This window comes from Cynocephalus volans, chromosome 1 (genome assembly GCF_027409185.1).
Source record: "Cynocephalus volans isolate mCynVol1 chromosome 1, mCynVol1.pri, whole genome shotgun sequence".
In the NCBI taxonomy this organism is placed as follows: Eukaryota; Metazoa; Chordata; class Mammalia; order Dermoptera; family Cynocephalidae; genus Cynocephalus; species Cynocephalus volans.
In genome coordinates, this window is record NC_084460.1 from 287100279 (window position 1) to 287244457 (window position 144179).

The 144179-nt window shown below is 42.2% G+C and overlaps 1 protein-coding gene across 2 annotated transcripts; it reads right to left on the bottom strand.

The window, feature by feature from the left end:
* Positions 1 to 1110: 1110 nt before the first annotated feature.
* SERPINE2 (serpin family E member 2) lies at positions 1111 to 61539 on the bottom strand. 2 transcript variants are annotated; one of them, XM_063103341.1, is made up of 11 exons: positions 61410 to 61539; positions 34088 to 34227; positions 25279 to 25354; positions 24007 to 24287; positions 21148 to 21375; positions 16078 to 16275; positions 8587 to 8785; positions 6851 to 6951; positions 4822 to 4908; positions 2864 to 2947; positions 1111 to 1874 (listed from the first exon to the last, which is right to left on the bottom strand). In XM_063103341.1, the coding sequence occupies exons 4-11, from the start codon at positions 24263 to 24265 to the stop codon at positions 1837 to 1839; spliced, it is 1194 nt and encodes a 397-aa protein (XP_062959411.1). In that variant the 5' UTR covers positions 24266 to 24287; positions 25279 to 25354; positions 34088 to 34227; positions 61410 to 61539; the 3' UTR covers positions 1111 to 1836. The 2 variants fall into 2 exon arrangements, with proteins under 2 accessions (XP_062959411.1, XP_062959420.1); XM_063103350.1 differs by lacking the exon at positions 34088 to 34227.
* Positions 61540 to 144179: the final 82640 nt, after the last annotated feature.

Genomic DNA, 144179 nt, shown 5'->3' on the forward strand with positions numbered 1-144179 from the left:
CTTGGACAGCTCCCCTAGTTCTCCAGCTTGCAGACAGCATATTGGACTTCTCAGCCTCCATAATCACGTGAGTCAATTTCCATAATAATAAATCCCCTCTCATCTATCTATCTGGAGAACCATGACTAATACAGCACTCGAATGAATGAGTGAATGAATCAAATATATTATTCTCATTTTACTGACAAAACTATTACTATTTTAAACTATTCAAAATCATATACTGAATGCAAGTAGAATACTGGAACACAGGCTTGTAAAGGCTTTAATAACTATTAGCATGTTTCCCACAGTGTAAGTGGCCTGAGGTAGCCCTTCAAAATAATTTTTTGGCATTTACTCCTTAATAAAGAAGCAGTTCTCCCTTTCTCCCTTCTCTCTTGGTTAGCTGAAGTATACATACTTATTTGCAAACAGCAAAGCTTGACTCACTTAAATAGGAATTGCAAATGGCAAATTGGTAGAGTGCCAAATGTGAGTGTTTAATGTATAATTAAACAGTGACAAGTACAGCTCATGAGCTTAAAAAAAAAAAGGAAAAAATGTTTTTAAGTTTTGATAAGAAATGTTTTAAACCATTCTGATTAAGATAAGACTATGAAATCTTTAGGAAAATTATTGAAAAAAAAGGCAAATGGTAACATTAGAATTGTGATGTTTGAGTTAAACTTGGACAGTTATCCCAAAAAACAACGAAAAAAAGTCATTTCAAAAAACAAACACTCCAGCCTATCACCAAAACGAAACTTTCACTGCTCCCTCAGATTTCCAAAGTATATTAGTACCCAGCAACTTCTTTCTGTACTTGCCACAAAATCTCTATCTTTGCTGAGACTACCATTGCTTGAGTGAACTGTGGTTAAGATTAGAACTAGGATAACCATAATAGTTACTCTCTTGGAGCGATCTATAAATTGAGAAGTGTTGAAGCAAGGAATAGTGTTTGCTTGTCAGATTTAGAGGAAAAAGACAGAAAAAGTCCAGGGCCTTTGAACTTCCTGCCGTTTGCTTAAGTGCAAAGGTTTATTAGAAGAGGCTGAAGTATTTTTAAAGGGCTCAGTTTCTTTTGTTATATTTTCAAATAACAAAGAAATGGCATTTTTCGTTTGTTTTTTACTACTTATAACACTTTATTTTCACTTTGTACAAAATACAAAAATGCAAATCCAAAGAGTACAGACCAGTAGTGACAGGCACACTGCACAACAGCAAACCTTGTCTAGCAAGACATTAGTTTTTTAAACTTTATTTTAGTGGATACATGCATTATATAAAACAACATCAACAACAACAATAAAAACACAAAGAGGCTACGGATTTCACTATTTCTATCCCCAAAAGAATGCTTTCTAACAAGACTTTGGGTGGGGATGGGGAAAAGATTTAAAAAGGCAAATAATATTTTTTTTCCATAAAAATGTAAAAGCTACCATAAAATGTCTTTTTTTTTTTTTTTTTCCTGTCACACTGATTAAATTTCTTCTGAAAAGCCACACATACAGACAAAACAAAACAAAAATTCTGAACTGGACAGACAGCAAATACTGAGGAGGGTTGTTAACCTAGGTAACCATTCAGTAGTTTAAAGAATCTTTTAGACGTTTTGAAGCCTTTCTATTCATTCCTCAGTGCAGTGTTCCAGCCATCCTGCCCCTTTTCCCTCTAAAACCACCCAGACCAGAAATGCTTGCATCATTGAGTCTGTTCCTAAGAACTAGTTTTGAAAAAGGAAGCAATGTACAAAAATATTTAACAGAACTATGAAAGATGTAAGAAAGGAGTCTTTTCTTCATTGCAAAGCAGTCTTTGCTTTGCATGGATTCTTTTGTATACTCTTCAGGGTTTGTTTATCTGCCCCATGAATAAGACAGCACCTACAGAATTAAAAGGAAACAATGCACAACTCCATAAAAGAATAACTCCTAAAATAATATGATAGGTATTATGGTTAAAGGAAGGGAAGGGGAGGAGCTTTGTCTGACCTATTCCTCAGTAGTGCTGTGCAACAGAACTTTTTGCAACGATAGATAGGGTCTATCTTCACTGTCCAATATGGTAGCCACTGGCCACATGTGGCTATTGTGTGCTTAAAATGAGGCTAGTGTGACTAAGAAATTGATTTTTAATTATATTCCATTTAAATTAATTTAAAGTTAAGGTTCAATAGCCACACGTAGCTAGAAGCTCTCACATTGGACTGTTCAGCTCTAGAGTACACTAAGTAGGACATTAAAGATGCAATAAGATAAAAGCTTTAGGAACTATCTTATATTACTGATTAAAAAATAGTACCAGTAAAATGTATTAATGCCTAGTCTGCATAACATGGAGCCAACTTTTCCACAAAGGCAATCTTAATAACTGTACTAACACATAGGAACTATCGTTATTCTCATCTTAAAGATGAAGCTAAAGGCCAGATCCAAATTTGAACCCATAACTTGTAGAGCTAAGATCTACTGAATTAACAATTCTCAGGTCTTAATAATACAGTGGGCTTATTTTGAAATTTTTGAAGACATGTAGCTTCTTACAAAATTTAACTACTGTATTTATGAAAATACATAAAAATTAGTAGATGTTAAAAATGCCCCCAAAGGGATGCTGAGCCTCTCTATATGTTTAAAAAACAAGAAAACAAAACAATAAAAAAGACCCAAAAAACCTAAAATCCTGTCAGTATTTACAAGATTCCATCACACTCTGTAAACACAGCCTTGATTTTCCTGTCTTTAATGTGGGTGGTTGTATCATTCAAAGTGTTTGCAATTGTTGACACAAGGGAAATGGATATAGCTATGACTGCAATATGCCTTTCTGAATTCTAATAACTAGTGAACAATTGAAGAGGAGAATCACTTACCTGTGGGATTATGTCGGATGAAAAATAGAAAAGGTCTGTCTACTATAAACCAGGGAGGCGATGACCTTGCAATTAGAATTGCAGCTATGGGAAGAAGAGGAAAATGTGTTGTAAACCCAGTGGGAGGCCAGCAAGTTCATTAGCTTGACGGATGGCCCTCACATGCTAGCATCTGAGGACACTTAATTCCTGTCCCATAGGCTGGCCATACTATAACAGGCTCAATAGTCACCATTTATTGAGCACCTAGCAGGGGCCAGGCCATTTATATATACCGTCTCGTTTACTCTACACAAACACCATCTTCTCTAATGATGTACTTACTCCTCATAGAGTTTCTGTGAAGATTAAATGCCCTAAAACATAGTACAGCTCTTAGAACAGTGTTTGTCATTAAATAAACACCCAATGTACATTAACTTGTTATTTTTAACTATTTTTTACTCATACCAACTGCCTTACTGATAAAGCCCCCTTGTCCTTTTTAGCCTGTCCAGATCCTTTCTGTACAGCAGGGCCCAGCTTGATTCTCAGCTTTTGTGTCTGTGCCTTCTCCTTTGGCCCATCATCCTGCCAATGTAGACCACCAATCTGGGATCTGCTACCTTATATTGCTACTCAATTCATCAGCTGTAGACATCTGTCTTAGAAAGCAAACTTCTTTAGGCTCGGGGGTTTTAGACATGCCTACTCTGCCATGCTTACCAATGGTGGCTTCCATTTAGTAAGCCTGTGACAAAGCCTCAAAGGAGGGCAGGTGTGTGGCATAAGTACCACATACCTGCTGCAATGGTTCAGTCCTCTTCCTCAAACCCTTGGGAAGCGTTAACAACCTTATCTTCATGTTATAAAGGAAACGTCTGCAGTTATGCTGGGGCAAACCATTCTACCCAGGGTTATTAAAAACAAATGAATAGTTAGCAGGTATTATAGATTGAATTGTGTGTCTGCCCCCCCAACCCCCTACCCCCCATTTATATGTTGAAGCCCCAACCCCTTAATGTGACTGTATTTGGAGATAGGGCCTTTAAGGGGTAAATTAAGGTTAAATGAGGTCATAAGGGTAGGGCCCCAATCCAATAGGAGTGGTGTCCTTATTAGAAGGGGAAGAGACACCAGTGATGTGTGCACACAGAGAAATGACCACGTGAGTATAAATGATACCTTTTAGTGACCAGAAATATTCAGCCCAGCTGCAAGTAAAGCTAAGATATTCACCTTATGAGCTCACAAAGTTTGGCCAGATTTATTCATCCAATCTCAAAACAACTTAAGATTGTTCTATTTTCTCCTTCATTATATAAGCCACTGAGGAGAAAGCAGACGTGGATGTTCTAATTATCAAGGAAGGATGCATAGCAATCCTGCTGCAATTCAACAGATGCTCACTACTTCCTCACGTTGTCCTGGATAGACCTGATTGGCTATTTTTCTTTAAGCACTTGCTGTTATTTTATGTTTCAATCTGAAGACTGGTCTTTTCTGCCAGTAAGAAGCCAGAATGTGCTTTATCCTCCTAAGAGCAGGGGTCAGCAAGCTACTGTCCACAGGTCAAGTCTACAGGGCCAAATCCTATTTATAAGTCAATTCTTGTTGGAACACGTCCACACCCGTTCACTTGTACTGCTTTCACGCTACAATGGCAGCATTGAGAAGTTGGGAGGGAGACAGTATCATCCCACAAAGCTGAAATACAGACTATCTGGCTCTCTGCAGAAGTTTGCTGACTCCTGTCCTAGAGAAATTCCTTTCACTGAAATGCTGTTCTTTAATGAAACAGACTCTGCGGTTCTTGGCTGTAGGTCCTTGATCTGTCTATACTTTCAGTGACTCCCAAGGGTGAACCCACAGTGCCCGGCTGGAACTAGGCTCATGACATATTTGCTAAATGAATGAATGGATGGGTGCACATTTGCTTCCCTGCTAGAGCGAGCCCTGCCACATGGCTTGGTGCTTACTTGTTGCTGCTGAGGCTTTGGTTCCATCTTCACTGACTTCAATTTTTGCTTTTTGCAAGATGTGAGAAACATGAAGGTTTTCTGACCCTGTTTCCAGAAAATACAACCAAGTCAGCATCTGTTTGATATGCAGGCCATCTGTTTGGTTGGGAAGTAACCTTAAAGCCATGGTAAATTACAATTCTTTTCTTTCCTTTTCTTTTTTTTTTTTTTTTTGAACAAGCCCATTACTGACAGACCAATTCTTAAAAAGTGCCAGGAGGAGTGACCCCTGACAGACCTGGTGGTGGAAGGCTGCACACAGCTGTCACTTGTGGTGAATTTTGGTCTCTGCTAGGTGAACTGTGACACTCAGTTCTGGGGATGGAGGCCCAGACCTCACATGTTTTAGTGCCTCTATCAATTCAACTCTGATCACTACAAGTTTTATTTAAAAATGGAAAGAGCGGAGCTTTAAAAAGGGAGCACGGTTTTCCAGAAGAAGCAAGACAACAATATTATTTTTCAGTTATTGAATATCAAACCCAGAAAGGATTTCAGGCAGCACTTACAGATGGGGAAACTGAGACCCAGGGTGTTAAGAAATCTGCCTCCAAATCATACAGCTAGTTGGTGGCAGAGTAAGTGCTGGCTTTCCATGGCAACAGCCTCTCATCCCATGGGCATATGAGTGAGAGAAGAGTGTCGACTTTAGACTCTTGTGGAGGGGAGAGGCAGAAATGCAGTTGTGCCTCAGGGACGCTCTGTGAACTCACGCTCCTTCTCAGCAAAGCCTGACTATCCGAGTAATACCTACTGGGAGTAGCTTTTAAGGAGAATGCATGCTGAAGTTAATGTCAGCCTGGATGGGACATAGGTCTGGATGCAAAGAGATAAAGTGCTCTTTGTGTCATCTGGTTTCGAACTGTCTGCATGAACTCCCACCTCTAATATGACCAAGCATGACTGAGCTGCATGTTTATAGGGCCTGCGTCACTTGCAGGTTAAAGAGAACTTCTCAGGAGAATTTGGGGCACCTATCCTCCCTGTGAACACCTCCCTCCCCATTTAGTATTTAGGCTATAGCTGATAACCCTGAAGGAAAAAGTGTAAGTTAAAACAGTGCTTTTCAGACTTTTGTGGCTGAGGGCATTGACAATGAAGATTCTAATTCAGTAGGTCTGGGTCAGACCCATCATACGTTTCATACAAGCTGCCAGGTGATGCTAATGCCATTGGGCTGGGGAGCAGAATTTGAGTCACAAGGGATGGAAGGATATGAGAACATCCATGGAGCTACAGTTTCACCAGGGGAGCCGTGTTTGTTCCCAGAACGGGTACTCAGGTGTTCACTAGCACACAGCTGAGGTTGATACTGAACTGATTTCTTACCACTCTAGGGGAAAAAGAGAAACTGCAGGACAAATAATGTTCACTCCATGACTTTTCTTTGGAAGGAGGTTGCTGTATTCTAAATTTAAAAGAGAAAGAACTGACCATTCAAACACAATTCTAGAAAAAAAGTGCATGTACTGGCAAATGAAGGGAAGTGACCAGGTATGTCTTAGTTGCTTTGGCAAAAAAGTTCTACTCAAACTCACTTGAATTTATATTATTTCAGATTAATGGGCATAAAACGCCAAAATACATATCTGAATATATCTGAATACAGTTGCTCAATGGAAGTAGGCAAATATTTGAGAGCTCAAAAATCTTGATTTTTTCGAACATAAAGTTTGCATTTGAAAACAAAGAGAGACTAATACCTAATTAAGAGCCAAATTTTTAGATAATAGAGGCAATTTATGAAATGTTTCTTTAACTGTGTAGTCCCCAGGGCTTCAGAAGAAATGCACATGTGAAATATAGTGATGAATGACACACGCTGAGTTAAATGACGAAGGTCAATAGCATCAATTCACAATATATCAAAATTAAATAGTTTTAGGATAACACATTCTTAATTCTGACTTTTTCCCTCTGAACAAATCTGAAGCTCTGTTTGTAACATTTTCTTCAAGTTTAAGAATAAGTTTTAAATTGAACATACTTGTTATTTTTGCAAAATTTGCCTTTAATGGATCAAACATTTCAGTGATGCCAAGAACTTTCAGTGCCTCCTTCAAATCTGTTTGTGCTACAGCTGTGAACCTATCATGAAAGAAGAAAATAGGGGGAAAGAATCACTAGGTTATAAATGATACAAAATTATATAATTAGTGCATGTTTACAAACTGATTCTTTTTAAAGTAAGATATGAGCACCAGTCTGAATTGTATCTTAAATTTAAATCCCAAAATTTGAATACCAGCTAAGTACAGAACTCATCTCTCAAACACTTAGTTGGCAAAATACGCAGTACTTACCAACAGCCAGTATGGGCGTTCTCACCTCTTCCAGTACTTAGCAAGATCTACCAAAGCACTTTCTTTTATACTGATGTGGAGCTTCATGGTGTTACCAAGTTCCTGGTACTGTGGAATATCTACAGTTTTTCCCCATATCGAACTAAAGAGCCATCATCTTGGCTGCTGTAAGAACCACCATCCTTACTGGGATTGAAGAGGGCCAAAAAAGAGGAGCTACACACTTCTGATAGTTTATGTTGGGATTTTGAAAGCATTTTACTGTTTAAACAGGAAAAAGATATTAGGAGTAGGTGACATGGTGTTATATTTGGGTATAACATGGGTTTCTTGGATATGTGTGGCCTACCTAGCCTTGGGACCAAGCATATGTAAATGCTGTTTATTACACCTGTCATCAGAGGATGTTTTACCAGATTTGATCTCATTCTGAAGAAAAGCAACAAGGGTAGGTGAGCAGGTTCTCATCACAGACGGGCTACAGTGGTGATTGACCTGTGTCACCCATGAGGCCTACAACGCCACCTTCTTATTCATTTATGTCAAGCATTCATTGTCTACTTGAAGGCTTATTTTACCAAAAACAATAATCTTCGGAGAATTACTAACATTTACTATGAATATACTACTCTGAATACTTAACTCCATGACTGAAGAATCAAAAGCTATGAGAATTTTCCACTACTACCGAGGCCTGGGTAGTTAAAAGCTCTGGATAATGGGAGAACAATAACATTCTAAAGTTCATAGCAAGAGGATAACACCCACTGCCTCCTTCACAGGTCTGGACAAAGCATTCTCTGACCAGTTAGAAACACAGGATTCATACAGAATTTGGGATTACTCTTCCCTTGGCCTCAAGTCATAAGAGCTCAAATTCCATCTATATTGTACTTTTAGGATGTAAAAGAAAAACTGCCTTAGATACCAATGTAAGAATTCCACCTGTGTGGTTTCAGACTATTTCCTTACCACCTAGCTTTTGGGCCTTGGTCTTCAGCAACTTCTAGCTAAAACTTAATAATTACACTGTAGCTCTTTATCAAAACACTTGAAGTTCTATTAAACTTCACTGTACTTTCAACCATACTATATGATACATGGGTGTTTTTCAGTCTTTTGAACAGAAGGAGATATGTAAAAAGCATTCACAGTGTCATGAAGAGCGTGTGCGCACGTAGTGGTTTAGAGACCAACCCTGCCTTCTCCCCTTTCTTTTTATTATCTTACCACGCAACAGGCACAGGGATTAAAAAAAGCTTTTAGAAGAGCATAGCCTGGTTTTCTCACCATGCAGTGTCTGCAAACTAAAACAGACCTCATCATGTGCCACAGTTTAGCCTCACGTTTCTGGTATGCAACACAATAGCTACCTATTGAACAATCCCATTATTTTCTTCCAGGGAAAGGGGCTACTTACTTGGGCAGGATCACCTGCACCCTCTTGGGCACCATGGTGCCCATCCAGCTGTCTATGGTCTTGGTGCTGATGTGCGGGATGATGGCCGACAGTGGGGTGGAGCTCTCGGTGGGCAGCGCAATCAGCATGCTGATGCTTTCCCCGTGGTAGGGCAGTTCGATGAAGTTGTACCACACATCACTGGGGGTGCTCGTAGCCCCTAAAGAAATCAGAGGCAGGTTCAGTGTATCCTGGATGATGCCTGGAAGGCATGAGTGCTGGCTGGTCACCTGGGTAGCTTCTCAGGGAAGAAAACAATTCAGTTGCAGAACTTCCTGTTTTTATAAATAGTTTGTTTAGAAGGACTATAAAGATAAGAATAATTATTTCTTCCCTCCCTGGTGAAGAATTCTCTTTTGTCAGTCGAGACAGAATGCATTTGGACGTCACTAAGATCACTTTAATTCTGTTGAGTAGACTCTAACTAGATCATACGGCACTTAGAATATAGTGCTTTGCAAGAACTTGACTATATGAATAAAAGAATGAATTTGAGCTGCCTTAGAATCTTTCTTTTTTTTTTTTTTAATTTACTTGCTTAAAAAATAAATTGTATTATGTATATTTAAGGTATACAATATGATATGGGATACATATAGATAGTAAAATGGTTACTACAGTGAAGAAAGTTAACATACCTATCATCTCACAGTTACCCATTTTGGGTTTGTTTTTGTGACAAGAGCAGCTAAAATCTATTCACTTAGCAGGAACCCCAAATACAGCACAGCTGTATCCCCTATACCCCTCACTATGGATGAGCCTGCAGGTGCATATGAGGAGTGGGGAGAGGACAAACAGCTTTCACTGCTTAGGACACACTCTGTGCCAGGCCCATACCAACCATGTCAACGGACTTAGAACCTACAGCACCCCATGAACTGCTATAACCAGCCCAATTTTACAACTGAGGAGGCTACAATCAGAGAAATTAAGTAACTTGCCAAAGGACACACTGCTAAGAAGTGGAGAGCCAGGAGAGCCTAATGCCAAAAATTACTGTCTTGCTTCACGACCCTGACTCTCTGGCCACTTGTCACCCATTCCAGTAATCACCATTAGGGTTTTCAGATATTTTATGGTATTTGTGCTTACTAATGAAAGCCCAAGAATGATTCAAAGCAAAATTTCTCAAAATGCTGTCTGCAGAACGCTCCACCTGCACAACACTCCACCTGCAGAACATTCCACCTGCAGAAAACTCTACCTGCAGAACACTCTACCTTGCAGCGAGTTTAAGAAGCCTTTGGACACTTAATTCACCTTGCAGATTCATAACATAACAGCACTGCAAAGGCTCTGAGACTCTCTGAAGCAAAGTATTTAACTTTCGTTATTCCCATATTTCCCAAACTAATTTGATTTTAGGACCCTTTTATTCCATGTAAAATATCCAAAACATGTAGCACCTGTGCAGCACAGCCAAGCACTGACTGATTAGAGTGGACGAATGTGCAGTCACTCAGAGGACCAGCTCGCAGCCCAGCTCACGAGTGCAGGGCCCATAGAGGCCATTAACACCCCATGGGGAAAGATTTCCACAGAGCATACCTTAGGATCCTATGAAACCTATGTAATGAGAAGAGTTATAGAAATTAAGCAGGTGAATAGAAAACCAGCATTTCTACATTTATGATGGATTTCTGAAATGTTTTATTAAACACTTCAAATTTTTGCAGAACTGTGTGACCTTGGTGAAGTTACTTAACCTCTCTGTGTCTCGTATGTAGAACAGAGATAGGATACTACAGTGTGTACCTCACAGGGTTGCTGTGCTGATTGAGAAAAAAGCACATATGGTGCTGATCAGGGCCTGGCCCATGTGTGCTGCTCAATGAATGGTGGCCCCTCCTCCTCCAAATGATCTAGAAGGGCAACATAGCTCAGAAAGAAAGAGCAGAGAAAGCGAGTTTCTTTTGTAATTTTCACTGGTCTTTTCTTTGGGGATGACCTTAGCTAATCACTGCATTTGAGACAGGGAATTTCAATAAGCCAGTTCTCCATGGAAGGGGTTGGTAGGGACAGACAGAGGGACAGAAAAAGAGTGGGAAACACAGCAGGGAAAAAGAGTGGATTTTCTTTGTCTTTGTTACATAACAGACACTTCTAGCCACAAAATATGTTAAAAATAGTGAAGCTATCAGAATGTATGACACTACAGGATGGCACTGATGTCTTCTTCAGGAAAAAGTATGTCGGCAACTGGTGGAGGGGCTCAGCCTCCCCTGGTCCCCTGTGCCATGTGTGTCTGCAGGGCTGGTAGGTAACCTGGGCACAGCCTGCCTCAGCTCGGGACACGTGTGGGACTCGCACACAGCCTGGCTTCTGTCCTGGGGCTACCTGAGAATCAAAGATAGGATTCTTCATCTTTCCTTTTAGCCTGCATGATAAAATGGTCTCAGGAGCAACTGAAAAATCAATGGGAAAGTGAGAAAAAATCACTTCCTAATGAGCTCTTTAATTCGTGAAGAAAACTTTAAGTCCCTACTCTGCCAGAGCTAATTTTTTGAAACTGAAACTTGGGAGGTAGCTAGTAAATGATTGCTCCAAGGCGTGAAATACAGTCCTGGAGGCATTAACTGTTTCTAGAAATGTTTACTGCTCTGATAAGAAGGATCGAGGTTATGAATAATGAGCAACTGAGCTGGGGTGTGCTGGGGGGCGGAGTAGATAGCATCCACTTTCACCAGTTAATCCATCCTTGACTGGATACATCATTGGCTGATCACTAATAATAATAACCATTAACCATTCTGCATCCAGCCACACACATCTGCTTGATGACTGATTTCGCCCTGGCTCCACATCTGCTTCTGGCCACAGGAGCTGATGACCAATGTCACCAGGATCCAGCTATAAATCACCCATGCTTATCTTTATTAGGGGGCTTCAGGAGCTGTGAGATAAAATAACACCTTTCCTCAATTTCGACCTAGCCACTTTCACAGCATCCTTCCCTAGAGTACAAGTGCTGAGGTTAAGGACCCGACAGCTGGAGTTATAGGACCTGGATTCAAATCCTGCGTCTGCAGCACACCTCCTCTGGGACTTGGGAAGTTCCTCAACTCCGAATCTTAGTTTCTTTATCTGTAAAATGCTATAATAATGGTGCCTACCTTATAGAGTTATGAAAATTCAATGAGATAATGCATACAAAGAGCTCAGCACAGTTTGGCACACAGCAAAAACTTGCATCTACTGATGTAAGACGCTTTCTAAAATACCTCACTGTTCGAATGTTATGTCACTGCTCACAGCTTAACCACAGAATCGATCCACCGACGGAAGGCACCCCTGCTGCACTGAAGCATGACAGCTCCTGAGCAGTATCCAGCAAGGGAGAAAGGGCATTTGCAGCCTTGTGTCAGAGCACGGAGCCTCTCGCTGTCCCTGAGTCTTCTCTTTAAAATGCCCTCCCCAGAGCTCTCTAGTCTTTAACATCTGAAAGGTGGACTGAGTGTTCTTTAGTGGGGATAATTTCCACAGTATATAAAAATGTGAAGCGGGTTCAATCACTCTCAAAAGAAGTGGAAAAGAAAAGGGGAAAGGGATTCTTTTCTCTTAGTGAATGGTGATCAACAAAACTTATAATGAGAAATAACAGGTGAAGAATCAAGCATTAAAACTGTGGAGAAGATTTAGAATTTTCTTTAAGTGGTGATTTTACGGTGATCTAGTTTTTCTGGAGAGCCCCCAAAAGTACTCTGACTCCCACTTTAAGTCCAACAGGGGAGGACATAACCAGGTTCAATGAAATGTTAAGGACTCTTCTCAGCTTGTTAAATCGAAGAGAATATCATATATTTAATATCATGAAAGCTTTATAGGTGAAAGTCCCTCTAATTACCTTACAGATAACTTTATAGATTTCCTGAGCTCCCAAGGAACTCTTCAGACTATGCTTTAGTAGAAATTGAAATATATATTTTGAAAAAACAACAACAAATAGATCCACTGAATGCAGCCGTCTACCTTCTAGGCAGGATGCAAAGGGAGTTTTAGGAGAGCTGATGGGAAGGAGGTGTGGCTTGAGCAACCAGAGGGCACTGGAGCCATTTGCTGCTGAGGAGCTATGGGGGAGAATGAGACAGGCAAGGGCAATCATAGATTTAGTCCATGGAACCAGAACTCAGTAGACAACCAAGTAGAGAACACAGGTAGTTACACACGACGGGGAAGTTCCAAGAAGAAAGCAAGCCGGAAGTAAAAATTTGGTTATTTTTTGTGGTCTTTTTCAAAATTGTCTCTAACATCTAAATTCATAACAATGAAAACAAAAACACTTATAACAACTTTGACTTTGCAATTCCTATTTGAGGAAATTGCCTTTAGAAGTACTGATGCAAGTATCAAAAGATTTATGTACAAGAATACTCACTGCAGTGTTGTTTATTATGGAAAAAATATTAATAGCCATCCATCGGATATTGTAAGTTTATACCATGGAATATTATGCAGCTGATAAAAGGATCAAGTGAATCTCATGAGTTGACATAAAAAGTTTTCCATGATATACTGTCTAATGAATAAGACAGATTACAGACTAGAAATTACAGTGTAATACTATGGTATGCAAAAATGTTTCATAGAAATATTTTATATATCCATAGAAAAGGTCTCAAATGATATACCTGGCATGTAATAGGGGTTTTTATCCTAGGAAATGGGATTATAGAAGAACTTTTTACTTCCTCCCTTATATACTAATGTATTTGAGGATTTTGCAATGAGCATGAAATACACTTCTAAAAATGATTTTTAAAATAATTCGAAGCTTTTTTTTTTGGCCTCTAGTTGGTAAAGGGATCCAACCCTGGACTTTGGTGTTATCAGCACCACGCTCTAACCAAGTGAGCTAACTGGCCAGCCCTTAAAGCTTTTTTTCTTTTAACAGAAAAGTTTATATCCTTGAGGTGCTTATACTTTATGGGGCACAAGTCAGAAAGGTTTTCTCCTCTTCTGTTTCCCACCCTTCTCCTTAATGCCATCAACTGAATCTTCTCAGAGATCCTGATGCCATCTTGGGGGAAAAAGCCAAGAAGACAGATGATGAATGACAATGTTTTGGCAAAGTGACCAAGCATAGTGTGGCTTGGCTGAGGCCCAGGAGACACTCTACAGGCGGCACCACAGGCTGTGCGAGTTGGGGCAGGGCAGTCTAGGAGCCCCAGCTGCTCCCACGGGCTGGATGTGAGGGACAGGCTGAGGAGCCGCATCTGCAGTCATGGAAACAAACAGCTACTTGGGGCCACCCCAGACTGCGGTGCTTTCTTCACAGCTCCAGAAAGAAGAACCTGCCCCATCTTATATCATGGTAAGCTGCATGGTTGGTCAAAGCAAGAAACTGAGAAAGAGCTCTTGGGCACACCCCCCGGCAGGCACTGAGGCCTTTGGTGGAGGGATGAGGTGGCCCTGGAGACTGTGCAGGAAGAGGGCTGGGAAGTCAGTGTCCAACCCTGCTGTCCTCAGTCAACCGTCCCAACCCTACAGGAAGCCAGAGGGCAAGGAAGCCTACTGCTGCAGCCTCCCGGGGCTCAGAACAGGGTGGGAGAGGGCAGAGGAGGGACGGCACGAATCAGGGGAGGTGGAGGGAAGACGTCCAGCATGCTGTGGTCTGTACAGTTTGAATCTCTTGACAGTAAGAATGTATTTGTGCATTATTCTCTGTAAAACACACATAAATTCTTAGACAAATCAGTTCTTAATTGGAAAGCTACCCTGAGATGCAACTCTCTCTGGGAACAGCCTATATACGAGTAGTCGAGAAAAGCATTTTATATTCCTGTAAAAACAAGCATCTTAATCTTCCATGGGAATGTCTTCCATAGAATCCTTGCATTTTAATCTTGAACTTTAAACTTGCTATTTTTTCAGCAAGAGAAACATACAGTAAACAAGGCCCGCTCACTTCTTATTTTTTTTTATAGAATGTAGAACATGTACAAAAAAATTGACCTAACATAGAAAAGCTTGTCCTTGCATATGAGCTGATGGCTATGCTAGCATTTCAATCAAGTCCTCTTGGGCAACACAGCCTGGAAGTGGGAAGGGTCAGGGCAAGACTAGAAAGTGGAAAAAGGAGACTTTACTGTTCTCAGTTGCTTAGGACAATACTATTCCATGGGCTTTTAAGTATATTATCTTTTAATTGACTTTTAATTTAAGTATATTATCTTTTATTGACTGAAAGACAAAATTTTTCCCAGAAGCTTGACTGATGACTGATAAGCAAGAAGGAAGATGACTTTGTTTACTGTGTCCCTCACACGAATCATTCCTTATTTTCAAGAATTAGGCAGCTGGCAAAATGTCCAGCAGTGTGTGGAGTTGATGTGTACTGAATATGCAAAGATCACATTCAGGACCCATGTGTCCAGGGGCAAACTGGAGACCTGAAGCTTAACTTATTAGCAGCGGGAAAAAAGGATTAATTTAAACTGGACCAAGAGTGCTTTAACGAAGCTAGATTTAAAAGATAATAACCAGACTTAGTATCCTGTGCTGTGGTAATGATAACAGAGGCTGGTCATTTTTCTTCTCTGGCTAAAACTGATACATACTCACTAAAAAAAAAATTCAAATTCAAATAAAGAAAAATAATTTATTTGCAATCCTACCACTATTAACATTTTTACTGAACGTCCTTCAAGACCTATCTCTATAGATGTATGAATATAAAGTATTTTATATAAGTGAGATTAACTGGCATGTGCTATTCTGTAACTTGTTTTCTGAAATCAATCATATGCAGACAGTGCCTGACTTAGAATTTTTGACTTTACTATGGGTTAATCAGGACATAACCCGATTGTAAGTTGAGGAACAGCTGCGTTGTAAAATCTCTCTACTTATATAAATCTAATGATCACATGCGTTTTTCTATATATCTGTACCTGGCTTCTATTTACTTGCTAGTGTGTGATTATCTTCGGGGTATAAATTCCCTGGAGTGGGAATGCTGGGGCAACGAGGCCTCTGAGGAGGTCCTTCAGATCACAGATCCCCGCCACCAACAGTGCTCAAAAGGCCTGCATCCCCCCACACCAGAGCCACAATGAGTTTTGACCAATCTTTTAAATTTTTTCTACCCTGATAAGTAAAAAAGAAATCTCATTTTTACTTTTATTTTTAATTTGGTAATGCAAGATTGTTAATGATAAGTTGATAATGCTTTCATATGTCTAATGCCCATTTATACTTCTCATTTTGTGAGCTGTCCTTTCATCTTTAAGCTTTCAACCAAAAATCCATAAGTGTTTTGTATTAATACATAACCTTTGCACATAATACAGACTTACCATTTTAAAAAATCCCACCCCCCAGAACTCTGCCTTGCTCTTTACTTTTTTAAAAAATAAAAAGTCAGATTTGCTCTTGAATTAAGATAAAGTACTCAAGGGCCTTTCTGCCAATGGCACATTCTAGAACAGGCCTCACGAAGCGTGAACTTACCGCACCGGAACACAGAAAGCTGGGCCAGCATTGGCACTTGAGAGGAATTCCCGTTAGCTGCCACGAATGTACGTTTCTTTGTGTTCTCAGGTTGAAATCGTGATTTCCACAAACCCTTAAAATACACTGCATTGACAAGGACCAGTCTGGTGAGAACAGCATCGATAAGACCTGGGGACAGCAGATCGTCAATCATACCTGTGAAGTCACAGAATAAACAAGGAAAAATCTTCAGGATTGGTGGCTGATTTGAGGGCAAATGGCAGCTACTGATCAGGTAGAATAAAAAATCAGAAGTTTTTATAAATTTTAAAAAGAAACTTTTTAAAACACCCTTTTGTACTTCCAATTTTTTTTTTTTCTCACTAAAAATCAAAAGCAAGTTAAAAAATCAGAGAACTGGAAAAGACTTTAGAGATCCCCGAGTTAGGGGTAACCAACCTTTTCACCGAGAACTTCTTTTATTACTAATTCCCTATAAGCCCCACGTTTTAGAGAATTTTACTCATCAGGATTAGGTATACTTAATAATTAATTTCCCTATATTTGCTAATAACTGACATGTGTGACTGCCAGTGAAAGTTTTTGGTCAGCACAAGATCAGCAGTTTTTGTTATGTTTTGTTTTTTAACCACTGTGTTGATTTAATCCCAGTCAAAAATAAATACTTCGGCCAGTACACTGTATCAGGGTAAATGTTTAATTTCTCTTAAGATTTTATAAATATTGAGGATTAGTTTGAAATTCCTGGATATCACATGACTTCATAACTAATTAAAGAATAACTGAAATTAAAAATTGGTGTCTGTATTTATGGGTCAGGCATCGAGCTAGGCGCTACTATTACAGAGATAAGAAGAGATGGGGTCTGTCCTAGAAGAATTCCTAATTTTGAAGGAAAACGCTCTTTGTGAGATGTCAGGGATGATCCACTGCATACGTGTCAGGAGTAAAGAAGCGAAGACAACCCTTCTCCATTTCAGGTGCTCTCGAAGATCCTTCTAAAGTGCTACCTATGGTTGAAGCTTCAGTTTTTCATTTAGATTCCTCTTGCTTGATCTTTGAAGATTCAGCTCTAGAAGTGTGTTTTTTTAAACAGGGATCACTAATACCCAAACCTATTAAAAAATTAATTCATTGCATTTTTAGCCCCAATACATATGTATTTATATGTATACACACACACACACACATACACAAATGCATAATATAAAGGAGAGTTATGATCTTCTACATGGTGAGAGTAAAACCAACGGCTCCTGGAAAAGCAAGAATGTGTAATTAAGCAGAAAGAGCTTTAAGTCCTTTTAAGTGAAGCTCAAGAGGAGTTTGTGTTTGTTGTACACAAATGTTTCACCAATAAGTCATGGTAAATAAGCACACTGGGTGGTTTCCCTGACCCACAGTGTGCTAATACCGGCTCATCACCCCTCATTACTTCCACAAGGGGGCACCAACGCCACCGTAAGTCAGGACCTGGAGGGAAATACATAAGCTATAAATGGCCATCACTCAAGTCAGTATAAGGCTGGCCTCTGCAAACAGACTGTCCTGTGGGAGAGAAGTTAGAACGTTACACTCTCCCCATAGCAAGCTCATTAGAACCAGTTCCCCAGTAGTGAATGTTGTTTCTTGCCTCTGCTGGGAGCATCGCCCAGTCCAATCCCTACTTGCCTTTAAGACATAGCTCAATGATCCCGTCTACCTGTAAACCTTCTCCACCCCTCCTTCTCATATCCAGGACACGTCTCTCCTCAGTTTCTGTAAAGCCCAGTGCTTAGCATTACCATGACACCCGTGGTATTTTATTCTAGCCAACTTTAATGTGTCTGTCTCCCCCAGCCAAACTGTGAACTGCATGAGAACAAGGTTCCCGTCATTTATTTTTTTTCTCATTCCTAGCACTATGTGCAGCATACAGTCAGTGCTCAATAAGTGCCTGAAGAAATCTCATCAGCCCTTTTTGGTGTAGATAAATAATGCCTCGGATTGCCAGTGGCAGGACTAATATGCAATAAGAGGGCGTGAAGAAATAAAAGGAGAATAGACAGAAAGGCAAGAAACAGGGAGTTTAGAGGCAAGGAGGCACGCAGGAACCTGCCACCAATAACTGCCACAAACATGCATCTATCATCCATCCGTCCGTCCATCCATCCATTCTTGGATACCTGCCTACCGTGTGCCAGGTACTCTCTTAAATAAGAAAACAAAAACTGAACTCCGCCCTCATAGAGCTATGGATTAGAGAGGAGTGGAGACCGACATAAATTACTTGGGAAAGTATGAAGCTGCGATTTTAACAAATACCTCAAAGTGGAAGGACTCAAGGCTATGAGGGCAAATAAGAGGGGATCTAGTCTGGTTAGCGACGTCTGGGATCGCTGAGTTCCTTGAGCAAGTATTACTTGAGCTGACAGCTATAAAAATAGCTCACACCTGTTGAACACTTACTAAGTGCCAGGCACTTTGCTACATGCTTTATATGCATTATTCATATCCTCATAACAGCCTTGTTATAACTATTCTAATCGGTATCACTATTATCTCTCTACTTTACATATGAAGATGCTGAGGCACAGGGAGGTTAAGTAACTTGCCTGAGGCTACACAGCTAGTATGCGGCAGAACTGAGATTCGAACTCAGAACTGTTCTTTTAACTATTATGCCACTCACGGGATGCTATAGAAATAAGTAGGTATTAACATAGGGAAGAGGGAGGAAAAGCATTCCAGGCAGCAGGAATGCACATGTGGGAGTCTTTGATAGGAGAGAGGATGGCGAGAAGGGGACTGGGACGAGGCCCGTGTGGCTGGGACACAAGTACGCTGAGGAGAAGCTGAGGCTGCAGGGCGGCCGGCAGGTCAGTCCCATCACCAGCACACTGCCAAGGGCCTCGGTGTTTGGCTCTCCCACTCTCTGTAGGGAAGGAACTATCATCTCCATGGGACAGACGTGGCAAGCTCTTGGACAGAGACCGTTTGAGCTCCAAGGTCCCTCTGAGCTCTGTCATGGAGTCAAGTACCTCTCAGAGGGGCGGTTCACTCCAAAGAGGCAGTTTGGAAATTTGTGGGAGTGTTTTTGGATTACTAGCAGTGGCCGGAGATGCTACATGCCCTGCAGTGTTCAAAACAGTCCCACACCATGCATGCAGAACTGTCCTGCTTCTTGTGACTTTCAAGTGCCCCACTGGATATCCCTATTGATGAGAAACCTGCTTGTAATTATATGAGACTAGGACCTCACTCTTTTTTGCACGTAAACACAAAGGCTTTTTGTTTTGTTTTGTTGCACCCTTTTAATGCACACTGGTACACTGAATTTGCCAGGAATGTGACTGCCATGCAAATCAAATGAGCCTGTACCTTGTTTTGTCTGGAAATTTATCAAGAGTTTTGCACTGTTTCAGAAAAAATTGAATAAGCAATGGTAACACAGCTTGTGCTTTTTGTGTCACCAGTGCAACATATCTGCCTTGGTCCACACTGAGGCTGTCAATTCACAGTTATTCCAATAATCTGACTACTTTATTACATATTTGGGTGCAGCTGTACCTGAGGGTTTAGCTATTGAACTACATATAAAATTTACTTCTGTTTTCCCTTGTATTACAGTTCGGCATTGCATTGATTTCTTTTAAATGTGTGTATGCGTACATAGGGTATATGATCTATGGCTTTCATTTCAGGATAGTAAAAGGAGTATTAAAAATAGTTCTTTACAAAGAAGGAGCTGTGTCTCACAGGGTGAAAAGCACTGCTTGCTGCTCTCCCTTCCCAGCACGTGCAGGAGCTTTGAAAACCAACAGGTGGTATAGGAACGTGACTTAATATTACCATTTCATAGGGAAAGAAGAAGGCTGAGTGGGCACCAGGACGTGCCACAGTCACACAGCCATCCAGTCACAATGTCAGGACCAGGAACCGGTCATGGTACATTTGCTTCTGGCCACTCTTCTCAGGCCTGCAGAAACCCTCACATCTGCTGGTCTCCTGATCTCTCACAGTTTCAGGAAGGGAGTCCGGGTGCACGGTCCAGGTCCAGTTGAGAAGGGACATCATGGATTTACCAAAACCACCCTGGGTCTCCTCTACCCTCTCTGAGCATTCTCCATCTACCTCTTCACTAGTTCCTCTTTTGGTGGAGGTAGATTGGGCATTGCCAGCCCCTCCCTCAGAGATTCTGATCCAGTAGTCTGGGGCCCAGGAATCTGCATTCTAAACATACACTCCAAGTAAGCGGGAGCATGGGGAACCATGCTTTGACAAACATGCCCTGAAAGGTTAGTTTTGCCCAAACATTGTCCTAGGGCTGCTTCTCCCTGTTGAGTCTCTTTTGCTTCCATTCTTGTGACTCCAACTCTCCTTTCTACAAAAAAAAAGGCTCCCAAACCTGCATCTCTAGCCTTAACATCCCTCTGCCCTCCTAGACCTACAGCTCCTTCTGAATGTTTCCACACAGGCCTCCAGTTTACAAATTAACAGGTTTACAACTGACATTAGACAGTTCCCCCACTGAATGGGAGAGGAGACCCACATAAAAGAGTCATCATTACACCATGTGGAAGGCGCGATACTGGAGGAGTTTGCAAAAGGTGTGACATGCCAGTCACAACCAATGAGGGGGCAAGAGGCTGAGAAAGTAGAGAGAGAGATCAATCCCAGAAGAGGAGAAAGACATTCCAGGCAAAAGGAACAGTAGGTGCGAAAGCAGGATGAGATGAGCCAGGAGACCTTCAAGACAGGCAAGAGCTGTGGGCATGGGCTCTGGAGACCAGACGAGAGGCGGCCAGGAAGGAGAGAGTCAGAGGGGCTGGATCCCGCTGCGCTGCCCGCACTCCAGGGAGAAAACCCCCAAGCTCCCAGGGAACAGTGGGAGCAGGGAAGGGGAAGGAAGGTAGACTGAGCCCTGGGGCCTGCTAAGAAAGAGAAGAAAGACCAGAGTCCGCTGGGGACCAGGCACTTCTCAACGGAGGGGCCACTGGACTTGCAGCCACCACTTAGAATCTTAGAGTCGAACTCACCCTTTCCTTCACAAGGTACAAAATCACACAAAATATTGTGGCCACTCACCCCTGGTTTCATTCTTAACCCAGTCATTGATGGAATCACTGGCAAAGACTGGATCCTCAAAGTCCGCCTTCTGGACTTCGCACTGAAACACATCCTTGTTCCTCATAACAAAAGGCACTTCCGTCTTCAAGCCATTCTTGACAAACATCGCATTAGCCACTGTCACGATGTCTTTATTCTTCTTGGAGACGATGGCTTTGTTGATCTTCTTTAACACTTTACCGACTCCTAAAGGAGAAATCAGGAAATACAGTGATATTTCCTAAGAATTAAGAAAAGTCTTTTTAAAGAAACCTTTTGTATTACATCAAATAAGAACAGCATAAACAGGTATGTAGGAATAGCATGAGACTGTCTTCTGCTTTCCCAGTAGCCTATTTCCTAAGAGGGGGGAGGTTAAAATCCAATCTAAATACTCAAGTTCTTCAAAATTGATAGTGCTTCTCAACACATTCCCAGCATCGACCTCATTCCCCTGGCAGCCTTTCTGGGCACCAGGTCAGTGTGAAGGCTGGCATGCTCCTCAGTTGTGTGGCCGTGGGGGCATACATCAAAGAGAGCTTCCTAATTCATTCTCTGTCTTTCTCCTCTAACAGTCTTAAGTGCTATTTCCTATCCTGCCAAAGCTTTTAACAATGCAATTTCTTTTTTCCATTTTGGAAAAAAATGAATAAAATAAGCATTAGAAAAACTATGAAGAATAGCCATGTGCCACCCTCTAGAACAATGTGATTTTTACTTGACATCAAGCTCAGGAAGTAAGGAGATTAATTTTTGGCAATGTAAGTGTTATTTTATGTGAGCCCTTCTTACATGCTCCATTTAGTTTCAGAGCATGAAACAGAGGAAAATAAGTTACAAGGATGAAATGTGTTTCTACAGAGAGCTCAAATTACTAATCCTTCTTAGCCGCTTAAGGTCTTTTCAAAAAGACACTGTCCTAAAACCTCCTGCCAGAGTCACCTTGATGGTCTCCTGAAGAGCTGACTTGTCACTCTGGATGTGCATCTTCTTCACACTCCTTTAATAAGGGCACAGACCACAAAGAGGGGACCATACAGGGCTTTACAGTGTGCATGGCCCTTTCTTAGACCTCCCACGATGAGTGCCTCTCACAACCATTCTGCGGGGCAGGCCCATTTCATGAACAAGGGGACAGCAGGTTTCGGAGGCTAATAGACACCTCCAAGGCCAAGTGCCAGCACCCAGCACCTGGCTAACACTGTGTCTTCCACACACCGTGGTATCTCCTGCAGGGAGGTGGTCAGGACAGAGCTTCCTCCACTGTCCCAAACAGCCTGCCTCCTTCCTCAGTGGGTGCATCAGTATCGTGAGGTCTAAGCCTCCTGGATGAATCTGTCATGCAAGCTCAAGTCACATTCTACAATAGGACCACTAGCCATTCGGAACGAAGAAAGGTGGAGTGGAAGTGGAGGTGTTGGTGGTCAATAGTCCAACATCGTCAAAACCTTAGAGCTAATGACTAACAATTAGTGTGGCTCTGCATTGAAGGGAACAACAAAAACCTAGTGGCTATTTTGGAACTGTATCGGCCAACAGGGCCTGGATCACACTAGGAAAGGCCATAAATTTTAACAGTGATTCACTGTGAAGTTATAAATCACCAAGAGTTTTCTGCACATCTAACCAAGGGGCAGAACAATATGTTCCAAATATTTAGTCCTTCCACGCTTCCAACAGGTGAACAAACTGCAAACTCATGCAAAAGTTGAGTGCCACGTCACCAGAGCAGCACTGTTAGGCACTGGGTGCTGGCAGCCCTGGAGGCTACACTGAGAACAGTCAAAGAGGGGTGCAGAGTGAGTCAGCGAAGGACAAACACCCCCACCCCTCTCATTGCACTCTCCCAGCTGAAGGCGCCAATGCAGTCAAGGTCCTTAGAACTTTATGACTAGCAGGTAGAAGACCACGGGGGAGGGAAACACCCTCGTTTTCCAATGAAGTCCCTAAGACCTAGATGTGAAATGGGACTTGCTCAAGGTCACAATGCATATCAGTGGCAAAAAAGCGCTTAGTAGCCAGTCCTGTTCCCTGCGTAGTGCACTCATGGAAAAGGTAGGCAGGAGATAACTCTGGACAAGAACCCCTAAGATAAAACAAAACAACAGTGCCAGGAGATACAAGCCGGGACAGGTAAACAGGTCATTAAAAACAGGGTTTTCTTTCACTAAAACTAAACTTTTTTTCATTGGGCCTTACTTTTTAAAAAAAGTGTTTTAGCTTTTTAGTTTGAAATAATTATAGATGTACAGGAAGTGGCAAAACAATAAACAGGGAGGTCCCGTGTGCCCTTCCCCCAACTCTTCCCAATGGTACCATCACGGTATCAAGAAATTGCCACTGGTACAAGGTCCGCAGAGCTCATTCTGTGTGCACTCGTGCGGTGGGTGCAGCTCCACGCAGTCTTATCCCCCATGTGCACTTGTGTGACCACGGGACAGTTCCCGCACCAAAGGCTCCCCTGTGCTGCCCTCCTTCTACCTCCCCTGCTCACATGTTTTCTAAGTACACTCACAACCACAAAGCACTTTAGCCCTGTACACCACAGAGGAGAGTGAGACGGGATGTTTCCCTTCAGAGGTGAGAAGACTGGAGCGTGGACCTGAACCCACACAGCTACAGAGCAGAGACCTGAGTCCAGGTCTCTTGACTCCCAGCTCCCCAGCATCTGTCCTTCAGAGGAGACTGACCCTCAGCCCCAGATCGCCCCAGCAAAACCCCTCCTGGCTGCTGCACTTCTCAGGGTTGAAAGTGAAGACCAAGCGACGACCCTCCCGGGGCAGGCGTCCTGGGCAATGGCCCCGGCCAGTGGGTGTGGCGCGCGGGGGGCACACGCACCGTTCACGCTGTACCGCATCACCGTGGTGAGCTCCTTCTTAGTCCTGCCGTCCGCCCCCAGCTGAAGCATCCCCAGGACCGATGCAATCCCATGGGGCGAAACCACAATGTTGTCATGAGGCCGTGACTTGATGATCTGATTGAAAACCTGGATCCCCAGGTCGGAGCCTAGTTCCTCAAGAGACAGAGGATTGAACTGCGAGCAGATGGAGGGCAAAGTCACCGTGGCCAAGAGGAAGAAGGGAAAATACCAATTCATGGTTGCTTCCGGCAAGGACGACCTGAAAAGTCAGACACAAGATTATTTAAATTATACTTAACATGAACACTCTTTGGGGGACTACTTTGTACCCAGCTAGGTATACTTTACTGTACTCAGCATAACTGAATGCCATGTTAGTACCGAACAGGGCAGATTAAATCAGTCATCAATACACACCCCAGCCAGATGGGAGGGAGAGGAAGCAAACTTCCATTTGTTGGGTTCTTGCTCTGTGCCAAACACTATACTAATCATTATTTAATTCTCATAACCACTCTTTGCTCAATTAAACCAATATTTATGAAGGGCCTACTGTGTGCCAGGCCCTTTTCTAAGTGCTAGGTATATGACTATCAATAAGATGGGCAAGACCCCTGTCCTCATGGGGCTTACATTCTAGAGGGGAGACAGAAAACAAACCAGCAGCAATAGAGAATGTGCAGAGAGGGATAAAGTTCACGATAATAAAAACAAACTGATGTGAGCGGATGAAGGGCTGGGGCAGGCTGCATTAGAGAGGGTCACCAGGGAGCCCCCTCCGCAGCAAGGACACAGGGGAGGAGGCCTGAGTGGTGGGAAAGGCCAGCCACACACTGCTGGGCAAGGAGCACAAAGCACAGGGGAGGCAGGGCCAGCGCCCCAAGGTGGGAACAGACTTGGTGTGTTGAAGGCCAGCGTGGATGTGAAGTGAAAGATGTGGAGGAGGGACAGGAGAGGAGTGGGGAGCGGAAGCAGAGCCCAGATCCCCCAGGGCCCGCAGAGCCTGGTGGGGCCCTTGGATTGCATTCTCAGGGTCATGAGAAACCACTGGAGGGTTTGAAACAAGGGAGTGAACCCCTCCGGTTGCTATGCTTATCTTACAACCGCACGTACTTGACTCTTTTACCATAATCATATCACTTTTTAAATTAAACAAGTGTTAATTAAAATAAATTCAAGTGACAGTTTTAAAGCTACAATTGGGCAGAACAATTGGCAAATTAATGAATTGTGAGGATGGTGTTGCTTACCCAGATATTCTCAATTACAGTGATTTGTTTTAAATAAGCTTCCTTCCTTGATTACCACTTATGGAGCTTTCTTTGGCTGTAACAAATAAGAGGTAGGAGATTTACATGTATTTATGGAAAAGCAAATACTTTCATTAAATAAGAACTTAACAGTGGCAGCTGGTAAAACAAAAGCAGAATCCAGGATCTTGTTCATTTGGTCCCCCCCTCACAGGCCCGATCTCCTGCTAAGCACAAGTGTCCTATGGAGCCAATTTGTCCCTTTGTCAAGTACACTAACATGTGGGAGGTTGGGAGAGTTTGCAGAGAATAAAACAGAGGGAAGCCTTTTAAGAGACAGGTGACCTGGAGAGAGGGGAAGATAGTGTCTTTGTGTGCTCTAGGGAAAGAAAGGGCACAAGGACAGCACTGGACATAAGTGGCATCTGGTGTCTCCCTGCCTTCCTTTCTATACAATTTTTGTACTTCCCACCCTGGTAATAGAAGATATTCAATACTGTGGGATTAAATCCACTGGCTTATGAGTATTTTCTATTTTTATTAATTCTTTTTCATTGCATCAATGTGGCTGAGAAAACGCAGTGGTGTTTACTAGTGTGGCTAAGAAGATGCTTCTGTCGAGTCCTGAGCCTTTCATTAATGCCAAACACTCTCCAAGGAAAGTGCCAGAACTGGGTTGGGTGAGGACTGTGAGCACAGACAGAATTCCCTACCTGGCTTGCTCTGCACACACAGGGCCACAAGGTAAGCCACTAAGGCCATCATTCAAGTTGATGTTGCAATTTTCTTACATACTGTGAAACAAGCACCTTTTTAAAAATTTCGAACATTCAGTGTTTCTCCAGAGCTTAATTGTAAAATAATTGCATAAACTCAGCCTGTCTAAATTCAAAACGTGTAAGTGACCTACATACGCTCCTACTTGGGCTTTACTCTGGCCAGCGTGGCCTATTTTGACTTTGGCACCTAGGACTGGCTCTGATACCATGACAATCCCCCTAGTTTCCTGGAGCCTGCTGGATGTTGGAGAGCTTCCAAATCCTGACTATGGAAGCTTTACTCATTTCACCTAAAAATTAGGAACAGTGTTTTCCCTTCCTCCCTCTCACTCACTCTTTGTTTCAGACAATAAATTTCCTCTTTAAAATTTAATATACCACAAAGTCACCATAAGTATTTGTGCATCTTTGTTGCACATGGTCAGATCCAGTGACTAGTGCCAACATCACCTATCTCAACTGTTGACTCTCGCAATCTAGCCTATTCTGGCATCTCCCTTCAGCACACCATAATCTCTATTCCCCAAGCCCCTCCAAAGAAATCCTCCCGGATTAGCAAATACATGAATAAATATTTCAACTTCACATCAGACTGGTTAAAGGACATCAGACTGGTTTTGCCTCTGGGAGCTTAAAGTCGATCCACTCAAATACATAAGGAACACAGTAAAACAGGGAGAAAGGATCAGTGACAGTGAGAAATCTAACAGCTCCAATGTATTGGAGGCAGCAAAGACAGTCCCCCGAATAAATAGTTATCTTACTGAGCAGAATTTTGCTTGGTTATGAGTTTTCGCTAAAAGAACAGTTTCATTATAAGATGGGGGAAAGCTGCCATGGGTGTTGTTTTGTTTTGTTTTGATTTTTGGTTTCTGGGGCTTGGGACGTATTTGAGGGATATCTGTGTACAGTTTCATAACAGTGCATTGGGACAGTGTTACGGTTGTGCAGAACTTGGAATCAGAGCTATTTTTGATTGATGTTGTGGGCATAACTTTTCCTTGGCCTCAGTTTCCAAGCCCAAATGTTCACTTGTCTAAACTCACCTGGCTTATATGTGTCTAAGAATAAGTTTTCATTTCTCTCCAAAGATCAGTAGCCAGGAGAGTGAGTGTTGATCCTTAACTTACTTTTGGCTTGTGTAATTCCTAATAATGAAACACAGTCATGCCCAAACAGACAATATTTTACATGAAATAACTGTTGGAGTTCTCAGGTTTTGAAATAATCTCTAGAACAAGCAGATCCTGTAGTGGGAAGAACACAGTAACCTCCTGTTTATTTTCATTTTTAAGAGCAATTGCACTTTAAACTTTTAAAGAAAGTTTAGAAAAAGAATAAAAGTGTTGCCCAGATGTATTGCACAGATCAATAGAACCATAAATCTGTTTCAGTGTTTCCATTTCTTGAATAATGTTTTCATGACAGTTAAAAAAAAAAAAGCCTCTAGGTTAGGCCATCATTGAGGAGATTATAAACCTATCAAAAAGCCATCGCCAAAGGCACATCCTTCCAAATGTTGGGTTTCTCTTTCCCCATGTACTTCTGGTTTCTCTTAGTCTAAACCTTTCTACTTTCCAGGATGGAGTACGTTTCTGAAGTAACTGGGTACTGCATTGAGCTTTAAGCATGATTTAGTGCAGTAAATAATCGACTGGTAGTTTTCAAATGCCAGACTCAAAACACATCTCTACATTTATAAATGCACCACTTGCTAATGGCGGACTAGGAACATGCTCTCTACAGACCCAATGGCTTCAACTATCACCACTGCACAGGTGATGCTCAAATCTGCAGCTCAAATCCTCTGCTGAATTTCAGTTCTATACTTTCAACAGTTTGCTGCCTATTTTCACCTGACTGTAGAAAACTACTGTGGCCTGAAAAAAATTCTCCATTGGTGGACTATGGAAGGCCACTAGTCTCCAAAACCTACCAACTGTCCTCTTAAAGAGTTGTATTTTCTGTTGATGGCACTTGGTCTTTCCCAAGCCTGAGCTTTTGCTTTTCTCCCTGACTCTCCACCCAGCTGCAGCTGGTACATTCCCCCCAAGTCCTTCCACGGCCTGTGTGAAGCTTTTCCTGATTGTCCCAGATGGAGTTATTCACCCCCTTCACTGAATTGCTATTGCATTTTCTATCTGCACCTCTCATTTCAGTTGTTTTCAAGTATGTTTTCTTTCCTCCCCACTAGACTAGAAGCTCACAGAAAGCAGGGACCTGGGACTTCAGAATCCTGGCGCCCACAGGGTCTAATTGAGGGCCTTACCACTGGTCATTACTAAATTAGAGGCTGACCAATGGATTAATCCAGCTGCTCAAAGGTTTGGTTTGGGATACAGAGCATTCTAAAAATATTTAAGCAACTAAAACTCGTATGTCACATACAAGTCTGGATTTAGAGTTATTCTTGGGGAAAAGTGAAAAAGAATAGAAGTTTCTGGTACCACTGGTTCCTCGCTCTCAAGGCAAACATCCTGCAGAGCCATCACTTAGGGGCTGACATGTGCTTTCCAGGGTGCACCTGCTCTCACCTGCTGGCTGCCTCACTCACCTGACCTCTACAGGCTGCTCAGCGCCTATGACCAGACCCTGAACAGAACCAGTGCCAACCGACTAAACAATAGAGACCAGGATATCCAGTCACAAAAGATGAAGCTTATTTTCTACCTAATACATTCTTTTTTTTCCCACAAAATAAAATAAGAGAGTTTACATATAACACTTGAGCAAATGATAAAAGAGCTGTTCTCTTTACTATAACAAAAAAATTGTAGGTGAACAGTTTGATGGGAAAAATGCACTAGAAAGACTCCTCTGGCTACAGCTCTTAGCCAGATGCTTCACACCTGTTTTGGAAGGACCCAGAAGTATCTAATGAAGGGGAAGTACTGCATTCCTTCTCATTTTCTAAAAAAATGTTTCAAGTGATATATTTGATAAAATGTATGTATTTCTTGAAACATTATATCATGGAAGATTTCAAATACCTACAAAAATATAATAAATCCGCAGTACTCAACATCCAGAAAAAACAAAAATCAACTCATGACTTATTTTTTCTCAAATCAAAGATTATTTTCAAGCAAATTGTGGGCATCACATAATATTATTCAAAATCTTTTCAACATATATTCTAAACCTAAGGATTTAAAACATATATATACCCATTTGAATTAGAGAATTCCCACTTTTAAGGAAAGCGAAAGTAAATTGTCAGGCTCCCTTGGGGGTTCGCAATCTTGCCATGCGTTTGATGTAAATATAACTGTGCACATGCGCCCAGGTGCTCCTTGGTTATTGTCTGATGTAGATGTGCATGGGCACACATGTGTCCTGGGTTGTCTGACTTGCACCGAGGTATTCCTGGGTTATTGGACTTAAGTATAAAGGACAAGTGGCTCTGATCCACAGGGCCCTCCCACCCCCTGGACGTCCCAGGGGGGCCACGAGGAGGCTGCTACTGCTGCCGGAGGCTGTGGCCGCAAGCTGTTGCTGCCAGGGCCCCTGGGATGCCGAGGGAGGCCACCACTGCTGCTGCTGGATCTGCTGAAGGCTGCTGTTAAGCTGCTGCTGAGGAGGCTAGGGGCTGAGCTCATGTCCCAAATGAAGCACGTCAACCTTGCTGGCAGCCCCCAGGATCTTTTTCCAATTACCTAGCTCATGACCTATATGTGAGGGGTCCGGTGACCCAGCCGGCACAGGAGGGGTCTGTGACCCAGTCTGTACAACGGGTTTGAAGGGTCTGAGCCCTAGCCCGACACCATTGAAAAGAAAAAAACTTTTTCCTTGGAACTTGTTTGTTGATGAGAACAGGTTACTTGTCCTGTAGAGTTTCCCTAGTCTAGATTTTGCTAACTACGTTCACGTGATGCTGTTTAACAAGTTCCTCTGTCTTCTGTATGTCCTGTAAACTTGGAGTTAGATCTAGAGCAGACGTCCACAAACTATGGCCCATGGGCCAGATCTGGGCATACTTTTTGTTCTGTCTATGGATGCATGTGTGCTATTACAGTGAGGGGAGCAGACAGAGAGGCCTAGTTTCAAGAGAGACCGCTTGGCCTCCAAAGTCAAAAATTCCTATTATCTGGCTCTTTTCAGGAAATATTTGCCAACCTCTGCTCTAGAAGCTGATTAGATTCAAGTCAATTTTCCTTTTTTGCAAGAATATTTTGTAGAGGTGTTGTAGAGAATGTTGGAATCAGCAGACAGTGGCTGACTCTCTTTGTGTGTTAACAGCTCCTCAGGATCATTGCCTAAGTGCCCTGTTTTATTAGGGGTTACCAAATGATGGGTGCTATCATAATTTTTACTTCCTTCATTTATTATTTGGAATATTTCTATAAAAAGAAATTTTCCATAAGCCACTATTTGGTTACCCTGAGGTTCAGTTTGTGTAGCAAAGGCAAGATACATGCTTGATTCATTTTCTGTATGTAACAGTTCTCAAAGTAATTCAAAATGAATTGGTTACCCCACATTCTTATGTGACCAGAGGTTTTTGTTTTGTTTTTGTTACCATTCTGAAATCATGTTTTAAACATGTTTTAATTTAAGGGTCTTTATCCACTGCAAATATTATTCTTATTGATGCTCAAAACGAGTCTCTTGGGGGGAGGGGGGAGGGAGGGAAGAAAAGGAGGAATTGGTAAAGGGACACAAAAATCAACTACATTGTATATTGAAACATTAAAATTAAAAAAACTCTTCAGGATGGTTCTTGAACTTTCTGATATGGCCCTATAGACTTGTTAACTTCCTTGTTTTCTGGTTTGACAAGATGTTCCTTGCTTATTTTGTACATTTCCTGTCCCAGGCAAAATCAGCCACTTCTCTGGCGAGCTGTTTCCTTTTAGTGGGAAACAGTATTTAGGGACCACAACCTGAGAACCCTCATCTAGTCAACTCTAAATTAACTGTGGAAATACTGGGCAACAGCAATAAGGAAAATCCAAAACCCTTTACATCACTCTCTGGACTGTATCCAAATATTGAAATTCAAATTATGAGAGACAGACTGCTTACACAGTTTTACACAGACTGCTTACACATCATTTGAAAATCAAATTAGGAAAGACAGACTGCTTACACATGAATTAATTTGCCTCCCATGGCCACAGAGACCAGAGGAGGTCACCAGATGATGAAAAGATGGGGGAGTCAGCGGGTGTTACAGTTGGGCTAAGATGATCAAAGTGGGTCACCCTCAGATGAAATCAGCGAGTCTCTTGAATCAAGCCCATCCTGACAGGGGGGTCCAAATAACGCAGGCACGTGGAATGAACTGACACACAGCCAGCATGACAAGGAGGGTCCCCCAGTCTATCTCAGCCCTCTCCCCTCAATGAAAGCTGACATTTTCTCAGGCACTGGGATAGTGTTGATGTCTTTCTGGTCTCTGTATCTCTAGGATGCTGGTTTTTGGAACCTAAAGTCCCTTATTAATCTTCCTCTGAACTATTTCTTCTAGAGGGGCTATAGTAGGTAGAGAAAAACTGCATATCAGATTGTATCAAAATCATGATATCTCTCAACAGTTTTTCTTCACAGGACTCCCCAAAGAAATAAATGTATAGGAAAGGTTTTGGGCTGCCAAACTGAGACTTTTTACTGGTCTTAAGTAGAACTGCACGGCCCAGCAGTCAGGCTAAACGTTTCTCACCTATACTTTACCAATAGGCAAAGGTCTAACTCTTAAGGGTATTTGGCAAAAGGCATTCCAGAGTCCCTTCAGGAGTTGACCCATGAATATTAAGGCTGTATCTGCAAAGTGACAGTAATTGTTAATATGCAAGTAAGGGGTTAAGCTTCAAATATGGCCCAATGATGGCAAAAGACAACTTTGGTATCTCAAACCTGTGAAAACAATTATTGAAATATGTCCACCAAAACCTGCCTTCATTTTCCAAATATCTACCACATTTTCTTAAGATAGCAAATGAGAAAACAAGCAGCTAAAGTACATCTTGATAATCCTTGGGAAATGTACATAGTATTGTCAATGACTCAGCATCTTCAAAATGTTAGAGGAGAACCAACAGGAAATGCCAACTGATCAAAGGGACAGCAGCTCAGTGGTTTTAAAATGTGCTCTTTCAGGTTACTGGAGAAAGACCCTGAATTTTTTCTTAAATTTTTATCTGACTTTAAAACCTATGCTCATTCTATGACACTAATTAATATGGCCAAAAAGAAACGAAAAAATTCTTAGGAAACAATTTTTCAGCCACTGACATGTACGGCAACAATGTCTAAAAGATTCCTTCAATGAAAAGACACATATTTTCTTATCAAGTACACTCTGACATCCAAGTACCTTTTTATCCATATATTGTTCATTCTGAAATCTCTTTTTTGGGTGAAGGGAAAAGGCTAGGGGGAAGAAGGAAATTGGGGCTTTGTTAGTTGTCTACCTTTAAAAATATAAGACTATGGGACATTTATTCTATTTTCCTGTAAATTTCAGGGAAAATTCACCTAAGGTTCAAATTCCAATTTTACCATCCATTAACCAAGAGATCCAAGGCAAGTCACAACCTTTATCAAGCTCAGCTTTCTCCTCTACCTTATTAGGAATCATATCTCAAGGGTGGTCATGAAAAGTCAGTGAGAACAAACAGAAAGACACGTAGGAACTGGAAGAGCACTGAGCTCTCTCCCTTTCTCTCGTCTTCCTCAATGCTCAAGACCCGAAATAGTCTCTCATTTTTATTTCAACAGCTATTTAGAAAGCCTCAAGGATCAAGCTCAGAAAACAGTCAAATACAACATTTCCACCTTGATAAATCCCTGTCTGTATCTTTATAGTTTCCTTAGACTATTTAAGACATAGAAATAGATTAAGACAATGCTGTTGTGTTTCAATGTCTCTATAACAGAATGGAAGGGCTGATTATGGTGGAGTTAGAAGTGGATCAGTATGTCCCCAAAACCTCTAATGGTTCTGAGATATGTTTTTCAGTCTTCTGATTTAGGTCGTTAAATCTGTTTTACTTATGGTATCAAGTTCTATAGACTTTCTTTTTGACAAATTTTTAAGATGTTATGGTTCAGATGGGTTATTTCCTAATCCAACAGCAAAGAGAGGACCCAAGACGTTCCAGTGATATTGATCAATGCTTCTCAATCTTTAAAAACAAAGAAACACATGGTGGTGATAACACCAAGGTCAAGGGTATATCCTCATACCAGCCAGCGGCCATAAATAAATACATACATACATCCACACAAGGAAACATCTTTTTTAGACATAAAAAAGTATTACAGATACTTCATGACTAATTATATTTTTAGTACTTATGGAAATACGTGACAAAAAACCCATAAATTCCTACACACTTTAATAAAATGCAAATTCTTTTTATCAGCCTCTAGATACATTTTTAAAAAAATCATATTTGGAGATATTATTTATTCCGTACTCAAAGCTGGACCATGAACATGAATTCTCCAGTCCCTTGGAATAACTGATGTGCCTATAGGCCTCAAGTTCAATACTCTCTAAATTGCTGCCAGTAAAAAAATGAGTAGCAAGTATTGGAAGTATAGATTGATAAAAATGTTTTTGAAAGGTAATCTTTGATAAGCACAAATAATTTTAACAATGTGTATACCTATTTAAACAGTAATGTCCCTTCTATCAATTTTAATGTAACAGTGAAAAAGATTTAGGTCGAAAAATGTTCACCGTTATTTCTAGTAGCAAAATAATAGCAATATTTTTTGCACTGAATAACTGCACTAGCAATTATAATTGCAACTTAAATCTCCAATGGAGGGGACACTGTGGATGACTTTTTCCCAGCATCATGCACTTATCCTCTAGCTCCTGTGTGGTTTGTGGCTAAGGTCTGCACCCGTTACCCTGGACAATTGCTAGTGGGCATTGGAGACCTCTTTCTTATTGGGTCATAAGTGACTGAGAGTTTACATACATCATTCCCACCCCAAAGGCCAACAGCCATTGACTGCTGGTCTGGGTATAACTGACTCTCCAGAGCTCCTCATTAGCTTTCAGTGTGGGGCTTCACCTGATATTATCTCTGCTTGACTTCTTCTCGTTCTAATTTCCACTTTTCCCACTTTCTTACTGTTTCGCCTGGGAGAACTTCCTTAGTGAATTGCTTGCACTTTATTCTTGGCTCAAGGACTGCTTCTGGCAGAACATGACCTACGACATCCAACAATAAGGAACAGTTAATGACATCCATCCAACACAGTCGCATTCACCTGTTAAGAACCTATCTGTGAAGAAAACTTAAAGATATGGTAATATATTCTAGATATACTTAACTGAAAAAGAAAACTATTTATGGTATAATTATGTAAAAGTTATACACAGGCAAAGAAAAAAAGACTAGAAAGACAGATGTTAAGATAGCTATATAATTATTTCTGATGGGGATAAAAATATAGTTTACTATTCTGTACACTGTTCTACATTTTCCAAAATTTCTGTAATGAACACATCACTTAAAATAAGCATCCCTTTTCTATTTATAAAAACATAACCAGCAGAACTTAGATTTTGGACCAGCTGAAATGTGTATTAAATAGGAGCAGAGAACGCTATAGAACACAACAGTGGCTAAATCAGAGGACCACAAAACTTTAATAAAAAATAGTCTTTATTGGGAAAGGAAAGAGTTGAGAAATAATAGAGTGAATTCATCTTTATATACACTAAGATGAATGTTACACCCTATTACAACACATAGACCATTTCGTTTTGAGTTTTTTCAGTAAATGGTGGCTCTATTTTGATGAACATGATTTGATCTATTTATGTGGCTAAATCTGTATATTGAATATTTATTGGCAGGGATTATGATTTATTAATTTTTTTATTCCTGTGTTTAGATAATACCTAGTATATAGCAGGAACTCAATATATGTCTATACAATAAATTGTAATTCAATGGAAATTAACTGCTTCATTACTATTTTAGGTAGCAATAGCACCTATTACTACTAACTTTTTTTAAAAATTCTAATTTGCTTAAAACTTGTGGAGGCAGTGACCCACCATAGCCACCACCACAGCTATGGCTACCACAAAAGTGGCTTGACACCACAGCAGTAGCCACAGCTGCCATGCAGGCAGTCCACCAGACACTCAACTGCACTGACACAAGGAGAGTCACCAGCAGAAACTAGAAAAAGAAGATGTCTCCTCAAAGGCCACTTTGGAGTAATAGAAGGAGCAACTGTTCTACCAGATGACCAGACGTCAATGTAGAGATACCAGAAATACAAAAATCCAAGAAAATATGTCACCACCAAAAGAATACAGTAATTCTCACGTACCAGACCCTGTAGAGCAGGGATCCCTTGAAATGACTGAAAAGGAATTCCAAGCAACAATCTTATGAAAACTCACTGAGATACAAGAATACTTAGTTAGACAACATAATGAGACAAGAAAAAAAATCCAGGATATGAAGCAAGAAATTTACAAAGAGATTAATACCTTAAAAAAGAATGTAGCAGAACTCATAGAACTGAAAGATTCACTCAATGAAATAAAAAACACAACTGGTAGCTTAAGCAGCAGGCTTGAACAAGCAGGAGAAAGAATTACTGATCTTGAAAGACAGTCTTTTTGAAATTATCCAGGTGGACAAAAAAGAGGAAAAAGAATTTTAAAAAATGAAGAAAATCTAAGAGAGCTAGCAGACAACCTTAAGTGCACAAACATTCAAAGGAGAAAGGAAAAGGCATGGAAAACCTACTCAAAAAAATAATAATGGAAAACTTCCCAGCAATAGGGAGAGACACACACCTTCAGATCCAGGAGGCTCAAAGATTCCCAAACAGATCCAACCCAAAAAGATAAGTCTCCAAGAACACACTATAGTCAAACTGGCAAAGCTCAAAGACGAAGAGAGAATCTTAAAATAAGCAACAGAAAAGCATCAAGCCACCTATAAGGGAGCCCCTACCAGACTAACAGCAGCTGACTTCTCAACATGCTCTACAGACCAGAAGAAAATGGGATGATATATTCAAAATACTAAAAGAAAAAACTGCCAGCCACGAATACTATACCCAGCAAGGCTATTGCTATCCTTCAGAAATGAGGGAGAAACAGTGTATTTTCCAGACAAACAAAAGCTATAGGAATTCACCACCACATGATCAGCCCTGCAAGAAATCCTCAAGGGAGTCCTGCATCTGGAATCCAAAAAAGGATAATCACTACCATGAATACACAAGAAAGAACAAACCCAATGGTAAACAAAAATGCAAATGAGAAAGAGAAAGAAACTAAATCTATCTTGCCACCACCAAAAACCATAATGACAATGAAACAAAAGCAAACAAACTCTCAGCCTCTTTGGAAGACGAGAGGGAAACAATTCATTTTTCTAAAACTAGTAAGAAAAAGGGAAGAGTCAAGCATCTATCCTGTCTTTCCTATATGAATTGTTCCTCAGGGTAACCATAAATAGCTGAAGAGGGAACATTTTTGTCTTGAATTATCCCAGCTAATGTATAAAGAAGGAATAAAATAATTAGAATATGGTATTTTGCAAACCCCTATTGAAATAATGGATCTAGCAAATGATCATCAATGATTGCTAATGTCAAAAGGAGATGATCAGGGCCGGCCCGTGGCTCACTCGGGAGAGTGTGGTGCTGATAACACCAAGGCCACGGGTTCGGATCCCATATAGGGATGGCCGGTCAGCTCACTTGGAGAGTGTGGTGCTGACAACACCAAGGCAAGGGTTGAGATCCCCTTACTGGTCATCTTTAAAAAATAAAAAAAGATGATCAGACATAACGGGCCTGCTGCAGTAAGAACACACACCTCTGAAGCCAAATCTAACCTGAGTGAGCCCAAGCCTCAGGAGCCAGCAACCAATCATCAAGAAATGCAGGGGATGTCAGAACATGTTAAATGACACGACTGGGATGGAGCCAGCAAATCCAGATCTTGGGAAACTTTATGGGGTAAAGGGTAAAAAATTAGATGAAGGGGTAACCAATAGATAAAAAGAAACTTGAGACAGACGACATAACAACCAATGCAATAAGCAAAACCTGTTTGGACCCTTATGTAAACAAATCAACTGTAAGAAAGAGGGAGAGGGAGAGAATTAGAGAAATTTAAACATGTTTCATATTTGATCATATTAAAGAATTATTATTGATTTTAAAATATGAAAAAAATTGAGTAATTGGCACCTTACAAGCTATAGTTCTGCTAAAACTCTGTTTTTTCATAATTCAGTTTTGGTAGGTGGTGTGTTTCTGGGAATTTATTCATTTCATCTGGATGATCTAATTTGTGGACCAACAATTATTCGTAGTATCTCTTATAATCCTTTCGATTTCTGTAAATTTGGTTGTAATGACCCATCTTTCACTTCTGATTTCAGTTATTTGAGTCTTCTCTCTTTTTTTTTAGTCTATCTAGGTAAATGTTTGTCAATTTTGTGGATCTTTTCAAAGTACCAACTTTTGGTTTCATTGATTTTCTCCATTGTTTTCTAGATTCTATTTTTTTTTTATCCATGCTCTAATTTTTATTATTTACTTCCTTTGCTAGCTCTGGGTTTAGTTTTTCTTCATTTTCTGGTTTCTTAAGGTGTAAAGGTGATTATTGATTTGAGATCTTTCTTTTTTATTAATGTACACATTTACCCTAAATAAGTTTCCCTTTTAGTACTGAAAAAAATTGTAGAATACATTCTTAAATACTCAAAAATAATAGCCACTACTTATTGAATGGCTACTGTAATTTTTTAAATATCTGTGTCCTTCCAAAATTCGTATTTTGAAATCCTAAACCCCAAGGGGATGACATTAGAAGTTGGGCCTTTGGGGTGATTAGATCACGAGGGCAAACACTCATGAATGGAATTAGTGCCCTTATAGAGACCACACAGAACTAGCTACTCCGTTCCACCATGTAAGGACACAGCAAGAAGGTGACATCTATGAACCAGAAAGCAGGCCCTCCCTTGCCAGACACCAAAAATGCTGTTGCCTTGATCTTGGATTTCTCAGCTTCCCGAACTGTGACACATAAATTTCTGTTGTTTCTGAGCCACCCAGTTTATGGTATTATGTTACAGCAGCAGGAACAGACGAAGACATCTACTATATCCAGGCACTGTACCTGGAGTTGATTTTCAACATCTAGTTTATTAATCCACAACTTAAGAAGTAGGCAATAGTATTTGTATTTTACAGATGCTGAAAACTGAGGTCCAGAAAAATTAAATAAGCTTCCCAAATTGTATAGATTATACATGTTAAAAAGACCTCATGCCTGAAAGCTGACACTCTTAGCCAATATGTCACTCTGCCTCTTGTGATGAAGTCAACCAAGGAAAAGGTGAATAAACACTGCCTTCTTTCTGCCTCTCTGTCCTGCACTTAAATCATTAAGTACTCAGAGTAAACAAGTGACCACAGTTTCACAGGGCACCAGAATTGAACATAATGTTTGTTACTCTAGTGCAGTGGATGCGGGGGGTGTCACTGCCATCCAGGGGACATTTGGTAATGTCTGGAGACATTTTTGGTTGTCACAACTTGGGAGGGAAGTGCCACTGGCCCCTAGTGGGCAGAGGTTTGGGATGCTGCTAAACATCCTACAGTACACAGGACAGCTCACACCAGAGTTACCCAGCCCAAAATGTTAGCAGTGCCAGGATGAGAATGCCTGCTCTAGAGCACAGAGGAGCACCCACTCCCACTGTCCCCCCAGGTGTCACACAACACGTACCACTGACTTCCCTTAACTCAGAATCCAGGTCTCTGTCTGAAGTCCTAGACAGTTTTTTGTCAAAGCAGTGACTGCACTGACACCAATTCACATAGTGGTTCCCCCTGGAATTTTCAATCCAAGGCTTCCAGTTACCCGCTTAGCTAAGCAAAACTGAGCCCAAACCCCTACTTTCTTCCTTTCCCTCATGAAAAGGGAGCAGGGACCTGCTAGAGAGGAAAGGAGACCCAGCAGGCGAATGCTGAATTAGGTCTCCAGTATCACCCTCTGCCAAATTACCCTAAAAAGGCCACCTGAAGGAGGCCCCAATCTGTCTGCTGGGATGTCCTCTTTTTCTCAGAAGGAGAGTCCAGAGTCAGATGGAAACCTCAGAGCCTGAGAATAGCAGAGATGCTTTTTCTGAGCTGTGAAGCCCCCACTTTGGCAGTGTAAACAGAGGATGTGGGCTTTAATCAGGCAGGAACTCAAAGGCTCACATATGTCTATTTCGGTCAGCTGGGCAGAAGGGCAAGGAAACCCATATTCAACTGTGTAGAGGGGGACTCTAGATTTCTGCTCTCAAATTCACCATCTAACTCTGTTCCTTTGAAGTCAGGGCAGTATTTCCAATGTAGCTGCATAAAGAAGTATTTGATATTAAGTACAGTCCAGCCATTCATTTATTCTGCAATGTTAATGAAGCACCAGTGTGCCAGGCATGGTGCTGGGATGCTAGGGACAGAACAGGGACAAAAAGGGACTTGGCACCTACTCTCCCAGCTCTTACAGTCTAGAGCCATAGTTCTCAACCTGAGTGATCCCGTCCGTCGGAGAACTTTTGGCAATGTCTGCAGACATTTTTGGTTTCCACAAATGGATGGAGGGAAGGGAGGGGGTGGAATCTCGTGGGTAGAGGCCGGGATGCTGCTGACCATCCTATAATACATAGGACAGGCCCCTCACAATCAGAAATTGTATAGTCCAAAATGTCAATAGTGCTGAGGTCAAGATAGCCTGGTCTAGGGGGGAAACAGACTTAAATCAAATTAGCATATTACTGAATTGATATTTATATTCATTTCTACATATTGACCTTACAAATGCTCTCACAGCAAGTAGACTGTACAGCAACGGAGGCTGAGGCACACCTGGGCAGGGGTGGTGGCCCATGGCAGCACTCTAAGGGCCACATGGGTGGACATCGCAGGATGAGCTGGATATAACTGGACACGAGCCGAAGGAAGAGTGTTCCAAACACCGGATCTCAAGAGCAAAAAAGCCTGTCTTAGGAAGTACCATGGAAGATTCTGGAAATATTTTTCTTCTCATATCATCATCATATTACAGCCTTTTCAAGACAAGGTCAACTCTGTGGCCCTGACCCCAATGAACAGGCAGTTCACCACTACACACACCAGAACCCAACGAGACGGAAGCTAGAACCAGTCACATCCAACGTCCATCTTGTCTCACTACCTTCTTTGTCAACATTCAGTCACTGCACACTGCAAGAGGTTGAATCAAAATCCTACTTTATTAAGGAAAAACTGAAAACTAAAAAACTGATAAATTGGACCTCATCAAAACTAAAAAAGTATTGCACCGTAAAATATCCTGCAAAGATGATGAAAAGACTAAGAGAAAATATTTGGAAACCACACATCTAACAAAGGACTAGGATATATCCTAGAATATATAAAGAACTCTCAAAATCCAACTGTAAAAAACCAAACAATCCAATTAGGAAATGGTGAAAAGAAATGGACAGACATTCCACTAAAGAGGATACACAGATGGCAAATAAGCCCAGGCAGAGATGCTCAACACCATTAGTCATTAGGAAAATGCAAATTAAAACCAGTATGAGATATCACTCCATGCCTACCAGTATGGCTAAAGTAAAAACTAGCGACAACACCAATGGCTGGTGAAGATGCAGTAGGAATGCAAAATGGCACAGCCACTATGGAGAATACTTGGGCAATTTCTTACAAAACTAAACATGCACTTAACCGTATGATCCAGCAATCCTGGGCATCTACTCCAGAGAAATGAAAATTCACGTTCACACAAAACTCTGTCTACCAATGTTCACAGTGGCTTTATTTGTAATAGCCCAAAGCTGGGAACAATCCAGATATTCTTCAGTGCATGAATGGTTAAACAACCTGTGGTAAATCCATACTGTAGAATACCAATCAGCAATAAAAAGGAATGAACCACTGATACATTCAACAACTTGGGTGGATCGCAATGGAATTATGCTGTGTGAAAAAGCTAATCTGCAAAGATCACATACTGTGTGAGTTCATTCATATAACATTCTTGAAATGACAAACTTACAGAGATAGAGAACAGATTAGTGGTGCCAGGGTTAGGGAGGAGAGGGGGTGTGGTCAGAGGGTGTGACCGTAAAAGTGGAGCATGAGGGTCGTTATGGTGACACAGTTCTGTATCTCGACTGTGGTGGTGGTCACACAAATGTACACATGTGATAAAACTGCACAGAACTAAATACACACATAAACCAGTACATGTAAAACTGGTGAAATCCGAGTAAGGTGGATGGATTGTATCAATGTCAATTTCCTGGTTGGAGCATTGTGCTACAATTATGCTATGGAAGACACTACCTTTGAGGGAAACCAGGTGAAGGGCATATGGGGGGATCTCTCTGTCTTATTTTTCACAACCGCATGTAAATCTATAACTATCTCAAAATAAAAGTTGAAAAAAAAATACTGTAAAATGCCAATGCACTTTAAGACAGATTTATTATGTTAATTCTTTTCCCAACATGGCAAGCACACTAAAACTGTAGATAGTCTTTAAAAAGGTACCAAAAAGTATATTTTTACATAATCGTACATTTTCATAATTATTTGATTTGTGACAGCTTCAATTCTTATTCTTTAAGAAATAAATGAAAGGATCTAGGACACTGTACTTGGCTGCTGCAGGCTGAGCCAAACCACCCAAGTTCAAATCCCAGCTCCTGTACCAGTTAACTGTATGATAACTGTTTAACGTCATCGTTCCTTAGTTTTTCCATCTGTAAAATGGGTGTGATAGTAGTACCTATCCTAAGAATTCCTGTGAGAATTTTAAAAAGATAATACATCTCAGGTTCTTGGGACATTTCTTGATGCCTCAACCCAAGCTGGCTTCTGCCATTACTGTATTCATCATAAATGCAGCTGAGGTCCTCTCTTCAGCCCGTGAAGATCTATACCACAGCCCATCTTAACATTTTCCTGAACTACACATAGTCACAAATTCTGATTTCTAAAAATTTAAAAAAAAAAAAAATTAAAGCTGCCTTTTTAATTTTCTTGTGGTCTTTTCCAGTTGTGGATCATTTCCTTTATTTCTTTGTTGTAGGAGGGACTCAAGGGTCTAGTATACGACTTGATTAGAATTTCACATTTGGTCACAAGTCCTCAGGGAAGATGACCTGAGGGTCCTTGTCCTCCCGAGGGCAGTGGCCCATCCTCGTGCAGCCTCCTTCGGTGGCCCTGGTGATGGGGTCAGGAAGTGACTAATGGTCACTGGCCAACTAAGAAAATGGACATCAGGCTCTGGCTATTCTCCTTGTGTGCTTTCCAAGGCTGCCAAGCTCATGAATAAGGAAGTGTTTTCCTACCAGTCTGAAATGAAATAGGGCAGAATTAGACTACAGTAATTTTTAAAAAGTTTTAGTGAAGCAAAGCCAGCCAAGCCCCATTTCAGTGGTTGAGAGACTCAATGGTAGCAGTCTGGATTTGAAGCCAACTCTCATCACTGTTTTATTTGTTTAGATGGATGAAATGCCTAATACCCAAAATGTTTAATGATTGCCCAGAGAGACCATTTAGAAATAATTCTGAGCTACCCTGGAAAGCCTACTGTGATGGTAACCAGAAGGGGTAATCCAGGAGAAAAACCTTCAATTTTTGCAAGCAGGCCTTAAAACACTATGTTTCTTTCTTTCTTTTTTGTTTAACCCCACCTCCCCTAACACAGTATCTCTCTCTCTCTCTCTCTCTTTTTTTTTTTTTTTTTTTTTTTAAAAAAAAAGGAGTAGAAAGGGCCGGCCCCATGGCTCACTCGGGAGAGTGCGGCGCTGGTAGTGCCGAGGCCGCGGGTTCGGATCCTATATAGGGATGGCCAGTGCATTCACTGGCTGAGCGTGGTGCGGGCGACACTGGGCTGAGGGTTGCGATCCCCTTACCAGTCAAAAAAAAAAAAAGAGTAGAAAGATATACAGAAGCCCTTTTATCTGTTTTCATAGAAATTCTAGGATGAGAGGAAAAAAGTATGCCTAACCCCTAACTTTGCTGTTCTCCCAGGTCCTGCATCTCAGTGAGTGACACCACCAACCATCCATCCAAGAATCTAAGCCAAAAGTCTGGGAATCATCCTTTTTTCTTTCATTTACACCATTTGAGCCATCAACAAGCGCCGTCGTTCCACCTCTGAGGCACTTCTTGAGCGGTCTACCTGGCTCCATCTCCTCTGTCCTCAGTCCAAGCCACCAACATCTTTGGAAGAGGATACTAGTCTCCTATACCCAGCTCACTGTCTGCACTGCTCCAGTGATTTTGCTGACAGGGAAAGCTGACTGTGACCCTCCACACCAAGACCTGCACCAAATCCTCCAGTGGCTTCCGTATGATCTCGGAGGAAACACAGATCCCCTACCACAGTCTACATGTTGGCCTGCCTGGTCTGGTTATGGCTTCCTTCTCCAGATTATGACCTCTTTTCAGTTCCCAGAACCTGCCAGGCTCTTTCCAGCTACAGGCCTCCATGGAGCGTTCCCTTATCTTTGTGCCTGTGAGTATAGCGCAGACCTTGTCTGTCCTGTTCACCACTGCACCCCAGCATCCAACATGGCACATGGACACCAAGATGCTCAATATATAATCAAGGCATTGATGAGGAAGCCAGACTTTCAACAATCAACTTAATTCACATCACATACTAAGGTCATGTTGGCTGGATAACTCTTTGTTGTGGGGGGCTGTCCTGTGTTTTGTACAATATTTAGCAATATCCCTAGCCTTTACTCATGAGATGCTAGTAGCACTCCTTGCCCAGCTGTGAAAACCAAATGTCTTGAGACATTGACAAATGTCCTTGGGAGAAAAAGGATCGCCCATGGTTGGAAACCACTATTACAGAGAAAGGTTAGAAACTGGTGGTTAACATTTTAATTCTGCTCACAAAATGCCTAATTAACCTATACTTTGTCAGAAACACATGAGTAATAATGCATTTTATTACAGTATTACCTAACCACCATTTACAACATTATTTCAGTAGAAACATGCATTCCAAATCCCTGGTAATGTTATGAACAACCATGGAGGGTTGCGTTGGTCCACCCCAAGAGACTCAAGTTACCTTCCTATGTCAGAATGCTGGGTGATGTCTGTTGTGAAACAGTGGCAAAGAATGATGGGAGAGTAATAAGGGGTCAGAAAAGACTTGGGGGAAGGTTGGGGCTCCCTATATCTGATCTGACCTTTCATCTATGTTTGATACATAAAAATAGAAGAATCAAGATAACATCTTAGTATTGGGTGTCCTTCCTGAAAGCACCATCCAGTTCAGCATTCTCTTTCTTTACATGGTGGGACAAAACCCAGGAATGGAATGTGAAGGACTGAGTCTCTACACTGATTTAACTCCCTGTCCACTCCCTCTTTAACTAATATAATGTTATTGAGCTTGGAGCAGCTCTTCAGGAATGCAAAATGACTTCCTAGTTTTACCTGCCATGCTGCAACAATATTTTCAATTATTGGTTAAACTGCAAATTCCCCATGAGTCATTTAAATAAATCTCACATGTATGAAATAGTCAATTGTGTTCTCTGAGCAATTCCCAGCTGTAAAAATAGAGCCACACTAAACGTATTTTTTCTGCAGCTAATTGAAAATACTGCACATATAATGCATGATTTAAAGTACCCAGGAGGAATTTCAATTTGCATTCCCTATTTTAAATGTACGATCAAATGCTGTCTTAAAGTGCACTACACATTTAATTCAGTATTGCTTGCCTGAAACCCCAACCACTCCTAAATTTTAACACTGTGAATTGATGATGGGAGCTTTTTAATGCTGCAAGTGACTTTTAAAACAATAGCTTTAATACGGCTGCTTTTCCTGAGAAAACAAACACTCCTAGACTTGACTGGTTCAAAAGTCTGTGGCCCAGAGAAAATCTCCAAAATAGCAGCAAGATGCCTGCCAGGAGGAAGGACCATGCATAAGAACATCCTTCACTCAGGAGTCAGAACTATAATCTCTTAAGTGCCCATAGCAGCTGCCATGGAGTTAGGCTGCCTCCACATTCTTAATAGTTGATTGAGATGGTTAATCAAGGGGTGGCTGATGGCAGAGTCTGTGGGGATGAAAAAAGGGGCTGTCAAAGTAACAAGTGCTAAAGAAAGAGTGCCCAGAATCTTGGGATCTGGAAAAAAGGGGGATTACAAGATTTATGATCATCTTCCATTTCTAATAGAACATTGGAGGTTGCACCAATAGCTCGTGTGCTTTTCTCGTTAAAACAGTCACAGAGTCCCATGCAAAGACAAAAGCACAACGGTGGAGGTTACAAAGATGCAGAGAAAGCAGAGCCTGTCCTTAAGAGCTTATAGACTTACAGAAGACAGAAGTCCTTAAAAAACTAATAACTGGGTAGAAAGTGATATGCAGGATTAAAGAGTTTCAAGCAAATGCGGAAGAAGGCTGTTTGCCTTTACATGCAATAACGTTGTGTGACCATTAGTGTCCCCTAACACAGTGAATTAGTAAGAGGACATGAAAACAGGAAGAGAAGCCTTAACTTCCCCTGAGGGTCAAGGGGAGAGAGTGACCAGCAGTGGGGGCAGGTCATAATGATAACCAAACTACCAAAGAATTAGAAGGATCAGAATTTAAAGCCAAGCAACACAATGGACACTAGACACATATTTATTGAACACATGAAAATACTAGTCACAATTCTGTGTTATTCCTTAGACGTGCAAGCTTTTAACCCTTCACTTTTGTTCTACTAATTAAGAAACAGAATTAGAAATAATGAAAGGAAAAAAAGAGAGATAATGAAAGGACTCAGAAATGATCTATTTCAATAACCTGCCACCAGGGCTATTCTCTAAAGTAATCTGCAGTCAGTATGTAAGACATTCCCAACATTTGAGAATGAAGGAAGCTGGCATGTGGAACTTTGTTGGTACGCTAAACCTTCCGTGCTGATAGACTGGGATATTCCCTCCCAGCCACATGGAATTCACCCAGGTTTTAGTTCTATGACTGGACCATCAGCTCGCTCTCACATGGTACTTACCAATCAGTCTTCCCACAACAAGTGCATTTCCCATGAAAATTTTAAGGTGGGGTTGTGCTAATTGGCCAAGGGACCCTCTTCTTCATCCATCTCTTGTGAGTCTGGTAATTGTTAGTCAGTCTCTCTAACCTGCAGCAACCCTAGGTGTCCCGACAAACTGAATTTTTCTTCTGTTTCATGCTGTGGGCCCCCCTAAGTGATGCCATCTAAGCAGCCAGGTTCTCTGACATTATGCAAATCAAATGCAACACCAGTTGGTGACCCATCCTATGTTTAATCTTCTCCCTTTGGCACCAGACAGTATTCACTTACTATCTTTTCCCCAGAGCAAATAGAAGGAAGGCAGGAACGTGCTGAGCTTGTGTTACAGAACCTGAGAAGGAAAAAGGGACAGGAAGAGCTCAGTGTAGCTAAATCAGCTTTCCAAAACATCTATGTCCCCAAGTAGGTGCAATTAAGCAGCTCATAAATTAAAGATTCAGGAAAAATAAATGGACAGAAAACATCTTTCCTACCCTCACTCCAAATATATCAAAGATGTTGCATTACAAAAATGGATTCCAACAGTAAACATAGAGCCATTATTTTCCATTTTTTATTAGATGACTATAGGGCTGCTTTGAGATCATTCCAGCATCACAGAAGTGATCCTGTGATGCCTGGGCAGACATCCTTTTCATTTTCTATTTTCCATTATGGTTCTTGTAATGAAGTCCCCTCTCTACTCAGGCTTGGTGCAAGGGACCCACACAGGTTTGACTCATACAAACCCTTCAGCATAACTTTATGGCATAGATTACAAGTAAAATAGTAACCGAGAAAAAGTTCGGACTGGATCCAAGAGGTAGATGGCTCCTGGTTCCCTCATTTTAATTTTTAGGGGAAAATTTTATGAACCACCTTCCTAAATATATAAAACAAGTAAATAAAAATCTGTGTATCTATAGACACAGGATCTGGAGATACTTCTAACGCAAGAAAAAGGAAAGAGGAATGAGAAGATAGAACAGAGTTAACTTCCACTTTAAGTAAGGTGCCTGTGCTTTTATGTCCAACTCTTTGCTCTTTTGGCTCTCTTTTTTCAGTACTAAGAGTCTGTAAACAACAATAATCTCAAAGCAATATTAAAAAAGCATGACTGCTCTATATTTACAAGTTTTTTATTTTTTTCTTTTGTTTTTCCAACAAGCAACCATCAAACCAGAAAAGTTCTTCAAAGCTTAGGAACCATCTGAAGTGATGGGAGGCATCATTCCAAACTTGGCTTTAGTCCCTCCAGTACTGAGGTTCTTCCTTTAGCCTGACTCGATTTCCCTTGCTCTAGTCAATGATGCTGCCTTCTGAAGGGATTTGGGGGTGGGGGGATTTTTAGCTATTTCCCAGAAGAAACCTGTGTCCACTTTAACACGATTATGGAATAGGCCTGTTGTCTAGTCCCAGACATGCACTGAATAAATCACGGATCTCCTCTGTGACTTAGTTTCCTCATCTATAAAACAACGATAACCCTCTTCCCCCACTCTGCACCTCAGAGAGCTGCTGTGAGGATCACACGGTCCTATGAGAAGTTCTGTTCTCCTGATAGGACCAGCCATCGCACTCACCCCCCACCCAAAGCTAAGGCAAAAGAACAAGGATTAAAATCCATGACTGAATGAAAGTTCACCTTCCCACCTTTATCTGACCTCTGGTATAAGATAACTGCATTAGGAATCTTTAGGGATGAAGGGGGCCACGCTTCTTTCTGTCATGAAGTTCGATTTCACAGGGGAGAACATCTCTGCCGTTTTCTAACTCCCAACCATAGAGACGATGTTCACCAACCATGGGGCTGGTGAGTAGCTGTACAGGAGATGGGGGAGGAAATATTTCTTTTTTTATTTTTATTTATTTATTGTCTTTTTCATGACCGGCACTCAGCCAGTGAGTGCACCAGCCATTCCTATATAGGATCCGAACCCGCGGCCGGAGCGTTGCTGTGCTCCCAGCGCCGCACTCTCCCGAGTGCGCCACAGGCTCGGCCAGGGGAGGAAATATTTCTAAAGCTCCTACTGCATGCACGACTGGAAGAACACGTCATCTCAATGAATCTCACACACACAGATGCAGAGAGCTTGAGTAACCTGCCCATGTCACACAGCCAGAGAGAGGTGAGGTGCCCGCCACCACCAGTCTGGTGCTGCTGCCACCAGGGGCTTCTCCCAGAGAGAGGGTCACCTGCCTCCCCCTGTCCGATGCCTCTGGGTCCCTTTCTCTCCCTCAGTCAGAGCATGGGATTAGCGAAGATCCCTTTCCAGAGCTTCCACCTCTCCTTTTACTCCCAGATGCAGAATTGTGTTTCCTGCACACCTGACGACCCCCTCCCACCGTGTAAGAGTCAGACCCTCCTTCCTCCAGGACCAGGTCTTTACTTCTTTGATCAACCTCTAATTCCCATGTGTGCTTGAGTATAAGGCAACCCTTCTCTTTTCCCAGTGAAAAGATCCCCACTAGCTCCCTAAGTTTTGGTCAACCTGACTAAATAAACTTTATGGCTAATATGTGAAATGAGATATATGATGAGTTAGAAATAGTACTTTTCTTTCTACTTCCACCTTCCATAAAACAATTCATTGCAGTCTTTCCCAGCATCTTCCACATGCCTGTGGCTGGTTTTTGAGTTGTCTGTTTTCCCAAGCACAGCATCTCATTATCTTCCAAGCTGCCTATGATACAACACTTTTCAAATCTTTGTGTGACATTTCACTGAAAAATCCACCCTAAGCCCTACGAAGCCCTTTATAGCACATCAGAACAGTTGCCCTCAGAGGTAAAAGTATATTCATGATCCCCACAGTGCATTATTGACTGTGTTACTTTTTCAAGAGACCTTTAATCGTAGAGAGTAGCTAGCTCTTCAGCAAACCCATCTTCTTTTTTTCCTAACCACAGAAGCTTCCTAGCTTCTGCTGTAGGTGGGAGTGAACATAAGACTGAACTGTGCTTAATGAAATGATATATGAAGTGATATATGCTATTCCTACGCTTGGCTCATGGAAACCTCATATATGTAATCCTCCACAATCTTTCCCTTTCCACTGGCTCAGTGCTGACAAGCACCATGACCTTGGCAAGTGCCTGTTCAATAAAGTGAAGCCACAAGATGGAAAAAGGCTGGGTCACTGAATCACCAGGTTGCACAAAGGCACACTCACTTGGGACTTTATGCAAGTGGAAAATAACCTTCCATTGTGTCTGAGCCATGGTGCCTGTTTGAGTTTATTTGTTACAACAACTAGCATTACCTTAACCAATACAACATTTGACATTTGGCAATTGTGAACTCATGACATCAGGAATAATTATTAAATCTGTATTCAATTTCTGTGCCTACTTTCTAAAAATATAACTGTTTTTTATCACACAACGTCTATAAGCATTCACAGTAAGTATTGGTTAAGGGGATTTTAGGCTGATATGCCTTCCCCAACTAATCGCAACCAATCCCTCATGAGTTTCATCCTTCTAGCCCTTTTTGTGAAGTCTGACTAATGAACTTACTGGGACCTTTGTAGCATGAAAGATTTTGTAAGGACCTGATAGACGGCAACTCACTTTTTCTCTGAGGAACAATTTTGGGGAAATTTTTTATTTCACATTCAGGCACAGTTTTTAAACTAGGAAACTCCTTTTCATAGAGAAAATTCTACATTTCAGTGCATTTTAGTGACTTACTAAGGTGTCACCCTGGTACCATGTTCAGCTTGTGTGCTTGGCCCAGAAGAGGCCAGGCCTTAACGCGGTTTTGTGCACCCCCATGCCTCATAGTCACACGCATTCGTGAAAGTAGAAGTTACATGCAAGTAATGTTTTACACCCTTCCAAAGCAGTCCATTAAAACTTTCATTTCCGTGTTTCAGGGAACTAACCTTTCCACTGTGACGGACTTATCTTTTACTTAGCCATAAAGAGCATGTGAGAGACTAAACAGCCAACTCTTAGCTGATACAAATCAATAAATATCAATTCTACAAGGTTTAGGGCAAATGGATTTTGTAGAAAGTAAAGTAAAAGAAAAAGTGAGGACTGAATTTCCCAGGAGGGCTATAAAGAAATTGTCATTTAGCAGCTATGTGCCAACACTTTGCTTTGTGCACAGAGACGTGCCCCTCGCACAGACCTCACAAGTAGTGACTGACACTGATGTTACTTCTCTGTGTGAAGGGCTTCGCATTAGCACTACGGGCATGACCGCTCTTGTCCCACACAGGAGGCAATCGAGACCCAGAGACGTTTCATCTCTTGCCCACGTTCTTCATCTCCACAGGCACCTTGGGCTGTGGGCCTCCCAGGGCTGCCCGAGGACTGGTGAGGCCATGCACATGAGCCCTTCCCGGCCCACGGCTTGCCCAGCATTGGCGACTGCTTTGCTCCTCAGGGTCACACTCTGCTCTCCTGCAGTCCTTTCATGACCAGGAAGGAGGGGAGAGGACTCCCCTGCAGCCTTCCCCAACGACCCAGTCCACTCTGACCACTGCCAGTTCGACCTTCCAAACATCCATTAGTATCACTCATTTGGGCAGCTGACAAGCGACCTAGTGCAGGACTCAGGAGCAGGGTGGGGGAGGTAGGAGGGATCTGCCTTGGTGGAGGAATATTTTATCACCATGGTGCATGATGATACTAAAAAGTAAGCCAATTCTGAGGTAACTTCATTACCACTTTTAAATCCTTCACAGACAATGCACCCTCAATTCCCTCCTTCCCCACTGCTCCAGACTACCTTGAATGACTAAAGTATCACAGCCATGCCTTTTCTACCTAAATAGATAAGGCCCTCCAAGGTTGACCTGTTTTGTAGATACTTCTGTGCCCTTCCAACCACCTGGTACATGGGAATGTCTATTAGCCCTCATGGGTAATTCAGTGTTCAAAAACTAGCTCTACAAGTGAACACCACCCAAACACAACAGAGCTGCCACATTCAACTTTCTGGAAGACATCAAGAGCAAGTATCATGGGAGTTGTTTTATTCTCTGGGAAGAATCCTCTTTAAGAACATGGGAGAGAACATAGAGAAAACATGATAGAGAAAAGGAGACATGAATCAACCATGTGGCCCTAGGGAATGGATGGGGTACTCTGGGGGCTAATCAAGGGTAGTGGCAGGTGATGGCAGTTATGTCATCAAACTGTAACTAGACTCAGCATCCAGAGATATAACAGGTGGCAGGAGTCAGAGACCTGAGTTGTCAATCTGCCACAGCCCTGACTTTGCCAAGTGACTTAAGTCTCTGTATTTCCTATTTCCTTGAATTAGAGACAATACAATCTTTCTCTGCAAGGAGGATAACATCCTCATCTGTAGTCTCTAGCTGTGGAAATGGAGCACAGTGAGGGAAGTACTTTGCCTAAGGCCACACACCTATTAAGCACAGAGCTAGGGTTTAAACCCAAGTTCACTTGACTCCAAATCCATCCTCTGTCTAGCAATGTTCCAACCTCCAATCTGTGGGGCTTTGCATTGTTTCTCAGCCACAGCGCTTAGCTTCATTCATTCATTGAAAATAATGTTTCAGAATCAAGTTCACCACCATGGAGATACACAGTCCTGGAGTCTACATCCTTCAATGGGAATCTGAGCTGGTTGCTCTATACACTATATCTCAGTTTTCTCACCTATAAACTAGGACTAGGGCCGGCCCCGTGGATCACTTGGGAGGGTGCGGTGCTGGGAGCACCGACGCCACGGGTTCGGATCCTATATAGGGATGGCCGGTGTGCTCACTGGCTGAGCATGGTGCAGAAGACACCATGCCAAGGGTTGCAATCCCCTTACTGGTCAAAACAAAACAACAGCAAAAAAAACCCTAGGACTAATTTCTACCTTATAAGGTTGTTAGGATTCAACAAGACCATACATAAAATATGCCTAATAGTACTTGACACACTGATGAGCATAATTTTTCACTTCCTTCTCCCCTTTGAGACATCTTTTGGGCTCCTCTGTGCCAAGCATGGTGGAAGGAGCCCAAAAAAATAAGACAGACTAGAGGGTTCCTAACGGGGCAGATAAGACACACACATAACTAGAACACAGGATAGAGAGTAGTACAAAAGCATCATTTTGCCACCACACATGTACATGTTCTTATCCTACTCAAAGAAATATTAGGCTAAGTGACATATATGCATGGGAACAACTATGTTTTCACACTTTCAACTATGCTGAATTAATTCACATTAGTATAATCACCACTTTGATATTCATGATTTACCACGTTGCTGCACAAGAACAGATTTATTATACACACTTTAGCATCTTCGGCCAATCTTTCAAATTGCTATTTTAAGTAATATGTCATTAATAAATTAATACAGGTTTGATGTAAGATGATATGAATTTTTTAGTAAATTAATTTCAAAGAGAAGATCCACATCTTTAGAAAGGAAACTCTCTTTATAATTAAGTCATCACACAGAATCTCCCTGGCATTTTCCACACTGTTGTTAGAGCAACAGTCCAGGTGAGCATATACTCAGAGTGCTGTGTAAAGTCTCAAGTGGTTCTTTGCCAATAAAATTCCTAAAAAATCAAATCAACAGTAGCAGAGAATACATTTCCTATCTGGGAATGTCTGCTAAGGTTAATCCAACAGTCTTGGAATCTTTTATGTACTGAGGGAATCAAATGATAATTAAATGACCATGTGTTTGAAATACATTCAGCACATGTTTAAAATTGTTATTTCTGGGTATCTGGATGTCATCAGACATAATGGGATGACTTTGACAGTCTGAAAAACAAGGATAAAAAGAGAAGTCTCTAAATGCTACATTGGCAAAGACCTCAACATTAAACCAAATAGATTATTTTTCCTATTGCATACAAATTTCTTCATTCTTTACAACTAACCTAAGGGGAAGAAGCACCCAGCCTGACAGGGCTACCTACAATGTTCTCTAGACAGACCTCTTGGTAACATGGCTTGGTAACATTTTCTCACAAATGCAAGGCTGGAGTCAAAGGGAGGTGATTTCACGCACCGGCCATCCTTTGCTTTATGGCCAGTACTTGAAGAGCCTGAAGCCACAGAAAGGACAGATGACCAGCTGATCACCGGGGACCACTAGCCAATGACAGTGTTACAGAAAAGGGTCTGGAAACAAAGCATGCACACACACAGAGCAAGTCACTCATTTGCCAGGTCAAAGACACAATCAAAACATGAGTCTCCGACAAGCAAAATGCTCACCTGTGCTACTCTGACAAATACAACCCAGCACCACTGACATGGCCACCTCTTGTCCTGTAAATCAGTTCCATTCCTGCCACTGTGCTCAGCACCTAAGGTACACTCTCCACTTCATCCTTGTAGTGCTTATGGGGTGGTTACCTTAGTGCCCAACTCAAAGATGAAGAAACTGAGGCTTGGAGAAGTTTAGAAACTTGGCTATAGCCTCCTGGCCTCCAGCCTGTAACTGAGAGAATCTAGATTGAAACCAAAGCCTGCTGGCCTCCAAATCCTCCACACTCAGAATTACTATACTACAGAGGAGGAAGAGAAGGGAACTTCTGCTATTCAGAAGTGACACATTTTAAAATAAAGCTAACTATAAACTCTAGGGGGAAAAAATGTTAAATCCAAAACAGAGTTGAATCAAGCATCATTTAAAAATCACATCACACTTGTTCTTTGGTTCTGCTGAGTTTCACCCTCAGCCTAAGTTACTCCCTTGGCCTCTGTATAAATGCACTCCACCTTCTCAATCTAAAGGTCAGTACTAATTTTAGATTCCAGTCCCAGAAAAACACAAGTGTCTAAGGAACGAAGTGGGGGGCCAAAAGGCATGAAAACGTTCCATCAAACGTAACACAGAAATACTGCTCTCTTTCCCTCTCCTGTGTTTTGGCTGTGTTACTGAAGGACGGCATGTAGGTCAATGAGAAGACAATCTTTTGAAAGACAGCGTGTGGCCTGACAGGATTTGTTTTTGAAAGAGTATAAATATTGATGGGTTATAAGTCTCTGAAAATCCATGGGATCAGCTCAAGGCTCATACATGTACAGACCCGGGTCCAGGCTCTGGCATCCACACATGCAGGCTGTGTGACCGTGGACACCTCTGCCGCTCCGCATGCTTCTTTCCCAACTATCTGAGTGGGGATGACAGTATCTATCCTAGTGGCAGGCATGAGGCTTAAGGAGACCACACAGAGCCTCTGCCAGCTGAACACTGAAAAGTAATGGCGGCTGGGTAACTCGCCTGCCCAGCACACCCCTCTCAATGCCCCACCCCTCCTGACTCTAGGCTTGAACACGTGACTCAGCCTTGGCCAATCACAGCACCCCATTTCCCCAACCACAGCCATTGGTGCAGGGAAGGGCACATGACCAAAACTGAGCCAACCAGAGTTCCTCCCTTGGATTTTTCCAGCTGGAATGGTAGGGAAGTCCCTCTTTCCTTTTTGATCATGAGCTGTAGGTAGGTAAACCTGGAGCTACTTACAGTCATGGTCCCTGAGGGAATGAAGACAATCAGCAAACAGAAGTAAGGACAAGAGACAAGGAGGGAGAGAAGAAAGCCTCAAGGTCCTCGCTCTCTGGCTCCTGTCAACTTTGGGGCCAGAGCCACCTCTGGAACACCTGGGGGTCTGCAATGGAAGCCAACACCTTCCCCCCTCTCCCCATGTTTCTGCTTCATTATTTTGATTTGAGTTTCTGCACTTGTAAGTAAAAGATAATGCAGAAGTGAATAGTTTATATAACCCGAACAGTGACCAAATCCTCAATAAAAACAACTTCATCTTAAGTGGATTCTTTATTTAAAAAATGAAGTGAAAAAGAAAGGAATTTTAGTAGAGGAAGCAAACACTGCCATTAGTTACATAGCACTTTCCCAAAAGAAAAAAAGAAACATCTATTTTCATTCGTAGTCACCTTATTCATTTTCCAGTGGGCTCCGTATCTGGCATTAAACTCTCATGTACCCACACCCACTTTCAAGATTTGGCCCATAAAAACTCAGGATAAAAACAAGTGGTTATTTTTTCTATAGCTATATTTGCTGGCAGTACATGGAGGGGAAAGGGGGGTGGCACCAATGTTATTTCTGGTATGCTCTCAGGAGAAATTCTCCAGGTTACCAGAGTTCTCACTGGAGATGAAGGAGGGGGTGCAAAAACTAAGCACATTTACCAAGATTTGCAGCCACTACAAGAAATCCATGCTGCCTCTTCATAGGATCTTTTTTCTTTTCATTAAACACATTAAAACTCCTTCATATTAACTTTCTCCTAAGAATGAACTGATAAAAACAGAAAAGTACAGTGGATTCCAATCCCAAGTTATCTTCTGAAGCAAAGGGTAAAGTGTATGGTCAAACTGAAGTAAAAGCCTGGGTGTTCCTCATCTAATCTCAAGCTAGGGCATCTACCCCAACCTTTGGAGGAATTCAAGGATGAAACAAGAGACATGTCCGTCAAAATACCCGAATGGAATCACAAATAGTCAGAGGATTGCTTAGACTCAGTAGTCATCCCCATGCACATACACACAAAGCAAACCCAGAAGGGAGGCTGACTTCTCTGGACTGGGCTTACATCCAGACCTAGAAATCTAACAGTAGAATAAAGAGGAGACTCACTAACTGTGTGAATAGACTTGGCTTACTGGGTAGAAGGTGGTGTTTCTCAAGAGAGAAATAAAATCGTAGTAATCTTTCAGTGTTCTAAGACAAACAGGGAACTTAGAGATAAGAAATAACCTAAAGATGAAGTTTATTGTATTTAACTCCATTCCGCACCTAAGGGCATTTTTTCAAAGCCTAACATTAATTTTCAGATCAAGCATGCAATACTCACAAGGAAAGATGATTTCGAAAGCGAAGACGGGAACACTCATGAGTGGAGAACAGGTTTACAAAGAAGATCCAGGTAGATGGAACCCAATTTACTCAATGTTTTTATAAATGCCTCCAAGTGGCATTTATACAAACCAAAGCTTCATGGTGGCCTACAATGCTGTCTCTGAGTACAAAAGCTTAAAGTAGAGAGAGGTAGACAAGAACATCACAGAATAATTCATTTAAGAAAAAAAATTTCATCTAGATCTGATATTTATGAGAAAACTGGATCAGAAAGGAAAGTAAGCCAAGAGCTTTTGGTTTTTTTAATAAGACAACTCATAGCAGCTCATCGGTAGGAGGATCCAAACTCTTGGCCTTGGTGTTATAACACAGTGCTCTAACCAACTAGCCAGCCCAAGACACCTTGGATATATTTATTTCAACATACCCATTGTATAAACAAGGAAACTGACTTCAAGATGGTCAACTACAAAGATTGTCAGTGACACAGCACAGACCCTCTCCTATCCTAGGGCTCTTCCCACCAAACTTAGCTGAATTTAGTCACCAAAAAAACTACCATGGCAAAAAAAAAAAAAATCACCAAGAGGTCACACATCACGAAGAAGGTTAATGGAGATAAACCAAAAAAAGATTTTCCTACCTTGCACAAACCATGAAATGTGAGGTGCAGTCCAGCCAATGGACCGCAAGGAAGACAGAACCAAGCCAAAAAGAGGTTCAGATCAGGATAACTGAAGCAAACACAGGCACAGAAGCTCTTTTGTATTAGACTTCTGCTTTTTCTCTAAGTAATGGTCTATCTAGAAAGACATGATTGATCAAAGGTTTAAAATGTGTGAAGATAAATATGAAATTCAGAACCAGGGGTGGAGGTCTGGAGGGAGAGCTCCCCTTTAAGCCTGAAATACAAGCACTCTTCCATAAAGCATGCAGTAAACTTAAGAAAAATACTAATATGGCTTAGTTCAGACATTCGTTAAATGCCTCTGAGTCACACATTGTTGCCGGTGCAAATAAAATTAAAATGCAGGCATGTCTTCATGGAGCTGACAGTCTAGTGGGTAGGGAATGTTGCTGTAACACAGTAACTGCCTTCATGGAGGTGTGCGTGGGGTAGGTGATACGTGTATGTGTGCACGCTACACACGTCAGAGAGCTGGGGGTAGTGAGTGCCAGGAACAGGTGACCCTAGACCTGAGCCTTGAAAAAGAGGAAATGAGCAAGATAATGCACACAGTATGAGAAAGGGAATTCCAGGCCAGGAACAGCCGGAGCAAAGGCAAGAGGCATAGGACAATATTCTAGTCCTTAGTACGTGGAGTCTACAGGAAGCTCAGTGTGCAAGAAAATAGAGTTTGGCAAATGGGACAAGGCAGGGAGGTGGATGGGGTTGGGGAAGGCTTCAGTTTTGTCAGTTGTTACCAATGGCCAGAAGCCTGGTGAGTCCCTGGAACACTGTGCCGAGGAACTCGAGTTCTGGGCCAGGACTGTCCAGAAGCAGCTGAGTAAGCTTGGAAACACACTGTCTAACCCTGGGAACCATGTGTTAAATGGGGCCCTACTCGTTCCAAGGGCTGAGGGCTCCTGGGGCCACCTGTGTCTCCACATTTAAGGTCCTCCTCACTGATCTTTAGGATGTGAAATCGACCCTGCCTCATCTCCTCCCAGAGGGGTTGTGAGGAAGTAAGAGGGTGGTGAGGTCTGTGGAAATGGCCTGCAAACAGCAGAAGCTATAGTCTCGACACAGGTGAGTGAACAGCAGAATTCTATACTAACCACTCTAAAGAAGTTCAAAAGCATTTTAGAAACTCAGGCACAACACTGCATAGACAACTGAGAGCTCACCTTTCAATGTGAGATATCTAATCCTTCAGAATTGGGGTTTATCCCAAAATCAAGAGGGAGGCACTGAACTTTTATCAGGAGGGACAAGCAGATTTGGAGTTGGGGGGCACTGGAAGAAAGTCACACCAGCAATAAGGTGGGAGATAGCTGGAAGGGTTGTAAAACTAGGCACAGGAAATTGTGCAGTAAGTCATTAGGGATTCCCAGGCTGCCAATGGCTGTCTCAGCCAAGGGTCACTAGCTCAAGCCCATGGGAGTAGAAAGCTACCGTGAGGGCCACAGGTCCAGAGGGAACCAGAAAGCAGCCAACCCAGTGTAGACAGGCACCGGAAACTTAGCACCAGCTGAGTGGTGCCACACAGGAAAGTAAGTCTCATATTCCAGGTTTTCTTCCTTTTAAGAGGAGCTATAAATCCAAGTGACATCTCCCAATTTCTAACTAATAACTCAACTTTTGTATACATTGCTCAAGCCACAATGTATCTGCCAGCTAGAAGTGGAACATCGGCCACAATTTTGCCACCTCTGGACTCTAAAGCAAGGCAGGGCCAGCATGACTAGAGTGGAGGTTTACAGGATTTCACAGCATGGAGAAGCAACAGGACCTGGTGACTGAATGTGGGCAGTGCAGGAGGGGCCCAGCTCCACTGTGAGGCTCCTGCTTTAACACCTTGGTGAATCATGGAACCACCAAGTTTTGACTAATGGTGAAGTAGGTATGGGGTGGGTGGTGAAAACTAAAGTCAATTTTGGATTTATTGGTGATCTGTTTTTTGGGGGGTAGGGGGGTTGTCTAAAGGACACAGATAAGTCCACTAGACTATAAGTAACTAGTTGGAACACAGAAGAATGCTCTTATCTGGGCTACCAATCTGGGACTCACTTCATACTGGTGACAGTTGAAGCTGTGGGAACACAGTTCACCCAAAGACTCCACATAAAGCAGAAAGAGGGGAGGAGGGAGCCCTTGGTCACCAAAGGAGGTGGCAGAGATACCAGGGAGGAAGAAGGAAAACCAGAAGATGGCAACCAGGGAAGAAAAAAGCATCAGAAAGAAATGAAAGAGACTCATCAAATGCCACAGAGAGGTCTAGTGAGTACCCATGAGATTGCCTGTTTAGGAAATCAGGGTGTCTTCTACTTTAGGGAAGGCTCTGGCCAGCTTGCAGAGAGCTGAGACGGAAAGGGGAGACTGGGGAAAGGTTAACTAGTTTAAGAAGCCTGGGAGATATGATGGTCACTACCAGTGAGGTAGGGATGCGTGAACAAGGAAGGTTAACGCATTTTTAAAATACTGCTAAAAAAGTAAAGAGTTCATAGGGAGAGACTGAAAATAAAAGTGAGTGAGACAAGGGAGTAAGATTACTGAGGAGAGGGAGATGCTGGGATTCAGGACACAGCTGGAGACATTAGTCACTGCTACATGAAGGCATTCTCTCTAATCTTCTCTAAGTTCCTGGCAGAACTTGACTTTTCTTCTATCATTCTACCTTATTCATTTTTTATCACACATTTTATAATATATTTATGTTTGCTTTTTGTCTGCTTTTTATCCCACAGGAAAGACAGTTTCAAGAGAGCAAAGACCTGTTATGTTTACTATTGATGGCAGCATAGCAAAGTACCTAACTCAGTAGATGCTTAAGATATTTGGGGATGACTGGGTAAATAAGGAAAAGTTTGTAGGGGGAGGAGGAGGGACATGGAGACTCTGGTGACCTCTATTTTCTCAGCAGAGTGGGCCATAAGTCACCCGCTGAACCTGAAGGAGGAAAGGGATTGGAGATCTCTTGTGTTGAAGAAGACTACAATAGGGGTACTGGTTTGCAACCTGGAAGGAAGGAGCTATGGTTTGGAGACACTAAGATACTGGGATTTCTGATTTCAAAGCTGAGCATCTCTGGGTGAGGGCAAGACTTGGATGTAGTCAGAGGACTTAGGAGCTGGAGTGGGTGGCAGTCACCAGATTTGAGATGGTCAAGGAAATGAGAATCTAGAACATTCCCCATATAGACTCTGGGACCAGAGGAGAATTAAAAGTCCATCAGCCAAAGCCCCCTTTCCTATAGAAGGCCTGGCTGGAGAACGACAACTTGGAAGCATAGCCCAGGACCAGGTCACCCCCTTATTTCCAACTCTACCACCTCAAACTGTCTCTGACTAGTATTTAATTCCCCATGTGTGGAACTAAAATTAACGACCTTTGGAGACTGAGTAATTTTTGTCCTTTTAAAATCACGCTAATATGTGAAGTTCATGGGAGGTAGACATTTTCTGCATAATTTTGTTTTGTTTTGTTTTTTAGAATAAAGGATAGGTAACATCTTCATGACCTTCAGTAGTTGTCCTGTGCTGTACAATATTTTCAAACATTATTTTAATTAAGAATCAAAACCTGGGATTCAAAGAAACCTTAGATTATTTAGGCCAACACCTTCATTTACATAGCTAAAGAAAATTTTTACTGAAGTACTGCAAATAGCAAATAATTACTCATTTAACATGCAAATAGTGTTGAAAGTACTTTCAATTTTAGAAGTGCACTTTAGATACACAAATTAGCAATGCTGACATGTCTTCCCGTGTCTGCGTTCAACTTTTGATATAAAATCTCCAAAGTACAAAATTACCACATACATTGTTCCAGAACAGTTCAGAGAAGTAAACTGCTTCCTGGCTTGAAGGAGCAAGTCAAACCTTCAAACTCCTTTTTATGTTGATGCTAAATATAATAATGACCTCTGCAAAGTAGTCAAAGCAAGACACAGCAAGCATCTGAGATTTCTCAAGGGAGACACACGCGAAGATTAGGTTTTGCTCATTAAAACCCTAAAACCTTCAATCGCATCCTCCATCGTACCTGAAGGTGGAATGCTGTCTTATGTAACAGAAGCCTTCCCTCCCCGCTCCGTTTGTGGGCACACGAAGTCCCTAATTCCGCCCAGAATGTCTGAGTACTTCCCCCCTACCTTTAGTCACTAACCAGCCTCGCAGGTCCCATTTCTACCGATTATGATGAAAAGAGCAAAGACCTACTCGATGGGGTTAAATCGGTTGCCAGCGGCCAATTTAAAGGCTGCCCCCAGCCCCTGGTCCTCTCCGTCCTGCTCCGGCAGAGGTAACAAGTGAAAAACCATTTGTCCTTCCCTCCCCGGGGACGCACAGGCTAAGTACCGGGCAGGGGACGCCCGCGAGCAGCTGGGTGCCTCGGGTTCAGGGTCATGGGCGCTGGCTCGGCTGCACCGACAGACGCCACGCCGGCTCGGGGACTCTTCCCGCCGGCCCCGGGGCTCCCAGCTGCGGGCACACCTGGACGCCGCAGCCGGGGCGGCCGCTCGTCGCCCTGCCCGGCTCCTACGCGGGGTTGCCAGCCGGCAGGACGGAGGAGCCGGGCGCGCACTCAGCCTTGGCCGAGGCAGCCCGAGAAAGTTCCCTCCGCCCCGACGTCCACGCCCCCCGGCCCGGCTGGCCCCGCAGCCTCCGGCCGGCGGGCGCAAGGTCGCGGCGCGGAGCCGGCGGCGCGCGGGGACCGTCTCCGGCGCCGGGGGCAGCGCCGACCGCTCCCCTCCCGCGCCCGGGGTGGCGCAGCCGGTACTCACCGCCCCTCGCTCGGATCCCCAGGTGGCGGTGGCGGTGGCGGAGCGCGGCGCGGCCGGAGCCGGGTGTCGGCGGGGCGGGCGCTGGGAGGAGGGCGGGAGGCGGCCGTGGCGCCTGCAGACGCCGCGCAGCCCGGGCAGCCCACAGCGCGAGCCGGGCGGCCGCGGTGGCTCGGGCTTTATCGTCGCCGCCGCCGCGCGCCCCCGCCCCTTCCTGCCGCCCCCGCCCCCGGCCCGCCCGGCCCCGCCTTCCCGCCGCCTCCTTTGTGTGCCAGCGGGCCGCCGCGTCCCCGCGCCCGGGCTCCCGGACGCCCCCGCTCCGCCCGCGGCCTCCCGGATGCCGTCCCCCAGGGGTCTCCGTCGTGGGGCTGCGCCCAGGAAGCTCCAAGGAGACGCGGCGGCCCCGAGGTGCGGCGCCAGCCGGGGCCGAGCTGCACGTGGGTCGCCCGGATGGGGTGGGGGGGCGGACGGGGCTTGGCGGGGGGAGGGGGGAGACATGAGGGCTCGTGGCGCGTCCCTGGGACGCAGGACGCGTCGTCTTGGCTGCCCCCTGGGAAAGATAGGGGGCGCCCCGGGACAGTACCCACCCGTCCGGGTGATGGGGGTAACAGTGCCAGGACGCAGTCGAAAGGGGGCAGATCACTCCTCGGGACGCTTTGCCGGGTGCCCAAAGCCGACGTCTCGCTGCCTCGGGGACAGAGGAGCGGCGGCGGATAGAATACAAGGGATCCCAGAAATCCGGGTTTCTGACTGCGGTGACAGCATGAGGTACCCGCAGAGTCCTGGGACCGGTAACTACAGCTGAAGGGACCCTGTGCGCGACCCCCAGAAGCCAGCAAGAAATGACTGTCCCGCTCCGGGCTGTATTACTCGGATCTCCCATGTTCAGTCCTCCTTTGCGTCAAGTTAGGTTTGTGGGGACCCAACTTTCATGACATAATTTATGTTGCCTTAAGTGCAGAACCCTCACTAGCAAGCCTACGGTCCCAACTGTGAGGGGGAAATGTGGTCAATTTCCTTAGACACAGCCCTGAACTGAGGTTGCATGTACTGATTACAACAGGTCGCAGGATCGGTTTGCAATCACCCATTGGCATGTAGATGGCCATGCTAGACCGCGTGTGTGTGCCTGTGCGCTTGTGTGCTGGGCTTGCTTTTAAATGTGTAAAATCTGGGCCAGCCCAAGGGTACTCACAGGCCCTCTTACAGGGAAACAAGCTGTTTGGTTTGGCCCTAAAATAAGAAGGAAACACAGTCCACAGAAAGAAAACCTGTTTAATTTTTTACAGGCTTGCCTAATATTCGTACTCAATTACAGGGCAGCCTATGAATCTTTTTTCATTATTGTTTCCTCTGCCTGAAGTGCTTTTCCCCCAGGATCTTTTTATGACTGCCTCCTTATACTCTTAGTCACAACTCAAATGTCCTTTCCTCCAGGAAGCCTTCCTTGACCACTTGAGCTAAAGTCATTTCCTCCCCTCCCTAACCTATCACTTTCTTCCTAGCCCTCATCATGATTTGATTTTTTTTTTCCTTTTTTCGTGCTAGTTTGCATCCACCCTCCCTCATTAGAATATGCTCCCGGAGAGCAGGTAAGAGAAACCAATTCAACATAGCAATATGGTTGTCTACAGCCATACAATATGTACGTAGCAGTTGCTCAATAAATATTTGTTGGCTGGTGGATGAACAAATGCCAAGTGACTTTTAGACATGTAAGTTCTGCTCCAATGACAGTATTGTGGCTTAGTCCAGTCAGGGAGGTTGAAGCTGGGAAAAATTCATATGAGGTGGTGGTGGGGAGCCAGAGGAGAAAAGCCCGGAGCGGGGAATGAGCTCACTGTCTGTGCTCGAGAAGCTGGGAGTAGCCTCTTCTAGATGGAAGGGAATCATTCAGGAAACTACTGGAGAAACAGACTAAAACCAGGAAATGTGGGTGAAGCCACATTATGAAAGCTTGCTGGATTCCTTGCATCCATCTCTATCTCGATCACTGTTTTTAGTTGAAATTTTAATTGAGATCAATACAGATTCTCACGGAGTTGTAAGAAATAATACAGAGAGGTTCCTTGTACACTTTGACCAGTTTTCCTCAATGGTAACATTTTGCAAAACTATTGATAATATCACAATCAGAGTATTAATATTGATACATTGATTTATATCAGACGGTCAATTATTTGTGATTGTAAATTTTTAGCAAAGTTACTCTAAAGTTAAACTAATCTTTGAGAGAAATGCACAAACGTTATTTTAAAGGGTTCAGTCTCTTGTTTTAATGAAGCCAATGTTTTTCAGGAAATAAAACCTTTTTATTTGCCCAATTAGAGTATAAATAGGGTCCAGATTCTTCATCTATAAAAACCATTCAGACGTCTTCAGGACTTACCTCTTTTGTTTACATTTTAATGACTGACATTCACATCCCTGTACCCCCAGTACTATGGAAGGAACAGTTTGAGCAGTACTATCCATGACGTGTCAATTCTGAAATCACACAGGATGCAGTGTTAACTAGTATGCTAAACTAAGCCCAGCCACTAATGTTCCTTTCTCCCTCTTTGGACATTGGATGGGACTGACGAAGAGTATCTCCCAAAGGAAAGTGATTCAAGACAAGGGCTCATTCTGCCAGTGGGATATGCTGGGAATACCAACTATACTTGTTACCGAGTGTGCAGGGCTGTGTTGGCCAGCCTTCCTGATGCCGGCAAGGGAAGACAGAAGCAATAATCCAAGCTATGCTTTCCGTGACATTCTGGTGGCCAAGCACTTTGACACTCATCATTAGAGGGCTGTCCCAAAGAAGCAAAGAACTGAGGTTCCTACCTCCGTTGGTGCCCACAAGCAGCTGGTTCCTCCGCTGCTTTTGAGATGTATTTCTCATAGATGTGTACTTCTGATCAACATTTTCCTCCTATCTCTACCTCGGTTTGGTTTGAGAAATCCAAATCATTTAACGCTCCTACCTGGCTCTTCACATTCACAGCAGTTTCATTTTGTCTTTCCATTGTGTAGCTTGCCTTAATCCGCAAATAGAGCTTCAAATTGTTTATTCCTTTGACCTGGACTTTAGCCAGCTCCAGCCAGGCTCTGAGTTTGGCTTTGTGTCCATAAGCTGCAGTTGGGAGAAACGCAAGAAATACCCAAACAGAATAAAACAAATGATCTATTTAGTCTTGTTTCCTCTCTTGGAAGAGGTCCAGTGTTGAGTGCCTTGGAATAAATGAAAATCCCCCCCACCCCACCTCCACTGCTCCCCTGTGCACCCAAACAGTATGACCTTGTATTTAAGTAAAAACTGTCCTGAGCTCCCAATGGAGTGATGATGTTTTGTCTGGAAGACTGGAAGATGCTATGATAATAAGATAATGACAGTTGCTTCTCTCCTATCTAACCCCTGTTTAAAATACATTACACCAAAAAGATTTCTTGTTACACAACATTCTAGATACAAATGCTGTCATGTAAATTGTTTCAACCAGGGGAAAGGAGACTGGTTACAACAGTTCATTTGCACAATTAGTTTCTGGGACGGTTACATTGGTTTGGGGTTCTTTTGTTTTGTTTTTTTTTAGCTTAAAAAAGGCATTTGCCTTTTTATTCCCTTTAAAATTGGCTTTCAAATAAATCCAATTTTCTCTTTCTGTAACTTATGAAACAGATTAAAGCAGAGCATCCATTTTCACTAACCCATTGTCATCACTACATTTCACCAAGAGCTTCAGAGAAAAGACATTACGAAGTTCTGGGCTTGATGTTCTACTTCTACTTGGCCAAGCAGGATGGAACGCACCAGTTCTGAGAGTCACTGTGATACTGACCCCTTCCAGCAACCTAGCTCCTCTCTTTTCTTTTACCAAACGACAGATGCTGCCTCTCTTTTTCTCTTTCAAACATTACCAATAACTTTCAATGCCAACCCCAATAGTTTTTCATCATTCTTTGTCACCTTTGATCCCTTGGCAGCATTTAACCCTGGTCTTACCTATTTTTAGAATTCTTCTGCCTGCTCTCTCTCCTCCCATTCCTCAGCGTGCCTCTCTATCTTTCCCTCATCAAATCTTCCTCCTCCAGTAGGAGAGCACGATGCAATGGTCTGCCCTTGGCTCTCTCCTCTCTTCTCCACACTCTCTCAGGGGCGTGAACAGTGATTGATCTTGGTCATCCAGCATCTTTCCCCCCCATCTTTTGATACTGGAATCACCTCTCCTGCTTGATGCATCATTTTGCTGAGAAGGGAAGTCAAGATATCCTTATTTCCTCTAGCCGAGGGGTGGGTATAGGACCAGGCTAACTGGATTCCCTCCCGGTACTTTGAATCTTGAAAGGAGTGGAACAAGTAGTTGGAGCTGACTCATCCCATCCTGATGAGATTGTGAGTGCTTCCCATCTGCATCTCAGAGCTGCCCTAGTCCCTGCCGCTTCTGAGTAGAGGTCTGCAGTGGACCTTTGTTTCCATAAGACTTTTCTACTTGTTATCCAAATTTGGTTTCTGTTGCTTGCAACCAAGGACCCCTAACTGACACATCCTAACTTTGCTTCCATACATCTGAATGAATTCCAAGCTTTGATCACTATCCCAAGGTCCCACTCACATATCTCCAAATGCCCGACAGACGCCTACACTTAAATATCCCACCACCTCCTGCCTGAGAAGTCTAAAGCCAAGTTTATCATCTTCATCCCCAAGCCAGTTCCTCCTCCTGTACTCCCAAAATGTCTTACAGGAGTGGCTGCTATCTCAGTCGCCGAAGCCAGAAAGATGGGAATGAGCTGTGACTTCTCCTCTTCCCTTCATCCATCCCACATCCAGCCATTCCCTGGGTGCTGTTAGTAGTTTCTTCCCAAATCTCTCTTATTTATAGCACTCTTCCATTGTTTTCCAAACTAGTTCAGAACCTTATCACTTTATACCTGGAATACTCCAATAGAACCCTAACTATTCTCTCAGCTTTCAGATTCTATCCACAACTGCTGGCTAAAGTACTGCTTCAGACATGCCACTCCCCTGCTTTAGAGAATTCCATGTTATCACCAAGGTGCACATGCCTTGGTGTAGACATTCCTCTGCAGAGATTACAGGCTCAGGCTCTGGAGGTCAAATCCCAGCGCCTGTGTTCAAATCCATCTCATCACGACGTAATTTTTTTCAAGTAACTTAACCTCAGAGCTTCAGTTTCCTTCTGTGTAAAAGGGGGTTACAGTAGAATAAACTAGAATAACCCTACGGGGTTATGTGAGAATTTAGTAGTTAATCCATGAAAAGGGCCAGCTGAGTGTCTGACACATAGTAAGTGCTCACTTAAAAAATTACTATAATAAAAGCTCTCCTCAACCTACCTTCCTAGCATTTTTCTTCTCATTTTCTCTGATATGTTCTTAAAGGCTTTACCAACCAGAATTCTTCACCTATATCCACACTGTATATTTCTACCGTGCCATTGTTCAAACCATTCTCTCTGGCCTGAATACTCTTTTCTCCTTCCACCTGTATCCATTATCTAGTATTGCATTACACACTATTCCAAATTTTCATGGCTTAAAATAACAGCCATTTTACTTGTTCACGACTCTATGGGTTGGCCAGGCAGGCTTCAGCCTGGTTGATTCACCTCTAATCCACCTCATGTTGTCTGGCCTCCCCTGTACAGCTGCAGGATTCAAGGTGGCATCACTCCCACATATGGACCCTCGGGGAGACAGCTGGCACTCTCAGTCTTCTCTTTTTGCCAGTGTTTTCATATCTATCAGTCTTTGCCACCTCATTGTACTTCAAAGTCAAAGCTTTTTCCACATGATTTTTTCAGCACTCATCAGACTTTACATGATGGCTCCGGACTCCAAAAACAGAAGCTGCAAGTTCTTTTAAGGACTCACCTTGGATTTGGCACAATGTCCGTTCTGCTGTGACAATTCAAAGCAAGTCACAGGGACATCTCAGATTCAAGGAGGAGAATTAGACTCTACTTCTTGATGAGAGGTGTGTTAGTCAGCTCAGGCTGCCATAACAAGATACCACAGAGTGGGTAGTTTGAACAATAGACATTTATTTTTCTCACAGTACTGGAGGCTGGAAATCCATGAAGACTTGGTTTCTGGTGAAGCCTCGCTTCCTGGCTTGCAAGTGGCCACTTTCTCACTGTGTTCTCATGTAACCTTCCCTTTTGCATGCAGAGAGAGAGCTCTCTGGGGTCCATTCTTCTTTGTGCAAGGATACCAGTCCTATCTGATTAGGGCCCCACACTTATAAACTCATTTAAGCTTAATCACTTCCTTAAAGGCTCAATCTCCAAATACAGTCACATTGGGGGTGGGGTGGGAAGCGGGGCTGCAACATGCATTTTGGGAGGGGACATACACAATTCAGTCCATAATAAGAGGAGTGGCAAAATCACATTTCAAATCACATGCAGATTGGGAGGGATCATTTTGACCATTTCTGGACATAATCCACCACCTTTCTCTGCCACTGAAATCATTTCATCCCTCACAACTTTCCCCTCTCAGCCTAGCCAGTGCTGATCTCTCCTTACTCAGCACTCCTGTTGCTCTGAGCAGGGGCTGCTTATTTTGCACAACCACATCCTGCCTCAGATGGAGGCATTCGGTTTCAGCTCTAACCTCAAAGCAATGGACCGTGGTTTGAATATCTGTATGTTTTTATGTACTGCCTTGCACAGAGAAGGCCATAATAAATGTGTATTGAATGAATGAAACATGAATTATTTTTATTATTCCAAAAGGGGACAGCCACTAAAGACCAAGTTAGGTTTGGCACGTGTGTAGTTTGCATGCCTCTGCTCCTTCTTCTATGTCCTACGTCCTCCACCTCTTCCAGCTCTGCAGAGCATTGCATGATGGAGAGAGCTTGGAAGACTGGACACTGGGAGCCAGAAGACCCGAGCTCCTGTCCCATTTCTGCCACCTTTTACTTGTAATCTCAGCAAGTCATTTGACTTCTTGGGGCCTCCGTTTCCTCATGTCTAAAAGAAGAATTAATAAAATACTTTTTTTAGGGCTGTTGAGAGAAAGAAATACGATAAGTTAGGTGAAATGCTTTATGAAGCCCAGAACTTCACAGATATTATTACAGTTGTTAACCCTAAAGCACATCATGGATCTTCACTGGCTCCACTTGGTTCCTTGCTGGTTCTTTCCTTCATCAACTGCTATCTTTTAAATGTTTGTGTCCCCTCGAAAGTCATATGTTGAAACTGAATCACCAATGTGATGGTAATAGGAGGTGGGGGTCTTTGCGAGTTGATTAGGTCATGAGGGCAGAGACCTTTTGAATGGGATTTGTGCCCTTATAAAAGAGATCCAAGAGAGATCCCTCACCTTTTCTGCCATGTGAGGACAGTGAAAAGATGGCTGTCTATGAAACGCGCCATCACCAAACACTGAGTCTGATGGTGCCTTGGTCTTGGACTCCCCAGACTCTGGAACTGTGAGAAATAAATTTCTGATGTTCATAAGCCATCCAGTCTAAGGCATTTTGTTATAGCAACCCTAATGGACTAAGACACCAATCCTTCTAGTGTGCATCCTACATTGTCTGGTGCATTGTAGAAGTTAATACCTGACAGTATTTATTATTTTTATTCCCAGATCCTATTGCCAGGTGTCAGGAGAACGGAACGTGACGACAGTGTCCTGAGATTTCCAGTTCTAAACAGAGGAAAGGATTAATGCTCTTAAGTTCCTAACTTTATTCTAGGTCAGAAAAGATTCCTGATAACTTGTTGGTCTGTCTCCAAATGCTTAGGCAGACCCCCGAATCATCAAAGCTCACTCAGATTGCAGAGTGAAGACAAAGCCTGTTTTTAAACTTGCAGGACAGCTTCTGAGTTTTAAAAAAATCATCACCATCGTAATTAATTAATTTTTAAAAATCACTGGCTGTTTTTTTTTCAAGATGGCGGCGGCTGCGGCGGCTGGCGCGGAGTAGCTGAGGTGGAAAAGGCAGCCATTGGGCCTCAGGCAGCCGGGAAACTTGTGGACCTTCCTCTGGCCATCTCTTAAGGGAGGACTGCTGCTGCTGACCGGTCGTGGGGGGTGACCGCCACTTTGCCCCCGGCAGGAGAGGCTGCCTCATTTACAGGCAACAGCTTTGAAGTGTGGAGCAGGAAAAGAACTGTTTCTTAGCTGCAAAAGCGAGTCTCGAAACAGGGAACACGGCGCCAGGGCTGCTGTGGATGCAGCCAGGATCCCGGAGGCTGGGGCCGCACTGAAGGCGGCCAGCTGCCCTATTCAGGATTCGAGGTTTCAGGCCGGCATTAAAGATTCCTGGGAGCGCCCGAGCCGCGCCGCGACCGAACAGCCCGAGGCGGCAGCGCCGAGAACACGGAAGGCAACAAACCAGAGACAGAGCGAGCGCCCGACCTGGCACAGCACTGTGAGTGATCCCTGGCGCAGCTCTGTTGGGGGGGGGGGGGGGGGGGGGGTGCATGCCCACGCGGCTCCCGCCTGCACCACCAGGCCACTCACTGCCCCGGTGCTGCCTCCATTTTCCCAGGTGCGGGCAGCTCCGCCCTGCTCGGCCATCACTGAGCCCTCCCACTTGCTTGGCCTGGAGCGCCGGGCTTTCCAGAGCCTGCGGACCGACCTCCGCTCCAACTCCCTCCGCGGTTCTCTGGCGGGGCTGGTGGCGGGGGGTGTCCAGGGCCAGTGGCGGAAGGGCAAGGAAGTACGGGCGGGCCGACTGTCACTCCACCATACCCTGGACTCCGACCCCAGGTAAACTCCCTGTTACTGGGAGGCAGATACCATCTCTGCGGCCACCAGTTTGGAAAAAAGCGTAACAAATTTCTGGTTGGGAATAGTGTGGTAGGAGAGTTCCCAGGTCCGCTTGAACCGGCCGGAGACCAGGCTGCAGGTGGGTGCTAGACTCGGTTTATACTGGGGGGATACAAAGGTGAACAAGACCCGAGAAAGATCTACATAGTGCTACAAAGGCACCCAGAGAGACCGGTCATCTGTGCCCAGCAGAAACCTGGTAGACTTCCTGGGCGAGGCGGTGCCGAGCAGGGTCTTGAAGGCCCAGCTGATAGACGAGGGGTGCAGAAGACACGCCCCAGCCCAGCACAGTGTGCACAGAGTGGGGAGACGTGCGGCCAGGGAGGCGGAGACTCGACAGAAACCACACACCCGGTGGGGTCGCCACTGCACGATCTAACAGCCTGAGCCAGAGCACACGGAACAGAGAGAAGTCCTGCACGGGAAGTGAAAGCTCAACAGAGATCACACACCCTGTGGTACATGATCCACCAGCCCAGCAGAGTCCAAGCTGACCAGAAAGGTGGCTCCCCGGAGAAGCCCAAGACCCGAGGCAATCACACACACAAGGCACTAGAGGCCAACTGAGCAGTCACAGAGGGAGCCATACGAAATTGGCAACCACAGCAACATCCTAGTTAGTCATTAGTCTTAAACCGGTGAACTGTGAAACCCCCGGCCACAATGAATAAACACCAAAAAAAAGATACCAGAAATACAAAAAATCAAGAAAGTACACCACCAAAAGTTAATAAATCTCAAACTCTAGATCCTATAGAACAAGAAGCCCTTGAAATGACTGACAAGGAATTTCGAGTGATAATTCTAAGGAAACTGAATGAGATACAAGAAAACTCAGCTAGACATCATGATGAAATGAGGAAAAGTATACAGGATCTGAAAGAGGAAATGTACAAGGAAATCAATGTCCTGAAAAAAAATGTAGCAGAACTTGCTGAACTGAAGAAGTTATTCAGCGAAATAAAAAACACAACGGAGAGTTTAACCAGCAGGCTTGTCGAAGTTGAAGAGAGAACCTCTGAACTTGAAGATGGGCTGTTTGAAATAACACAAGCAGACAAAAAGAAAGAAAAAAGAATCAAGGACATTGAAGAAAATCTGAGAGAGATATCAGACAACCATAAGCGATCAAATATCCGAGTCATGGGTATTCCAGAAGGGGAGGAAAATGGAGATTCCATTGAAAACATATTCAACAAAATAGTGGCAGAAAACTTCCCAGGTATAGGAAAAATCACAGATCTTCAGATCCAGGAAGCTCAACGATCTCCAAATGTATTCAACCCAAAAAGACCTTCTCCAAGACATGTCATAGTCAAATTGGCAAAACTCAGAGATAAAGAGAGAATCTTAAAAGCTGCAAGAGAGAAGCGTCAAATCACCTATAAGGGAGCCCCAATCAGGTTAACATCAGACTTTTCATCACAAACCCTAAAAGCTAGAAAGGAATGGGATGATATTTTCAAAATACTAAAAGACAAAGATTGCCAGCCAAGAATACTCTACCCTGCAAGGCTATCCTTCCGAAATGAGGGGCAAATAGTATATTTCTCAGACAAACAAAAACTGCGGGAGTTCACTACCACAAGACCATCCTTACAAGAAATCCTCAAGGGAGTACTGGGTTTGGTTCCTGAAAAATAACTACCACTGCCATAAAAACCCAAGAAAAATCAAAACCCGCTAGTATAATAAAAATGGCATTCATGAAGAGAAAACAAGCTAACAAAAACACTATCTACAACCTAAGGAACCAACAAACACAGAAAACAAACAGTAAATCAGAAAGCAAGGAACAAAAGACACCTAAGACAACCAAACAACCAATAAAATGCTAGGAATAAATCAACACCTTTCTATAACAACTCTTAATGTAAAAGGCTTAAATTCCCCAATTAAAAGACACAGAGTGGCTGACTGGATCAAAAAGCAGGACCCAACTATATGCTGCCTACAAGAGACCCACCTCACCCATAAAGATTCACACAGACTAAAAGTGAAAGGATGGAAAAAGATTTACCATGCAAACAGAAAAGAAAAACGAGCTGGAGTAGCTATTCTTATATCTGACAAAATAGACTTTAAACTAAAAACCATAAAAAGAGACAATGAGGGACACTACTTAATGATAAAAGGACTGATCCATCAAGAAGACATAACAATCATAAATATGTATGCACCCAATGTTGGAGCAGCCAGATTTATAAAACAAACTCTATTAGACCTAAAGAAGGAAATAGACACTAATACCATAATAGCAGGGGACCTGAACACCCCACTGTCAATATTAGACAGATCATCTAGGCAAAGAATCAGTAGAGAAACACAAGATCTAAACAAGACTCTAGACCAAATGGAATTGGCAGATATCTACAGAACATTCCACCCAACAACCTCAGAATATTCATTCTTCTCAGCAGCACATGGATCATTCTCCAGGATAGATCACATATTAGGTCACAAATCAAGTCTCAATAAATTCAAAAAAATTGGAATTATCCCATGTATCTTCTCAGACCACAATGGATTAAAACTAGAAATTAATAACAAACGAAACTCTGGAAAACATACAAACACATGGAAATTAAACAGCATTCTACTTAATGACTTATGGGTCCAAGAAGAAATCAAGCAGGAAATCAAAAAATTTATTGAAACTAATGAAAACAATGATACATCATACCAAAACCTGTGGGATACTGCAAAAGCAGTATTGAGGGGAAAATTTATTGCATTAAATGCTCACTTCAGAAGAATAGAAAGATGGCAAGTGAACAACCTAACACTTCACCTTAAAGAACTAGAAAAACAAGAACAATCCAATCCTAAAGTTAGCAGACGGAAAGAAATCATTAAGATCAGAGCAGAACTGAATGAAATTGAAAACCAAAAAACAATTCAAAAGATCAACGAATCAAAAAGTTGGTTTTTTGAAAAGGTAAATAAAATTGACAAACCATTAGCATGGCTAACAAAGAAAAGAAGAGAGAAGACTCAAATAACAAAAATTAGAAATGAAAAAGGCGATATTACAACTGATTCATCTGCAATACAAGGAATCATTCGAGACTACTATAAACAACTATACGCCAACAAATTTGAAAATCTGGAGGAAATGGATAAATTTCTGGACACACACAAGCTCCCAAAACTGAACCGTGAAGACGTAGAAAATTTGAACAGACCAATAACAATAAAGGAGATTGAAGCTGTTATCAGTAGGCTCCCAACAAAAAAAAGCCCAGGACCAGATGGATTCACAGCAGAATTTTACCAAACATTCAAACAGGAATTGACACCGATTCTTTACAAACTATTCCAAAAGATTGAAACGGACGCAAATCTCCCTAACTCATTCTATGAAGCAAACATCATCCTGATACCAAAACCAGGTAAAGATATAACCAAAAAAGAAAACTACAGGCCAATATCCTTGATGAATATAGATGCAAAAATCCTTACTAAATTACTAGCAAACAGAATACAGCAACACATACGTAAAATTATTCATCACGATCAAGTGGGATTCATCCCAGGGATGCAAGGTTGGTTCAACATACGCAAATCAATAAATGTGATACACCATATTAATAAACTCAAACACAAGGACCATATGATCATCTCTATAGATGCTGAAAAAGCATTTGATAAAGTTCAGCACTCATTCATGACAAAGACCCTCTATAAGTTAGGTATAGAGGGAAAGTATCTCAACATAATTAAAGCCATATATGCCAAACCCACTGCCAATATCATCCTGAATGGGGAAAAGCTGAAAGCTTTTCCTTTAAGAACAGGAACTAGACAAGGATGCCCACTCTCACCACTCTTATTCAACATAGTGTTGGAAGTACTAGCCAGAGCAATCAGAGAAGAGAAGGAAATAAAGGGCATCCAGATTGGAAAAGATGAAGTCAAACTGTCCCTGTTTGCAGATGACATGATCCTATATATCGAACAGCCTAAAACCTCTACAAAAAAACTGCTGGAATTGATAAATGATTTCAGCACAGTAGCAGGATACAAAATCAACACACAAAAATCAGTAGCATTTCTTTTCTCCAATAGTGAACATGCAGAAAGAGAAGTCAAGAAAGCCTGCCCATTTACAATAGCCACCAAAAAATTAAAATACTTAGGAATTGAGTTAACCAAGGATGTGAAAAATCTCTATAATGAGAACTACAAACCACTGCTGAGAGAAATTAGAGAGGATACAAGAAGATGGAAAGATATCCCATGCTCTTGGATTGGAAGAATCAACATAGTGAAAATGTCCATACTACCCAAAGTGATATACAAATTCAATGCAATCCCCATCAAAATTCCAAAGACATTTTTCTCAGAAATGGAAAAAACTATCCAGACATTTATATGGAACAATAAAAGACCACGCATAGCCAAAGCAATGCTGAGCAAAAAAAATAAAGCTGGAGGCATAACACTACCTGACTTTAAGCTATACTACAAAGCTATAATAACCAAAACAGTATGGTACTGGCATAAAAACAGACACACTGACCAATGGAATAGAATAGAGAATCCAGAAATCAACCCACACACTTACTGTCAGCTGATCTTTGACAAAGGCACCAAGCCTATTCAGTGGCGAAGGGACTGCCTCTTCAGCAAATGGTGCTGGGAGAACTGGATATCCATATGCAGGAGAATGAAACTAGATCCATACCTCTCGCCGTATACTAAAATCAACTCAAAATGGATTAAGGATTTAAATATACACCCTGAAACAATAAAACTTCTTAAAGAAAACATAGGAGAAACACTTCAGGAAATAGGACTGGGCACAGACTTCATGAATACGACCCCAAAAGCACGGGCAACCAAATGAAAAATAAACAAATGGGATTATATCAAACTAAAAAGCTTCTGCACAGCAAAAGAAACAATTAAAAGAGTTAAAAGACAACCAACAGAGTGGGAGAAAATATTTGCAAAATATATATCTGACAAAGGATTAATATCCAGAATATATAAGGAACTCAAACAACTGTACAAGAAGAAAACAAGCAACCCGATTAAAAAATGGGCAAAAGAGCTAAGTAGGCATTTCTCTAAGGAAGATATACAAATGGCCAACAGACATATGAAAAAATGCTCAACATCACTCAGCATCCGGGAAATGCAAATCAAAACCACATTGAGATACCATCTAACCCCAGTTAGGATGGCTAAAATCCAAAAGACTATGAATGATAAATGCTGGCAAGGCTGCGGAGAAAAAGGAACTCTCATACATTGTTGGTGGGACTGCAAAATGGTGCAGCCTCTATGGAAAATGGTATGGAGGTTCCTCAAACAATTGCAGATAGATCTACCATACGACCCAGCTATCCCACTGTTGGGTATATACCCAGAGGAATGGAAATCATCAAGTCGAAGGTATACCTGTTTCCCAATGTTTATCGCAGCACTCTTTACAATAGCCAAGAGTTGGAACCAGCCCAAATGCCCATCATCGGATGAGTGGATACGGAAAATGTGGTACATCTACACAATGGAATACTACTCAGCTATAAAAACGAATGAAATACTGCCATTTGCAACAACATGGATGGACCTTGAGAGAATTATATTAAGTGAAACAAGTCAGGCACAGAAAGAGAAATACCACATGTTCTCACTTATTGGTGGGAGCTAAAAATTAATATATAAATTCACACACTCACACTCACACTCACACACACACACACACACACACACACACACACACACAAACCGGGGGGGTGGAAGAAGATATAACAACCACAATTATTTGAAGTTGATACGACAAGCAAACAGAAAGGACATTGTTGGGGGGGAGGGGGGGAGGGAGAAGGGAGGGAGGTTTTGGTGATGGGGAGCAATAATCAGCCACAATGTATATCGACAAAATAAAATTAAAAAAATAAAAATAAAAAAATAAAAATAAAAATAAAAATAAAAATCACTGGCTGCTTATCCAGCTCTGTAGCTGATTACAGGGCAGGAGCTGATTTGTGCCACCTCTTGTATCACCGTAGAACAGAGGTTCTCACTGTTCCGGGCCCAGACTCTCCACTGTGGTGAAGGACCTTGTGTCCCACCTCCTTCATCTGCTTCCACTTGTCACCTCTACTTGCACGCCATTTCGCGTTGAATGAGGAAAACAATGCCCCCATCTTTATGAGGCTCTGAGGAAAGACTGAGTCTTATTAAAGAATAGAAGCCAGTTATTAAATTATACCAGGCAGAGAGACTCATTGTCACTTTTTAAGCAGTAATTCCATAAAGGGCCATCTGGAGGACTCTCTGCAGCCTCTCCAGTCTACGCTTTATAGATTTTTACCCTAAAGGGTCTGGGAACAAGCAACTGAACAGCAAGGAGGTCTGTAAGTATGAGCTGTTGACTAACTGTGTCTATTAACACTGTTGGTACCTACATCCCCTTAGCATTGTACATCTCTTCAAAGATTTCTAGAGTAGGGAAGGCACCTTACACCCAGCTCAGTATTTCCTAAAGTGTAGTCTAGTCCAAGGATGGCCTGCAAGATCATCTTTGAGATCTTTCTTAAAAATATACCCAGGAATTTGTCTCTAGATCTACTCATTTGACATCTGTCTGAATCTAAATTTTTTAACAAGCCTGCCAGATGTCTCTTATGGACACTAAACTAAACACTGCTGTAGTCCGAGCCCTTGCTTTTGAATGTGTAGTCCTTAGTGTGGCAGCATCGACATCACCCAGGAGCTTGCTGGCAATGCAGAAACTCAGGTCCTGCCCCAGGAGTACTGCATCCGAGTCTGCATTTTAACAAGAGCCCCCATAAGTCATACGAACATTAGAGGTTAAGAAGACCAAGCTAACTTTCTTATCTAATATAAAAGCCATCTGGGGTCCAGGAACCCAAATGACTTGCTCAAGGTCACTCAGGTAAACCAGGAGGTCATATGGATAACTGGGTCAGAGCCTGTGCTTAGGGTCAGATAGACCAATGAACAAACCCAGGCTCACCCCTTTGCCATCCTGAAATCGTAGGTAATTCCCGGAATATCTCTAAGCCTCAAATTATTTGTTGTTAAAGGAGTAGTAATACTATCTCACAGGCTCACAGAGAAGTTAAAATAAAAAAATATGTAAAAAGCAACTAAAAAGCTCTCAATAAACAGCTGTTAGGATCATTATTCAAACTTAGATTTCCCGATTCAGTGCTGCCTCATAAGTATCCATGTTGCCTATAAAAAGTGGGAAATAATGCTTCAGATAAATTTGGTCTTTTTGAAACTAGTATGTCTACTTTAGAGTCTATGGTTTGAAAGAATGAGGACACGGGAGGGGCCTCCAGAGAAAGTACACAGAATGTGGAACAGCTGGGACTTCAGACGCCTGCCTTCCTGCCTCCTGCCTGCATGGCTTTACCACGATGACCGGCAGGACCAGCCGGCCGCAGCAGGAGCGTCCAGAGGGCTGAAGCTTTAGCTTCCAGGTGCTGCTGCTCCTCCTCTTCCTCACCACTGTGGGCGTCCCCTACACTCCCCTCTGCTCCCAGCGTTCTCAGGCAGGCTCCTCACAGCCTTCCCAAGTGGGGCTGCACCTTTTCCTGCCTCCTGGGAAGCCCAACAAATTCTGGGCTTTCATCCCACACATCAGAAATCACTCGCCCTGTGCCTCATTCTAGAGAATTGGCCAGCTCTGGCAATAATCAGTTTTAACAGTGGCATCACTTCCTTTCAAATAATATTTGCATTTTTATGACATCTCTTCTTGTCTTATAACCCTGTGAGTGAGTAATGTGTCATTCACTGGTGCAAATGTTTTTGAGTGCAGTGACAATGAGATTCTTTAAGCACTCCTCAAATCCTGTGACCGTGAGCCACAGCTAGCCCCATCTTCCATTACAACTGTCCCTAGAGACCCACCTGTCTCTCTCTTTCCCTCCCTGCCTCCCTCCTTTTTCCTCCTCCCCTCCTCCTTCTCATTCTACAAACCATTTGGCGTTATACAGTTAAGAACACAGACTTTGGAGCCAGACTTCCTGGGTTCCAATCCAAGCTCTGTCATTGACTGTCTCTGTAACGTGGGCAAGTTGCTCAATCTCCGTGTGCCTCAGTTTCCTTACCTACATGTAAATGGGGGCTGAGACAGTAGCTATTTTATCCGGTTGTTATGAAGTTTACATGCATTAATATTTGTTGTGTTTAAGGAGTGCCTGGCACAGAATAAGCAGTGTATGAGTTGTTTCTGCTCTAAGCCAGGCACTTAGCTGGGTGCTGTGGGTCTGGAGATGGGCAACCCAAGCCCAGTATATGGATATTTGTGCAAAGGGAAGGTGAAGGGAAGATGTTAACATGAAGCTAGGAATAAGAATGGTATGCGAGGTATGTGTCTGAAATCCTAAAACTGTTGGAGGTGGGTGGCAGATTTGGCCATGAGATTCCTAGGGACAAGAGTTTTTAAGATAACTCATTTAGGAGAAACATGACCATATTTTGCACTTAGTCTAACAAGTATCACTTGTGGATCTCCATGGAGATGACACCACATCATATGCCAACAATAATAGATCAGTTTTATGTTATAACGTTATAATGTCCTCTAATATGAGTTGAGGGCATCATACCAAAGCACAGAGGCTGCTATAATGGAAGGAGTGAACGCAGGGTAGCAGGCACACGGGCAGCCCAGCTCTTCAATATCATTGCCTAATCCATGCACAGATTTTACAGCACTTGTTCTCAACCTTTTTTGAATAGCTGCATTTTTTATTAAAAATATTTTTTTTATTTTGAAATGATTGTAGGTTTACAGAAAAGTTGCAAAGATAACAGGGAGACTCCACCTTAACTTTGTCACAATTTAGAAATTAACACTGACACCTTATCACTAACTAAACTCCCAACTTTATTTGGATTTCACCAGTTTTTTCCCTCATGTCCTCTTTCTGTTCCAGGATTCCGTGAAGGATACCCATCTCATTTAATTGTCATGACTCCTTTGTCTCCTCTGGTCTGTGACAGATTCTTACTCTTCTCTTGCTTTTCACGACCTTGAGAGTTATGAGGAGTACTGCTCAAGTGTTTTATAGAATATCCCTCAATTTGTGTTTGTTTGATGTTTTCCCTGATTAGATTGGGGCTGTTGGTCTTGGGGATGGATACCACATCACATCCTATCAGGACTACATAACATCCTATGACTCATCACCAGTGAAGTTAACTTTGATCATGTGGTGGTGTTTGCCATGTTTCTCTACCGTAAGTTGCTACTGCCCCATTTCCATATTCTGTTCTTTGGATGAACACCTCTAAGTCCAGCTCACACTCAAGGAGGTTAAGTTCCATCTTCTGAAGGTGGGAAAAGCTATCTACATGCAATGGAATTCTTCTGTAAGGAAGATTTGTCTCTTCTCCCCTATTTATTTATTTAACTCAATTATGTACTTATGTCAATGTAGACTCACATATGTTTAGTTTGTCTTTAGGGCTATCATACAATTCCATGCTATTCGTTTTATTGCTCACATTTTTCTAGCATTGGCCACTGCGAGCTCTTCCTATGTCCTTTTGACCTGCTTTCATCCTGTTGTCTTCTGACCACTTGCTTTCTGGAACTACAAGGTGATCTGGGCTCTTCTTGTGTTTTCTCTTCCCCAGCCCTAGAATCAGTCATTTCTCCAAGCAGCCCTTGTTTCTTTTTATTGAAGAAAAGTATTTCGAATCCAAGATCTGGGGCCTCTGTGTGCTTGTTGCTATTGAGGCATGGAACACTTTCAAATGTTAAAGTTTTGGTGCATATGTTATGTTCACAGGTGTGAAATGATCCTCTCGGTTCCTCTTTACCCCTATGTCTCCACTGTCCTGAATGCTTAATCTGATTTACTCATGAGAAAAGGTTTTCGTGTGTTCTACTATACCTATGTTGGAAATATTTTATGCCTCCTGCCTCTTATTCATGGAAAAATATACCCTGTATCATACCACAGCAATACAATTAGATCAATATGGTATTCTAGCTGATACTTATTAACTTCTCAAGATGTGTATTTATATATTGAATTATATATATACACTCAGATAAAAATCTGGCAGTGCACCTGAGGGAGCATTATAATATTCTGTAGTACACTGGTTGCCAACCAGTCTGTAGCAGATATGGTTGTTTGTCTGTAAATACCATCTCCTTTTCTCCTAGTAGAGTCTAGATTTTATTCAGACATCTATGCATCTAACCCTCTGCTATCTGCTTTAGTAGAAAATCCTGGTTGATCTTAGTGAATCTTGATAATTCCATTCTCTTTGCCAATGCTTGATTTAAAGGTGTGACCTACTTGTGGTCCATGATTTGCAGGGAAGTCAACTGGCAAGAGAGCTTCTGAGAAACATTGTCTTGATGATAAAAAAAAAAAAAAATTCACACAAAAAGAGATCACTTCTTCCACTTGATGCCCAGAACTGCAGCAGCCATCGTGTGACCATGACAGGAAACTAAGGCAACACGCTGAAGAGGAAGAGACAAAAGACAGAAAGAACCTGAGTCTTTGATGATGTCACTGAGCTGCTCAATCAACCAACCCAGGAGACCCCCACCTAAGGCCCCCTTGTTAGATACGATAATAAATATTCCTTCCTGTTTTGGCAATTTTGAGTTGTTATTTCTTTTACTTGTAGCCAAAAGCATCATAATGAATATATACTACTTTAGAATATTTTAAAGTAGTCATTAAATTTTTTTGATCCCAGGTCTTTTCCAGAATTCATTCATTCATTTTCAACAAGTATTTACTAAGCGATGACAGCAAAAGAGACAGATTAATCACATGCACATAAATGGTAAACTATGATCAATAAAAAGAAGGGAAAGTATAAGGAACTCTTTGAGAATAAATGAAGGATGTGATTTAGTCTGGGAAGGGGTGCCGTTAAGGTAAGAATTCACTTAGCAAGCGAAGTGTGAACTGAGGTCTGACAGCAAATGTAGGGGGAGGAAAGTGTTCTAGGAATGGGGTACAGTGTGTGCAAAGTCTCCAGGTAGGAAGCAAAATGGTGCCCTGCAGGAGAGAGATCAAGGGATGGAGTGGTGCATCCAACACTGAAGAAGTCTGCATGGTCCAGATAACATGGGATAGATCTCAGAGATCACAGTAAGCTTGCTTTCTTTCTTTGTTTCTTTTCTTTTCTTTCTTTCTTTCTTTTTTTTTGGCAGCTGGCCAGTACAGAGATCGAACCCCTGGACCTTGGTGTTATCAGCACCATGCTCTAACCAACGGAGCTGACTGGCCAGCCTATAGTAAGGATTTTCCTCTCTGTTCTAAAAGAAAAAAGGAGTACAGTGAAGGGCTCTCATCTTGGCATGACAGGGTTATACAATCTAACCAGTTCCTTCTGTGTACCTTAGGGCTCAGTCTTGCAATAGTAGTACATTCGAATGCAAAATATTATCAATGAAATGCAATTAAAGATAGTTCTTATTTGTGCTTTTTAATGGGGATCTTTGGCAGAGAGTATTAGAGCTCACCCAATTATCTATGTGTTCCTCTACATTTTCCAGCCTTCTTTGCAGTTTGGTTGGGACCATGGGACTGAGTTTCAGCAGTAATGATGTAAGCTATTTCCAAGTCTGATTTTTAAAAACATTCTGCATGATCCTTCAGTCCTTGCCTCACCTGCCACAGTGGCCTTGGAGGTCATATTTCTTGATGGCATAGTTTTTAGATGTAAGAGCGTTGGTGACCTGCAGCAGATTTTGGGTGAGTGAGAAATAAATCCCCCTTTTTAAGGCCCTGAGTTTTCAAGGTTTATTTGTTACCCTAGCATACCGTGACTTTATTAGCTTCCCAGAGCTGCTGTAACAAATTACCATAAATTTGTGGCCAAAGATTTTTATTTTCTCACAGCTCTGGAGGCCAGAAGTCTGAAATCAAGGTGTCAGCAGGGCCGTGCTCCCTCGGAAGGCTCTGGGGAGAGAATCCAGCCCTGCCTCTTCCTAGATTCTGCTAGCAGTTGGCAATCCTTGGGGTTCCTTGGCTGGTAGCTTCATTACTCCAATCTCTGCCTCCCTCCTCACAAGGCCTTCTCTGTGTGTGTGTGTCTTCAGACGACCTTCTTACAAAGATATCAGTATTAGATTTAGGGCCCATCCTAATCTAGGATGACCTCATCTTTACTTAGCTAATTACATCTGCAAAAACCCTACTTACGAAAAAGATCACATACTGAAGTTGCAGGTTGACATACACTTTGGGGGGACACTATTCAGCCCACTTCAACAACTAACAGAGGATATAATTTATAACACAGCAGCACTTACTCAAAAACCCCATTTCTCTCCTCCCCACCCTTAGAGCAGCTCTGGGGCCTCACCACTTTACTCCCCGTCCCTCCCCAGCCTTTGCTCTGTCCCCAGCTCTCAGCCTCCCAACCACAGTTTCACCATTGCCCCGCCTTTCCCCATCTCTCCATATGTTTATCCAGATTCAGGATCACAACAATTATGGGAACTGGGCTGGCAGAAGCAGAACGTTCTTGGAGGGCAGAGCAAATGGGAGGAATTTAAGCAGCAAAAGCGAAATATGTCCATGGATGAGTGGCGGTGGAAGGCCGGTACACCCCCCAGTTAACAGGCTGCCCAATCAAATTTGCATTTTAATTTGCTTTCTGGATGTCTTATGTAGGGGTGGGCAAGAGCATAGGTCAGGAGGCCATGGGGAGGCTTGTAGCAATTCTGAAAGCTTGGGCCAGGTAATGGTTGAGGAATGCCAGTGGAGACATATTCCAGGAGACAATGCTATAGGACTTAGGAAGGGTGGGAAAAGGAGGGAATCTGCTCAAAGCCATGGGCCCTTTTTTCAGGAAAATGCACTTTCAAAAATTCTTATGCAAGTACAGGTGAGTCCTATTTGCTAACTCCTGAAACCCATCCTGAGTCCTGAGGTTAATAGTCCTGGCTAGAAGAATCATTGCAGACCTCTGGAAATACTGCTTCTCTCTTCCAAGCTTCTGGTAGCTGTTGGGCAGCAGCCAGGCTGAGGCAATTCTTTGTGAGGATTGCCTGGACTGGTCCAGTGTTGTCTGAAATGAGCAAAGCCATCAGCTGTGACAGACCAGTGCCTGAATGGAGCAGTGCCCCACCTAGGTAGAGGCAGTCCAAGGGGACGGCCTTGAAAAGGGCTTTCATAACTGTATTTTCCAAAAACAATGAGCAGAGAAGAGATGCAATTTCAAAATGGGAAAAGCCAGTGGATGGCCAGGTGAGACCTGGGGTAGAGGCAAGGGGAGACAGGTGGGACAGGGTTTAATCTGTCCTGGCATCAGGAGCCAAGTGGCCCAGCTGAGTGGCTGAAGGTACAGTAGTGAGATCTCTGAGTAGTCATGGGAGCTGACATCAGTGGCTAGTAGCATTTCGAAGCTAGGGAGGGTGCATTTGGAATGAATCAGTATTACTGACAAATGGCTGCTGGGCTGAGGGGCAGGATTCAACCCAATGGAGAGAGAAGGGGGCAGGAAGGGGCTTGGCAAGTTTTAGCATTCCTGTCCAGCAAGGGATGGAGTAACCTGGGAGGACATAATGAGTGGGCGCACAGAGTATTGGTCATGAGTGGGGCTGTGGGCTCACATAGGGACTGCGTAGGGGACTCAGGGACTCTTAGGTGACTTTTGATTTAGGCTCAGGGCCAGACACTGAGCATGGCCCTAAGGTTTGGGGGCTGCTGATATGTTGTCTGGCTTGCCTCTCATTGGCTCCCAAGCTCTGCTAAATGACCCAGCAGGTACCAGGTCTCCAGTCTTTACAACAGGCATGGCTGAGGAGGTCAGCCACTGACACTCTGGCATATGAGTTCCTGCTTAGGTGTGAGATCAGGCTTAAGCCCTGGCAGGCTTGACCAGATTCCTCATATGCTCTTCTGAGATGCTGGCCTTCCACATGGAAGCTGCCCACCAGACTGGGTACTCTCTCTCCACCTCTAGCACTGGGTACCATCGCCCTTGGGAGCACAGTGCTTTCCAGCCTGCACCTTGGAACCAGATGACTTGGTCTGAATTCTGGCTCTGATGCTTCCTCCAGGTGTTATCTGGAATCCAGTTTTTTCCTTTTACTCTCTGAGCCCTAGTTTCTTCATCTGCAGGTAAGAAAAATAACTCTAAAGCAAGAGTGGATAAAATAATTAAATGAGATTATGCATGTAAAGCACTTGACATAAGGTCCAGCACATATAACTGTTACTTGATATTATTATTGTTATCTTTCACGGTTGGCTGATTTGGTTGGGGGCTGGACTTATAGCCGGGGCTGTTCCCTGGCCGTGCCCTGGCCCTTATGATGACTTCTGCCTCTTCCCTACTGATCTGGGATGCTGAGAGTCTAACATATCTCCAGGGAGAGACGCCTTCATGTACTCCAGAGCAACACTGCCATTGCACGTCTGAAAGGACATTCACACGCATACATTTTTAAATGCAGGGATGGGGATCAACTCCAAGTCAATTCGGTGTGATTTTTTTTTCTTTTTTCATCATTTACACTCTGAATGGAAAACAAATAGACCTCTGCCCCTTCTAGGAACACCAGGAAGGTGACAACTCTTCTTTCAGAAAAGCTCATTAGAGGCTCGGTACATAGGACTGATGGGAGCAGGTTGCTTAATCATTCCGCTTGATTCATAGCAGGATTGGGAATGGGTTTAAGACCTGTAAGCATATGAGAAATTATTTATAGGAAGGCTAGTGACATGTTATTCTCCACCTTCACTATCACTAATAATAGCACAAGACTAGATTAAATAAATTATAAGAGGAAAGAGTCAGTTTAGACACAAAAAAGAGAGTACAGAGATAGTCCAAGTAGAACCAGCTCGGAAGACACAAAAAGTGGGATTTTTCTAGGTATCCTTGAAGGTACACTTAAGACGTAGAATGCTGTGATGTTATCATAAGCAAGTACCCATGCTGGGTCTGTCTAGTCTGTATGGGTTCACAGGGAAGTAACAATTATCATGACTTTTTTCCTGATAGATGGTGACTTTATTTCCTTCTTCTTTGCTTGGCATTGTCTGTGTCCATTGTCACTTCTGCATATCCTCTATCCACTTTTCCACCTTGCGTCCATGATGATAATAAGACCTTCTTTGTGTCCAATTAAGCTGAAAGCTAATACCCTCTCTCCTTTCAAATCACCCTTAAGATATTTTATCACCCGCTATCACCCAGGCCTTGTCCATGGGGTGTCTTAACACTATTTACAAATCTCTACACAGAGTTGAGAATGACAGAAGAATGGGAGACGGGTCTTGATTTGGGGTTTTTATTCAGCTTTATTCAGATTTTGGTCTTTTGAGCATGGGCTTCTGGGGTAGACTTGTGTGGTTTGATTTCCCAGCACTCACGTTTCATTCTTCAGGTTACAGAACCCTGATGTTGCTTTGTGGAACAACCTCCTTCCCTGCCCACACACTCTACCCCATTGGAAGCAGTGCTGGTGGGACTGTCAATCAAGGCGGCCCTGCCCTCCCTTGGGCAAGATTGAGTAGATGTCACACATTAGGTCAAGCAGAGACTCTCTTCCTGGGATTGGAATCTTAAGCAAAATGGCACAAAAGAGATGGAAAACAGCTGGAGATTGTTCATCATGACAATGGCAGTTTGAAGAGATGACACATTAAACAGTTTCTGACACTTTCATTCCTGGAGCTACTCTGTGCCTCATCCTTTCCGAAGTCTGGGGTTTTTGTTGTTGTTGTTTGTTTGTTTTAAAGCTTTTCCTTTGATTATGAGAGCCATCTTATATTTTTCCAATAAGTTCTTTTTTGTTTAATTTAGTTACAGTTGATGTCTGTGTTGTAGGCAAAGAACCTCCAAAGATATTCTGATACACTGTTCTTTATGAGATTATCAAAGACTATAAAACAATTCCCAGATGTCCTTTTAGAAATTATCTCTTCTTGCTTTAAGGCATTAATAAAATGTTGATTATTGGCATGGAGATAGTTGTAACATTTGGGGGGAGTCACCAGATGGTGACATTACATATAATTTCCTAATCCAATTTATTCTCAAAGTGTATTTGTTAAATCTTGAGAAAATGCTTTATCATCATTATAGCTCTACTTTAAAAAAACTAAGCTATAGAATAACTTGTGGGGATAGAATTTGAATGTGATGGAAGCAGTTCATTTGGCAATGTCTCAGAGGTATATATTCAAACTTCACCACAATTTATATCCAAAAGGTCTAAAGGCAAACAAATATTCTCAGAAGGGGCATATTTCCTAAATGGATGCAGCCAATATGTAGATTTTATTATAGCTCTGTCAAGACCCATGACTTATACATTGCTGTTGCTTACACATAAACATTTCTCAGATTGTGAGAAATGCTTCTTTGATACAGTAGGCACCACTCCCAGCAAAACCCTGTAGTGGACTCTGACCAGAAGCCATATGGGTGGTGGAAAAAGACCTTTTTTTGGATTAAAAGGAAGATTATAGATTAAATTATTATGGCCAATCAGGAGCTAAAAAAAATTCTGCATTTGTAATAGGAAGTCTATGGATAGTTCCCACATTCTGACCAGAGTTATTTTGGTAGGTCAGACAAAAAGAAAGAAATGAGAAATTCTCACTGATAAATACCAGCTTCTCCCAAAAGGAAACACAGCATATATATGAGAAAGTGTCCCCTATTTCTCCTCTACTCTGATTTTCTTCCCTTTTACTAATGTATCAGTTAGCTAGTGCTGTGTAACAAGCCACTCCAAAAGAAAGTGGCTTAAAACAGCAAATATTAATTAGCTCAAGAGACTATGGTTTGCTTCGGTGCTGCTTCTCCTCTTGGCTGGGCTTGCTCATGCATCTATGATGAGTTGGTGGGCTAGCTGATGGCTGGTTTTGCTGACCTTGGCTGTGCTCTCAAATGTTTGGGTTGGTAGGCTGATCTAGGATCTTCTCAGATAAGATGATTAGGCTCTTTCCAACTCATCTTCCAATGGGCAGCTGAGCTTGTTCACACAGCAATATAAGGGTGCTGAGAGAGAAAGAGAGGGAGGGGAAGTAGGCAAGGCCTCTTGAGGTCTAAGCTTGAAACTGATACATGGTCACCTCTACCTCTTTTCAGGAGGAGCTACAAAGTCATATTGCAAAAGGTGTGGACATAGAGAGAAGTAAAACAATGAGGCTGTTATTAATTTCCCACACTTAGAAATGTTGCAACTCTGCTAGAGAGTTTTGTTTCTTTGTTTGGGGGTTTTTGTTTGTTTGTTTGTTTTTTGGCATCTGCCGCTAATAGGGATCAAACCCTGAACCTTGGTGTTATCAACACCATGGCCTAACCAACTAAGCTAATTGGACAGCCCTTTTTTGTGTGTGATGTCAAATGAGAAGAATGGGTGAGAAGGATCCTGGACCAGAGAGAAGAGAAGTGGAAGAGAGAGTTCATGTGGGTCAAATGTCAGAAAAAGTTGGGGGGATTTGGCAAATGAGAGGTTTCAACGCAACTTCAGCATAGAAAAGAAATAGGGATGAGAGGCAGTGGGGTTTGGAGATGTGTTCCCATTGTTTAGAAATTTGATCCCTTTCACTATTCTATGAGAGATGCAAGCAAAGAGTAGAATTTCCATTAAGTAACTTGTTGGCCATCAAACCATGCATTTTTTTAATACAAGTGTGTGAGATGGAGATAAGTGGGGTCCCAGGACTTATTTGGATTAAGCATTTAGATTTCTAAAGGAAGTTCCTTAAAAATAAAAAGCTCTACCAGATCAGAGGAAAAGTAAAAAATTGATTTTTTTTCTCCCTCAGGTGAGCAATCAATCATATTTAGATGTTTAATATTTCTTGAGCACTATCAGGTTCAGAATGTAAAAATTTTGAGAAAGTACAGTGTTCTTTGAAGACTTAGTGAATTTAGTTTTTTTCAAATGTGTGTGGAAATGTAAAGAAATAATGTATTGACTAGCTCCTAGGTGTACAATGCTTCCAGTTTATTTGCCCATTTGATAGTAGCTCCTCTAAATTCACACTTTTGTTCACACATTTCTGTCCTCATGGTGTCAGTGCTTGAAATCTAGCATACCTGTGGAATGAATGGAAGGTGCGTGGAAGCCATAGCTTAAGGGCTTGAAAGTTAGCCCAGCCCGTATTCGAATCCTGACTTTGCCCTTGACGAACCATGTGAACTCAAGTACATTTTGTTACCTGACTAAACTTGTTTTTAATCTTAAAACAATCCTTTTGCACAAGATTGTTGCAAAGATTCAAGATGATATATAATCAGTGTTGAGCATATAAGTGTTTACTTTAGACTCCTCAAAGGGGCTGTATAGACCAGCCTTTATTGAACTGACATCAAGATACTGTGGATTCCCCAAATTTGTTCAAATAAGCTTGTCTAAATTGCAGTGTCAGGAAGTCATTGAAGCAACAAAGATCTCTCCTTTTCTTATTGCTTGTAGGAGAGAACCAAAGGTATAGCTGCCAACGTAGGTGTGATGCTAACTGTGCCATTGCGGTCATTTAAAAATTAATCAACCATTAGATATAGTTTTTATTTTCCATATCCTTATTCCAAATCTGAAGGCACTTATAATTTAGTTGGGGAGAAAAGACAACAAAAAACATTAAAATGCAGCAAGTATAAGCTCAAATGTTAATGTGGAGTTTCGGGGTAAGGAAAGATAAAGTAAAGTAAAGGCTGAAGTGGATCTTGAAGTCTAGACAGGTTTTCAGGATATAAACTTGGCAAAAGAACACTCTGAAAGATGCCTGGAGGTGAATATAGACTAGAAAAGAAGGTGAAAATTAGAGAGACAGGGCAGGGGCTGATCAGGTAAGGAGAAGGTAGATGATGGAGGGTTTGAAAGCCAGGCAGAAGACCCTGGATGGGGCAGAAACCTAGAGTATCACTAACAATTTCTGAACAAATGAGAGAAATTATGAAGTCAGGCACATTGTTATAGAACCTTGCCTGATGGTGGTGGTAGGGGGTGGTAGGGGCAAGAGAGAGTCACAAAGACTCTTTACTATTTGAGCACTGGGAAGCTGTAGGTTCTTCTGAGCCCCATTTTGTTCAGACTGACCCAGCCCTATTCTGGCCCAAATACTTGCTTTTGTCAAAGACTCAGAAGGCAAAAGGTGCTGTGTTAGACAACTGGCTGGGTGTGCTGAGATCTCTCCTTACTGTCAACTTTTCAAAAGCCAGGAGGGTATTGCCTAATTGATGCTTACAAACAGTGCCTTGTTCTTCAAGTGTTTATGAAGTAGAAGTGAGAACAGTGTACCTCATCTGGCAGCTTGTACGACAGCTACAATTTCCTTCATACCTGAACTCTGCAATAAAACACAGGAGAGTTTCTCTCCTTTTCTCTGACCAAGGGCCAAATAGAAAAGTGGAACATGGGATGAAAAGCATGGGTCATCCCCTCAATTACGAACTTTCATCTTTGCCTTCCCCGGATCTTCAATTACAGATAAATCAGCTCATAAAACATCGCAGGGAAAACTCAAGGTCAAACAAATCTTCTGACTCAAGTATCGGTGAACTTGTGATGCTATACTTTTCTGCCAACTAAAAGATGAGAACTTGAGTGTTTTTCTGTGACTTCTAAATATGTGACATCTATGTCTCCAAGCTTGTATTCAGCATGGAACAAAGAAGAGATAAGACTGAACTGAAGAAACCCAAGAGTCAAGGAAAATTCCCTTTTCATGTGAGATGTTTTCTTACTGGGAAGGTCTGTCATGATGGGTGAAGGGGAAGTTGAGGACTATTACTCTTGAAGGAGACTAATACTAAAATTTTAAACTTGGAAATTTGCAAATAGTCTATAGGAATCAACAATTTAAAGCAAATGGTAAGCCATTCAAATTTACTTATTTAACAGGTAGGTACTAAGGGCCTACCCCATGCCAGACTCTGTCCTGGGCACTAGAAATACATCAGTAAATGACAAAAGTCCCTGCTCATATGGGGTTGGCTTGAGAGAGGGGGGGAAGATGGACAACAGCCTATAAAAATATACTCTGCCAGGTTGTCGTAATGCTAAGAAGAAGAATAAGTCTGGAAATGGGGATGGAGAGGGATAGAGTTGGTTATGGTGGTGTGCTCTTTTAGACATGGTACTAAGGGCAGGCCTCTCTAATAAGGTGACGTCTGAGAGAAATGAGGAACTGACCCATGTGGACCCCTAGCAAAAGAGTATTCCATGCAGAGGGACCGGGACACAGGCCACTGAATGATTTTGGCTTTTCCTTTGAATGTGATGGGAAGCCAGTGGGAGGCTTTGAGCAGAGAAGTATCAAACTTCAGTCATTTTCTTCAACTATTTAATGAATTTCATTTAATACTCATTCAAACACATTACTGAATACCTATTGAGTTAACTGAGTCAGGTCAATGTTAGGATCCTGTTCTTGCCTTCCAGGTGCTCATCCACTGTCTGGGAGAGGTAACACTTAACAAAGCAGCTAAGTCACAATAGAAATGTTTGGGTCAGCATGAGTAGTTCAGCCCAGAGTACCACAGGTGGATGGATACTTGGGACAGAAAAGTCTGAGAAGCATTTGGAAGGATGCTGAACTAGCTGCTGCAGGAAGGACGGGTGGGGAGAATCATGTTTTCCTCCTTGCTGTAGATTGAATGCTTCCCTCTGCCACCTCTCCCCTGACCCCGAACTCACTGAAGCTTAATCTCCCCTGTAACTGTTGAGGATGGGAAATCTCATTATGGTAACTCAAAGGTGGGGCCTTCAAGAGGTGACTAGATTGTGAGGACCCTGCCCTAATGAATGGAGTAATAATGGTGGTCATGGGCATGGTTCTGAAGGCTTTAAAAGGAGAACACGTGAGAGTCTCTCTCCCTGCTCTGCCATTCTGCTGTGTAAGATCCCCGCATCACTGTCACCACTCACAAGGCCTTCATCAGATGTGTTCCCTGGATTTTGGACTTCCCCGCCTCTGAAACTGTAAGCAATAAATTTCATTTTCTTACAAATTACCCAGTTCCAGGTATTTTGTTATAAGCAACAGAAACGGACTAATACACTCCTATATCAAGCATGTAGATGACATCTTCCAAGATGTGACTGGAACTCTGGAGGCATCTCAGTCTTGACCTCCGATATCCCTTCGGGGAAGTTTTCTCCCAGAACATTAGGCCTAGACCGTGCATCCAGAGCCAAATGGGTAGCAGGATGAGCAGAAAAACCCCAATAAGGTTCAGAGAGCCAGGACTCTCTGAGGGGAGTCGAAGCGGATCTTCACCCTGATGTACACATGTGCAGCCCTGGCCTGGAACAGGAATGCGGGCCTTGATAAATCTGTATTTAATAAAACAGCCATTATTTTTTCTTGGAGGTTCCAGCCTCTGAGAAGTTAGTGTCCAGCAAAATTCTTGGAACACCAGAAAAGCTGATGAATGTTTGTGGAATAAATATCCAACTTGTGTCTCAATTTGCAGAAAGCATTTTGAAGTGTTTCCAATAGGGTAATCAGCTTCATCAATTAGCTTTAATTTAACTCATTTTTTCTCCAAGCTTTCTGATTGAGTATAAAAGATTTTGTGTCCTGTGGGTTCTCAGAAATAGCCAGAGAACCTCATGCTTGTAGTCTGGAGCCAGGATCTAGGATCTCCTGGGTCTCAAGACCTGGAGCACTTCTGGGAAATACAGTTGTGCAGGTCCTCCAAGCAAAAATCTGCTGAGGACTAAGCAGTAGTCTGTGTGCAAGTCACTACCTGAAAGTGACATAAAGGCTGCTGGTTTTCTCTGAGGAAGGGTCAGAAACACATCCCCCAAAACTCCCTGTTTTAGTTTCCTAGGGCTGTCATAAAAATCACCACAGTCTGGGTGGCTTAAAACAACATAAATCTGTTCTCTCACAGTTCTGGAGGCCAGAAGTCAGAAATCAGGGTGTCAGCAGGACGTTCCCTCTGATGGCTCTGGGGAGACCCTCCCTTGCTGCTTTCAGTGGCTTCAGGAGTTTCTTGGCTTTTGGCCACATCACTCCACACTCTGCTCCATGGTCACATGGAGCCTTCTCTTCTGTCTCAAGACTCCCACTGCTTCTCTCTTATAAGTACCCTTGGCATTGGATTTAGGGTCCACATGCATGGTCTTATCTCAATTTCCTTAAGAGGTACTTAATTACCTCTGCAAAGACACTTCCTCCAAATAAGTTCACGTTCACAGGTTCCAGGGGTTAGGACGTAGACGTATCTCTTGGGGGAACGTTATCCAATTCACTTCACCCCCAAACTACAAGGCAGTGAGGGAACCAAGAGAAGAGGAAAGTTTGTGAATAGAGTGAAAATGTGCACAAAGATTGCTGGTGTTGTACAATATGTGCGAATACACGCTGCGGCCAACTCTGTCACTGCCCTGTCCTTACCCCTCAGCATGTGCCATTCGCATATACACCAATGGCTTCTGCCTACACGTACCTCTCACTCCCTCCCTAAGGGCTCTCTCTGGTTGCTGGATTGCGTTTGGCCCAAGGGCAGGCAAGGAAGACTGAAAACACCAAGGTGTTAATGCCCCGGGGAAAAGTTGCCAACTTGTGACGAATAGGGGAAGGGGTAAATACTCCAGCTTCTTACTCTGGTGGTCCAATTTGAGGAAAGCAAGTTCTACTTAGTCTTTCAGAAGTTCCAGTGGGACTGAGCTCTAATCACCCACAGTGGTAACATTCTCATTAATGTTCCCAGTATTAGCTTCCTTCCTTTCTCCATCTAGCTCTTCTCTCCTACAGGTGCTTCCTAGGATAACCTCTCCAATAAACTACCTGCACTCAGGTAGTCTGCTTCAGGGAGAACTCAACAGAAGGTGCACTGAAATATATGTGCTTCCATGTACTGAGTATAATGTCAAACATCGTGCTAAGAATTTATATCTAATTTACTCATTAACAATAACCACGTAAGTCCCACATTATTATCACTTTACAGATGTAGAAACAGAAGCTCAGGGAATGTAAGCATCTTGCTTAAGAGTTAACAGATTATTACAGGAAAAGTGGGATTTGAACTAGCTCTATAGGACTCCAAAATCCATTCCCTTAAATCCTGTGTTATGCCATCTTTTTACATTAAGACTCTTGTCTTAGGTTCCCCAGAAAACAGACTCTGAGGTGGAGACTGGGGTGTAGAATGTTCCCTGGGGAGTATTGCCGGTACCAATGCCCATGGGGGCGTGATGGAAGCAAGCTGGTCAGAGGGAGAAGGTGGACTGTGCCATAGTCACAAAAGCTTCGTCCTACTCATGGGGAGCTCAGAAACTGGAGGCTTGTCCTGCTTTGAGGCAAAGGGGCTGGTTCTTTAGACCCTCCCAGGATTAAGCAGTCATTGGATGTATGCTGCCAGTAAGGACAGGCTTGACCTTGTGCAAGGTGGCTCTCCCCAACAGAGGGCAATTCTTGAGGGCAGCTCAACAGAATGTCTTCAGCTATCAACAGTCCAAGCAATTAGGTGAATAGATGCCCTAATCTTAAGAGGGAGGATCCGAGTGGACACTAAAAGATGCCCTACATCCACCCCCTACATTGCTCGGATCTGATTTTTTAATATAATAAATTCTGAGAACAACTCCCTCAGAATTCTGGTTGATCCCTTTCCCTGAGAAAACTTATAAGAAAAAGATCAGTGGGATGAATTATAGGCTCCATAACTGTAGCTGGTCTTGAAGCTGCAATTGATCTAATTCTAAATTCATTTCATCCTCGGCTCTCACTTCTGCTGGTTTAAGTGGTTTACTTAGTGGGATGACTCAGACCCTCAGTTGCTGGGTTCTGAGATGGTCAATATGCCCTTCTAAGGCTGTGGCTGCTACAGGTATCCATTCACTATAAAAATTGAGCAAGACAGTACCAAGAGACACTCAAGTGGGTCGCAAGGGTACCAAACATATTCTTCTCTCTCCCCACTGTGTAACAGCAGCCTTACCTCCTCCTGATGATCAGAGTCAGTCACTCCCACCAGGATGGAGACAGCTTGCTTTGGTTTCTTGTCTCTTGGCACAAGAAGCTTGAAGGGATTGGGTGCAGCCCAGTAGCTTAGAGTTTAATGGGACACTTGCTCTGCTTGTTGGTGCAAGTGTTTCCACTTTGGGAACTAGGACCTTCAAAGCCACAGGAACTAGATTTATGGGGATCAAAAACACATCACTAGGCATGATAGTGGCCAGGGCCACCCCTACTTCCATACCTTGGATCTGTATATGTGTATTCTGCATAGTGGAAGCCCAGCACCATATAGTGGTAACTGATTTTTTTTTTTTTTTTTTGTCGGTTTTTCGTGACCGGCACTCAGCCAGTGAGTGCACCGGTCATTCCTATATAGGATCCGAACCCGCGGCGGGAGCGTCGCCGCGCTCCCAGTGCAGCACTCTACCGAGTGCGCCACGGGCTCGGCCCAAGTGGTAACTGATTTTGAGTGAATCTTGGGGCAGGGGCATCCTTGCAGGGTATCATCTCCAAGTTAGCATCTTAATTTCACTTTCAAAAGTTCATTCCATTGCTCTACCAGGTCAGCAGCTTCTGAAGCGTGTGGCAAGTAATGGGACCAGTAGATCCCATGACCATGTGGCCACTGCCACACCTTTTTACTATAAAGTGGGTTCTTTGCTCAGATATGATGTTATGTAGGACCCAGGTCAGTGGATCAGATGTTCTATAAGCCCTTGAATAACGTTGCTGGTTGAGACCCTGTGGGAAGGAAAAGCAAACCTATACTCCCCTAAATGTGTCTACATGCCTATCAGAATCAATCACCGTCCTTTCCGTGGCAGAAAGAGTCCAATGTAGTCACATTGTCACTATATGGCTGATCTCCTCAAAGGATGATGTCACATCAGGGCAGTTGCAAGAAAGGCTTCAATTGATCCCACAGGGAGTTTGGGAACAAGAATGGTCCTTCAGGGTTCTCTTGATTTAAGACAAGACAGCGTGATCTTTATACACAAAACCAGTCATTGGATGCTGGCTGCTCCCAGAAAAGCACAAAACTCTGGGAGAGACAGCAACAGATTTCTTCAGCTGACACAGATTCCCAAAGAGCAATTCAGCCAAGAGCTTTGAGCCCTCAACCGTCCTAGCAACTGGGGAAGGATTTAGCTGCACGCGTCCACTAGGGCTCATTTATGCTCCGTGAGTGCTACTACATTTGTCTTTTTTTTTTTTCCCCTCCCTGGATAAATGGATTGGCCCTGAATGGTCCTTACTCAGGCCACTTAGTAGAGGAAGGAGGAATCCGTATATCTAAGAAGCAACTCTGAAATTAGGAAGCTGAACTGTTGATTCTAAACCTCTCTAGCAAGAAACTTTGTTGAAAAGAAGAGGCATTCTGTAGAATTCATTTACTTATTTGTTGTTTTGTTGTTTTTGTCGGGGTTTTTTGGTGGCCGGCTGGTGCGGAGATCTGAATCTTTGACCTTGGTGTCAGGACACGTGCTCTAACCAGCTGAGCTAACCGGCCAGCCCTATAGAATTTAGAGAGAAAATGATGTTGAATACCTTTCTTTACCCTGTGAGTGCGCTCCCAAAATACATGGCTGGGGTTCTGAGGGAAATTTGGAAGAAATTCTTCTCTGTGTGAGGCTAATTAGTCTCCAGGGAAACTGAATCTGTAGCTCCAGCTTCATTAGTACCATCCCAGACGAACCAACTGGCTGGAGAAAAACAAGGCTTCAGGCAAACATTTGCAGTCAAATCCAAGATTATCTGAGGGTTCAAGTTATGTACTAAGTCAGACAGAGAGGGTGGGTTTACGGTCATGATATCTACTAAATGTTATATCATAGGGTGTGAGATCTAACACTAGAGAATCTGAGTGGGAGTTGGCTGAAACTTTGAGAAAACTTGCCTATTTATTCCCAAAGGGTACAATAAAAAATGTAAACAAAGATGAGCACCAGGGGCTCTGAGATATTTTAATGCGACAGATTTGAAAAAGGCCAATGGATTCCGACGCGATCGGGACTCTCCATGTCATCACCTCAGCAGGCCTAACACAACTGTATTTTCTGAGAATCATTTTTCAGTTATACATTGCTTTAGTGTGTAAAATATGGAGAACTGAGATCATTATGCTGTAAATATGACTGATGAGGGCAGGTGGAATTCTTATCACCTTATGAACTATCTGAATAATTTCTTGAGTTCTGTGTTTTATTTATTTTTCTCTGCCAGGATGATCTGTCCTCAGTTAAATCAAGAAGGAGTCAAGGTTCTTTGAGCAGGCCTTGCAGTGGAAACCTAAGCAACCACAGACTCTTTCCTCATACTTGTAAGAACCCAAATGCCCCAAGGGATCACACCGAGGAATGTAAGAACCCAAATGCCCCAAGGGATCACACCCTGATCACATAAATCCTTCTCGGCCACACCCCATCATGCCCTGGTTGCCCTCTAAGTAGGGATTGTATTTTAAGCCAATCAGCCTTCCCTAAAAGCCCTATATATATGTGTGTGTGCCGCCTAATAAACAAGCTCTCTCTGGTGGATCGTCAACTGGTGTTGACTCGTCCTTTCAATACTGTTTGTGGGAAATGGAGGCGAGTGCAAGTTTCATTCTCAATGACAGGAGGAGCTCCCTTCCTGAGAATATAAGAAGTGTTGTCTTGAGCTGAATGAGGAGTTGACCAGTTATGGTTGGGGTTAGGCAGATGGTTCATCTTTGAACATCATAAGCATGTCCTTTATCAGAGGACAGTCTAGACTGGCCTCATGCTTCACAACAATGATGGCACCTAGGAATGCCTAGAATCTTCTCCTTCCCATGCCTCTCTGAACTCTTCCTCTGGCTATCTTTTTTTTTCATCCCTCAAATCTTTGAACTTAAATGCCCCTTCTGTTGAAAGATGGGAGCTACTGCTACATAGGTAATTCCTGTATCTAAAGTGGATACTCCCCTGGTATTCTTTCTCTAACCCCTTGATTGTTTTCTTCATATCACATATCCCAATATATGATTATAGTCATGTGTCACTTATTGACGGGGGTTTGAGAAATGTGTCATTAAGCAATTTCATCATTGTGCAAACATCAGAGTGGTCTATTAATCCGTTTCTGTGGCTTATAACAGAATACACAGAACTCGGTAATGTATAAAGAAAACAAAATTTATTGCTTACAGTTTGGGAGGCTGGGAAGTCCACACTGCAGCAAACACATCTGGTGGGGGTCTTGGTGGTGGCGACAGTGACCCAGGGGTCTCACATGGCAGAAAATGGCAGAGTAGAGAGAGACTAACCTCTCGTGTGCTCTTCTTTTAAAGCCCTCAGAACCATGCCCCTGACCACCATTTTTAATCCATTCACTAGGCATGGTTCTCAGAATCTAATCACCTCTTCGAGGCCCCACTTTTCAATTTCCATAATAGGATTTCCCACCCTCAACAGTTACAGTGGGAATTAAACTAATATATGAGCTTTGGGAAACACAATTTAGTCAATAGACAGCAGGTGTACTCTCACAGACCTCGATGGTATAGCCTACTACACAACTCCAGCTCCATTATAATCTTATGGGACCATAGTTGTACATATAGTCCATCACTGGCTGAAACATCATTCTGGAGCATATGACTGTATTTGTTTGTTTGTTCTTCTGTCTCACCCACCTGAATGCAAGCTCCAAAAGGGGAGGGATCACGTCTGCCTGATTTCACCATCAAATCCCAGTGCCTAGCACCTAGTAATCATTCATTAAATTTATATTGTTTTCAATAAATGGACAGATTTGATTTTAAAGACATGGTAAAGCAAAGGAAACACTTTGTTTCAAAGTACAAAGCTAGATCTTACCTTTGCCATTAACCAGCTCTGTGACTGGAGAAAACATTCAATTTCTCTGGGTCTCATCTGTAAAACTGGAGGTTAGAAGAGGTTCTTTCTAATTCCAGAGTTATGCAACTAGAACTGACGGTATATTCTGGAGTTTTGTGAGTGCTAGTTTGCACTGGAGCCTTACACCAGGAGTTTTCTTATTTTTCATAGAGGAGTTTGTTTTGACCTCAGGCGTATCTGTGGCTAAAGCCAAACAAGCCCTTATTGGAAAAATATATCCACATAATTAAATTCTAGTATTCATGACTTCCAAAATGACTTTGCAGAGAAAATATGATCAGTCAGTGTAAAAATCCCCAATACAAATTAAATTAAGCATTAGGGTCCATTCGAAATGGTTATAAATAATATGAGAAATTCAAAGCTTTTGTGGTCTGTTCAAAATATTTCAAATGTTCGAAGAAATGACAGTGTTTACGTAGGTATCAGCTTCTCTCATGCTAAAAACAGAGGTATTTAAAAGTTGAGGAATCCCTTGACAAGCTCACTGGTGAGGACAAAGGCATAAAATTAACCATGATATTTGTCCTTTAAGCCAAGGGGCTAGCAGAAGAACACGGAAAAGTAGTCATAACGGCTCATGGAAACTCATGACCCAGACACGAGTTAGTTGCCTGTTGAACATTGGATTCAGGTCTTGTATTAGTCTGTTTTTGTTGCTTGTAACTAAATACATGGAACTGAGTAATTTATAAAGAAAATCAAAATTTATTGCTTACAGTTTCTGAGACTGGGAAGTCCAAAGTCCATCTGGTGGTGGCAACAGTGACCCTGGGGTCTCACATTGCAAGATGGCGGAAGCAGAGAAAGCAGAGAGAGACTTTCTCAGAACCCTCAGAGCCCTCAGAACCATGCCCCTGACCACCATTCTTAATCCATTCACTACTGCATGGTCCTACAATCCAATCACCTCTTCAAGGCTCCACCTTTCAGTTACCATAATAGAATTTCCCACCCTCTTAACAGTCACAGTGGGGCTAAGTTTCTAATACATAAAACTTGGGAGACAATTCAAGCTTCAATGAGTTTTGGGGGGACATAATTCAATCCACTACAGGTCCTTTTGTACAGGTCGATGCTATTTTCATAAGTACCACAGGTAGAAGGAAGTCACGTCTGATTCTCTGGGTGTTTGTGGTATCAGCACGTCTTTTCCGGAGTTAAGATGTTTGCTAATACTCAACTATTCATTTAATCACCTTTAAGTCTCTACCAGTGACTTCCAGAAAGAAAAAACAAAAAGCAAGTCACTTTATATAAGTCCCAGTGCCTGTAATTGTCAGTAGTGTTATTTACATTTTCCTAAGTAAGGTGGAATCAAGTATTTAGTTGACCTAGGAACATAAACACTACTCACAGTATTGAGCTGCTGAGGGGGAGAGGTGGGTAACGGGTTGGAAGCAAGCTCATCTACAGGAACTCAAAAGACCCAATTAGCTGAGAATGGCCAGTCTGGAAATAAGAGCCAGGCTACTATGGAAAGCCTTTATCCACATGACCATGGATAACTTGGTGCCTTGTTAATAGCACACTACGACAGGGCCTTCGCTGCCAGTTTGGAGCCACATCCAGAGAGAGATTAAATGCACTTCTATGTTTTAAGAGAGATGAGAAACATGCAAACCAACAGGGTGTATCCCAGGAGGAGCAGACTTCTTTAGAAACCTGAATTCCATCAATATTAGTTAGACAACTCTTCCAGCCAAGGTACAGTGGTTAAGGATGGATTTATTCAGACTTCAGCTTCAAGTCTCAATAAGAACAAAGAAAAAAAAAATGTTCCTACATGTAAGTAAACGCACTTTAGATCCTGGTTCATCTACCCCTACCCCAGGCAAAAATGTTTATTTCCAACCTCACTCTGAGAACTCAACAAGATTAAGAGGCCTTTTGTCCTCTCCTCTCCTGTTTCCCCTTCGTCTGCGTCTTTCCACTTCTCTGCTTGTATCTTGCCCCACAGCCTTTTCAGAAAATTTTTCCCGGGCACTAGGCTATTGGCGTTGCCCCTTCTTTACTTCTAGCTCAGAAGAATCCTTTTTCTCTCAGCCTCAGAGCCCTCTAAAATGTGAATTCTAAAGATTTACTCCCTCATGTACATTACATATATTGTATATATGGTAGGAAATATGTATGTAATAGGAAATGTAGGATTAAGTCCATTAAGTATAGAAACATAGACAATATTATTTCTTTATAAATTGAGGATATCATAGACAACGTAGTGCATATTTACCTCTTTTTCAGGGTTCTAAGGACACCCCAAATATCTCCTATCCTCTCCAGCCCCCATGGCTGAAATCAATTGATAACAATTTGAGACTTTGGTTTATATTCAAAAAGCCATGGCAAAGCTGTTCTTAGTCACGTACAATACAATGAATATCTGCTGAATATCAGCGAATATCTGTATGTGTATAATATAATTATCTGCGCTTTCTTGAGAGCAAACTTTGCCAGGGAAGAGAGTGGGGAACATACTTTACAGTGAAGTGGGCACTGGCAGCTGGGAGGAATCACAGACAATGTGTCAGATGGAGGCTCTGTCCCCTCCCCAACTCCTTCTCATCACATTCCCAATTTCTGCCAGAGAGAAACTATCTGTGCCTAGTAGGCTAAGCCTCCTCCTGCTTTTTTGCAGCCTGGCCAAGGACCGAGTCATCCTAAGTTACCTCTTTCTTCTGGTGTGCTTTATTCATTCATTTTTTGCTCTCTACAATGTGCCAGGCATTTATGCTAGTTGCTGGATGGGCACTGGCAAATAAAGCAGACCCCTGCCTTCATGGGGCTTGTAATCTAGGACCAACAGTAAACAGGCCAATAAAAGGAAAACATGTAATCAACTGGGATTAGCTCCATGAGGGAAGCAACTGGGTGATACAGAGCAATTGATGAGTGATGTCTTACTGTCGGCAGGGAGGGAGAGCTTCTCTGTGGAGGTGAAAATGCAGGAGAGGAGGGGCAGCCATGTGCAGACAGGCAGACAGGTGTTCCAGGCAGAGGGACCAGCAGGTGTGTAAACCATGACTCAGAGGGCAAGTCAGAATTTAAAGAGAAATGTTAAATCAAGAACCATTGATTCTACCCGAGTCTTCCGTAAATGTCTTCAGACAGTGAGTGCTCATTCATAAGATGTCTTACACGTCTCCTACCAGTTGACTAGTTGGTAGTCTGGGGAACATTTGAGTAGGACAGTAGGATAGTATGTGTAACATTTTTTACTTAACCTTATCTTACACTATTGCAAACTGGAGGACGAGGTAAAACAGTTTCTCAATAAATAAATGTTTTTCTTTGAATTCTAGGAGCTCTGTCTCACTAATCTTTTCATTGCTATTAAATGTTTGAGTGTCTGAGTTCCTCCTATGAGCAGGCACATCACAGAAGGGCAGTTGTTGGGGAGGAAGAGGTTTTGAAATGTGCTGTGGGTCCCGCAACTGTTAGAAGCCCTCCGCAGAACCTTGTGTAGGAAAGAGCAGGCTAACTGGGCTCAGAGGTTACCTTCTGCTCTCGGTGCTGTGTGTTCGGAAGTTAGTGTCTTCTGCACTATCCCTCTCTTGTGTGGACCTACCAGCCTCTCTTCCTTTGGAAGATGGTCGCTCCCCACATGGTGCCAGGACATGGGTCCTGATTGCCCTGACTCCACAATGGGCACATGACTCAAGACTGGCCAATCAGAGTAGCCCATTATGCTGACCATGCTGATTGGCTCAGCCACGGGCATGTGACTCAAACAAGGCCCACCAGAGCCCTTCCTTTAGATTTGATATATGGAAGAGAAAGCGAGTCGCTTCCTCTAGGATCAGGAGCTATAAGGACAAAGAGGGTTTGGGGCTATGAGCAGACGCCTTGCTGCCGGGTGGAGAGAGAGCCTGAGATTAAAACCCACCAGTGGTGAGTGGAGAGAGAAACGAAGAGAGTCCAGCATTACAAGCTGGGCCCCAAATCTCACCATTTGGAAACAGGATGCACACCTCAGACTTCCTAGTCAATATGTTACATTTTTTGCTTAAGTGCTCGTTTGAGTTGGGTTTCCATTTCTTGTAACCAGTAGATCTGCATTAATACAACTTCCAAAAAAAGTCTTTTTTTTTCTTCATTTCCACCAAATCTTGCTAGAAAAATCAGGTATAAACTCATGTATCCTTTCTATCCACCACCAAATACTGGCCATTTCTCATGTAAGACAGGCAGTTTTTCTGAACTCATTAAGATATGTAACAGAAGTCTTTTAATTCTTTAAGTACAGATTATCACCCAGAAGAAAAGTCAAAGCATATGTTTGCATCTGAGAGAAGAACAAACAGTGCTAAGAATGAGCTGCTTAATGGGAATTAATTTTCATTTTGAATGTGCTTTATTACCACTTCATTACCTAATCAAAGGTATTATTTTCAGAAAATTCTCTATTCTCATTTAAAACAAGAAAACCTATTTTTCTTAGGTTGAGAAAAAGCAGATTTTTTTTTTCTATTTATTCTTTAAAAAGAAGAGTCATAAATTGGGGAGAGCAGTGGTCTGAATTGGTGATGTGTACAAACTGCTCCCACTTCTTCCTGAACCATCAAAAGACAAATCACTGTTGAAAATAGTGGCCTGGTTGCTGCCAGGCCACTTAAGCTAGTCCTGAAGATGAGTCATTAGATTTAAATCCTAGGACGGGAAGACTCAGTAGAAGAGGCGATGGGCCTGTGGCCTCCTTTCCCATTCTCTTTCACTGCAGTAAAGAAGAAAAACCCAACCACATGGATAAATTGAAAACCCTGGGGGTGGTAACTTCAGACCTACTTCTATACAGCTTAAGAAATGGAGTGATAAAGTCCTTTAGCCTCTCTCCGTCTTCTTACTCAAGTGAGACCTATCTAAGTGTTCTGGTGATAATTCCATAAAAAAATCTTACATTAATGAAGCGGCTAAAATCAGACTGTTTTAGTAATCTTAACACATAAAGACTTGAAACACCACTTAAGAAAAATACAGTTAAGTCTCTGGGAAAATAATAGCCACCTCACCTTGGTATCTCACCTTTGCTATTTCTGCAAAGTCATATTGGCCTGGGAAGTCCTAGAATTCTGCTTTATAGAGTCGTATTCCTTTTTTTCTTCTCCTTTAGTCATTTAGTGAAAATGACCAAACACAATATTATGAAGCTCATCAGAAACTCTTTAAGATGGAAGAAAACTTAACCTGTTCACTTTGTAGACAAAGGGAAAGTGACTCCCAGAAGTTCTGAGACTTGCTCAAGGGCTCATAAAAGTCTGGTTGTTGTTTAGGGGGTAGCTCAGTCATCAAGATAATGCTGAAGTCTTGTTTGCCACAAATTCTGCCCACCAGCCTGCATCAACCTTTCTTAAAATATGTGCCTTAGAATACAAGTGAACAGATGTTTTGTGCAAAAAGAATTCGGGAAAGACAAATGAATTTGGGCATTAAAATGTACTGTCGCTCTTCTTGGAGCTTACTAAAGACTCAGATGTCCTAGAATAAAAAAAAGATTATTTACCTATATTTATCAGAGAGTTTCCCCACAATGTTTAACCAAGGCAACTTTATTCTGTGGAACACCCACCCAAGAAGAGTAGGTCAAGTTTTCCAGGTGGGAAAGACTTATATGTCTTTTTGATGTTTACTCTGCCAAAACTCAAGCTCCTGGGTACATTTTTAATTTTCTTCTCGGGTTTATTGGACCGGCTTAGATTTTACTTAAAGTGCTAAATTAAGAAAATAAATATTCTATTGAGGGAAAATTTCAGGCATATTGTTTCTGGTATTTTCTCAGCACAGTACTAAAATGCCATAACTTAGGAAATGCCAAGGTGCTGTAACTCAATGGAATCTAGCATGTGGCTCTTGGAATCAAACAATCTGACAATTAACTTTCTGAGTAAGCTTGAAATATGAGTCCATGAGTCAGGATGACCAAGCCAGCTCAGCATGGGTGTGCCTAGCAGAAGAGGAGTTATTAGGAACTCTAAATGGACCTATTAGCCAATACTATTGAACATCTTCCAGTGAAACTACTAAATTTCTCCAGGGCTCACCAATTCAGATGCCTTCAGGGCCCAAGCAGTAGCATAAATAGGTAAAAATAGAAGAGAAAGTGGTAAGGACCATTCTGAATTGGGAAGCACCTGCCCCCCGAAAATAAAACAAAAAAATTGTATGTCATCCAAACAAAAGTTATTTGTGGGCTGAATTAGTTACATGGGCTGGCAGTGTGCAACCCCAGTATTGACCTTAAAAGTGGAGGCAAATTTAAGTAATAGCAGCTAGAGTAATCCTAATTTATGATTCATGGTTACAACCCATGAGCTTTATCTTAAGAACAATATGCAGATTTGCCATTCTCATGAAATGAGCAGAGAGGGAAATATATTTATCCTCCCAACTAGTCTGATCATGAACAATTCTTCTGATGGTTCAGAACACTCTAGAGGAGCCCTGCAGTCCTTCTGGGACATCATTTTGACTAATAGTCACCCAAAGAAACTCAAAGAAGGTCACTTCATTTGACGGTAAAAGAGGTAATAGGAAATTTGCTATGGTTAGGTTAGACCTGTGGGATTTGCTGGCCGAGTCAAATACCACAACTTAAAACAAATGATTGCTAAAAGGTAGCTGTAATCACATGGAAAATTAAAAGGAGATAGGCTTATTTAGTTTGTGAGAATAGCCAGAAGCTGCTACAGAAAAAGGGTTTTAAAGAGAGTAAAAGTTGTTTTTGAAAGGTAAGTTATTTTTGGAAGAGGTGTTAAATTAGGATAAATACTCATCGTTAGTAATGGTGAATGTGCATGCCTACCTAGACACAGAAGAGCCCTGATCCGTGCATTCTGATTCAGGGACATTACTAAACCTTCTTCCTCTATGAATTTCAGAACACCAAAAAACTTCATTTCTGAGTTATCTAAGGGCGATGACGTTTCTTGTCTGACCTCAGGAAAACTCCCACAATGCCTATTACTGTGCTATACCTAGAGTATGCACTCAATAGCGCACAGGCAAAATGTGTACCCTAGAAGAACAATAATTCTGGCTAGCATTGACTGAGCCCTTGCTATATATGACCAAGGCACTGATCTGGGTGCTTTACACACAATGTCATTAATTCTTATGGCAACCCCTACTTAATAGATAAAGAGACTGAGCCTGAGAGAGGGTGGGTACCTCATCCAAGGTGACATGACAGCTATAAGTGACAGGGCCAGGATCTAAAGCCATATGCTTTTCAACATACTCTGTAATTAGACATAAATTTGTGGAAATGGAGATGTCTGAGGAACAAATGGGTTTGGGGGAGGGGATGGCCAGAATCTATAGGAATTATTGGATTATGTTTGGGAAAATATAAATCAAGAAGAATTTTGAAGAAAGAATGCAATAGGGCTTTAGAGAGGGGACATTACAGATTAAAAATGGCTCGGCACCATCCATCCATCTGTGCTTTAAAACCAAGTAATAATCAATATTTGGGGCTATGAGACTGGGAGCCTGCTGGGGGCCTGGGTTAAGAATATGTTGAATTGTGTCCCCTAAAAAGATATATCCAAGTCTTATCCCCTGTAACCTCAGAATGTAATCTTATTTGGAATAAGGACCTTTGCAGATGTGGTGAAGGTCAGGGTCTCCAGATGAGATCATCGGGGATTTGGGGGGGCCCTTCAATCCAGCAATGAATGTCCTTTTAAGAGAGAGAAAAGAAGAAGACAGGGCTGACTGGTTAGCTCAGGTAGTTAGAGCTCAGCCCTGTAACAAGGTCTAAGGGTTTGGATCCCCATACTGGCCAGCCCCCCACCCCCCAAAAAAATAAAAATAGAAAAGGAGAAGACAGAGAGAGGCACAGAGAGGTAGGCCATATGAAGACAGAGGCAGATACTGGAGCGATGTGTACATAAATCAAGGGACACTGAGGATTGCCAGAGACATTAGAAGCTAGGAGAAAGGTATACAACAAACCTTTCTCAGAGCCTCCAGAAGGAACCAACTTTGTTGATGCCTTGATTTCAGATTTCTGGCCTTCAGAACTATGAGAGAATAAAATTCTGCTCTTTTGACACCACGTCCATGATAATTTATTATGGCAGTCCTAGAACTGATACAGAGAGCCCGTCAAATTTGTTTCTGTAGATCTGCCTCCTATAGCTGTTAGGTTTCTCCCAGGAGTTCATAGTGCACCTGCAGAGAAACTGATAAGAAAAAAGTGAGCTAGACATTTTGGTTAGGAAGCTAGAAGTGTGTCCCCTAATGTAGCCCCTTATGGTAGTTTTTATGTTCTTGTTATGAATTTGTCAAAACTGGCACTAAAAACAGATCACTAGTTTGAATTCCTCAACTTCTCATCTTGACTCCTTTTGATTCCCCCAATGACGCGACCTTCATTTATTCAATATCAGTTTCCCAGTCAGTAAACCAGGACTGCACCATCAGCGACTTTATCCAGCCATTGGCCAGAGAGACAAAATTAGTCTGCATTTGAGAAATGTGAGACGTATTCAGCCTCAGGAATGGGTGTCACAGCTGCTTCCCCGTTCCCCTCTCCCAGAGGTTGCTGCAGATGTATCCTTTGGTGTTAAAGAGTTAGCGATGATCCCAATAAAGCGTTAATGTTCTGGCATGAAAATATTCTGGCACACACTCAGGATGCAATGTCTCAGTGGCACCCGCAGCAAACCTGCCATGGAAACAAACCCCCAAAGCTCCTAGAAGATGCTTTCAGATATACTGTTAGTGTTGCCACAGATTCAAAACACACATCATGGGTCTGTAATGAGAACGGAAGCACCTTCCCCAGTGGGTAGCTCTCCTGAGGCTGTGCAGCACTGACAGGCTCCTGTGGGTGAGAGGCGCTCACATACAACATGCCGATGTGAGCAGGCATGAAAAGGAAACACGCTCACCACGGTAGAGATCCTGGGCTGTCCAGAGTCACCTCCGATCAGCACATCATTTTATTTCCTGTTCCACTCTGTTCTCATGGGGATTAAATAGGGTGTCATCCCTGCAGCATTTTATCTGTGCTGCCTTTTGAAAACATCTGCCGTCTTTGCTGGGAAAGGGGAGAAATGTTATGCTTTCAGCCAGTGAAGAAACAAGGCTGCTCCCCACATTGTTAATGCTCAGAAAATCTCTATTTTCTTATTCATTGAGATATTTCAGCAAATATGTATACATAGCCTCTTTGTGCAACCTTTTTTAGATATTAGAAAGAGGGTGTGGTTATAATAAAGTTTCTCCTTATAGAGCATGTGTTCTGGGGAGAGACTGACAACACACGAGTAACAAATAAATGTAAAGTGTTCAGGTGGTGATAAAGGGCTTTGAAGAAAAGACAGGCAGGGGAGGTGGGCAGAGGGCCTTGGTGGGTATATTAGTCAGCAGGGGCTGTTTAACAAATTCCATAGCCTGGGTGGTTTAAACAACAGAAAATTTATTTCTCACAGTTCTGGAGGCCACAAAGCCCAAGATCAGGGTGCTGGCTTATTTAATTCCTAGTGAGGGCTTTCTTCCTGACTTACAGACAGCTGTCCTCTTGCTGTGTCCTCACATGGTAGGGGGAGAGAGAGAGAGAGGGAGGGAGAGAGAGCACAAGCTCTCTGGTGTCACTTCTTATAGGGACATTAATCCCATCAGATTAGGGCCTCACCCTTATGACCTCTTTTAATTTTAATTCTTCACTTCAAATACAGTCACACCGGGGGTTAGGGTTTCAAAGTATGAGTTTGGGGGATGCAATTCAGTTTACAGCAGTTAAAATAGAAGGTTGCTATTTTATGCAGGATGGTCAGGATGAGATTCTCTGACATTTGATCGGAGAGTTCAAAGAAATGAGGGAAGGAACCTTGTGGGTAACTGGACAATGCTTTCCAGACAGACAGAAGAGCAAAGGCCAAGTCCCTGAGAAAAGGATGTGCCTGGCGAGTTTGAGAAAGAGCCAGGAGACCAGTGCATCTGGTATGTGGTGAGCCAGGGAGAGAGTGCAAGAGGTTGGACTCTGGAGAGGCTCAAGGGTTGAGCAGTTGTACGCCACTTTGCAGACCACTGAGAGACCCTGAGTGGGGGAGTGGCATGACCAGATCTAAGTTTTAGAAGGATCCTGCTGGCTCCCTGTTGCTAAGCAAGGGCAGAAGCAGGGGTTAGTGTGGTGTGTACCGCTCTCTCCCTTCCTGCGGTAGTGAGTCTCCAAAGATGACTCACAGCAGTTCTTCCCTAACCTGTACAAGCACGAGTCTTCTCCCATTAAGAGGTGGAGCTTATTTCCTCTCCTCTTGATCCAGCCTGTTCTCATGATGGACTCCAACCACAAGAATGCAGGGGAAGCAATGATCTTGGACTTCTACGCCCAGACCTAAAGAAGATGGACCATTTCCACTTCCTGCCACTTGAAACCCAGCTGTCAGGCTGGAAGGAGCCCAAGGTTCATGGGGACACCACTTGGAGGAGGGCCATGCTCAGCAGTCCCAGTTGAGCTCCCAGACAACAGTTGGCACCACCTGTCAGCCATGTGAGTGTGGACTTTCAGCCCAGCCAAGCCCCTGGATGCCTACAGCCCCAGCCAATATCACATGGAGCTGAAGAGCCATCCAGTGGAGCCGGCAACCACAGAACCAGGAGAAAATAAAATAGCTGTTGTTTTAGCCACAAGTTTTAGAGTGATTTGCTATGCACCAATAGATAACTAAACACGCCCTCTCTCCCTCTCCTTTCCTTCCCTCCTTCTTTTATTCTTTCTCTTTTTCTCTTATCTTTCTTTCCTCCTCTCTCGCACACCATCATCCATTCATTAATTATATATTTTTTATTAGTATATTCATTGGTACAAATCATACTTATTCTTTAGGTCCCTTATCCAATGCCCCCCCCCCTCTAATAACCATCGATTTGTTCTCTTCATCTGATAGATTAACTGTGCTGGTTTGTTGCCTGGATGATCTGTCCAGTACTGAGACAGGTATGATAAAGTCCTCCCCTATTATTGTAAATCAGATGCGTCTTCTATTACTCTGGAGTGTGCTTTGTGGAGAAAAAGGACCTCTTCTTTTTCTGTTGTTGTTTTTTGGTCTCTGCTGGTGCCTCTCCTTGTGTCAATGCAGTTGAGAGTCTGGCATGCCATCTGCATGGTGGCTGTGACTGCTGCTATAGAGACTCGCCGCTTTTGCAGCAGCCATGGCAATTGTGGTGGCTATAGTGGGCTACCCGCATAGAGATGGTATTTTTGGTTTGCTCTTTACCTGGCTGCAGCTGGATTTGGCTTTCCCTGACTCTGTACCTCGGGACCCTGGTGGGGCCCCAGAGCGGTGGTGGCAGCTTGCCTAGCTGTGGCTGGGTTTGGCTTCCCCTGATCATCTGCTCATTTTATCTGTCTATATTAGGCCCACACAAAAGAAACACTGTCTAAAGTCTTATGTCTAAGAAAATATTTAACAAGTGAGGGATATATATAATAAAACAGAAAAAGAGAAAGAGAGAGAGAGAGAGAGCCACTTATGTATCAGAGCATGGGGAAACAAAGATTTGGGGAAAATATAAACATATAGACCAAGTATTTCTAATAATTCTTGGTTTGAGATCAAGCTAGCTATCCCTGAACCCACCCTGGGACACACACTTGTGTGACTCTCTAAAGGCTTGGGGAAAGCCCTGGAGTGTCCCATCCTTCCCTGGAGCAGAGAGTCGTACTCCGAGGCTGAGGACATCCATTGCTATTTCACAATCTTGTCTTTAATCAACCACAGAACCATTACCTATGTCTTAGTTTTCCATTGATGTGTAATAAATCACGACAAACCTAGTGGCTTAAAACAGCACCCATTTATTAGCTCATAGTTCTATAGGTCAAAAGTCTAGGCATGATGTGGCTAAGTTCTCTGCTCAGAGTCTCAAAGGCTAAGTCGAGGTGTCAGCTAAGCTGAGTTCTTGTCTGTGAGCTTTGGGGGGAAAACAATTCCCAACCTGCTCGTTCAGGTTATTGGCAGTTATTCAGAAACTGGTTATTCAGTTTCTTACAGTTGTAGGACAAGGTTCTGTTTCCTTGCAGTTTTTCAGCCAGAGGCTGCTCTCAGCTCCTGCAAGCTGCCCGCCTTCTTTGCTACATGGCTTCCTCCATCTTCAAGCTAGCAAGTGCATCAAATCCTTCCCTAGCTCCAAGTCTCTCACTTCCTCTTCTGTGAAAAGCTGAAGAAAATTCTCTGCTTTTAAAGGGGTCATGGGATTAGGTCAATCCCACCCAGATAATATCCCTACTTTAAGGTCCTTGGTGCCATATGACATATCTAGTCATGGGAGCAAAATCCATTACAGTCACACTCCTGAGAATTATGCAAGGAGTGTATACAGGGCTGTGGGAGAGGATATTGGGGACCATCTTAGAATTGTGGTAGACATTACTTCAACTTGATAATTAGTTGATATGGATGTGTCCCCCAGATTTTATGTATTAGAAACTTGATCCCTACTGTGACTGTTAAGAGGGTGGGAAATCCTATTATGGTAATTAAAAGGTGGGACCTTGAGAGGTGACTAGATTGTAGGAGTGTGCAGTAGTGAATGGATTTAAAATGGTGGTCATGGACATGGTTCTGGGGGCTTTAAAAGGAGAGTGCATGAGGAACTATCACTCTCTCTGCTCTGTCATTTCCTTTTCATGTGATACACTGCCATCACTGAAGTCACCACCAAAGAAAGCCTGCACCAGATGTGCTACCTGGACTTTGGACTTCCAGCCTCTGAAACTGTAGCAATAAAATTTCATTTTCTTACAAATCACCCAGTTCCTGGTATTTTGTTATAAGCAACAGAAACAGACTGATACACTAGTGCTTTGAAAGGCTCTGCTGTTTGTGAAACAGGAGGGCTAGAGATGGAAGCAGAAGTCTATTTGGGTGAGTTGATATGTAGAGAGACTTGCTTTTCGACTGAAGGAGGAAAGAGGTAGGCTTTTGTTTTGTTTTGCTTTTGTCAGTGGGTGTCCAGGAGTGTGGCAAGAGTGCAGGCAAATAACTCAGCCTGTGCATCACACCCCACCACCATGAATTGACTGCGAGCTCCTGTGGAGAAAGTGCTCATAGGTGTGAAGCAGGAAACAGCTGATTTCAGGGAAGACTACACAAGACACTGATTCTGTAAGGACTGCTTCAGGGTTTCAGTAACAGAGTGTGGAGGACTGGCCTTCCAGGACACTCCACGCCTCTTTCACACCTAGTTCAGCTTTGGCCTTCGTGCAGAAGTGCAGCTCCCAGAAGAGAAGCAAGTGTGGCCAGAGCTCCAAGTTGTCGTAGCAGCAGAGGAATGTGGGTGTCTGAAGCAATGAATTCCATCATAGCTCTGCACTTGGGAGATACACTTGAGTGCCTTCTTACAACTCTTCCTTTAGAAAATGCAAATTTCATTTTTTAAAGAAATATCAATGTTATTTTGTAATCCTAGCTACGAATGAGAATGCCGAAATTCATTTTTATTTTACCACCCCTTACTCCTAGAAACAGTTTTATCATTTCCCTTTCTGGACATTGCCATAATATGTTCACAAAGTTTATTTTGCTTTGTTGCTGATCATATGCATGCCAAGAAACACTTTTCTTTGTCTGATTCATCCAGTTGTTTAAAGCTTCTTGATTATATTATTCCAAATTGTAGACTGCTGTCTCCTGGGTACCAGGGACCTTTATGAAGAATTCAATTATTTCATTTTAAAGGATGTCCAGATATCAACAGAGGGTAATTAACTCAGTGTTGTGTTTCCAGCAGTATATATATCACGTAAAAGTAGACAGGAATCATTTTTACGTTGGTGATATCTAAGGGTCCACGGTTTAATTATGTGTTTATGTCAAACTTGTTTCAAGAGTGTTTTAAGAAGGGTTATCACCCATCCCCTCTCTTCATTGTGAGGAGAGGCTCTCAGCAGTCTCTCATTGATAAATGAATGGTGTCCTTTGGGCAGGAGACTGAGGACGGGGGTTATAATCACGCCCATCCCCAGGCAAAATGCATATCATGAGGAACATTGGCTTTGTCGCTTTCGCAAAATTGTCAAGCTTACACCCAGCTCAGAGTCTTTGCACATGCTGTTCCCTTTGCCTGAAATGCTCTTCTTCCAGATGTCCAAAGGGCTTGGCGATTTCCGCATTCTAGCAGGTGCTCGGATGCTACCTCCTCAAAGAGGCTATTCTTTACTTTCATATCTAAAGCGGTTCCCCGTCACGGACTATCACTTTACCTTATTTCATTTTCTTCATAATGCTTATAACTATCTGAAATTATTACATTCTAAATTGCTTTTTGTAACCTGAGACCCTTTACATTATTTTAAGATAGCTGACTTAGGATCAAAGCTGTGGACAAATGGATTGTTACATACCCCTAAATCCTAAAAATAGCCATAAAAAATTGGGCTGGGCCCTTCCCCTGGGTCTAACTAAATGGCTGCAGATCTGTCCCTGTTACCCTCAAGAGGTAGGGAATGGGTGTGGGGTTTCTGGGAAGGAAGAGGAAGAGAGAGATAGGGAGTCAGGGTCCACTGGCTCCATCCCATCATTATCCTGCCCAGCCAGGTGACCCCAGAGATCCACGAGAATTGTTCCTAGAGTTTGGGGATTTTAGCTTAGAGGAGGCTGTCATCTGTTCCCTGGAGAGATGACTGACTAAACTGCAGAATGGGCAGGTTTGCACTGATGAGAGGAATGCAGGGCAGTGAAAGAGTTAATGTAAGACTTTAATATGTGTTTAGGGAGGTTTGGGTCATCAGCAAATTCTGAGAGTGTTGTTTGCTTCTCACCTCAAATTGCCTGAAGGTGGGAAGCTTAATGGAGCAGGCAGGGCCAAAAGGGTGAGTAAGGACTGTGGTCTGGTATACCTGGAAGGACTAATATTCTCTGTGGCCCGAACAGGGCCTCAGGGGTTCCCATAGCTCCAGGTCAAGGAGCACAGAGATTAGAGGGCAGTACTAGAATTTCAGTTCTGATCAGATGACAAGGGAGATATACCCACCTGGAGAGCATCAGAATGGGCTCAATGTTCCAGAATGCATGTCCATAGCCCATGTCAGGACCCCGTCATTGGCAGACAGTCTAGCAGATGCTTTTCTCATGAAGATGCATCAAGCCAGCTCAGCTCAGAAGACATGACAGCACTGAGAAGGTTCAGCATTCCACCATCAGCTAGAAGTTTTGTTTGTCTAAAGCAGGATATCTGATCAATTCCTGGCATGTCTTGATTTCATTGTTTGGAAGGAATTCTAGACATGGTAAGACATGTGTTTAAGATTTTACTGAAGCAGACATTTTTCAAATGTGAAGAAAAGATTCTAAACAGGAGTATGACTCAGGAGGGAAGGGCATTTCTAAAAGTGCATGAGGCAGAAAAGGAAGTCTCTAAAACAACCCAAATAGTCCCCCAGGGAGCTCTCTAGTGAGTGTACACTTTAAAAGGTCATGTACATAAACCTGAATTAGCAAGAGATAACCATGAATAAAAGCAAAAGAGTGTGTTGTGAAAGCTAATGACTGTACTCAATTAACACTTGTGAAAAGTGAAGGAAATGAAAGGAATCACATTTACTCTCAAAACCAGATATGAGCAAAGATGGTCCAGAACAATGTTTTGTCAAGATGGCGCTACACTGGCAAGTGAAAGAGATGTCAGAATTTCATCAAACTGGATGAGTGTGGAAGAAGCGTTGAACTAAAACTGAACAAAATTTGAATTTGAATAAATGGAAAGATCTATTATATTCCTGGATCAAAGTTGGTAAATGTTCAGTTTTTGACAAATTTATATAGAGAGTTAGTAGAAATTCTAATTAAAATCCCCACAAGTATATGTTCTCCAAAGCACATGCTCAAGTACAATCATAACAGCACAATTCATTATAGCTTTAGCTGGAAGTAATCCAAAAGAATGTATAAATACATAGTTTTGGTTCACACAATGGAACACTAGACAGCAATGAGCATAAACAGCTACACATTACAGCAGGAATGAATTTCATGAATATAATGTTGTGTAAAATAAGCCAGACACAAAAGAGTACATGCTGTGTGACTCCATTTACATAAAGCTCAAAAGCAGGCAAAACCAATCTATGTTGTTAGGAGGGTGGTTATCTTTTGGAGATAAAGACTAGAAGGGCCATAAGGGGCTCTTGATTTGGGTACTGGTTGAAGTATTAATTTTGTGAAAATTCAAGAGTACCCTTGTGATTTGTGTACTTTTCTGTATGTATGTTACACTTCAATGAGATGTTTACATCATTTACAAGTAAATAGACATTTTCATGGGATTTTGTTTTAAGAGTTGGTCAAATTCTTCTGAAGTTTATTTGGAAAATTATAAAGGTAAGTTTGTGTATTAGGGTTTTTCATATATATCTGCTTGATACATACACACACGCAAACATACTCGTCATAAAATAAGAAGGAAATATTCATGACAATTACAGTCCTCATTTCTGTACCTGATCATGTGGTCATAGTTAGTACTTATAACTACCTTCCTGTACTATCCATTCCGTATTCCCTTTGCCTTCAGCAAGCACCTCAGCTGGTCAGCTTTTTATCTGGTGCAGTGACCCAAACCTTCATTCCTGAGAAGTCTGGGCCATTAGTAGTCCTGCCTGGATTGTGTGGCTGTAGTTTCCATTGACCTTAATCACAGGGTTTGATAAAACTAAGAGACTCCCTAAGGCAGCTCCTCTATTCCAGGCATACTCTCCCTTTCCTCCATTGTGGAGTAGTAGTCCAATTTCCCCTTGGAAGTCAGGATCAATCGTCCCAGCCAGCACAGTAACTCCCTTCTTTGCCTGTTGATTCAGAGGCATGAGAAGCCTAAAGTGGGTAGCAGTCTTCCCTTCCAGGTCAATGGGATCATTGTTGTGTCTCCCGGTGGAAGCATTCCTCCCTCTGGAACCAAAATCTCTAGGCCAGCAGAGCATAAAGTCACAGAGAGGAAGCAAACATTTTGCTAACAGATCACTAGGAGTTATGGTGAGTGGTGACGTTCCCATTCTCATCCCTTGATTCCTGGACTTGTGAATCCTGGCTAGAGGAAAAACAGCACCTGTACTGGACACAGATTCAGAGCATATACAGCCTTCTAGAGAACCTTGCCTCAGATTTGCAAGGTTTTGCCACCTATTTGGTGCTGTGACTGAGTATTCAATAGGCTATTTCAACATCCCATCAAGCCAGCTGCTTCAGGATGGTGCTAAACATGGTAAGACCAGTGAATTCCATGAGCACAGCCCATTGCAGCATTTTATTTTCTGCAAAGTGAGTTTCTTGATCAGAACAATGCTGTGTGGAATGAACAATGCTGTGTGGAATACACAATGGTGGATAGGGCATTCTGTAAGCCCACAGATGGTGGTTTTGGTAGAAGCATTGCATGCAGGGAAGGCAAATCCATACCAGAGTAAATGACAATTTCAATAAGAACAAAGCCATCCTTCCCATGATGGAAGCAATTCAATGTAATCAACCTGCCACCACAAAGCTGGGCTGATCACCCTGGGAAAGGGGCAGTCAGTGTTGTTCTCTGCTGCTGGAAGATTGGGCACTCAGCAGTGGCTGTAGCCAGGTCAGCCTTGGTAAGGGGAAGTCCAAGTTGCTGATACCATGCATAATCTCCATCCCTGCCACTAAGCCACTTTGTTCATGAGCCCATTGGGCAATGACTGGCGTGGCTGGGAAAAGAACGGGTCATTCTGTCTACCAGATTACTAAAATTTCCTTCTGCTGAAGTCACCCATTGGAAATGATTCACATGGGCCACAATTTTTTTTTAACCATTCCAGGATGTCTATTCACATACCTCTTCCCCAAAATTTCTTGTCACCTACTTTCCAATCGTGTTCCTTCTAAGTCATTGACCAGCCAGCCAAACCAATGGCCACAGCCCACAAATTGGTATATGATCACACATCTAGTCATTTCTTCTTCCAAGCACAGGGATCAACCAGATGTGTTGCTCAAAGTTCTGACCATTGGGAGGACTTCCCTTTACCACTGCCTTTTAAGGATGTCCCAGAAAGGAGCTGTAGTGTTTGAGCTGTCCATTTGTAGGTGGTGCCTGCATATTATGCACAGCCATATGTAAACCAGGCCCAAGTCTTCTTTTCTTCTGTCAAATTATCATAGGAAACTCCCCATGTGGCCATACGTGCCAGCTGGGAGAGAGAAGGCAGCGTAGCAGAAGCGGGGACCATGGGCATTTGGGCCACTTCTTCATGTAACTTACATGTGCCTTCAGAGCTTTTTCCTCCTGCTTTTCAATTCTGTTTAAACATCTACTAGAGTACTTCTAATAGTTTGTGGAAAAATAGAATGAAAAGACAATATGAATCTTTCCACGAAATTTTTGATAGTGGAGTCTTATTGTGCAAGCCCAACTTTAGGGCTTGGTGGGTCAGATAATACCCAGTCCATAATGGGCAGCTCAGGTCAGATGATAACTTAGTGGTCCATGGTTAAACATTTAGTCTATACTAAGGCCCAATAGTAGCTGAGAGCTGTTTCTCAAAAGGGGAGTAGTTATCCGCGGAAGACGACAGAACCTTGCTCTAAAATCCTAAGGGCCTGTGCTACCTGCCAAAAGCTTCAAACAGCACCCCTATCTGCTACTGACACTCAAGCACCATTGGACCTGCTGGATCATAGGCTCCAAGTGGCAGAGCAGCTTCCACAGCAGCCTAGACCTGTTGCAGAGCCTTTAATTATGCTGGGCCCCAACTATAGGCTTTTTCGGTCACTCAGTAAGTGGGCCAGAGTAACACACCCAAATGAGAAATATGTTGCCCCCAAAGTCCAAAGAGGCCTAGTAGGCATGTGCTTCTTTTTTAAATGTAGAAGGGGCCAGATGCACAACTTACCCTTCACCTTGGGAGGATATCTTGACATGGCCCACATCACTAGACCCCACATCACTAGACCCCACATCACTAGAAATTTCACTGAGGTAGAAGGCCCCTGAATTTTTGTCATATTTATTTACAACCCTTTTGCATGTGAATGTCTTATCAATAAATCTAGAGCAGTTACTACTTCTTGCTCACTAGGTCCAATCAGCATAATGTCATCAATGTAATGGACCAGTGCAATGTCTCATGGAAGGAAAAGGCAATCGAGATTCATGCAAACTAATTTGTGACATAGGACTGGATAGTTGATATATCCCTGATGCAGGACAGTAAAGTGTATTTCTGAAAGCAAACAGCTTCTGGTGGGTCTTATTGTCAGGGATAGAGAAAAAGACATTTGTTGTATCAAATACCAGCTACCAGGGAATGTGTTAATTTGCTCAAGAAATGAAACCACATCTGGTACAGCAGCTGCAATTAAAGTCACAACCTGGTTGAGTTTATGGGAATTCATTGTCAGTCTCCAACATCCAGCTGTCTTTTACACAGGCCAATTAGGCAAGTTGAATGGGGATGTGGTGGGAGTCACTGCCTCTGTGTCTTTCAAGTTTTTGATAGTGGCACTAATCTACAATCCCTCCAGGAATGCAGTATTGCTTTGCTTACTATTTTCCTAGGTAGAGGCAGTTCTAGTGGCTTCCACTTGGCTTTTCCACCATAATAACACTCACTCCACAGGTCAGGCAACCAATGTGGCGATTCTGCTAGTGACTGAGTATGTCTATTCCAATTATGCATCCTGGAACTGGAGAAATAATCACCAGATAAGTTCAGGGACCACTGGACCCACTGCAAGTGGACATGAGCTAAAACTCCATTGATCACCTAACCTCTGCAAGTCCCTACTCTAACTGGTGGACCACAGTGACATTTTGGGTCTCCTGGAATCAGTGTCAGTCCAGAAGTCCCTAAAAGTTCTGATGTTTCCTTTTCCTTAGCGCACAGTTATCCTGCTAAAAAGACTTTTAGGTCCCTTTGGGGAAGGCTGGGAGAAAATTAACAGTATAAATTTTGGGCAGTGTACCAAGGTCTTTCCTTAAGGAGACCTGGCCTCATTTTCATTCAAGGGGTTCTAAGTCTGTAAACTGGCTCAAGTATGGAAATTGACTGAGGCGCCATGCTGTAGATTAAATGCCCCTCCAGACTCACTTAAGCTTAATCCCCACTGTAATTGTTGAGGGTGGGAAACCCTATTATGGCAATTGAAAGGTGGGGCCTTGAAGAGGTGATTAGATTGTGGATGGATCATGATGGTGGTCATGGGTGTCTCTTTTTCTCTGCTCCACTATCTGCCATGTGAGACCCCTGTGTCACTGTCACCACCAGCAAGGCCATCACCAGATGTGTTCCCTGGACTTTGGACTTCCCAGTCACCAAAACTGTAAGAAATAAATATTATTTATTTATAAATTACCCAATTTCAGGTATTTCTGTTATAAACAACAGAAACAGATAATACAGGCCATGACTCTGCTCATCCAAAAACACCCTCACAGACACATGCAGAATAATGTTTGACTAAATATCTGTGCACCCTGTGGCCCAAGGTCAGAGTGACACATAAAATTACCCTTCATAGTGTGGTGGACAGGATTTGAAGATGGCCCCAAGATTCCTGGCCAACCTGGTGTACACACCTTCGTCTCCCCTTCAGTATGAGTCAATCACAGATATCACTTCCTTGTTATGTTACTGATCACCTGACTTTGAGTTCATCAAAAGAGAGATTGTGCTGTGTAGACTGACTGACCTCATCAGAGGAAACTTTGCAAGAAGATGAGAGTGAGAGTGATGTGCTGCTGTTGGCATGGAAGGCAGTAATCAGGCATGTTACAACCTGCCAGTGGAGCCACATGACAAAGAACTATTAGTGGCCTGTAGCAGCTGAGAGCAGTCCCATCTGATAGCAGCAAGAAAATGCACAGTCTCACAACACAAGGATAGCAAGTGAGCTTGGAAGAGGATTCCAAGCCTCAGATGAAAATCACAGCCCCATTGACACCTTAAACCCTTTCGGCCTTGTGAAACCCAGGACCTTGTGAAACTGTGAGATAAAAAATGTGTGTTGTTTAAGCCCCTCAATTTGAGAAAATTTGTTATGCAGCAGTAGAAAATTAACACTGTAAGAATTACTTAGAAAGTATTGAATGACAAGATTAAGAAGAGACTTATATTAGATATTAAAACTCCCTTTAAAATGTTGATCATGAAGAGTGTCATTATTTGCACCAAAAGGCGACATAAAAAAAACTCCAGAAAAGAACAAGTTGTCCTATAATCAACTGTGCATGTGCATATAGAGATATTGCACCTAATATAAAGAAGTGGTTTTCAACAACATTGTTGGAAAAAATTGGCTAAATATCTGGGGGCTAAATTAAGTTTATGATCTCTCTTTACAGCTATGACAAAATATATTAAAGAGTTAAATCTAAGGTATGAAATTAGAAAAAATATTGGAGACGTAGAAAGATTTACGTGTATAAGATATGGCAATATACACCATGAACCTTAGTAAAATTCATTTTCCTTCCAGGGAAGTCTTATCTGAAAACTCAAAAATGAGACATATTTTTGAATAAGAATTTTTATTTCAGTATCATTTATAGTTCCAAAAATATCCAATAATAAGGAAATGCTTAAATAAAATATGACATAGCAATAATAGAAAATATAGAAAAGTTTACATTAGACAAGATATTTTTTTACTAAAAGTATTTACCATAAAATAATTTTTACTAATTTATAATATTAAGTGAAAAATCAAGATGAAAACCATAAAATTGCTTCAAGGAAAAAACTATAAAATTACTTGATATCACATGTTTATATAAAAAATTAAGAAAACATATGCAAAAAAGAAAAAGAAAGAAAATACAAACTATTCATAATCCCATCACCCAAGGTCAACCACTCTTACCATTTTGTTAAACATCTTTTCAAACTTTTCTCAATGCATATGTAGGTATTTAAGTATAAGCTTTAAAGAGAAATTGTGATAATGCCTAATGTTGTATTTTGTTAATTTCTTTTTCACTCAATAATATATGATAAGCATATTTTTATGAAAAAAGGTTTTATTCTAAAACTTTGACCAGCTGCATGGCCTTCTATTTTATGCAAGTAATTTAATCATTCCCATATAGCCTGTTTTTAACTTTTTCTTTTGCTATGATATTCGGTGCTGTGAAGATGAATCTGGTAACCAATGTACATCCTTAAAAAGTTACTTTAGGGATATTTTTAAGCCAGAAAAAATTATAAATGCTGTGATTTACACTTAATATGAAATTATAAACTTGAATGGGAAATGACTTCCAAGATGATAGAAAATTTAGTAAGAAATTTACTTTAGTTATTAATTTTCAAATTTATAAAAACAATTTAAAATTTTTGAAGAAATAAATGGGTGTAGTTAAAAAATCAAATATCCCAGCACGTCTTCTCGGAAAAGCAGCTCTATGAAGAAGGGTGAAGCTTGTTTATTATCTAATTTATCGTGAAAGAGTGGCAATCCATCTTTTATGTTTTGGAAACCCTAATGTTAGAATGTGAAGATCATTTGGGGAGATACCCCCTCCGACAATAAGGGCCTTAGTTCTCTGGAATATTTCATTCAGTTTTTAAGAAAAGAACTCTCTCTGCTGGAAGAGTAAATGTCTGTCAATTGGGCATCTGCTCCTGGGGTGAAGGTTGGCTTGACCCATTAGTTTATAGACCTCAATTGTGCCCCGTTCCATATTTAGCCCCATGACTCAGCCTGACCCTCTTCTGTACCTGGAACTGCCCAGTTCAAGCTTTCCTGTGGTTCATCAGGGCAGATCATCTCTCTTTGAAGATTCTCACTCATCTATACCTGTTATTGTTGACTACAGTTTCTTCCACTTGGATCATTCACCACTGCTGCATCTGATTTTCATTTTTGTAGTAATCTATTACAATCTTGAATGTACCGATGGTCTCCCCTTTCTCTTATTCATTGGGAGTTTATACCTATTATTATTATTATTATTATTCCATTGAAATAAATGTAATGGAGGCACAGGTGGGACAGGAGATGGATGGATCTGTTTAATACACTATCTTGAACTGGAAGTTACCTGCTTATTTTAAATGTGCTTGATGATTGATTCTAGTATGTGCAACCTGTGACTTACATAAATTTTTTCATCTGTAATATGGGTGTAATAAAACACACCCTGTCTATTTCTTTGATGGGATTAAAGGAAATTATTATATTCATGCAAAAGGGCATGACAAAGCACAAAAGCTACACACACCAAGGTTTCTTTTATTTCCTCAGTCTTCTCCCATTTGAGATATGGTTATTTCCTCTTATCATCTGGCTCATAAAGGAGGTTTCTAAAAAAAATACAGACTCTTTCTCTTCTAAAGCTATTTTATGCTAAATGAAATATAATGTGATTTTTTTAGTAGTCAAGCAAATTTGTTCAAAATAAGGTTACTTTTTGAATCTCTTTTTTTGGCGACTGGCTGGTGCAAGGATCTGAACCCTTTCAGTCACTATTATTGAGCTTTTTTTAGAATTTCAGAATATCGTGACTGCTAACAAAATATTATAGTAGGCAAGACCATGCCAGGATTTTTTTCCCCAATAAGAAAACCTATTAGCTAACAAAAGGAGAATAAATGCATGTGTGAAAACTTTTATCAATGTGCTAATTGAAAAAGTAGTAATTTTTTCGTTGTCAGATCATAAGGATCATGGTTGTTAACTCATTCAGCAGCCTCCGAAGAAGAATGAACTGTGAGATTGCTCAAGCAACCTGACTTCTGGTATTCTCACTAGACATGCATTCCTATAGTGCCTTCCCTTATGCTCTAGCTGACCTAAAGGCAAATTAGAAATGACTGATATAACTAAGTGTTCATTCTTTTTATTTGCTGCTGTGACAGCACAGTTCATTTTTTGGTAATTAATAACTAGGTAAGGTCACTTGCCTGTGGACTTGCACAGGATTCCCTAACCAGCCATCAAGTCATTAACCTGTAAACATCACCAATAGGAATTAATCATTAATGCTACAATACAGTGTTATTATTCGGCAAGGGATTAGAAGGAGTGTAGAATGTGTTTATTGATAGAAAACAAAATATTCAGCACCTATTTCCAGGCCCCAAAATTATACTTGAAAATCGTTACTGTACTGTAGCCTGTTACTCCAGGAATAATAAAATTAAGAATGATTATTTGCTTTATATATTAATTCTGCCCTTCATTTGTGAGGATGGGGAAACTTAAACACAGAGTATTATATAGAGTTGGTGATGATCACAGATCATATATCTCAGGGCTAGTGATATTTTCATTACCTAACCCTATGCCTCCCCAGAAGGTCATAATCCTTAGTGATTTTTTGACAGCTTTTGATGGATTTTTAAGCTATTAAAAATTAATATAAGATTTCCTAATTACATTTTTACTTGTATTCATTAATGTGGTGGAAGAGTCAAATACCATGAATTTATGGAGGTTGACATTCAGACTTCGCTCTCTATTCCAAGAAAGCTGCAGATATCTTCTAGGTTAATGCTTCCTAAACTTGCCTGATTAGCAAGTCATTAGCAAATGACTTCTGATTCTAGGAGTCATTTAAGGTGTCCGTTAGTTAGCTACCTCAAAACTTAGTTGCTTAATACAACCATCTATGGTTGCCTACAAATTTGTGGGCTGAACGTATGGGTCTGCCGATCAGCTCAGCTTGGCTGATCTTGGTTAGGCTCACAGTGTATCTGCAGTCAGCTCTAAGGTAGATTTGGATGGTCTCACTCAGATGTCTGATGGTTGGCTGGCTGTCAACTGGGGTGACAGGGATGACAGGGGCCACATGTCTAATAATCTGGCAGGCTAGATTGGCCTTGCTCACATGGTGGCAGCAAACGAGAGGACAAGTGGAAGCAAGAAAGGCCTCTCAAAGTTAAGGCTCAGAACTGGCCCAGTGCTACCTCTACCACTCTATTGATCAAGCAAGTCACAAGTCCAGCGCAGATTCAAGGATGGGGAAATAGACTAATAAAGATGTTAGACACAGCCTTTCTACTTAAACATCGGTTTTATTAGAAGAAAGAGAAGGACTTTATTGCCAGAAAACTCTCCAGGAATGACTTGAAATTGGTAATATCAAGCAAAGGATATATTTTACACATTTGATCTAAACATTGACAAAAGCCTTTATCTAAAAAATTCAAGTAACTTTTGCACTATAGGAACATAAGAAAAAACAATTTAATGTTAAGATTCAAAATTTGGGGGGTTTTCTGTTTGTTTGTTTTATTATTTTAAGTTGATTTATTTATTAATATTATTTTTTTTACATTCCAAGATGTTGTTGTGGAGCAGTTGGGGGGGGGCGGGAGAAGAGAAAGGGGAAGAAAATAGGGTGGGAGAAGGAGGAAGGAGGGGGGGCATGGTTGAGGCCTCTGGCACCCCCCTCATTCCTGCAGGGGACCAGGGGATTTCCGGCAGTGGCTTGGTCATTGCTGGGTTGTGTGCAGATGTCAGGGGGGTGTTGTCAAACCCTTGGCCCCCCACCACCCCAGCTCGGGAGCCTGGGGTACTTCCTGCAGTGGCTCAGTGGTCATCACTCGGCTGGTTGCAGGTGTTAGGGGGCATGACTGAGGCCCCCAGCCCTCCCCCTCTCTGGCTTGGGAGCCCAGGGGCTTCTGGTCCTTCCAGGTTTTATAAGTGTTCTTTGGTGGCATCAGACCTTTACTAGTTAACATCAAACTTTGTCTCTGATCTGTGGGCATTTTGTTTTTTCTTTCAGTTCTGTGTTGGATTATTTGCTGTTCCTACCACTTAAACTCTGCACTGGAACTAATTTGTTGCCCTTTGGTTACTTTTAAAATGGAGGACCTTCCTGTGGGCACCAGCACTTGAGCCCTGTGGTTGAGCTAAATTGCTACTTTGCTGCCGATTCTCTGCGGAAGGCTTTTGGTGCAACTCAGGTTTTAATGGTTGACTTTATAGGTACTTCCAGGTTTTGTGAGATCCAGTACACCTGGGTTGTATGGAAACTCTGGTCTGGGCCTGAGTCTTTTCAGCAAACTGCACTCTCTGCAGTTCTATATTCTTGACCAGTCTCTACTGAGTGGTCCCGTGCTGATTACAGGACAGGTCAGCTGTCCATGCTGTGCCCCACGTTCCCCTCGTGGGACCGTCTCCCTGACCCCCACACTCCAAACACTTCCCATGGGATGGGCCATGTGCTGGTCCCTTGTGATGACTCACCGGCTTCTGAGTGGCTCCTTTTTTAAGTTGTCTGTGGCCCCTTGCTCCTATGTAAGTACACAGGAACTCTGTTAGTGGTCTTGCTGACCTGAGGGCCACCAAGGCCCTCTTTTCCCCTGCCACCTCCAAGCAACTTCATACGAAGGGCATAGCTGTGGCTTTTGTCAGCTTTTGCTCTGTGTGCTCACCAGGGTTAGCCTCGAAGTGGCAAAGATTCGAAATGGTCAGAACAGTCCTTTCTTTCTCACATCGTGGCTTCTCCCACTTTCATGTACTCCCTAGGTCTCTCCTCTTCCCCTGAGCTCTAGCAGCCCCAGCTTGGCTGTTGTTGCTTTTTAGTGGTTGTAAATTGGTTCATTTGTGAGAGAGAGTGACGCTGGGGACCATCTATTCTGCCCTTTTAACTGGAAGCCAAGATTCAAAATTTTTGAATATTTGCATTTTCTTTCTTTTGGGGGGATATCTTGGTTATTAGAAATTCAGTAAAATAAAGAGTGGGATAGATTTTAAAGCAACCTAAATTCACAAAGTGAATCAGGTCAAAGAGAAAATTTTATTTCTTTCCAAGGAAATTGCTGTAGATTAGATCATGAAAATATTTATACTTAATGAGCTCTATCAATGGGTCACATATATTTTCTAGTATATAATAATGTTTCTTAAATAATGAGGCCTTTCCTTTCTTCAATAAACTTTTTATTGAGTGCCAGCTATGGTTTGAATGTGTCCCTTAAAGTTCATGTGTTGGAAACTTAATCCCCAATGCAACAGTGCTGAGAGGTGGGACATTTAAGAAGTGAATAGGTTAGGAGAACTCTGCTTTCATGAATAGATTAATGCCATTATCAGAGGAGTGAATTAGTCATCATGGAAGTGGGTTCCTGATAAAAGGATGAGTTTGCCCTCTCCACACCATATGCATGTGTTCTCTTGCCCTTCTACCTTCCACAATGGAATGATGCAGCACAAAGGCCCTCATCAGATGCAGGTCCCTCGACCTTGGACATCCCCCCTCCAGAACTGTAAGAAATAAATCTCTATTCTTTATAAATTACCCAGTCTCAGGTATTCTGTTATAGCAGCACAGAATGGACTAAAACGGTGCCTATTAAATGCTAAGCACTTGGGATATATCAGTGAACAAAACAAAGATCTCTGCTTTTGTGGAGCTTAATTCTAGAATACTGATATTCAGAGGATTCCCTAATCTTTAAGGGTTTTCAGTGATGTTGACTGTATTAGTCAGCTCAGGCTTTTATAACAAAGTACCATAGACTGGGTGGCTTAAAGCAAACAAACAAACAAAAAAAACCCAGGCATTTATTTCAAACAGTTCTGGAGGTTGGGAGGTCCAAGATCAAGGCATCAGCAGATTTGTTTCCTGGTGTGGGCTCTCTCTGGTTTGCAGATGGCTGCCTTCTCTCTGTATCCTCACACAGTAGAGACAGGACGTGCTGGTGTCTTTTCCTCTTCCTATAAGGGCACTAATCCCATCATGGGGGCTCTGCCTCATGACCAAATTACCTTCCAAAGTTCTCACCTCCTAAGACTATCACACTGGGGGTTAAGACTTCAACATATGAATTTGGGGAAAGCGAGGGGGACACAAATATTCAGTTCCATAACAGTGACATTACCTTGTATTTAAAGGAAAAAATAAAAATTAGGGGAAAGAGAAGGCAAATACCCTTATAGGAGTACTCATTTTGTAAATTTACCCCCAGGAAGTTTTGATTTCTGAAGACATCAATTACATCTCCTTTGAAAAATAATCCATTTGAATTATGAGGGAAAATAAAGATAGGAACAACTTTCCAAGGACACTGAGGATCTGAGAGTTTCTGAGGAGGAGCATAGGAATTGGGGTATTCATGGTTCCCAAAAAGGCCACGTCTGGAGCCTCAGCAAGGAGGCAGTTATGGGAGGTGAGCTGTCAGGCCAGGGCCCACAGGAAGCTGAAGGCGTGGCTGGCTAGGACCGAAGGAAAATTCCAGAGCCGAGAGGCAGTGCCTTGGGGACACCACAGCATCTTCAGCCTGGGCTTCATTATACAAACAGTAAAGAAAAACCTCAGAAAACAACAAAAAAACACCCACAAGGTAGGAATATTCAGAAATGAAATAAAATAAATAACATGTAAGTAGTTTATTTTGTTCAGAAGAAAAAGGATGAGTTTAACCTTCATGCCTTATTAATAAAAGAGCCATCAAGAAAGAGAGAAGATATTGCAGAAGAAGCAGGCAGGATGCTGCGGACCCCAGGGAACCGCCGCTTGGGGGGAAGCCAAATTCAGATGAAAGTGAGGCTGTGGGAGACAGTGTGGGAGTTACTGACCTGAAATGGGCTCCAGGAACCTGAGTAGAGAAAGAAGGCTCTGAGATGAATCTGAGAAGCTGGGACTTAGGTGTGGTTTAGGAGCTCACGGTCTTCTTGATGGCCACCCATCTCCTCACCTGCCCCCTGCAGCCACCTCCTCACAGAACAAGCATGGCTCATTTCCACCAAACAGCTGCCAGTGTCTGTAGCCTACTGCTTCTGTTCCTTTAGGACCCTCGGAGTTTGAGCAGGTGAATAAATATTTAATCTGATCATCGGGATATATACATCTTTATCATGGATTATATAATATATTATAAACACAAATTTCATGATCTATAGTATAATATATGTGCAAGGTACATGTAGTCAAAAAAACTTGTGATGCTAGAACTGAACCAGGAAATCGACCAGAAGAGGAATCACAAAACTGGAAATGCTCTAAAGAGAGAGTGCACTTGGCCAATCTTAAAGGCAGGGGAGATTAGGAACTGGGCATCGGACTTCTGGAGTCAACCCTCTTTGGTTTTCCTCAGATCTCTGCCTCTTACTAGTAGTGTGATCTCAGGCAAATCACTGAACTTCTCTTGCCTTGGTTTCCCTTTTATGAATTGTTTGAGGGTTAAACGAGTTCATACATAAAAAGAGCTCAGAGGGGTGTCTGGCCTATCATTAGCACATAATGAATGATGTCTGTGACTCCCTGCTTTGAACTAGTTCTCAAGAGTCAGAGCAGTCTGTCACCAATGTAAATACTTTTGAAGACCAGGCAGGTAAGGGCCATGCATGAAATCAGGTGGAAGTTTAAAGTAGGTAAGGACATGTGAACTGGAGGGTGCTTGTCCAGCCCACATAGACAAATGCCACTCAGATCTCGTCCCTTCTTGTCAGCATTGCCAGATCTTCTGATTTGCCAAGGCAAGTGGGATACAAGCATTTTTATATGAAACCTACCAGTTTTTACCTACTGGAAACCATCTTAAATTTTTTCTTAAAATTTTTGTGCAGGCCCAGTAATATGTCCCTGTGGCCTGCATCCTGCCCCGAAACCAAGTTAACCACCTCTGGTGAACATGGTTTGAGGTGGTCCCAGCTGTCTGAGTAGGAGGCGTGTTTGGAAGATCTCCTAGGAGAAGCACCAAGCAGGCCTCACCATCAGGGGAGGATTTTATTGTTGTTGTTTGTCTTTTGTTTAATGTCAAAGTCAAGCCCAATGCAAATTATGTCTCCTTGTCCTCTCTAGTGAGGCAGCTGAGTTGATCCCTTCATCTGGCCACCAAACATATAGCCCTCCCCTGCCACGATATCTTAAAAATGAAACTTGAAGGACTGCAGTTGGTGTTTATCTTCTCTTTAAACAGGGTTGATTTTCACCAGGCCACCCTACTAACTGTCCTCTTTGTTAACTAGAACACAGCTCAGCACATTTCTGTCAGCTGCTGCTCTTTCCAAAGGCTTGTCTGGGACCCTGAATTGGGTACAAAGAGGAAGCAGACAAATTTGGCTCAGAAGAAACTGCACACAAAGGTATAAAAAAGGTAGATATAGTTTAGATGTCTGAGAACTGATTCAGGTCCAACCTCATGTGACAGCAAATTCTTCCATAAGACTCACCTACTGGAGTTTGGGGGGGGGAGGGGGTTTGGAAGAATGTCCATAAGTATGGCCTTTGTCCCAGTACTTATTTATGATATCGACTCTTAACTTTTGAGATTTTGCAGATGGCGGTGTGGCGTAGGAAGCGATGTCTACATAAGACAAGCACTGTTGTATGTTAAATGTACATAATAAAAAACATTCTACATCTGAGAATTTAGTATGTTAGTTGTTTCCTGGCTAAGGGCCAGCTTTTGATAGCTGTGTGAACCTATTCAAGTTATTACTGTAGCTTCCAGTGAAATGAATCAATATTAAAACCACAGAGATTCCCACGGCAAGTCAGGCTTATCTAATAATCTCCGCCTCACTCTCCCGATCTGTTCTTGAAACTACTTATTATACCTGCTGGTTCAAAAAAAATGTGATGTGCTTGCCCTTCTTACAGCCTGCTTTAGGGGAAAGTGTCTTGGGAGATTCAATCTTTACTGTCTCCCGGCCTACTGCTAGGGACCCTGTCACCCTGACCACAATAGCCTGGCCTGGACCTCTGGTCTTTGTCAAAATGAAAAGGAACTATAAGAAAACTTGACAATAAGGCAGCTTGGTGTGAGATTGCCTGAGATCAGAGTTTCATAGTGAAAGGTGACAGATGGGCCGAGTCGGATCTTCTCTCTTGGGCACAGTGCAGTGAATAACAAGTTCAGCAGGGAGCCAAGCAGGGAGCAAGAGGTATGCTTGTTTCAGGGGATAAGATGGCCAAATCACTTGGAAGATAGTAGGTGCTCAGTTTGTTAGAGTGAATTAACCCATGATTTCTCAGAGGAGAGTGTTTCATTTATACATCATCCATTCGTTCATTCATTCATTCATCAAAGTAGCTTGAGAACATGAATGTCTCTTGATATCCTAGGGACTGTGGAGGACACATCTGAGCTCATTCTCAAAAGAATTTAAGTTGACTTGGGCAGTGAGATATAAAATTAAATTTCAATTTAGGATTAAATAACCAAAATGAATTGTGATGTCTTAGCTTTCCCAGAACCATCCTTCTTTTGGGTTTTTCAACTATAGGAGGGTTTTTCCTTTTAGTACAAAACTTTTTTGAGACCTCCCTGACTACTCTTTTTAAAATCCCAAACTTCTCTTCTCCTCTCCCACCTCTCCCAACCTTCCTTACTGTACCCCATATTTCTTTTATCTCACTTCTCACCTTCTAACATAGTGTTGCTCATTTCTTTACTGTATTCGTTAGTTACTGACTGTCTCTCCCTGCCTAAGTGTCAGCTCCACAAGAACAGAGATTCTTGTCTGTTTGGCTTACTGATATGTTTCACGTACCTAGAACAGTGTCTGGAACATAACAGGTGCTCAGTAAGGATTTTGTGGGTGCAGAATGAATGAAACCTTAAAAATCATCAGTGAAGATCTTTCCCAAATCTTTTTTGCCTCCTGCCTTCTTAACAATATTCTGGATAGAATGTAAACTTTTGGTGGACTGTCATGCTTAACCACTCTTATTTTGTTGCGTTTTTTATGTTGCCTACTGAGGAGGGTAGGACTATTTTCTCCTGTTCTGGGCTAAAGGACTCTGAGAAAGTGTAATGTTGCAGTACCAGTGCCAGCTTTTTCTTTGATATCAGTTTACTGGAGGGCCTTTCTCTCTATCGCCTAGGAAAACTTCTTCCTGCTTCTAGTTCTTAGTCTACTCAGAGGATTGGGGATATCCAGAGAAGGAAGCCTAATGAATTTGTGTTGAAAATAAGTCTAAATACATAAGAATAAACTTTGAGATCTTATTTTTTAATGTTTAACATTTCAGTAATCTTTTAAGGTATATCTCACATTGCCTACTTCTGGATGGAGGAAATGAGGACCATGGAGCTAAATTGGCTCAAGTTCATATGGTTGATGACTGGAAAAGGTGGGACTTCCACCGAGCTTGGCCTAGCTTCGAAGTTAATACTCTTCTTACCATATTGTGTCTATGAGCATTTGCAAACATGTTCCTTCAAGTAATGTGAATAAAATTTCACTCATAAAACTTACACTATGGCTCCTGGCTGCCTGTGGGACTTTTACTTTCTGGTTCTCTCTTTTTTTTTTTTTTTTTTTTTTTTAACCTTCCTTATAAAGTTGAGGTTTGGGGTAGCTAAGTATTAGTGAGAACATCTTTATAGCGTAAGCCAATGAGCAGTAAACCCGTGTTTCTAGGAGGCATTGAGGGTCCCTTTAGAAAGGCAACTATGGATTTTCTGATTAGTTCGTGAGTCCAGAGCAGTGTGAAAGAGCTATTTGAAAGATACTTGGACAAACAGCTCCCTTCATCACGGGGCAGCTGCGTATAATTACCTTAGTGACAATGGCTTTGAGTAAAAATTGATAGAGACCAGCTCCTTCTCTGTTCTCCAGACTGGAAGGCAACCCTCTCTCCTAAGAGGAATGGTTATGTATCTGTTCCTGGCATCGCTTTAGAGGTTTAAGGCAAAAAGAAAATTAATTACAAAGCTCCCTGCACAGGGAGTTAGAAAAACGAAAGAGAAAAGATGTAATGAGATCAGAGTAACAATAACACCATTTTTACTATCAAAAATATAAACAAACGTTTCCCAAGATTCCCTAGGAGGAGGCTCTTCACTGATCTCAGCTTGACTCCCAGGACTGAGCCCCATTCTCCATGGAAACTCTTCTCTCGGTCCCCAGGGGCATCACAGTGACAAACAGCCCCAAGGCTTGGGAGCAGACACATGTGGCCTGGGAAAACAAACAAACTTTTACTTATGCGGGGTCCGAGGGTTCAGGTTTCCTCTCACTACTTCCAGAACAGGACTTTGCTCCTAATAATTATGCCTGGCTTCCGACCAAACTAAGGAATTCAACTGCTGCTTTTTCTATGGCCAGAACTACCTTCCTATGATTCCTTTTCTGTTCTTTCATCTTTACTTCTCTTCTTTCCAACGTTGCCCTGATTTTTCAGATAATTCTGCCTAGGCTTTTGGTCTACATCTAAGAGGCTGTTTTCTCGCTCTTGTCCCATTGGCCATCCTTTGGTAGCAGATGGTCTTTCGGGGTTGACCACTGAAAAGCTTTTGTTCTCCTAAGACTGGTGGGAAGCGGAGGTGCACCATCACACTCATCTGGCAGATCCCATGACTTTCAGATGTTCTTTGGCAAGTGGCATAGAGGTAAGAGGCAGTTCTTAGAACACCAGTGTGTCTGATATATTTTACTTATTAAATCCCCCATTCAGGGGCTGACCCATGGCTCACTTGGGAGAGTACGGTGCTGATAACACCAAGGCCACGGGTTCGGATCCCATATAGGGATGGCCATTTGGCTCACTGGGTGAGCGTGGTGCTGACAACACCAAGTCAAGGGTTAAGATCCCTTTACCGGTCAACTTTTAAAAAATAAATAAATAAATAAATTCCCCATTCAGTCCTGCCTTCAGTCTCCCAGCAAACACATTTTGTTCCTCTATTTGTCAAGCCTTAAAGACGAATAAAGGCAGAACTTCCTGTCCTATTTTGAATGCTTCTGCCCTCTTCACTTAGTTAACTTCTGATAGTATTCATCCTTTACATTTCAGCCCAGTTATCACCTTCCTTCCCCATGCTATACTTTTACACATGTGCAGAATCCTTTTGTTTTCTTTAATAGTAATTAGCATAGTCAATGCTCCTTTAAATATGTGAGCATTTGATTGCTGGTTTTCTTTACTAGACTGTAAGCTAGATATGCATTTTGCTCACCTTTGAATATTCAACATCTAGCAGGCAGGCAGGCAATAATCATGTGATATATGTTGAGTAGGGACGTAAGTTAGAAGACAATTACAATATTTAGTGTGACAGCAATGTAAACCCTGGTGTTCATCTAATGCAAATTGGGTTGTGGGGTGGATAGCATAAAGGAAAAACTTCTGAAAATGACACTTGAACTGAGTCCTAGGATATGAGGAGGTGACTCAACAAAGAGCACGAGCAGGAGCTTGTGACAGCATTCCAGGCTGGGGTAACATCATGAGCCAAACCCTGGAAGCAGGACAGAGAATGAGGCTGACCTGTTTGGTCAAGGTACAGGGCACAAGTTAGGGAGTAGAGATTTTACAGTTAAGATCAGACACATAGATGGAGGGTATATCATGAAAGCCTTGCATGCCATTGCCAAGAAGTTTTGACCTTATCCTACAGTTAATGAGGAAACAAGGAAGTAGGTAGGGTGGAGACATGAGCAGACATGCTCCCTGCTCACGTGGGTGCATAGATCCTAACTTGCATCACAGGCTATGGAGGAAGGTCAGGAAATTTCCAGTACTTGCTGGTCCTGGAAGCAAGTAGCCAGGAGAAGCAGAAGCCCCAGAAAAGATGGGGGAGCCATTGTTTTCAGCGTTCTGCAGAAGTGTAGAAAGAAATGTGGATAAGACCACTAAAGACAAAGATTTATTTCGACTTCAAAAGCCAAGATTTTAGAAACTCATTTTTCATTTTCTGGAGTGAACAACAACAACAAAAGAGTGTTCTGGGTGTTTGGATGACATGTAGGAGACAAGGGCCCAGAAAATAGCCATTTCTACTCTTTTCCTCTGCAGAGTGAGGTTTGGTAACTATAGCGCAGCTCACCTAACAGTCAGAGGGACCAGCCACCTTTTAATCCTTACCACAAGGCTCGGTGTTTTACAAAACTGCACGCAAAAGAAATTCTGAGAAAATGATGCATGAAAGAAAGGAAATACATCGTGATTTTACCATGGAACCAATCATGATATGGTGATTTAATTATAATCCTCTTGAAGTTTCTCTTCTGAGATCATGAGCATTTGCCTCTTATTCTTCGGGAAAAAAAACCCTCCCCCTTTACATACTGACTTTTACCTCATGCAAAGCTGCCTCTTTCCTCTTAGCTCAGGATTACCTCAAATCCGCCCTCTTCTGAGCAGCGGCTGCTGTGCAGTAACCCTAACCCCACCCTGACTCACCAGCCCGGGGCCAGCTCTGTGGGCAGAGATCCCGACCCATGGCAGCCCTTGCTCCAGACTCATTTAATTCTTAGCGTTCCCAAACGCCTCACCAGCCTCAGCTCAGGGAGAGGAACACCTCCCAGGAGCAAAGCTAAGGAATGTGCTTCTGGTGTCTGAAGAGAACACCAGCTCCATGTGGGGTGTCCTAAACAGGGTGGCAATGTGTGGCCAACTCAAGGTGACATTGTGAAAGGAATGACCTTTGGTTTTTCCACACATCTTCATTTGTCCCCAAATTTTATTCCACCTCGATACTCAGATACACTTATGTATATTATTAAATTAGTAAAAAGAAAGAAGGAAGTGTGGTATGCTGTATGGTATACTTATGTACAATATGACAGACCTATGTGTATTATGATAACACATACGAGTGTGTTAATGAAGGTATAGAAGGAATATACTGTGGCTGACTGTGCGAAGGTCAAAAGACCACAGATTCACACCCCTCCCCTCTCTACTACTAGTTCTGTGATCCAGGCCAGTGTTTCCCAAGGTGTTATGTAGGAACAGAGAGGTCAAAGGGTGGGAAACCCTGGGTTAAACAAAGTTAAATAAGTTTCTTTAACACAGGATTAATGTACACTGGGAATATTCAAGAAGGGGATTTGTGCATCTTTTTTCAAACTTGTTGGACCTCAGAAGACTTTTTTCCAAATGAAGCATCTGAATGACTAATGTTTTATGGGGCGCACCAGGGGAAGTCTGCTTTCAGCAAATTCTGAAAAATGGTATAATGATGGTTGGCCCCAGAGTATTTGCAGGATGAAATGAAGTAATACGTGAAAGTGTAATCAAGGTCTATTGGGTGTGGAAGGCTTAAACAGCAATGTCTCAGTGGCTCTTTTCTGAGAGGAGTTCTTTGGCTGATAACATAGAAGCAAGAGGTGATTCTCAAAACACCAGTGTGTCTGATATATTTTATTTATTAAATTCCCCACTCAGTCCTGCCTTCAATCTCTCAACAAACACGTCTTGTTTAATGGTGAGTTCCAGGAAAAGTCATGGTGTCAACAAATGGGGAATGCATTCTTAGATGAATTCTGGGCAGGAGGTGACTCCCCCTGACCTCCCTCCAATGGGGCTCGCAATCCCTTCCCTCCACCTGGCACCCCAGTAAGATGTCCCCCTGAGTCTGTGATCATACTGAGGACTCTAGACCAAGAAGGGGAGCGTGAAAGACAAAAGCAACATGGAACTCCTGAAAGAATACAGATGGAAACCATTCAGAGGCCTTAGCCACACTGGTTAGTTGAATACCAGCTTAGTATTGAAAAAACAAACTAAAAACCAATACAAGACCCAATGTCTACCCTTCATACTTTCTCATATCTAACTTTGTTTAAGACACTGGAATGTGTTCTCATTAGGGGTATGGGCTTATTCATTCTCAATCTTCATCACTGGTTTTTATCTTCTTCATAAATCCCAAATTAAAGAGCCCCTCAGGTGTGCTCACAGTGTGGCTGGACCTGACTTGATCAATTAGAGTCAGTTTCTGGCATCCACAGGGCAGAAACAGATTAGCAGTTCCCTTAACATCAGGCACAGGAGGTACATATTCTATGCTCAGTGCATTGTTGCATTCATTCATTCATTCATTCATTCCACATTCTCCAATACTACAATATTCCTTAAGAACCTTCTCACTGACAGGCCCTGTGATAAGTAACTCAAGATGAACACGACAGACAAGGTCCTGACTCTAATGGGCCTATACTCCAATGACAGAAAATATTTGTGTATTGAATCTGGAAGGAAGGATGGAAGGAAAATCCTCCAGCCAAGCCAGGTGCTTATGTCAGTTATATTGAAACCTTTTAAAGGCACAGCATTCATCCTCTGATCCAAAAAACTGACCATATAAGATTTTCATGCAGCCCCATGTCAGTAGACAGCAGCTCTATGTCAAGCTTCTGAGGAAGGTCTCTGGAAAGGTGGATCCTGCAGCCTTCAGTTCTCTTGCAGGTAAGATCCTGTTTTGCCAGTATATGGCCTGGGTGCTGCAAAAGATCACATTTGTTTTCATCCTCTAGATCAGAGTCATTCCTCTAAAAGACAAGGCCCCTCTGCCATGATTCAAGGTGCAAGCATGGTTCAGATCTACACAAGATGATCGGCCAGGCCCAGGCAAGTGGGCAAGTTGAACTGCAAATCAGATCCCCATCAAAGAAGGCTCCTGGCACACAATCTTCTCCCTCGATAACTTCCTACCTCCTGGTGTTAAACACAAGAGGTTGTTTGAGCTGAGACACTCTAAGGAATCTACAGATTATTATTGTGCAAATGAAAAGCTTACTTTTGTGGTGCTGGTCGGTCAGCTCAGTGGGTTAGAGTGCAGTGTTATAACACCAAGGTCAAGGGTTCAGATTCTCATCCTGGCCAGCCAGAAAAATAAGAAAGCCTACTTTCCCATTCTGTGTTACAATCTTTCTTTTGTTGCCAAGTTATCTTTTTTTAGAAAGTTATCTATCTATTATCACTTTTTTACATTCTAAGATGTTGTCGTAGAGCAGTTGGGGTGGAGGGAGAGAGGGGAGAGGGGAGGGGGTTAGGGAGGAGAACGAAGGAGAAGGGGGGACTCTTCGAGGCCCGTGGCACCCCCTTCATTCTGGCAGGGGAGCCTGGGTCACTTCCGGGGGCAGCTGGGCTGGGCTGGATGCAGATGTCGGGGGGCATGGCTGAGGCCCTCAGGCCCCCACTGCCCTGGCTTGGGAACCCAAAGTGCTATCTCAATGGTCATTGCTGGGTTGGATGTGGACATTGGCAGGTGTGGCTGAGGCCCTCACCTCCCCACCACTCTGGCTCAGGAGCCTGAGACGCTTCCAGTAGAGTCCCAGTCATGGCTGGGCTGAATACAGACGCCAGGGGTGTGGCTGAGGACCTCAGCACCCCCAACCCAGGCTTGGGAGCCTGGGGGGCTTCTGATCCTCCCAGGTTTTATAGGTGTTCTTTGGTGGCGCTAGACCTTTACTGGTTAATGTTAGAAGTTTGTCTCTGATCTGTGGGTTTTTTGTGTTTTACGTCGGTTCTGTGCTGGATTATTAGCTATCCTCACTACTTATACTTTGCACTGGAAATAATTTGTTGTCCTTTGGTTACTTCTAAAATGGGGGTACTTCCTGTGTGGTCCAGCACTTGAGCCTTGTGGTTGAGCTAAATCGCTGCTTTGCTGTTGATTCTCTGGGGAAGGCTTTTTGTGATGCTCAGGTTTTAGTTGTTGACCTTGTAAGCACTTCTGGGTCTTGTGAGGTCTGGTACACTTGGGCTGTATAGAAGAAACTCTGGTCTGGGCCTGAGTCTTTTCAGCAAACTGCACCCCCTGCAGTTCTATATTCCTGACCAGTCTCCACTGAGTGGTCCTGTGCTGATTGCAGAGCAGATCAGCTGTCCATGCTGTGCCCTACATTCCCCTCGTGGGCCTGTCTCCCTGACCCCCACACTCCAAACACTTCCCATGGGGCAGACTGCACCAGTCCCTTGTGATGACTCACCAGCCTCTGAGTGGCTCCTTTTTTCTGTTGTCTGTGGCTCCTTGCTCCTATGTGGGTCCACAGGAACCCTGTTAGTGGTCTTGCTAGCCTAGGGGCCACCAAGGCCCTCTTCTCCCCTGCCACCCCCAAGCAACTTCATAGGAAGGGCACGGCTCTGGCTTTTGCCAGCTCTTGCTCCATGTGCTCACCTGGGTCAGCCTTGAAGTGCTCAGGACTCCAAACAGTCGGAGTGGTCCCTTCTTTCTCTCGTATGGCTTCTCCCACCTTCATGAACTCCATAGGTCTCTCCTCTTCTTCCCCTGATCCCCAGCAGCCCCAGCTTGGTAGTCGTTGCTTTTTAATAGTTGTAAATTGGTTGATTGTGGGTGTAGTGGATTGAATTATGTCCCCCCAAAACTCCTTGAAGCTTGAGTTGTTTCCCCCAAGTTTTACATATTAGGAACTTAGCCCCCACTGTCACTGTTAAGAGGGTGGGAAATCCTATTATGGTAATTGTAAGGTGGGGCCTTGAAGAGGTGATTAGATTGTAGGACCATGCAGTAGTGAATAGATTAAAAATGGTGGTCAAGGCCATGGTTCTGAGGGTTTTAAAAGAAGAGGAGAATCTGTCTCTCTCTCTCTGCTTCCACCATCTTGCATTGTGAGACCCCTGGGTCACTGTTGCCACCACCAGATGGACTTTGGACTTCCCAGCCTCAGAAACTGTAAGCAATCTTTCATTTTCTTATAAATCATCCAGTTCCATGTATTCTATTATAGGCAACACAAACAGATTAATACAGTGGATGACGGTGACACTGGGTACCGTGCATTCTGCCATCTTGATCAGAAGTCTGCTAAGTTATCTCGATTGCACTAAAAATGTATTTGAATTTTTCATCAACTATAATTCTGATTTGGAAGAGGGCTGTTATAAATGGATGCAGGCTGCTGCTGCCAACAGTCATCTAAAAGTTCAAACACCACAGAAGAAAATATTGTTTGAACTTTCCTGGATGGGAGGACAAAGCAGATGTAAAAGACTAAAAGATAAAGAAAATGAATGGCTGCAGTGAAAGGTACCTTGATAGATGGTGGAAATTTTCCATGCACTTGATCTTCATAGGATTCAGTGACAGGCATGGAAAGATTTAATATGATTATGAAAAGTTAAGGAGCCTGGGAAAATAATAATACATAGCTCACAGTCCTCAGAGACGCATCTCAGTCTGATTTTTTTTTTCCTTACATGGTTCAATGCCATTTGCACCTTATTGTTAGCTTTTTAAAGAATATGTGAAATATTCTATTTGAACAATTGGCTTCAAAAATATTTGTCTAGTTTTTATCACTCTTCCTAGTTTTCAATCATTCATTCACTCATTTGATAGGCTGTTGCCTCCTAAATCCAGGGCACTGAGAATTCAAGGGTTCCAGAGTCTAACTTCAGAGAGATTGTAATCTAGAAGAGGAAAGAAAACCTCATTCTAATATAGAGTAGAATCTAAAGCATTCAGGGAAATAAATGAAATGTGGAGGATAGAGAAACCAGTTTTGGTTCCATACTATCACTTCTGCTCAACCATTCCACCCATGGCCTCCTCCAGTGCAGTGCTGAAGAACACGGCTTTATAGAAGGCTGATGGGTTGTTCTCTCAGCTCTAGCTGTGTGAGCTTGAACATGCAATTCAACCCCAGTTTCTACAACTTTAAAATAATAATAATAACTACTTCAGAGGGTTTGTAAAAAGTGCAAAGAGGTAAAATACAAAAAGTGCTAAGAAAAATGCTTTGTATATGGTAAGCATTCAACATGGGCCAGTGTTGGAGGAAAAGAAGAGTATTTTCTGCTTTTTGTTTCATCACTGACCTAGCATGATGAGTTGAGTATAATGGGCACCCAAAACACAGGGGACTGATATGATAGTGTTGACATTCTGCTGAATAAATTAAAGAGATTATGCAATTAATAGTGAGAGAACCTTAGATTATTCATAGGAAAATTATAAAAGCCTAGTAAATGAAGCCGTTTAAAGCCATTTAAAACAACAGTGTTATCATTTTCCAGACTAGTTTAGTACCAGATCGTTTAGACAATAATTTTTTTTAATAGCAAGTAAGTATGGTGTCATTTAGTCAGGGATTATGAGGTTTAATCTACTTCAGAACTGGCTTAAAAGAATTGAAATTGGCTCTTGGGCTAAATGTTGCAGCTGTTAAACAAGGAGCTAAAATGGGAGGGAAAGGTAATAGTGAACAGAGATTTTCATAGATACCCCTAAGCGATCTGACTCTATCTCGTGCCTTCATGGGACAACTGAGTATCTTGTCCATTCCTGAACAGGTGAGGAATTGCACCATGAATGCTGTTGATTAGCCTTACTATTCTAAGAGTGGTCACAGACTGGCAGCAGCAGCAGCTTCTGGAACCTTGTTATTGATACAGAAGCTGAACCCCATCCCTGACTAAACTAGAATCTGCATTTTAACAAGATCCCCAAATGGTTAGTATGCACATCAAAGTTTGAAAAGCAATAGTCTAGAGGCTAAAGGAACAGTAGGATTAGAAGTACTATTTGTTATACTATATGTTGTTGGCTTCCCTGCTGTACAGAGACAAAATGCAACTCTACTTTGTAAAATAAGAGACATGAGGTTCTGTACATACAACCTGTCTTGAAGATAAACAAACCTCTGGCATTCAAAAGCCACTGGACTGCAAAGAGGTGCCTTCGTGTTCAAAAGAGATAGTCTATAGTAAAACTGTAATCATTGGCCAGATGATTGGAAAGGACACTGCTAAGTCTCCCTGTTAATTTCCAGGAGAAGCTCAATGACTAGGCATGAAGAGCAGGCCAGGATAGCAGCCTGGCCACATTGTCCACAGAGCAGAGTTAGCATGACCAGCCATGATGACGGCAGAGTGAGTGAGGTTGCTGAGTGGGGGCAGCTCAGACAAGGGTCTTGTATAAGAATATTTCTCATTGGAGGACTTTAAATCACTGTAGGAAAGACTTGTTCTGGGCTCTCAAGACTATTGGAAATTACAGAGCTTTTGGTAACTGTAATTTGCCTACTGTGGAATACATCATGTTTGACTAATAGAGAAAGTAAGGATAAAATTTACTTCAAATGCAATGGTGCTAGCCTGCCTGGAAACTGAAAATTTGACTCTAGTTAGGGTTTTGGCTATAAAAAAAAAAATACAAGGTACTCAGTTAAATTTGAGTTTCAGATAAACAACAAATAATTTTTCCATATAAATATATCCTATGTAATACTTGAGTCCTACATTTCACCTGGCAAGCCCGGTTCCAGCCTATGGGGCTGGCTACTAGGACCTTAGATGAGAGTTGTATCCAAAAAAGGCATGTCACCCCATGCCTCCCTGAGGACCTACAGTTCTGGCAATAGGATTACATAGCTGATATTTTTGAACCAATTTTAGAGATTCTCAATCTTGTTTTTCTGGGTTTCACAAAGATTAGGTGACTTGCCCAGGGCTACAGAGCTAGTTATTTCTGGATCAACTTTCCTTCATATGAGTCATCTTGAGTAACGTAAACTTGAACTTCAATGTACGAAATTTGACGTAGAAACTGTTCTTATAAATGGTCCAAAAGTAATAGGAAAGGGGGAATTGACAAGCAAAACAAAGTAAGGGAAGTAATAAAACTAAGCATTGATTATGCAGATAAATCTACTAAAATACTTCAAATAAGACTTAAGGCTGTCATAATAGTTGAAGCATGTGAGTTTTTTTCTGTGGAACCGAAGATATGAAGTATGATTAGGATTTTGTTGACTATTTTTAAAATGTTACTTTAGTCAGATTATTCCAAATGTGTCATGGACTCATTGCATAAAAGACACAAGAGATTAGTAATGAGAAAAAATACTGTTGAAACATAAAATCTGAGTTGCACAAAAGTAAACGCTACTATACTGTGAACTGTCTAAAGGAGAAAAAAATCATAGCTAAATGTGACATCCAAGATCCTGGGAACTAATTCACAAAAGCAATTCTTAATAGATACAAATCAGCTCAAGGGAAAGAAGAAAACAGGAGTCTATTGAAATTCCAACACTTCTGAGCCCTGTTCTGGCCGGTAAATGGTGACAGAAAATCCAAGAATAAATAACATCTAGAGAATAACAAAGGTGCGAAAACAATAATAAATATATTTGGTCTTTAAAAGAAAAATCAGAGAAAATTGCTTTACTGGGTCAGATGAAAAATCTCTGTAACTTAAGGATTTCATTTTGTCCTTTCTCTCGTCTGCTTACAGGTCTAAGTGAAGGAACAAAATGTAATAATTTTGATAGATACTTTAAAGCAACAAGTAGACTTTTTTTAATTTGTGGCAGGAGGAGAGAAAGGAATACATTTCTTTCTAAATATTAAGAAAATTGGACTGGATAAAAACCAGAAGCAATATCTTGTCATCTCCTTCATAAATACTTGTCCTTTATTGGTTGCCATCTTGGCACTCTCCCATCAAGGTCCCCTTTTGTACTCTTTCTAAGACTAATTTTGGGCATTATGGATGTCAATGAACTTAATCAATAGAACCAAAACCAAAGCCAAAAGCTCACTGATAAATAGAGCCAAACTGCCTAGGAATGCAGCCTTAGACTTATGTTTCTTAGGCCATTTAGAAACCACTCCACAAATAATCTCCAACTCTTCTGAGTACAGCCTCACATGAATGTTTCTGGAACTGCTCAGCATACAAGAAGTTCTCAAAAAAGGAGGGTCCTAGTGCTAACCCACAATCTTGTGACCATACCAGGATTGTAGCCCTTGTGTTGCAAAGGTGGGGTCAATGAAGATGATGTATATGTCAGTCAAGAAACGTATTAAGAATATCCTACTGAGTAAGATTCATATTGGACTATATTGCCACGTATTTTTTGAGATTTTTATATCTCTAAATTTGAAAATATTAAAATCTTAACAAAATATTTTAAAGGTAGTGAGGCTATGATAAAGCAACTCCACTGGAAGAACCCAGCTATGAATTTTTTAGGGGTTAAATGCAGGAAATTACTGAGTGACCTTGAAAGAGGGCTACTCCATAGAAGTAAATTTAGATTGAACATATAAGAAAGACCCAGGGTCAAGGATTTTAATAATTGCTTTGTAGGAGACTGCTGTGGTTTGAATGTCCCCCAGGCTCATGTTGGAACTTAACCCCCAATATGGTGGTGGAAGGTGGGGCCTTTACAAGGTGATTGGATTTCAAGGACTGTGTCCTCATGAAGGCACTGATGCATTCATGGAATAATGGGTTGATGGCTTAATGGGTTATCAGGGAGTAGTTCTAATTTCTTTATAAGGAGAGCAAGTGATGACGTTAACTGTCATGCATTCTCACCATGTGATGCCCTCTGTTGCCACAGGACTCTGTAGAGGGTTTCCACCTAGAAGAAGGCCCGCACCAGATGTGTGCCCCCTGGACCATGGACTTCTCAGCCTCCGAAAGTGCAAGAAATAAATTTCATTTTCATATAAATCACCCAGTTTCAGTTATTGCATTATAAGTGACAGAAAATGTACTAATACAGAGATACTCCTAAGATAACTGTGAAAAACATCAGAAATCTCAGAAGCTGTACAGTTTCACAGAGTAAAAAAAAGGAAAAAGAAGTCTACTTCTTGACTCTATTGATATTAAATAATGTTTAAAATGCACACACTTTACTGAAAAAATAAATATGATGCATTGTATCAAGGCTCTCATATGTAGATGGTATTGCCTCTCTCCCTGATAATCATCAATTTAAAAAAATCAAAAAGAAAACTTTCTAAAACCGTGGTATGAATTCAATAAAAAATGTGATATTGAATTTAATACTTCACTTGAAAATGTTTTGGTTCTCCCTCTATTTATGCTGGCAGGGACACCAATTCTCACCCACAATAAGAGTGGACAACAATCCATTATCTACTAAATTATATAAGAGGGTATAAATAAAAATGAGAGTGGATTTGAACTTGGCTGTATCTAGACTTTCAAACTGAGTTGCAAAAAAAAAAAAAAAAAAAAGAAAAGAAAAAAAGAAAGAAAGAAAGAAACCCTGTTGAATACAATCAAATATTTTGATAAAAATGTCCTGCTGTCAACATTGGTATGTTGGGGGTATGTGCCTGACTGCACACATGTTTTTGTGGTGGAGGAATGTCAAGGCAAAGTGGGGTACAGGGAAAACACACCCATTCAATCAGCCTGTGTTATCTAAAATAATTGTATGTTGAATAGAAAGAAACAGACTTGCACCCAGGCACAGAGCCTTGAAAGCCTTGCAAGACACAACATGGTTTTTGAAAAGTAGTTACATAAATGAAAAAATCCATAAACCTTCAGATGAGCACATGGATTTCTCTCTTTAATTCCTTCCTTAAAACATCACACAAAACTGAGGAAAGCCCCCAAGATTTCCAGTGAGGTTCATTAAATCTGATTTATTTTCAAATTATCAGGCCTGAGATATTAGATCTTTAACCATTAACTTTACACAGTCTGTGTGATGTCCTTTGTATTTACAAAAAATATTCTCTCTGTGTGTTAAAGAAACATCAAGAGCCCACTGTGTTTCACACACTATGACAGGTGCCATAGGATGTTTGTTTGTTTTGGGCAGAATTTACAATCCCAGGAAAGCCCTCCCCTGAATTCTGGCAATTTTCTCCTTTTAATCCTCAGTTTTCTTCTTTAATTATCAACACGTGGGTAGGCTAAACCTGTTGTCAGAAGTTTTAAATCCCAGATCAACATCTCCATCATTACCCAGTTCATGCCAAGCACCCATAGCACCGTGACATGATGCGAATTCAAGAGTAGAAGCTAGTTTTACACGTGAGTAACATGGAGGTAGAAGCTACGTCTCTGACAACGTCACAGGGCACATTCCATGGGAAAATGTACCCTTTGTGCAGTTGTTTGCAGTTTTGTTGGATCTGGCCTATGCTGTTCTGTGTTGGTGTGTATAATTAGAAAGACTTCTCCTTGGGAATGAATCACATCCTGCTTTGGTAACATGGTATGATGTTTTAAAGAACATGTGGCCCATTGCTGGGTTTGGCCAGAAATTTATTTATGTTTTATTGGAATTTGCTCTGCTTATGAAGAACCTCAAGAAATATAACATCTTTACAATATATTCCTAAATAGACATTCGGTCTTGCAGGGGTATAACGTATAATGACATAAAAAGATGGTCCAATCATTTAAAGTGATGTGTGTGCATACACAAAATAGACTACCAAATGATACGTACAGTATGATCTCATTATTGGAAAGATAAGTGTAAATACAGGAGTAGACACAAAATATTAATGTTGTTATCTCTCAGCAGCGAAATTAAGTTATTTTCATTTTTTTTAAACCTATCCAGATTTAACTTTTTTTCTCATATGAGCCATATATTATTTTATTAAGAGAAAATAGTTACTGCCATTTAAAAATATAATTGTTTCTTGGAATTATTTTACTCAACTTTTATTTTACATTTTTCTCTATGATCTAATATGCATTCAATCTTTTGCAACTTAATGTTAGATGTGGAAAATGTGATATTTTAAAGGAATAATTAATTTCTGAATCAGAA

Excerpts from the sequence above, each read along its gene's own strand:
- SERPINE2 (XM_063103350.1), bottom strand. The coding sequence starts at position 24,265 with ATGAATTGGTATTTTCCCTTCTTCCTCTTGGCCACGGTGACTTTGCCC. Across the intron at positions 21,376-24,006 it reads GATGCGGTACAGCGTGAACG|GAGTCGGTAAAGTGTTAAAG; the intron begins GTGCGTGTGCCC and ends TTTCTCCTTTAG. Across the intron at positions 2,948-4,821 it reads CAAAGCCTCAGCAGCAACAA|CTGCAATTCTAATTGCAAGG; the intron begins GTAAGCACCAAG and ends TTCTTCCCATAG.